Raw genomic sequence first — 137,082 nt, forward strand, 5'->3', positions numbered from 1 at the left:
TCCATGGGTGGAGTGTGAGGCAATCTCCTGTCAATCTTTTTTTTTTTTTTTTTTTTGCGGGGGTGGTTTCTTTTCTCCTGCCTAAGAACAGGGCAATCATTTGGTTTACATGGACAAACCTTCTGGTCAGAATAGATCCTAAGGCAGATCATCGAACAAGTACACAAAGATGTTGGTCATACTGTTATTTAAAATAGTTTTTTTTAAAAAGGAAACCTAGGGACTTCCCTGGTGGTCCAGGGCGTAAGACTCCATGCTCCCAATGCAGGGGGCCTGGGTTCGATCCCTCGTTGGGGTATTAGATCCTGCACGCATGCCGCAACTAGGAGTTCGGAGGCCTCAGCTAAGAAGTCTGCATGCCAAAACTAAGACCAGGTGCAGCCTAAATAGATAAATAAATAAATAAATATTTTTAGCAATAAATAAATAAAACAAAAAAGAAGCCTAATCTAACCAATCTATTTGGGGGCTAGTTATATAAAACATGGCACACCCATACAATAGAATTTATGCACCTATTTAAATTATTACGTGGGGAATTCCCTGGCAGTTCAGTGGTTAGGACCCTGAGCGTCCAGTACCGAGGGCCCAGGTTCAATCCCTGGTTGGGGAACTAAGATCCCGCAAGCCGCGCGGCATGGCCAAAAAAAAAAAAAATTATGTGGACTTATGGTTATGGACATAGAAAGATATTACATGAAAAAAACAGGCTATAAATAGCATCTGGAGTATAATTTCATTCTATGAAAGAACAAATATTCACGCGTGGAGATGCATCCAGAGAAACAATTGCATTCGAATACAACTGTGTTCCTGTGTAAGTCATATAACATGCTACTATAACTTGAAATCTGAAAAGACATACAAATCACTAAGCATGCCTCATCTCTGTTTAGGAGGGAGCTGGAATCGGCAGTGGGAAGGGATGGTCTAGTCTATGGTCTGGAGGGGGGCGATGGGGCCCGGGCTCCCCCCCCACCCTCCCCTCCTCCCTCTCCCTCCTCTTCTGCCCCCACCGGGTGCTCCCTACCCTGTTCAGCTGACCAGGCCAGCTGGTTGCTCACTGTCTCCACAATCATGTTGGCAGCGCCTTCATCTTGGAACAGGGCTTGGATCTGCTGCAGGTCACCGGAGAACAGGGCATTGTGCACAGCTGGGTCCCGGCAGGAGCGGCGCGGCCTAGTGAGTTGGGCCCGGGAACTCGGGGGGCACCTTTGGCTCTGGTACTGCTGGGCTGCAGCCCGCCGCCGGTCCTCCCATGCCAGCCACTCCCGCTTCAGGCGGAGAGAGCGCAGGGTGGAGGAGGTGAAGGGGAAGGTCTCCCCTGCCATGGGGAGGGATCCAGGGGTCTGGGCAGCAGCAGCTGGGCAGAGCAGGTTCCCTCGGCCCGACTGCCACCCTTGCTCTGAGGAGCCACCCTGCCCCCAACCTGTGACCCAGAGAAAGGAGCAGCTGAGGCTATAAATAGGCCCTTTGCTGTTCTGGTAAACACAGTTTGCCCAGAGTCATGATCTTGGTGCAGAGAAAGTGTTGGGCCAACCCCCAGCCCACGGCTAGGGACAGCCCCTGCCCCTGCAGATACCCTCCAGCTGGGGAGCCGGCCCTCAGCTGAGCTCCAGTTCCACACCTCCCACTTCTCTGGAGTGAACATCTTGGGTTGGCAGGGTCCGAGGTGAGTGAGACAGTCAATCAGGGAAATGGACGGGACAGGGTCTCTCTGATGCTGTCTGGAGGGCAGACCCCTGCCCAGGAAATAAGGGCAGGTGAAGTCAGAGTTTGAACCCCTCTTCTTGGCATCTGCACATACACACACAGGGCTTAACAGTACTTAAATCCCTTTTATATCCATCTTCACTCAGGTGACCATACGTATTTTCTGGCTTGCCCGGGTAAACAGCAAGCTTGATTTTGACAATAAATTATATGATCAGGCTGATGATCACAGTCTGACCGCCTCTGAGATGGGTGGCCTTATTTCTGTTTTACTGATGAGGAACTTAAGGCTTAGCGAGGTGAAACCACTTGCTCAAGGTCACAGCTCGTGACGGGGGAGCCAGACTAGGACCACAGTGGGTCTGACTCTGTAGATGGTGCACTTTGGTGAGAGAGCCTCTCTCCACCTTCCAAGCAGGACAGCATGGTCCCTAACACTGCCTTTAATGCGTCTTGGTTAGGGTTCCCCCCCCCGCCCCCGCAGCTCCTAAAAGGGCTTACATGCCTGCCTGAGGAGGACCAAGGGCTTGACCTCCCAACTCTGGGGACCAAGGAGACCTTCAAGCCACAAACCCACTCACTCAAAGTGGCTGTGCTTCCACGAGCCTCTAGGGGGAAGAATGAGGCCGTGAAACAGCACTAGGTGCTGGCCGCGGAGCAGTGAAGGGGAGGGCAGGAGGGAGGTCAGCCCTGGCCCCAGAAGCTCTTCTCAGCCAGTGGGTGGTGGGGCAGCCCCTTGGCCCCTCAGGGTCTGCCTGTCCCCATCCCACCCTGGCTGCAGGCCATGGCTGCCCCGGTACACACACACACACACACACACACACACACACACACACACACACACACACACACACACACACACACACACACACACACACACACACACACACACACACACACACACACACACACACACACACACACACACACACACACACACACTCTCCCTCTCTCTCTCTCTCTCTCTCTCTCTCTCTCTCTCTCTCTCTCTCTCTCTCTCTCTTACTTTCCAGCTCCCATTCTCCCATCTTCAGTTACCATCTCAAGGCCTTTAACCGGGACCAGCCCTGCCTCCTACCTGGTGTTCCCTCCTCTGGCCACAACCCCTCTGCTCCACTGCCCAAAGGGAAGGATCTATCTAAACAGTTCATTTCCTAGCTTGAAAACGTCTGCTGACTTCCAAGCCCTGCCCTTTCCCACTAAGCCCCATGCCCTGGTTTGGCCTCACATCAGGCAGCTGTCCCCTCACGGATCCTCGCCTTTCCCTGCCGTTCCCTCTGCTTGGAATTCCCTCCTGACTCATCCCTCAAAGTCCACCTCAAAGGTCACCTGCGGTGGGAGACACCTGCTCAGGTCGCCCACCCCTGCGGTTCCAGCCACCCCCCAATCCGTGCTCCTGGAGGACCTTCCGTGTGCGTTGTCAAGCCCCTGTCCCCAGGTGCTGTGGACCACAGCCTGCCGCGCTGGATGCGGGCTCCAGAGCAGGACCTGAACGGATTCAGCTGGGGCTCTGGTGCCCAGCAGGGCCTGGCGCACAGTAGATCTTGTCGCGCTGCTGAGGAGCCCTTGGCTTGTCGTGGGCCGGCCTCTCACGTGTAGCACGTTGACTGAGGGCCCCTGTTCTCCGCCGGGGCAGACACTCATCTGCCTGCCCAAGTGGGTGGCAGCAGCCTAGGCTGTTTCCAGCTCTGCCCTTACCCTGCTGTTCACCCACTCTGGCCCCAGCCTCTTCGTGGTATTCCAGGGTGGGGGATCCCAGAGGAGGAATGAGATCATGCCCAGCGAGGGCTTGGAGATCCTCAGAGAAAGGCGCCCGTTCGATGTTTTAATTGCCCAGCCAACAGCCCAGCTGAGCACCCGGAGCTGGGCTCCCAGGGCTGGGAGCTGGAAAAACGCGACGGGGCCGAGAGGGGCCAAGAGGGGCCTTCTCCTGAGGCGCACGGTAGTCATGGTCGGTGGGGCCTCTCCCGAGGCGCACGGTAGTCATGGTCGGTGGGGCTTCTCCCGAGGCTCACAGTAGTCATGGTTGGTGGGGCCTCTCCCGAGGCGCACGGTAGTCATGGTCAGGGGCCTGAGGCTGTTCTGACCTCCCCAGCCTCTCGGCAGCCTCTTGTCACAGGCCTGAAGGCGCTCTGACTACAGATCAGTCCTCAGAGGTACCATATGTTCAGTCCCCTATCCTTAGCCTTAACTTCCTGAGGGCAGAAAAACTATCCTCAGCATTAACTTCCTGAGGCCTTTACTTCAACCCACACGTGAAGCCACAGGGAGCCCGGTTTTACTGGCAGGAACAGTGCCAGGCAACTGGATACCCAGCCTGCCTTCTGGGAGCTCAGAGCCTGTGGGGGGCAACGCAGCACACAAGAAACCAGGGCATCTGTCAGGATCGTGAGCAGCAGAGACCAGAGCTCAAGGGGGCTGAGTGCGGGGGGGCACCGCAGGCCAGGGGCATGGCTGGTTTAGGTGCAGGAAGACCACCCGGCATAGATGGGCGGCTCCGGCCCAGATCTAAGCTACAGAGGCGGAGCTGGGGAGTTAGCAGCACGGGGAAGAGAAAGAAGTGCGTGGTGTGCTCAGGTAGGAAGACCCGGTGAGAGTGTGAAAGGGGTGCTGGTGAATTAGCCCCTTCTTGTTCCTGGGCTTGGGCCACAAAAGCCTTCTAGAACAGAGCCCCACTGCCACCAGCAGCCAGCTGAACAGGGAGTTCTTGAAGCACCTGTTCTCTTCAGCTTTGAGACTGGGATCCGTGGGATCAGCTTTTCTTTGGAAAAAGGGAGCCTAACCCCTTCTCCCAGAGCCGCACCAAGCCCATTGGAGGTCCTGACTCACAGCTGCCTGGCGAAGGCTGAACAGAGGCAGATGAGGCTGGCTGCCAAACTGGGGTCTCTAACCCACACCCCCTCCACCATGTGCTGAGAGAATCTTCCTTTCCTCCCTTCATTCCAGAAAGGAAAACAAGGTTGGTTGGCAACTTGGTATAATTAGACCTTTTACACCCCACCCATGACCCTCGTCCAATTCTTGCCTGAAAAGCGGTACAGAGAAGCTACAGTGGTGAAGAGTTGCTTGGCAACAAAATAAATAAAGTAGTAGTGGACTCTAACCCAAAGTATAAAATAAATATCCATGAGTCCATACTGATATAAATGGGTGGTTGAACAAAAGATAAGGGAAAACAGACCAATCTCCCATGCAGAAGAATCCCAAATAATCCATGTAGATATTCTGCCCTTAAGAAGGTAGAACATAACTCCTCATTCCTTAAGTGTGGGCAGCAGAGTGAATTCCTTCCAAAGGGTATCGTGCGTAAAGGGAGAAAAAGAGTAACTTGACAGTGGAGAAATCTGGCCAATCTGACAAACCCTACTTCAGCCAGGTGATCAAGGTCAACACCAACCCTTGATATGATGTGATGAGAAAAGCACCTTACCTCTGAGGTCTTCCTCCCCCAAACACATAACCCCAGTCTAATCATGAAGGCACACCAGACAAATTCCCATAGAGGGACATCTGACAACATGGCGGACCTGCGCTCCTCGAAGCTGTCAAGGTCATTAAGAAACAAGGAGAGTTGGAGAAACTACCACAGCCAAGGGACACGATGGCTAAATGTAACGTGAGATCCTGGAAGAGAAAAAGGACATCAGGGGAAAACTGAGTAATGTGAATAAAGTATGGAATTCAGTTAATAATAATGTATCAATACTGGTTCTTTAGTTGCAACAAATCTACCATACTAATGTAAGATGGCAGCAATAGGGGAGACTGGGTGTGGGGTATATGAGAACTCCCTGTAACATCTTTGCAATAATTCTATAAATCTAAAACTGTCTACAAGAAAAAGTTTATGGTTAAAAAAAAAAGGAGAGAGACAGAGAGAGAGAAAACGAGTGGCTTGGCTCTGCTCTGGCCAAGGTACCACCAGCAGGGCAGACAGAACAAGAAGCAGCGAGGCTGGAAACGAGAGGGAGGTGGGTGAAGCAGGCGGCTGCTTTATTTCAGAATAAGGCACCTCAGCCGTCCTCCTGCCCCCGCTCCTGGGAGCCCTGGGCACAGGTGAGCTGGCCAGCTACAGGCCTCAAGAGACGACGCACAGGGAAGTCTGAGCGTTCCTTCCTTGTCCAGAGGGACAGGTCGCCACTGCTGTGGTGCGGCTCCTCTTAGCTCCTCAGCTGCCCGCGGACTAGGGAGTAAAGGGACCAGGCCCAGCATCCTCTAAGTTCAAGCTGAGGTGGGAGAACGGCACACCTTCCCTGTTGGAGGAGGAGACGGAATGTGCACCCGAGGGCCTGGAGGACAGTAGAGCTGGGGTTGATCCTGGGCAGAGTTCCGGTTGCCAAAGGAAGACCCAGAGTGACGGCACTGCAGAACCCGAGGGACGAGGGTGTTCTCAGGGTAAGTGTCCAGGGTGGGAGCAGCCAGAGAAGTCCCGGAACTTTGTTTTCCAATTGTGTTGGTCTTCTCTCTCCTGGGTGCTGAGAGGCTGCCGGCTCATGGGGGGTGCCCTGCCTTGGGGGAGTCCCAACTGCTGGTGCCACAGAAGAAGTCCTCAGGGAGCTCGCTCAGGAGTCCATCTAGGTCATCTGCGGGGTGGGGGGGGGAGAGAGGGCGGGGAGACTTAGTGATAATATTAGGGCTCCACGTGACTCAGAGCCAAGGCTCCCGCCCCTCGGGAGGGCTGTCAGGAAGGTGGCTCGCCCAGCCGCCAGCACCCACACTGACGGGCCTGAGGCCGGCCCGCCTTCCACCTCCCCTCTGCCCCCCACATACCCACACACAACAAAGGCAGAGGCAAAACGCCCGGGCCACTTTGCTAAGAAAGAGGCTCCCCTCGGGCCTTCATGGCTCCTCTTTCCATCCAGAGGCACAGTGCCTGAGCAGAGGTCCCCTAGTGCAACCTCTGCGTTGGACAGAGGGAGAAAGAAGGCCAGGAAGAGTCACTAGATGTGTTCAGAATCACACAGTTCATTAACCTGGTTTCTCATCTGCAGAGTGGGAGACATCATCGTCCCCTCCCCCAAAGTGCCTCGTAGGCAGAGGGGACAAAAGTAACTGTCCCCGACTACAGTTCTTGGATGGGGTGCTTCTGTCTGAGAACTTGGAAACAGAGCTGACCTCAGTAAGCCCTACTGCTACTCTGACTGTTAACAAGGGCAGCTAACACGTACCGGGGGCATGCTGGGTGCCCGCACAGGGCTGTCCACGTTATACTCATCACTTCATTTCGGTCTCACGGGGCCCCTTTAAAGGGCATCTCGTGGTAGTTCATGTTAGAATCCCCACTTTACCTGAGAGAACAGGGTTTACAGAGGTCAACAACTTCCCCAAGTAGCATCCGTTTGACACCAGAGCCCTAGCTTCCAACTAGAAAACTCCCGCTGAATGGACGGGATCAGGCAGCCCTAGAGTCAGTCCGGCTGGAAACTATACCTGCAGAGGCCAGCTCCCACTCGATAAACACTGCTGCTGGAAGGACAGAAGTCAGTTTTGGGGCATTCAAATTTAATTAGGGTGACCAGCACTGTACTCAGGGAAGCAGGACTGCAATTTGATTATAACAAAAAAAGTTGCCCCTCACTAGCTACACTGTGACCGTCTGAAGAAACACTAGGTTAAATGAAGGGGAGTGAGCCAGCCAGTGTGAGCCTAGGAAAATGGGAATCATAGCAGGAATCCGCATTTGTGTCTCCTAGTGCTGCCCGGCCACCACCAGCAGCTGCCTGCCCGGCAGGTCTGTCCCTACAGTGGAGATATGACACCAACCACACATTCTACAGGCAACTCGCCTCACGCTTATACTGTGACCACCAGCAACCTTCTGATGATGGTTCGGCTTGTCATCAAGCTGACTTCCAAGGAGACAGTGCAAGATTCTAGAGAAGATTCCAGCATACAGGGTAGATACTTTTTCATACAATATAAAGAAATGGGCTTTGTGGTTTATCCATTGGTCTACTGTGAAATTTGGTTAACGTCGAGACACCTATCCATAATCCCATGAACTTTGGGGCCAAACAGGGTTGAATCAAAGAGCTAAGGACCAGACCTGGACTGTGTTAGCTTCACCCGGGTAAGGCTCCCTCCTGAGGAACAAGTTGGCCCTCCCCTCAAAGGTCTGTATTTGGGCCTCTCAGGTCTGTATCCTGGTCCCACCCTAACCTCATGGATGTTTGACCCCTCAGCACCGCCTGGAGGGCCTTGGAGCTTAGTCACTATGGGGAAATCTGCCTCTGAGGTCTGGCCATCAGGCCACAGAAGACTCAAGGATGGTGCCAGTCTATCTCCCCCTGTGGCTAACAGCACATGGCCTGGAAACTGGGGCGCTTTGGTTCACATTCTTTGTGTTAATTAGTTTGTGGCCTGCAGCCTCGCCAGAGAACACACCACATCGGATTTCTGTTAAGATTCTGTAAGATCCAAAGACTCACAGGAGGAGGAACAATCTGGCTGAGCTATTCAAGAGGAAATAGAAGGAGAACCTCTTTTGCTCCTGGGTGGGCTGACGGCCTTACCTGCTTCTGGGAGTAGTTCTTTCTCAGGTGATGCCCCTGCCTCTGGGTTCTGTGCTATTCTGAGGCCTTTCCCAGGCTTCTCGGTCTCATGCTGGAGGCGTCCATGGAAGCTTCCTGGATCCTGGGGACAGAGGATCTGGTTACCAATACCTGTGCCCCTGAAATCCTCTGGACAGTTCTGCCCAAACAACCTCAAAGGAATAGGTGGGGGCTCAGGAAAGACAGGAGAGAGGAACGTGGCAGCGGCCAGTCACCCAGGCCCATGCTGTGGGGAGGGGGCTGAAACGCCAAACACCCCAAACAGCAGACAGTTAAAAAAATAAAAGAAAAACAGAAAACTTTTGGCCGACTTTCTTTTCTAATTCTGCTGGTATCTGATGTTTTAGGGAATCTCTATAACTGGAGCAGAGAGTGAAGACGCCATTCAGAATTATGCTGAGGAGTTAGCCTGGAATTAAAAATGAGCTGTTAACAATCCCCAAACTAACTAATATATGAACAGGTAATTAAAATTAGTAATTAAACCTGTTAACCATGGTTAGCCCTAGGGAATGGAAGTGGAGAAGGGTCAGTTTCACATTGCTTTATTCTGTACAATTTTTTTCAACAAGTACGGATGACTTGAAATTTTTTTTTTTTTTTTTTTTTTGGCCACACCTTGCAGCGAGGGGCATCTTAGTTCCCTGGCCAGGGATCGAACCCGTGCCCCCTGCAGTGGAAGCACACAGTCCTAACCACTGGACCACCAGGGAATTCCTGGGGTGACTTGAAATTTAAAAGGAAATCAAGATGGGGCTTCCCTGGTGGCACAGTGGTTAAGAATTCACCTGCCAATGCAGGGGACACAGGTTCGAGCCCCGGTCCGGGAAGATCCCACATGTCGTGGAGCAACTAAACCCGTGAGCCACAACTACTGAGCCTGCGAGCCACAACTACTGAGCCCATGCGCTGCAACTACTGAAGCCCGTGCGCCCTAGAGCCTGCGCTCCGCAACTAGAAGCCACTGCAATGAGAAGCCTGCGCACTGCAGTGAAGAGTAGCCCCCGCTCGCCACAACTAGAGAAAGCCACGCGCAGCAACAAAGATGCAACGCAGCCAAAAAAATAATTAAAAAAAAAAAAATGGAAATCAAGATGCTTTTTTTAGAAGTGGGGTGATATTGAGAGAATGAAGAAGGTTAGGGAAAAAGATGAGAAGCAGCAAGTTAGAACTAAACACGTAACTTGACTAGATGTCATCTAGTCTAACCCACTCATTTTATAGACAAAGCAACAGCAGGGGAGGGGACAGGACTTGCCCAAGGTCATGTTACAAATTCCCAGCAGAGCAGGGCCATGACCTAGGTCTCCTGACCCCCAGGCCAGGTCATGACGACAACCCAGGATCCCAGGAAGGTGGGGGTGGCCACAGACGGGACACTGTGTGTCAAGTCAAGGCCGGGCCCTGCACCCTCACCCTGGAGTGGAACTGCCTGGAACCCAGCCTCCCTTGGCTCCCAAAGGAGTTCTGGGCCGGCGCCCCCTCACCTAGCAGAGGTGGAAACCAGGAGGGAAGATACAGAGCAAGTGCTGGCTCACCTGACAGACCATCTGTAGCTGTCTGTTCTCTGCACTGCCACCTGCAGCAAATCCAACCCTCAGTCACTCACTGAGGGCCCCACCCCATCGTGGACCCTCAACTCGGTTAGTTCTCAGGTGACTCCCATGCTCTCCAATGTTCAGGTCTGCCATCAGACACTCAGGGATCCACCCAGAAGCCAGCTGCTCCTCTAGGTCCTGTTACTGTGCCATCTGGCAGGTGGCTGGACCAGGGACAGGAGGAGATGGCCCTGTCCCCAAAGGGCATCTTTTCACCTCAGGGCAACTGTCCACTTCACATCCCTGCTCCCCAGGATAGAGGAGGGGAAGAAATCAGAAGACCCAGGCGGAAAGCGGCCCTACCCATGCCCACTCCATCTTGCTCCTCTTACCTTGGGGAAGGGCTGAGATGGCTTGAGGAAGTTCCCATCCCCAGAATCTGGGCTATAAACGTGGACCAGGTTGTTGGGCGTCACGTTGAGGTAGTGATTTCGGAGTGAAGGAGAGAACACTCCGATCTGGAGTAGAGAAAGGGGGGAAGGTGTCCAATGTCCTGACAGAGCGCTAGGTGCTGCTGGACGGCCACCCAGTCCCGCCTGCCTCACCCTTGCTAGCCTCTGCACCAGGGTCACAGAAATCACTCCTGCCGCAGCCCTGCTGCCAGAGTAGAACTGCGTACCCCATCCTCGGCCCCTCACAGCACGACCTCCAGCCCCATCCGCCCCCTGAAGGATGGCAGCCAGGCCTTTACTCGGCTCCAGTGAGCCAAGGGCTTGCACTAGGGCAGCCACTCTCTGCCTGGGCCCTGGGAGGGCAGGGAGCCAGAGAGACAACCCGGGGCTTTCTCCAGGGCGGGAGGCGGGAGAGCAGGTCCCCACCTGGAGCTCCCGTACCTGCTTTAGCAGCAGCACTGAGCCAGGCTTCAGCTCATTCTGGCGTGTCTCCAGCAGCAACCTGTGCACCGTGCCCTGCATCTCTCCTGCAAACACCACACCGCCCATCAGTATCAGGGCCAAGGGCAGCACAGTGACTGGCCTGGGCCCCGGCTGGGAAGGGGGCTGGACACTGCGTCAATTTTCCTAACTGCAAATGGAGAGGGCGGCTCCTCCTCACCTCCTGACCTCAATGCGGCCACTCGTCAGACACTCCCAGGACTTAACTCCTCACCCGTGGGGTCCTTGAAAACCGCACTGGCGTCCACTGTGCTCCGGGTCAGGGACTTGATCATCACTGCCATGTTGGGGACTTTGTTCCTGGGCAGCTGCTTCAGGGCTGCCTGGTTACAAGGAGAGGCATTTGCTGAGCCAGCCGCGTCCCACCTGTAAGGTTCCCAAGTGTGCCAGGGCAACCCAGGGAGGGGGACAGAGCACTGGTGTGGTGATGGTCTTCCTTTTCAGAGGGCCAAGGGGCAGTCTAGAGGGCTCATCCCATCTCCCTCTGGCAGACCTGAAGCTGCGGGCCTTTCATTTGTCTGCCCTGCCCCCTTTCTTTTGTGTGTTTATGTGTATGTATTCATATAGAGCTGCATCTCACAGGCCACAGGCAGGAGTACGTCAGCACATGTACTAACGTGCGTCTGCACGTGACCTTTGACCTCTGGGGAGCTCTAGGGGTAGCAGTGTGTTTACCCTACCCCATTCAGGGCCCAGATGTGCAGAGACATGCCCATAACCCACCTCCACCTATGCCAGATACTGTGAAAAGGCAGGTGAGTGGAAGATACAACCAAAGGGGCTTCACGTTGCCACTCAGAGACAGGCCTGGGGTAGCAGGGAGCAAACAGAGAGCCCCTTTCCTAAGGTGGAGCAGGGCAGGAGGTTGGTGAAAGGGATAAAAATGGTCTTCCCTTTGGGTCTCAGCACCCAGGACCCTTACCTTCCGCAGCACCATGATGATGCTGTAGGTACAGAGGAAACAGGTAGGGTCTCTCTCATCCAGGCCCAGAGCAGATTTCATGGTCAGCCAGGGCCCTCGCCCAAAGTCCTCCTCCACTGATGCCTGGGAACTAGTAACAATCTGGCACAACAGAGCAGAAGGGGAGCCTGCATTAACAGGTCCGCTTTGCTAGAGGCCTTGCCTGAGCTGGGATAGAGGGGTGGGAGAGCAAGGGTGAATTCCCTGCAGCACGGTGGCCACATTCTCTCCCTTCGTGTATCTCCAAGTTCAGAAAATGGTGTGTGAAACCTTGTGGCATATCACATCTTTCACTGAGAAGCAATAGCAAAGGTACACTAGCAAAAGTACTTTCACTGAGGCATTTGTTTACTTTAAATCAGGCCCTGACTTTAATTACATTAATGCAAAAGGCTATCTATGCTTGTCTCTTACAATGGACTTGCAAAGTCTTAGGGCTAGGGAGCTCCCACATATATTTATAGGCTTCCAGGCAATTTTGAAACCAATTATATTTTATCTGGGATGCCTCTGGCTTTAACTATTCACCTTATTATATTAAAAAATGCTTTGGGACCTGTGAGCCATGGCCGCTGGGCCTGTGCGTCCGGAGCCTGTGCTCCGCAACAGGAGAGGCCACAATGGTGAGAGGCCCGCGTACCGCAAAAAAAAAAAAAAAAAAAAAAAGCTTTGAATCCAGGTGAGTATTTATTGCTTTGGAGCTGAAATGGACTGGTGGATCTGCAGAGCTACAGCAAAGAGAAAAACTTCTAGAGAGAATTAAAAGCAAAAGTGGGTCTGGGAGCAGAGCAGGTCAACCAGAATCCCAGGGAGGAGGGAGGCTGGGTCTCACCCACCAAGAGGGAACCCACCAGAGGCAAGATGAAGCCAGATCCTTCCCAGCTTGATTCCCAGAAACCTGAAAGGCAGCGTTCCTGAGATACAATTTCAACAACTGTTACACTCTCCTCCTCTGAGGGAAGATGGAGTTAGCTGGGCCTTTCTTTCTTAGCTGGGAAAGAAGGCTGGACTCAAGGTATCGGTTCACACCCCTCTGGCATCAGGATAGGCTTCACTTTATGCCAGGAAAATTGCCACCTCCCCAAATGCCCTGTGGCGTATGACCCCAGGGAACGGGCCGAGCAGCACAGACGCTGATCCTCAGCTACTGAGACATGTAGGGATGTCCCTCACTCTTGAACGATCCCCAGGAAGTTAACATTTGCATGGAATTAGTTACCTCTGTCCGGAATTTAGCCAGAGCACCATGAGTCGGAGTCTGGGGCGTGGAAACCATGATGTCGTCCAGATTTTTCCCACTGTGCTACAAGGGGACAGAGGAGAAGGCGAGAGCAAGCTCAGCAGCTGTTATTTACAAGTACGGCTTCTTGTCTGGGTTACATAATGAGTTCAGGAAACTACCAGGGACAATTAACACGTAGTACATCTCTCCTAAGGAAGTCTCAGGAGCCTCGCTGGCAGCTCAAAAAAGATGCTTTGGGGATCATTTTGGGAGTGTGAGGAAGCTAGAGCTGGCCCAGGAACAAACCCCAGGGCTTCCTGACGGGGGCGATGACTTGAATAGAGAGGCCCGAGATGAGTAAAAGGGCAGCTTTCCCCACACCCCTTCTCAGGGACCTCATCCTTCCCTACAGAGGTCCATCCCAGGTCTCCTTGGATTTCTCTTAAAAGTGCCAGGGAAGAGCAAGTTAACAGGCAGGAATCTTTTCAAACACGCTTCAAATGTGAGGAAAGGGGGTAACCTATTACAACCAGACCGGATCCTCGGAGTCCAATTATCTGGGATCTGACCCAAGAGTAGTTTGATGGACCCTGTCTCTCCACTGCTGCCGAAATCTACACACGCAGCTCAGCCCCAACTCCCCCACACTGACCCCACACCAGCTACGAGCGATTCTGTGGCTCTCCCAGAGCATCTGTGCCTTTGCACACGCTCTCCCGTCTTTCCACTGCTGAAATGTCCTCCAAGACACAGCCTCCTGACACACACCTCCGTAAACCTCCTACTCATCCCTCCAGAGCCCACGCAGCAAGCCCAAGGAGCCCAGTGTCTCCCCAGCACCCAGGGAATGACCTCTACTCTCCCTGTGCCTTTTATGTGTAATTGTTTGTGTCTGCTTCTTCCACTCTCCTGGAAGCTCCTTAGGACGGGAACTATTTCTATGTTAATCTCTGTATTCTCAGGTCCAAGCAAAGTGCCCAACACATACCAGTCTTTAGCAAATATAAGTGAATGAATCTTTCTGCCCTGGTGCTAGGAAACAGTAGATGTTCAACAAACGTATGGAAATTGTGACATTCTCAAGCCTTAAGCATCTCGCATGTGGGTTTTCAAGCACTCAATTCTTCCCACTTCTTCTGAATTCCTCCACAGCTTTGGAAGCGCTCCCTCTCTGCACTTCCTTCCTCCCCTTCCTGGGGGGGCGTGAAGATCCTCTGGGACTCTGCTGCTCTCCTGGGCCCCCAGCAGCCTGGGGAGCTCAGGCTCTGGCCAGAGAGAAGCCGTCACTCACCTGGTGAGGCAGGAGCCCTGCTGGGCCGGGGAAGCGGCGTGTTTTGGCGCGGGTGGAAGTGCAAGCGGGCTGCTGGGGTGTCCGGTTGGCAGCAGTGACCAGCCGCACCAGGTGGTTCGTGACGATGGGCGTCTGCAGAGCAGCTTGAGGGACTGGGGAAGGACGGGGGCCCTTCAGGGTGCTGACAGGAGACTTGACAGAAGATGCTGGAGCTCGGGGCTGGAAGGGCCCCCGAGGAAATAATCCAGAGATAGTCCTTGAGGGAGTAGCACAGCTTGAGTTGGGAGTTTGTGGTGTAAGAAAATGAGGTTTGCCAGTTAAGCAGGCATTTGGAGACGGGAATGGCTGGCCAGGGAAATGATTTTGAGGGCTGCTCTGAACGAGCCTGCCAGCAGCTTGGAGAGGCTGGGGCGCTTGAGGAGGGGGACCACCGGGAGAGACCTCCCAATGGGGCTGCTGACCGCGAACCACCGAGGCAGTTGGGACAGGAAGGCTACCCGTGGCACCAGGCCTCAAGTGGGACTGTGGAGTCCCACAGCGGACAACAGGATCCGGGGGCACATCCCGAGCTGACGGGATACCAGCTATGTGGGTTGCAGGCATGGGCCCCTTTTGGCAAGGTCTGCTCAGATCAGCTGCCCGGGCCTTTTTAGCCAATGTTGAGTCCTCCCGCCACCAGGTGGGCAGGATTCCTGTGGCCTCACCGCTAACTCCAAGTTCCAGCTCCATGACGGGGCCCTCCAGCTCCATGCTTGCCAGGACCTTATCAAATTCATCTTGTTCAGGCCCCTCAAAGCCACCAATCACCTGCTGTTTGCTCTTGAAGGTGAGCTGGGGGTGGGAGACTGAGGACTGGGGTCTTACTGGGGTCTCACTGAGCACTTCTGTCAGTGTCACTCTTCCCTGATTGCCAGTCCAGCTGCTGGACATTGAGACAGGCCTTAGGGGAGCTGTTCCTGTGGAAGGTGGACCTTCAACGGCCCTGGGCATGCCGGAGGTAGAAAGGCAGAGTCCCAGGGCTGGCAGGCCCGCAGCCTCTGAAGGAGCAGTGGGGCATGGCAGTAGCTGGGCCTCCTGTGGCCGGGAAGAGACAGGTCGCAGGCACCCAGCATTCACAGGCCGTGAGCCAACGAACTGGTTCTCTGCATCCTCCACAGCTGACAAGAAATCCTACAAAGAAGCAGAGACAGCAGGCCTTGGCATCTGGAAATCAAGAAACACTCTGCTTTCACTGTTTCGGGTATGTGGGGTGTCTGTGTGTGCAAATACTCGCAAACAAGAAACCAAGGTGTGAAAGGCAGTGGTGGACTCTCTCACCACCTTTGACCTTGCCCAGAAGCCCACAACGAGGCTTCTACTAGACGCATTCTAAGGCTAAGTCTTCAGGTAGCTTCTCTCTTTCTTCAGTCTCAGGCGAGGGGTGGCGAGGGGTGGTGGCGGCAGTTGGGGGAACAGTAGGAGAAGCAAAGGAACCAGGTCACCCAGGAGTCAAACAAATCATCCAAGGTCACACACCCATCTCAAGGAAACTAGCTTCGTGGTGTCAAACCTGTGCACTAGGCATCTATCCATCTGGTCCTGCTGCCTGTCCTCCACCCACTCCTCACCCCCACCACACACACACACACACACGCACACGCACACGCACACGCGCACGCACACGCTTAGTCTTCAGTAAGCCAGAGAGTCCTTGGAGCCTGCAAAATAGATAGAAGTTAAATATAGCTTTTCAGGCAGGTAAATGAGGTATGGATTCCGGTTGGGAAGCAAGGGGAGATTGACACCTTCAAGAGCAACAGACCTGTTCTGAAGGTGTCAGAACTGCTGATTTAACTGACAGGAAGGTCCCCTCCACCCCCACCCCCCGCTGCTGCACTGGACTGTCCAGGCTAGAGAAAGGATCTTTCTTGCTTCGTGTACTATCAGGAGAGTAGCATACTCTAACAGGACTACCTTAGGACTTAGTAATAATGATATTATAATTACAACAGCAAGAAAATCCTGATGACCCTGGGAGGTGATGCAGCCCTTTTCTGCTGAAGAGCTCACTCTCAGACATGATGTCATCTGTCTTGGGAAGGGGGAAAGGGACTGGTCATGGAACAGAAACTTGAGCTGTCAGAGTCCTTCACTCTTAATTCCATTACTAGCCTAGCAGTCCTACCATGACCTGGTAAGACCCAGGAGGGTCATTTTTTTCAGCCCGTAATTACACATCTCCAAAGCTGAAAGACAAAGACAAGGACACATATCTCCTTGACAAACCTGGCAGTTTTGAATTATTTGTAAAAACAAAAATCAAGTCCCCAAGTGATAACAAAATCTAACATTTGAAAAACCTCACTGGGTGCCAGGTACCATGTAAACATTTTACCAGAATTCTCTCCATGAGTTCTCATGATGACCCTATGAATAGGTACTATTATTGTCCCTGTTTTATGGATACAGAAACGGAGACTCAGAGAGGTTAAGTAACTTCACAGAACTAGGACTGGGACCCATAAGTGCCTTTGTCACTATGTCTTGGGGCCTCAATGAATGCGACAAGCCAGAGATGGAATTTTAAGAGATCTGAGGAAGGTCTGTTTTTCCCTTCAAACCTCGGGTTCCAAAAGCCTCAGAGGAAGGGAAGCATGGGACTGTGGCTGCCAGAAGGGCCCCTGGTGCAGCATTCACCATCTCACTAGGCACCAATTAGGCATCCGGACAAATTCTAAACGTGATTTTTAAAGCAAATCACTGGGAGACAAAAAAGTAGGTTTGAATGGCTTGTCATTGATAAACTAGAGCAACTCTAGTCTATAAATGTAGTTTAATAGTTTCCATGTACATTAGACTGGAGTCAGGAGGCCATCCTGGCTGCTGGTGTCGTAGTCTTTCTTTTTCATCTATTTATTTTTTTATTTATTTGGCTGCGTTCAGTCTTTGTTGCCGCACACGGGCTTTCTCTGGTTGCATCGAGCAGGGGCTACTCTTCGTTGCAGTGTGCGGGCTTCTCATTGCAGTGGTCTCTCTTGTTGCGGAGCTCGGGCTTTAGGCACGTGGGCTTCAATATTTGTGGCACGCGGGCTCAGTAGTTGTGGCTCGTGGGCTCCGGAGAGCAGGCTCAGTAGTTGTGGCACACGGGCTTAGTTGCTCTGCGGCATGTGGGATCTTCCTGGACCAGGGATGGAACTGGTGTCCCCTGCACTGGCAGGCGGGTTCTTAGCCACTGCGCCACCAGGCAAGCCCCTGGTGCTGTATTCTTAAGCAATTTAATTTACCTTTTGGAGATTTACTCACTTAAATCCTGTTTCTTTCTGAAAAGGATTTGAGATAGCAATTTTGGGCCTCCTAGATGAAACTATATCTGTTCGATCTGAGTGGGAAGACAGCTGTGCAGATCACTAGTTCAGCGGTCTCTGGCTGCACCCAGAGATTAGAAATACCCCTGCCTGCGCCCATTCCCAGAAATTCTGATGTAACTGGTATGTGGTAGGGCCTCGGCAGAGGTGATTCTAACATGCCAGCTTCAGATCTAGTCTAACGTGTCATCTTCTGAGGAGAGAGGGGGAAGGGAAGCATGTTTATGGCAGAAGAACGGCCATCATGTGTGATAGGAGAGAAAATGGAAGGCCACAGAATGCAGTACTTTGCCCTGGCTCAGGTAGCCAGTTGGTGACCCCAGGCCTCCTGCTGTCCAGTAACTGTGCTGTCTCTGACTCTCCCTAAATTTTCTTCCCACATCAAGTACATCATCGTGGGGCTTCCCTGGTGGCTCAGTGGTTAAGAATCCGCCTGCCAATGCAGGGGACACGGGTTCGAGCCCTGGTCCAGGAAGATCCCACATGCAGCGGAGCAACTAAGCCCATGTGCCACAACTACTGAGCCTGCGTTCTAGAGCCCGTGAGCCACCACTACTGAGCCCACATGCCTAGAGCCTGGGCTCCACAACAAAGAGAAGCCACCGCAATGAGAAGCCCACACACCCCAACAAAGAGCAGCCCCCGCTCGCTGCAACTAGAGAAAGCCCGCCTACAGCAACGAAGACCCAACGCAGCCAAAAAATAAATGAATAAATAAATAAATTTATATTAAAAAAAAGTATGTCATCGTGAAGGTGGATCCAATCATCTACGTGACACAGCTTCCGGGCAAGGGCCCTTATAATCTAAAGGTATGACAGTTAAGCAGCTCATCCTTCTGGTTTTTCATTTGTTTCTAAGACAGTTAAGTGGGTTGTTTACAATTCTCATCATTTCTCAGCCTCTCACAGACAAAAAAAGATACACATGTCAAGTAAAAGGAAACTTGGGTTCTGGGCCTGGGTGTTTACATCTTAAGACCTTCTCTGCCATCTCTGTTCACCAACACTTTTTTACCTCATCTTCAAACTCCTCTTCCACAGCAAACAGCTTCTGCAGACTGCATGCCTGAAAGGAAAACAAAGCAATTGAGGTTGGAGGAGAAATACCGTTTGCAAGTACATTCTGTCCTCACTCTGCTTTTTCCCAATTCTAACAAGACCATCACGTTTACTGTTTTCTGTTTGTTTGTTTTTCTGCTAGTGTTGGGGGGAGGAATAAGCGATGAGGAGAGAAGAGATGGGATTTACTTAAAGACTTAGATGACTTTGAATCCTTTCTTGTAAAATAATTCACTCAGGTCCATTTGCATTAATCTTTTTTTTTAAGATTTATTTATTTGGTTTTTTTTTTTTTTTTTTTTTTGGCTGTGTTGGGTCTTCGTTGCTGCCCGTGGGCTTTCTCTAGTTGCGGCGAGCAGGGGCTACTCTTCGTTGCAGTGCGCAGGCTTCTCATTGTGGTGGCTTCTCTTGTTGCAGAGCATGGGCTCTAGGCACGCGGGCTTCAGTAGTTGTGGCACGTGGGCTCAGCAGTTGTGGCGCACGGGCTTAGTTGCTCCGCGGCATGTGGGATCTTACCAGACCAGGGCTCGAACCCGTGTCCCCTGCATTGGCAGGCGGATTCCTAACCACTGCGCCATCAGGGAAGCCCTGCATTAATCTTGTAATAAGAGGGAGGAAGCAAAGAGAAGACTGCCCACGGGAGCCTGCGTCATTCTTTAGACCCAGCACTGTGCAGTGGGCCTAAGGATTTTGCAACATCCCAAAGGTTTGGTGTTTGGAACCTTTGTCAAACATAAGGGACACTCCCATTAATCCAAGCATGCCCAGCCTAGTGGCCTTGATTCTGAGAGTCAAGCCAGTAGTTTTTATCTAATCCAACACCCAAAAGCTAGGGTCCCAGGAGGGTGGGATGCCTCCCAGTCCACTGTTCAGGTCCTTCTTTCTGGGCAGCAGAGCTGCTGTGGCCAACATTAAAAGTGTGTCACTCCTAGAGTCAAGGGCTGTGCCTAACCTCAGACGCCAGAGCAGCAAGAGCTATAGTTAGGGACACCTATCCCGGCATGTCAAGGATCAGACTGCAAGGGTTAGGGGGAGAAGGAGGGCCCAAGAGGCGTGACGTTTGAGCACACCGGGAAGGATGAACAGGAGTTCTCCAAGATGAAATGGAAGGCAAGAGGCAGGAAACTGAGGCCCAGAGGGAGGTGAGTGGAGAGGCCTTCCCTGAGGGTCCGGGCGTGTCCATGTCGAGCCCTGACTAGGGCCCAGGCCTCCCGACCCCACCGAGCTCTCCCCTAAACCCTAACCCGGCCCTGCAGCTCGCACGGGGGAGGGGCTGGAACCCGGAAGGCAGGTCCTTGCGGCCAGGAGACCGGGCGGCCGGGTGGTCCCAGGCAGGGCATTACCATGGCGACGGCCGGTGGTCTGCGGCCGCGGCTTGGCCGGGTAGATCCCGACTCTAGGGGTCACCGGGGCCTCGGCCTTGGTCCAGGTGGCAGGGTCAGAGTCCGGGCGACAGAGTCTCTGGGGCGAGCTCGGAGAGAGGCGTCTTTGCAGCCCAGGTGGCGGCCGAAGGTGGGTGGTCGGGAAGCTGCGGCTGGCGTCCTAGGCCGCTTTCGAAGCCGCCGCCACTCAGCGTCTCCGCCCTCTTAAAGGGGCAGGTCTATTTCTATCCCGCCGACACAAAGGCCCTTCACCGCAGTCTTCCGCCCCGGCCTTAAAGGGAAACGAATGAGCTCTCGGTCGCCCCCCAGCGGCCCCTAGGGCCCAATCCGCTTGTTCAATGCGCGCTCAGGTGAGAGCAAGGTTGGGAATTTGGGGCCCATTGCATCCCATCCTGCCCACCCTCCTCTCTTGTGTTAAGCATACTAGGGACTGAGTACTACAGCGTGACTCTGATTCACACCAGAATCTACCCTGTTGGTTTGTCTGTCTGTTCATCTCTCCATCCATCCATCCATCTATTCTTGCCACGCGTATATTAAGCAAGGTATTCTCCGTCAGGCTCTTTTCATCCTTCATGTTTCAGCTTAGATCTCAGATCTTCCCTGTCACCTTATCTCTCAAGTAACATCCCTCCCCCCATCACAGCGCTTAATTTCCTTCACAGCATTTTTCATTATTTATAATTGTCATGGTTTACATCTTTTAAAAAATATTTATTTATTTATTTATTTATTTATTTGTGTGTGTGTGGTACGTGGGCCTCTCACTGCTGTGGCCTCTCCCATTGCAGAGCACAGGCTCCGGACGCGCAGGCTCAGCGGCCATGGCTCACGGGCCCAGCCGCTCCGCGGCATGTGCGATCTTCCCAGACCGGGGCACGAACCCGTGTCCCCTGCATCGGCAGGCGGATTCTCAACCACTGCGCCACCAGGGAAGCCCAAAAATATTTATTTATTCATTTTTGGCTGCATTGAGTCTTAGTTGCGGCACCCGGGATCTTCCGTTGTGGCGCAATGGGCTCTTCATTGCGTCGCACGGGCTTCTCTCTCTAGTTGTGGCGCAGGCTCAGTAGTTGCCGCGCACAAGCTTAGTTGCCCCGCGGCATGTGGAATCTTAGTTCCCCAACCAGGGATAGAAGCGGCGTCCCTGCATTGCAGGGCAGATTCTTAACCCCTGGACCACCAGGGAAGTCCCATGATTTACATCTTTACTGTCTGTCTTCCTCACTAGAATATGAGCCCCATGAGTGTAGGGACCTTGTCTGGCTTGTTCAACTTTGTATCCCAGCACTTAGAACAATGACCCATAGAGTTATTGAATGAATGACACAGCGACTACTATTTAACGGGCACAGTGCTTGACACTGGAGATGAAGAAATGAATGACTCCTTGTGCTCTCAAGTTCATGAACAAGTCAGGGAGGGAATTCCCTGGTGGTCCAGTGGTTAGGACTATGTGCTTTCACTGCCATGGACATGGGTTCAGTCCCTGGTTCGGGAGCTAAGATCCCACAAGCCGCACGGTGACCAAAAAATATATAAAATATGAAAAAGTCAGGGAGATACAGATCAAAAGATAGAGTCCAGGAGAGCTGTACAGACAGATGGGCAGGGGCCCAGAGATCTGGGAAGTCCAGCTCTTATCACTAAAGCCTACTGTGGTTACTGATTCAGCCCAACCTCAGTTTCCCTTTTTGCTTGTCACAAGAGAGATAGTCAGAGAGACAAGAGTTGCATGGTTTTGAGGACTCAAAAGGCAGGAGGAAGGTAGCTGACTCGAGTTCTTAACAATCTGATCTGAACCAGCCACGGATCTTCCCTAGGGTAGCCTGCTTGGTCTGGCCTGACCACTGGGCAGCCTATGGCTTCCATCATTACTCCATGTGGACCAGCTAACCTGTCATATGTCAGAATAGAGGCCAGAATGGTGATGAGAGAGGAAACCTGGACTTCTAATTCTCATTCAAGTTAGGAATTCCTTCAAGGTCTCTGTGCTTCTGAGATAGAGGACAAAACCCCAACCCTCCCATTTACAGCCCCCCTCTCCTCCCAGGAATCCCAGGCACAGCTCACCCTGGATCTGGGCTCTGTCAGCTCCAGTTGAAGGGACACCACAGAGCCCAAAAAGCCAAAAGGAATAATATCAACTCCTACTCACACCGTAATTTCCATCTTCCACTTTTATTTTATTTATTTATTTATTTTAATTAATTTATTTTTGGCTGCGTTGGGTCTCCGTTGCTGCGCGGGCTTTCTCTAGTTGTGGCAAGCGGGGGCTACTCTTCGTTGCGGTGTGCGGGCTTCTCATTGCAGTGGCTTCTCTTGTTGCGGGGCATGGGCTCTAGGCACGCAGGCTTCAGTAGTCATGGCATGTGGTCTCAGTAGTTGTGGCTCGTGGGCTCTAGAGTGCAGCCTCAGTAGTTGTGGCGCATGAACTTTGTTGCTCTGCAGCATGTAGGATCTTCCTGGACCAGGGCTGGAACCCGTGTCCCCTGCATTGGCAGGTGGATTCTTAACCACTGCTCCACCAGGGAAGCCCCTGATTTTATTTTTATTTATTTGTTTGGCTGCACTGGATCTTAGTTGCAGCACGCGGGATCTTTGCTGCGACATGTGCAATGTTTTGTTGCCGCGCAGGGGCTTCTCTCTAGTTGTGGCCCACAGGCTCTAGAGCACACGGGCTCAGTAGTTGCAGTGCGTGGGCTAAGTTGCCCTGAGGCATGTGGGATCTTATTTCCCCCACCAGAGATGAACCCGCATCCCCTGCACTGGAAGGCGGATTCTTTACCACTGGGCCACCAGGGAAGTCCCCATTATGTTGTTTTGCCTTAGAATTCCAACGAACTAGGTTCTTAACCTGGGGATTTAGGGAATATGAATCCCTTATAATTGCCCAAAACATCATGCGCCTATGCACATATGCCTTATTCTGAAAGAAAATCATGGCTTTTATTACATTTTCATGGGTCAGAAGGCTTTGCCTTGCACTGTCTCAGGACCAGGATACACCTTAACCCCTCATCCCCCTCCATCCCTTATCTTGTCTGGATGCCTTACATTCTACATCAGGCCTTACCTTCTCCTGCCTGGGCTATCGCCATCCATAGCCTCCTGCATGGTCTCCCTAGTCCAAACTCTCCTCCTTTCTGTCCACTCTTTGAACATGCAAATGGCATACTATTTTTCCACTGTAAAAATTCTTCAATCCCTCCCAGTCACCTGAGGATGACATATAAAATCCCCAAGGACTACAATGCCCTGACATCTGATCCCCTGCCCTATCTCATCTCTCAACCAATATCCCAGTCAATACCAATCCCTTTCCACCCCACTCATTCTTCATGCCTCATGTCACATGCTGCCTCCTCCAAGAAGCCTTCCTTGACTGCCCCAGGCAGACCCAGGTTTCCTTCTTGGTTCCTTGCACTTGGGGGCTACCTCCATGATAGCTTAGGTCCCTTGTATGCCCTGTATTGCCTTCAAATTTCCCTGACACCTCCCTGCTGGCCTTTGAACTCTTTCAGGGCAATTGACCGTAGGGTTTCACTTTTGTGAGCCAGCACTTGGCATGGGACCTGGCACACAGAAGACACTCAGTAAGCGTTTGTTGAATGACCTAATGCCCTTTGTCAGAAGGGAGTGCAAAGGAGTCTAGGTAAATCCATGCTGACTTCCCTGTACAGTACCTGTACTTATTGGAAGCGGAGCCTCACCTTCTTAGACACAAGAGAAAGAACACCTGTATTTGTGTGTGTGTGGTGTGTGTGTGTGTATGTGTGTGTGTGTGTGTGTGTGTGTGTGTGTGTGTGTTTGGAGACAGCATGCTGCACTGCCTATGGAGTTAGGCAAATGTTGGTTCGTATTTGACCCTGCTGCTAACTGGCTGTGTGACCTTGACTAAGTTGCTTTCCCTCTCTGAACCTTAGTTGTCCCCTCTATGAAAATGGAATAATGCATCTTCCTCAAAGGGTTGCTGTGAGATTAAAGGAATTAATGCATTGAAATGGCTAACTCCATGCCTGGCACATTGGCAGCGGCTAAACAATGTGGGTTCCCTTCCCCCTCTACTTGAGTTTGCAAACCTGTGCTGAGATTTGTTATGGGAACCACAAGGCTTGAGTTTGTATCTATTTCAGCATATTTGCAAATGCATTTCTTCCTAATTTGTATTTTGACCGTATGAACAGTTGTATGCAATTCAGGGTGATGATGCGTGTTTATGTGTTTACGATTGTCTTGGTATGGACAGTGGCATACACTGGAAGTGTGTACACACACTGAGAGTTTTGTGTGGCTGTGTTGGTGGGTGGGTGTTGCATGTTGAATGAGCGTGTGGAATGTGTGTGGAATTAAGCGTGTGTTGTGTGCTACCTACGAGGGTGGGGGTCTGAGTGTATGGGAGTGGGGGAAGGGCTGGTCTGTTTGTGTGGCATTATGTGTGTGAAGGCTGTGTAGACCAGCACCGTCGCATAGAACTTTCTGCCTTGTCCAATAGAGTAGCTATTAATAAGAGCACATGTGGCTATTGAACACTTGAAGTGTGGCTGGTGAGATCGAGGAACTGAAGCTTTAATTGGATTTAATTTTAATTAATTTAAATGTAAATAGTCACAGGTAGACTATTGACAGAAACCTCAAACTTGTTCTCCACAGACCAAGTGATGTGCTTCTCCCTCCCTCTTATCATGGAAACCCATCCATCGCGTCCCGACCCCTGCAGGGAAATAGACCCGCTGGAGCCCCGCCCGCGCGTGTATGCGCGTGTGCGCGCGTGTGAGACGTACAGAGGGGGCTGCTACTGCCTCCCCCCAACCAGCTCCCCCCTCCACCCCCCGCAAGTCCCCAGGCGAGCAGTGAATCAGCCTGACAATGAGGTGAGTCATTCATGAACTGCTCTGGCCGACCCAGCAGGCGGGAAGCTAACGTCAGCCAGCCTCCCAGTCCTACCCCTCAACCCCCCAGTGGGATCGCTCAACCCCACGCACTGCAGATGTTGAAGAAACTGACGCGGGCGGATCAAGGCACTAAAGCTCATCTCCTTGGCCCCTCCCTTTGGTTTGCAATCCATTCATCCTCCAGCCCCTTTCTCCCCTCCGGTGGCATGTGAATCATCACAAGATCTACGCCTCCAGTCCAACACCCACCTCCCCCAAGCCTCTCGCGGATAGTCTTCTTCCAAGGTTGGGAGGTGGGGGCAAGGAGGCTGGACACCTGGTGGGGCGCCAAGGTCTGGCTTTGGACGGGAGGCTGACTCTCTCCGAACCGTGGGGGTGGGCGGGGCTCAGGGCAGGCTGCAGCCGGCTGGGTCTCTGCGAGCCGACCTCCAGCTTGCCTGGAGCACCAAGACCAACGGGGGTCAGCAGGGAAGGAGCTGGTGAAGCTTGCTGTTTGGAGCACCTGTGGCTGGTGGTGACGAGGGGATGGGGCAGGGCAGCAGCATTCCTCTGGTTTCCAGGGAGGTCCCACATAGTGTCTCCCCAGTACCTGACAATCTTCGGAACCTGGTAGATGCTCTCATCTGACCTCCTCTACCTGTTCCCCCAACCCCCAGCCTGAAACCCACCACCCAGCATCAATCAGCCTTCTTCTCTTGGGCTGAATGTCACCTGGGCTTGGACAACTTGGTCCCACAGTGGTGTCCCTTACAGGGTCGGAAATAAATCATCAAACACCTTAAAAATGTGTAGACCCTTTGACAAAACAGCTCTACCTCTAAGAATTTATCCTAAGAAAATAAAAACTGATGTGTGCAAGGATTTAGCTACAAGAGGGTGCATCACATCATTATTTAAAATGGTGAAAAATTTGAAACAACCCAAATTTCCGTCAAAAAGGGATTGAATAAAGAAACTGGTAAAACAACACAATGGAATGCTGTGCAACCTTTAAAAATGATGTTGTGGAAGAAGATTTGATGCCATGGGAATATTTTCATGATGTATTACATTAAAAAATTAGTAAGATATTGTATACTGTGTGATATAATTTTTCTTTTTTTTAAATTTATTTATTTATTTTTGGCTGTGTTGGCTCTTCGTTGCTGCGTGCGGGCTTTCTGTAGTTGCAGCGAATGGGGGCTACTCTTCGTTGTGGTGCGCAGGCTTCTTATTGTGGTGGCTTCTCTTGTTGCAGAGCACGGGCTCTAGGCACGCGGGCTTCACTAGTTGTGGCTCGCAGGCTCTAGAGGGCAGGCTCAGTAGTTGTGGTGCACGGGCTTAGTTGCTTGGCGGCATGTGGGATCTTCTTGAACTCATGTCCCCTGCATTGGCAGGTGGATTCTTAACCACTGCGCCACCAGGGAAGCCCATTTCTTGGAAAAATATGAACATAGGAAAAAGATTAGAAAAGCATTTACCCAATTACTAATAATTGTTCTCATTGAATTATGCACTTAGGAGTGATTTTATTTTCTTCTTTGTACTTCTCTAATCTCCCTCTACATTAAGAGTTTGTGATTTTTGGGACCTCCCTGGCGGTCCCGTGGTTAAGACTCTGCGCTTCCACTGCAAGGGGACATGGGTTCGATCCCTGGTGGGGGAACTAAGATCCTGCATGCTGCTCCATGCGGCCAAAAAAAAAAAAAAAAAAAAAAAATTAAATAAGAAAAAAAGAGTTTGTGACATTTTACAACAGAAAAAAATAATTATTAAATATTTTAAAAAGCCATTTGTGAGGGTGGTAATGGGAATTAACTGTAAATGGGCATTTTATTGGGTGATGAAAATGTTTTAAAATTGGATTATGTGATGGTTGTAGAAATTGGTAAATTTACTAAAAAAATGTTGAATTGTATCCTTAAAATGGGTAACTTTTTGTTTAAAAACTCTTAACTCTTAACAAAAGCCATTTGCTGGGCTGTCTTCCAACCTGAACTTGAGGTCTAGGAGTAGGGATGCCAGATAAAATATAAGACACCCACTTAAATTTGAGTTTCAGATAAGGAATAATTTTAAAATATAAGTATAAAAATAAATAAGTTTAAAAAAGTCAGGAGCTCTTTATGTAAGTATACAAAATTATTCCTTGTTCATCTGAAATGTAAATTTAACTGGGAATCCTCCCCCCACTCCCATCCCGCCCCCCAATTCTGGCAACCTTAATCTGGAATCCTTGTTCCTACAGCATCCCTGGGGCAGAGAAACAGACCTGGGGGTGGACATCTGGGCTTGCACCTCCACCCACCCCTAGGGCAATTCTATAGATACTAAGTCTGGGAGAGTGGGATGGGGATCTCAGGAGTTGGAAACGGCAAGGTGAGAGAGGGTGGGGCAGAGATCATTTCCAGTGTAGAAGGTGAGTTCCTTGCTCAGGGAATGGGAGTGGCCGGAGCATTACAGCTGGCCCTGAACCAAGGGGTGGTAACACCAAGGCTGGAGGTGAGGGTCGGGCTTACCCTTTGCCATGCCCTGTGCTAGCTCTTCACACAGGTACCCCACATCCTGCTCTAGCAACCCAGGGAGGAGGAGGTCATTGTCCTTTCTTATGAGTGAGGAAATTCTAAGAGATAAAGTAAATTTCCAAGTTCACATAGCTGGTAAGTGGCAGAGCATCAGTTCAGGTCTAGGTCTTTACCCTTTCATTGGGGCTGGGTCTGGGCTCTGATAACCTGGGGTCAGATCCTTGTATCCTTACTTACTGAGTCTGCCGCTTTCAGCAAGTTCCTTAAGTCTCCTGAGCCTCAGATCCTTCATCTTTAAAGTGGGGGCAATAATAATAACAACAACAATAATAATAATAGCAACAGGACACTCATCTTGTGGAGTTGGGAGGATGAAGTGAAATGGTGCAGGTAAAGTCTGTTGCCTGCTGCTCCGTCTGTCTGCTGGGCAGGACGAGTCCTCAGTGGGTGTGCTAGAGAGGCCCTACTGCTTGAGGATGATGGAATGTCCTTTCCAGACATGTAAATCAAGGCCTCCTCACTGGGGGGTCCTGGCTCCGCAAGGAGTTCCCAGGAGAAAGATGACACCGCGATGTCTCTGCATATTCGGGGGAGACCCTTCAAACCTGGGGAGACCTCATCTGGCACTGTACCCACAGAGCCTGGGTTCTGCCTTGGTCCTGACACTTACTGATTGCTTAACCTCACTGGGCCTCTGTCTCCTTATCTATAAGATGGAATAGCATCTACCTTGTAGAATTGTGAGAATGGTAATACACGTGACAGGGCCTTTCAAAAGGAAGTTGCTCAATAAATGTTTAGCAGAAAGGGGGCAAAATGTATGTCAGGACTTCCCTGGTGGCTCAGTGGTTAAGAATCTGCCTGCCAATGCAGGGGACACAGGTTCGATCCCTGGTCCGGGAAGATCCCACGTGCCGCGGAGCAATTTAGCCTGCGTGCCCCAACTCCTGAGCCTGCGCTGTAGAGCCCACGTGCCACAACTACTGAAGCCCGCGTACCTAGAGCCCATGATCCGCAACAAGAGAAGCCATCTCAATGAGAAGCCCGTGCACCACAACGAAGAGTAGCCCCTGTTCACCGCAACTAGAGAAGGCCCGTGTGCAGCACAAAGACCCAGTGCAGCCAACAAAACAAAACAAAACAAAACAAAATTTTGTCAACCAAAGACGACTTGCTGGAGGGACACAAATTGGGCCAGTTTGGTGTGGCTGTGGCCCATGCCCCTCCGTGTAGCATCAGTCCATTGTGTCTTGTTCTCTATGGTTTCATGACCTCAGGGCCAAGAGGGCCTTCCAGAATCACAGTGTCCAAACCTCCGATCACAGAGGGGAAACTGAGGCTCAGAGGGGGCAAATGATTTGCCTGAGCCTCTATAGGCAGAGCTGGCCTGTGTCTCCCAGGTTCCCTCCTTCACCACTGCTTCACTCTGCTTCTTGGGGCTCTGTTGTTTCCACAGGATCATAAGGTCCCAGAGGGCAGGCACATTTGCACCCTCTGTCCGCTCCCCGACGTGCACACCCCACCCAGAGAAGATGCCCTGGAGGGACCTGCAGACATTTGGAATGTGACTGGCCATAACTGCCCTTGCACTGTTGTGCTCATGTGGCCTTGACTCCTCAGCGGGCAGGCAGGAACCCCGTATAGTCCAGGAAATCCTGGGCCTCACTTCCAGGTCCCAGCAGGGCGGTGGGGGAGACCGTAGGTTTCCTTTTCAGCTACAGTCCCCTGGGCCTCCTGCTCTTCTTGCTGCTAGAGGGGTAAGAAGCCTCCGTGTGGGTCACTCTGGGTCCTGGCGGGTAGCGGGGGTGGAGTTAGGCTGAGAAGCTTTTTCCCACCTCTGTCCCAGGCCTCCTGGTCACCTGCTGTCCTTTAGCAGGTAGCTCGCTGCTATGCGAGGCTCTTGGTCGATATACTGGCAGCTTTTTTCTGCTTTCTCTCTCTACATAACATATATATTAAAGGTACCATGACAAATGGTGGTAGCTGCACCCAGAATTGTCTTTATTTTTATTATTATTTTTTTTTATTTTTATTTTTTTGCAGTACGCGGGCCTCTCACTGCTGTGGCCTCTCCCGTTGCGGAGCACAGGCTCCGGACGCGCAGGCTCAGCGGCCATGGCTCACGGGCCCAGCCGCTCCGCGGCATGTGGGATCTTCCCGGACCGGGGCACGAACCCGCGTCCCCTGCATCGGCAGGCGGACTCCCAACCACTGCGCCACCAGGGAAGCCCTGTCTTTATTTTTAAACAAATTCACAGCTTGTTCCAGGAGCCACAGCGCTGGCTTTCTCAAGGCTCGGCCATTGCCGAGTGAAGAGACGGTGACCGGCTTCCAATCTCTGGCCCAGGAAGGTAGGAGGTAGGAGGCCTGGGAAAGGACAGAAAGTGTCGAGGGCTAGGTAAGGCTTTCAGGTGAGGAATGACTGAGGCCCTCTCCTCTAGCCACTTGTTTTGTTTTTGGTTTTTTAGAGCTACAGCTGTAGAATCGTTAGCTCACAGAGCTGGAAAAATCCTCAGAAGTCATCCGTTCAATTATACCATTTTACAGATGAGCAAAGTGAGGTCCAGGGGGTAGCAGCCTTCCCAGGCACCTGTATGTTGCTCTTCTTCCAAACATCTCAAATAGTCAAGCGTGACTATATCCTGGATGCTGGCCTGAAACAGGTTTCCTTCTGCCCCAAGCCTGGAGGAGGGGGTCCTGGGAGGAAGGCAGGAGAGGGAGGGGAGGAGGAAACTGTTTTTCCATCTTTCCTTTTCAACTTCACCTGTTGGACCCTCCAGAAATGTCTCCAGCTGGAAGGAAGAAAATCCAGTCCAACCCTCTCATCCTACAGGTAAAGAAACAGAGGCCCACGGAGAGGAAGGGACTTGTCCAGGGTCACGCTCAGGCATCCTGGGGGCAGTTTTCATTACACTCTGCATAGCTCAGTCCTCAGTGACACTCCTTTGCTTTGTGCCTTGGGGCACATGAATGGTTTGCCCTGAAATAAACTCTCTTGACTCTTGAATGTATTGTAAACCGCCCACGGGCAGGACTGAACCTTAAAGCAAGCTGAAGGAATGAAGGTCCGGCCTAAACTTCGAAGCCTAGCACTACGTTGGATGTTGTCATCACATCTAATTTGGGATTCTCAGAGGGTCGGGACTGAAAGGAACCTTGGAGAACAGAAGTCCAGTCCTGTTCCCCAGATAAGGACACCAAGGCCCAGATGGACTCATCCAATAGCACACCCGGATGGAGCTGGTCCTAGGACCTAGGTTTTCTCATCTCCTGTCCTGTTTTCTTATTTATTTATTTATTTTTGCAGTCCCCAAAGTACCTAGTATTGTGCTAGCCTGATAATTTTTCAATGAGCTCCATGAATTCTTGCTGAATGGACTAGAAACAACATGCCTCTATGTACAAGTTGCCCTTGGTAATTGATAAAAGCTTTAAAGAATGCGTATTTCCTTTGATAAATATCCAGTAAATCCGTGTTGCATGAGTTTATCAGCTCAGTTCCTCCTTGTTCTATATTAAATATTTTCCACCCGAGGCTGTATTTAGGCACAGCTGGACTATTTCCACACCAGGCACCCTTTGGAGACCGGCAGGGCCACCTAAAAAGTGTTGCTCCACCGGGGACCAGAGCTGTGGGCTGGACCACTCTGACAAGGGCCACCCCAGAGCCTCTGGAATTCTATCCATGGATCTGAGGCTTTCTATCCCAGGAGAGATTCTGGGTGAGAGTTTGCAGGTAAGAGCACATTGGCACTGGGTGCCCTGTCTGTTCCCCAGGTAATGCTAACTTTATTATTATTTATTTTTATTCATGTATTTATTTATCTATTTTTGGCTTCATTGGGTCTTCATTGCTGCACACAGGCTCTCTCTAGTTGCGGCGAGCAGGGGCCACAGTGCGTGGGCTTCTCAATGCGGTGGCTTCTCCTGCTGTGGAGCACGGGCTCCAGGCGCGTGGGCTCAGTAGTTGTGGCACACGGGCTTAGTTGCTCCGCGGCATGCGGGATCCTCCCGGTCCAGGGATTGAACCCGTGTACCCTGCACTGGCAGGTGGACTCCCAACCACTGCACCACCAGGGAAGTCCTTAGTGCTAACTTTAGACGCTGTGTGAGCGAGAGGGATGTGGAGGGACATGGGTGTAGCTGTTAGTTCCGCAGCATTCACCGAGCAGGGAGGAAGAGCAGGGAGGAAGGTTGCTCTCTGTCCTGCTCCAAGAACTGGCCAGGACATCGCTCATGATTTTAGACAGGAGTAGCCGCTCCCAGAGCCCCTGGCACTGCTGCTCACCACTCCTCGTTTTTCTCCCCAGCCCTGATGCCTCCTTCTCAAAGTCCAATGGTGCTGCCAACCTGTCAGGCTATAGGTTAAACACCTGGCTCTCCTCCGAGATTGATTTCCTTCTACCAAGAGGCCAAATTCACCACTGGGTCCCAGGGTCAGAAGTTTTCCCATCAGCTACTAGATCCCATCTGCCCGATCATTCTAAATTGGGAAACTGAGGCACTGGTTAAGGAGACAACTCCGTGACTCCTGTTTCCATGGTGAATGGTCCTGGCAATGGCCCACCCGAGGGACTCATAACAAAAGATAGTTTTATTCTCTGTGAGAGACCCTAAGATCCTTAAAGGCAGTTTCATCTCTATATCTCCAGCACCTACCGTTTGTGCTCAAGAAACGTAAGAAGAATTCGTGTGGAATTATTTAACCCCACTTACCAGAGAAGGAAAAATCTGAAGGCTCATCAGGGCCCCATATGGTGAATTCTCCTAACTTCTGGGGCATTTGGCCATGGCGGGGACAAGGTGTTGATCTCAGAAACCTACAGAGAACAGGGCTGGAGAGCCGGGCTTGGGAGCCCAGCTGCCCCAGGCCCTTTTCCTAGTATTTGGTGGGACAGCCAGAGAGACGTGGGTTTCAATCCTAGTTCTTGCTTGCATGAACTCTGTGACTGGGCAAGTTATTTAGCTTCTCTGAGCCTCAGTCCCTTCCTCTGCGGAATGGAAAGGGCCTGGCCATAAGACAGTTACTGACATCTATCATACCACATGGGGAGATTCTTCCCCATGTCCTGAGATCTTGAGAGAAGAAATTCCAGAGTCTTCAGTGTCCCTGAAACTTTATCTGCTACATGTCAGGTGATGTGCTAGGTGCTGGAAAGGCAACAAAATATATATGATCTTACGGCTTTTCTCAAGTGGCTCGTACTCTGCTCGGGGAGGTAAAATACATGCACTGAAAAAGCAAAATCCCAACCCAACCTAACCACCCAAGAGACATCATAAGATTGCACAAGAATAACGGGAAATGGGTGACGCCATCATTACAGGATAGAGGCAAGAAGACCCCTGTCTTGGAGTGACACAGGATGACTTTGTTGGGGTGGCCTTTCTGCTCAGAGTCCACAGTCAAAAAGTGCTTATCAAAAAAAAAAAGTGCTTATCCTGGCTAAGTCACTTAACACTCATTAGGGGAAGAGATGCCATATGCCATAAATAGATGTATAGTTACAAATTGTTATCAGCATCAGTGAAAGCATATGTGGGCTTCCCTGGTGGCGCAGTGGATAAGAATCCGCCTGCCAATGCAGGGGGCACGGGTTTGATCCCTGGTCTGGGAAGATCCCACATGCCGCGGAGCAACTAAGTCTGTGAGCCACAACTACTGAGCCCGCGTGCCACAACTACTGAAGCCCGTGTGCCTACAGCCCGTGCTCCACAACAAGAGAAGCCACCTCAATGAGAAGCACGCGCACCACGACAAAGAATAGCCCCCACCCTCCACAGCTAGAGAAAGCCCACGCAGCAATGAAGACCCAACGCAGCCAAAAATAAATAGATAAATATTTTTTTAAAAAGGAAAGCACATGTAACAAGAGGATCTTATTTAATCAAAGGACCAAGGAAGACCTCTTATAGAAAGTGATTTTTTTTGGATCACGCCCTTGCAGCTTGTGGGATCTTGGTTCCCTGACCAGGGATTGAACCCAGGCCCTTGGTAGTGAAAGTGCAGAGTCCTAAGAAGTGATATTTAGTTGAGCTCTATGGATGAGTAAGAGTTAGCTCGGCAAAGAGAAGAGGGGAAGGGAGCATTCCAGAAAGAAAAAACAGCCTGTGCAAAGGTCCTGGGGAGCAAGGGACACACTATTCACGGACATGAGAGAAAGCCACGATGGCTGGAGTATAGAGAGCTAAGGGAAGTGAGGTGAGGTGGGACCAGATCATGTAGAAGCTTCTAGGCTGTTTTTTATCCAAGTATGAGGAGAAGTATGACCAGCTGCAGCAAAATTCCCTGTGGTACTTACTAAAAATGAAGATTCTAGGCCCATCCCCATCCCCGTCAGTGGGGTTCCGGAATCAGCATTTTGAACATGTTCCTTAGGTAATTTGTGAGTACCCTAAAGTTTGAAAACCACTCTTCTGGGACAGATACAGATTTCGGTGACAAAATTGGAAAAGTTTTAAGCCCTCCCTTGATTAGATTTGTGTTCTAAAAAGGTCATTCTGACTTTGGGAGAAGGCTGGGATGGATGTGGGGAGTGGACTGGTTGGGGAGGCAGCTATAATATCTCAGGTGAGGCATGATTTGGCTTCAGAAAAGGGGTGGGGATGAAGACAGGTGGGACCTACTCATGAGATACTTTGTAGCAAGAACCTTTATCATTTATTACAGAACATTGGGCTTCCCTGATGGCGCAGTGGTTAAGAATCCGCCTGCCAGTGCAGGGGACACAGATTCAAGTCCTGGTCTGGGAGGATCCCACATGCTGCGGAACAACTGAGCCCGTGCACCACAACTACTGAGCCTGCACTCTAGAGCCTGCAAGCCACAACTACTGAGCCTATGTGCTGCAGCTACTGAGGTCCGCAAGCCTAGAGCCCGTGCTCCGCAACAAGAGAAGCCACCGCAGTGAGAAGCCCGCAGTGAGAAGCCCGCGCACCGCAATGAAGAGTAGCCCCTACTCACCGCAACCAGAGAAAGCCCGCACACAGCACCGAAGACCCAGTGCAGCCAAAAATAAATAAATAAATTTATTACAGAAACATTTATATATTCACTTTTTCCGATCAGATAAGTAACACATGATAGTTGCAAAATTTCAGCTATACAGAAACAGATAAAGAGGAAAGCAAAGGTAAATATTTTGCATATATTCTTATAGGCTTTTTGATATACAAACATATTCAGACATATGGATCTAGTTTTTTGTTGTTTATAATAATGGAACAATTCTGTAGTACTTGTTTGAGTTCTGATTTTCAAGAGAACCATATACCTTGAGCACCTTTTCAGGTCACTATGGACGTATCATCTTAAATGTCTGGATCTGGATGGTATTCCTCTGAATGGATGTGCCTTGGTTTACTGCCAATCCCCTACCGATGGATAGTTAGGTTGCTTCCAACTTTTCACATCATTAGAAGCGATCTCTTTCCTTCTATACTCAGTTTTGAACACAACAATATTTATTTCCTTAGAATACATTTTCGTTAGTGGAATTACCGGGTCACGACAAACCACCTAGGTTCTATCACACGTACTCGTATTGTGTTCTAAGGGGAGCTGTAGAAGAGGATAGCGCCGAAGCCAGGGACCGGAAGTCTTCCCTTTGAAGGCCTTGGACTGTTACTACATTACAGCTCTACCCTGGCCTTTCCCATTCTTTTTTTTTTTTTTTTTTCTTTTTTTTTGCTTGGCATACATTTAGCGTGTGCGGTCGGAACTGGCGGGTTCGAGACTTGTCCCAGACATCCACCCCCAGCCTGGACCCCTAGCTGGGGCCTCCACGGCCCTCTCAGCCCCTAGGAATCCATCCCCAGTTCCCCTCCCCCACCGCGGGAGGGCGTGTTAGGGAGCCGCTTAGGCAGGCAACGATTGCACCATCCACGGTTTGAAAAGGAAGTGGAGGAAGCTCAGGCAGGAAAATCGTGCATCCCAAACGCCAAGCCCCCAGCAGCCAGGCCCGTAAGCCTGCAGCGCTCCTTCAACCGCTACTCCCAGGGCTCCTTCAACCACTACTCCCAGGGCTCCGATCCCTTGCCTTCCTTCCCCTCCCCAGCCCAACTCTTTGCTGGGTACTGGCCCTTTTAGAAGCTGTCACGGTGGCGCTGTTGGCCCCGCCCGGCGGGGAGGGCCAAGAAGGAGGGGAGGGGTTGCTGGTGGCTGAAGCTGGGGGTGGGGGTGTGTGTGGGGGGGTGGTCTGGGTCTATTTTTAGCTCCGGGTCGAGTCACGTGACGGCAGTGACGTCTCGAATGTTGTTGTTGGTGGCGGCGGCGAGCGGAGCCGGAGGAGCCGCCGCAAAGATGGAGGAGCCGTCGAGGAGGTGCTGCCGCTGCTGCCGCCGCCGCTGCTGCCGCCGCCGCCCGCGAAGCCGGAGCTCGAGCCGCAGGGGGTGAGCGCGCCCCACCAGCCCCGATCCCATCTCCCCCAGGCTCCCCGGACTCGACGCGGCGCCCCCTCCTCCCGCCGTCGCTGCCCGCGGGCTCCCCGAGCGCGCGTCGCGCTCCGCGCCCCCCTTCCTCCCTCCCGGCGCCCGGGTGCCAGTAGGCGCCCCCCGGGAGCATCGCCAGCCGGTAGCCGGGCCTCTGGGTTACTGCGCGCGCCCCTCCCCGCCCCTCCCAGGCAGGGGCGCCTTCCCTGCAGGTAAGGGAGGGGCCCGTCTTCCCGCTACCTACACCCCCAGATGGCCGGGAGACCGGCCGGGGATGTCTGATTTGCCCTCTCCCGGGAGGCGCGTGGTGCGTTGCAGGGCGTTTTGAGCCCTGCACCCGGATTCTGTGCAAAGCCCTCTTCGCTGGACACCCTTTCTTGGTACTCTGAGATGAGGGGCGCTGCCCACCCCACAGCGCTTCTAGCCATACCTCAGAACGCATCCTTGATTTTGTGTCCTTGACATCCGTGCTTGAGGAGGGGGCCTGCGGGCCCACCTCACTTCTCTCTCCCATTATTCTCACCCCCTCCCCCGTGAGGCGTTACTGCGTTTGTTCCCACCCTCTTCTCCCGTCTGACACCCTGGAGCCAGAGAGAGAGAGCTAGGAGATGAAAGCTGCCCCCCTTCTTGTCTGGGGTGGAGGCCCCCCATTTTTCATCCTGGGTCTGTATCTCACAGAGAGAGGGACACTGCCTGTGCCTTTTAACTTGGGTAGGCTGCTTCCCCACCCCACCCTTCCCTGGGCCCCTGGGGAAGATGAGAATTGGCTGGGTGATAAGTAATTAATCTGGGAGTCTGGTTGTGGGGAGAGAAGAGGGGAAGGTGGGAGCACTCCGTTTGGGGGAGGAGGTGACCACCTGATATCCCCCGTTGGCCTTCTGAGATGAGGTGTGTCCCTAAAGAGGAAGGGTAGCAGCTGCAGTTGCTCTTGGGGGTGCTGAAGAGACCCACCGTTCTGACAGTGACCACTGTGCTTCTGGGGCCTGGAATGAGCTTTGGCGACTGGGGGTGATGATGGTGGTGACTGGGTTCAGGGTCCAACTGGGAGGGAAGGAAGGAGCAGACCATAGGAACAAAAGGAGGCAGGGGGTGGGAGATCAGGAGTCTTAGCCAGAAGGACCCATGACCAGACTGCTTTGCAGGACTGGAGCCTGGAGCTGGGTCCTGCCCTGGGCCTCCTCAGGTTCAGAGGATGTAGGCAGGGAGGGTCCCCAGTTCGAGTTCCAGGCAACAGGGGCCCTGAGCCTATGCTGGCTGTTTAGGCGCTGGGCTGGGCTGGGCTGGGCTGGGGATGGTGGGTGAGCCATGTTGGGGGCTGCCTGCTTCTTCATTTCAGTCTTCCTTCCTTCCTCTTCCTCTTAAACACAAAGCTTGGGGAGCCCTTAGTTTGCCTCCTGCCCCTTCTCTTGAATCTTCTCTTTGCTCTATCTCCCCTTGGACTTGGATCTGGGCTATGTCCAGACAAGGCAGGGTGGGCGTCTCTGAGTTAGAGGGGTGGGCCCCTAGCGTCTCCACTGTATGCCGGGAATGTATGCCTGCCAGGGGCCAGAGAGACATACCAGGTGCAGTTTACTTGGGGGCAAGGATGGAGGACATGTTAGCTCCGTGCCAGCCTCCCCTTCCCAATATATCCTCCTCTGTGGCTGGATGGAGTAATCTGGGGGGGGGGGGAGGGCAGCACTATCACATGCCCCACCCACTCTAAGTAGCTGCAGAGACAAAGGTTTGCATTCCCTTCCCTAGGGGTGGCATCTTAGCTGTGTGTTTAGAAATGGGGGCTGGGGCTGGGGGGTGGTGGTGTGGGGCGGGGAGTTTGTGTTTCTGCAGGGGGGAGGGGGCATCAGCTATAGGAGCTGGGGGGAGTGCAGTTGGTGCCGAAGTACCAGCTGCTCTTTAATAATTAATTCTTCCTACTCACATCCCTTTGAGGAGGGATGTCTGGAACACGGCATCAGGCTCAGCCAGCCTGCTGGAGGACGCACTCCTGTTGGTGGGGGGTGGGGGAGAGACGGCAAGGGGGTGCGGTTCTTGGCATTTTTGGAGCACTGTTGCTTGCTCATGAATGAAAACCTGATGCAGCCCGTGAGGGGGCCTATTGTAGCCGACTTTGGCTAATTAAACTTTCTCTGCCTTTCTTCTCCCCCACCCCACCTCACCCCAGCCTCGGCCCCAGCCGTTTCTTGGATGGGGACTCTGTCTGGTAGTGCTGGTGAGGGGGTACCGTTCTGCGTGAGGTTTTAGGGCAAACAGACCCGGTCTTCTGCCCTTTGCCTCCGTCTTGCTCCTCCCTCCCCTCTCACCCCCCCCCCACCCTTTTTCTTTTTCTAGAAATAGCAGCCTCGTCCATCTGGCTTGTGCAGATGCCTGGAGCTGCGTCTGAGCAGACAAACAGAGATGGGCCGATTGCAAAAATGAATTTGTCAGCCTGGTGCCTTTTTTCCTCCCCTGTTGCCCTCCCCCCTCCGTTAGTTTGGGCCCTGGACATCCAAGTCAGCCATCCCTCCTGGCTCTGATGTCTGCAGGCTTCTGGTGGGCCAGCTTGGGGGAAGGCACACGGCGATGGAAGCTTTTGGAGGCTGGGGAAAGCGATCAGCCGTGGCCACGGTCAGGAGGGGTCAAGATGAGAGTTCCTTTGTGCCTTGGGATGGGATGTCTGGGCTCGTAGCTTTCTGATGACGTCTTTGGGGCACATCTCATATCGTGAGCAGTCTCAGGCTCACAGGGTTTGGTTCAGACAGCTCACCTGGCTGCCTTGACCTGGGGACAGGTCCCCAGCCTCAGTGCTCAGGACTTGGGCCTGCCTCTAGCAGGGCTGGAGCTGGTGTGTTGGCAGAGCGGTTACCTGGTGGTGCTGGAGTTCAGCTTCCTTGAGGGACAAGATACCTGCAGGGCAGCACTGTGAACTTCTGGCCTTTGAGGCATTGCATCCTCCTCATGTCCCTCACTTGTCTGCCCTTCTGCCACCCTCTGCCAGAGTTTTTATTGCTTGCGAATGGAGCGCGGGATATTCCCCTAGGGTTTTTGCCTTTCCTCCCCCGGCTTAGCCATGAGCTTGTAGGGTGAGATGCAGCAGGTTACCTGCCGTCCTGGCTGGAGGTGGGAAGTGGGTTTGGATCCTGGAGTGGGCCAGAGGTCTGACTGGAAGAGAGAGTTCTCAGGGGATGGGGCCAGGGCCCTGGGGTCTGCCTACTTGGGATGTCACGGAAGCCAGGCTGCTCACTGGTTTGGCAGCAAAGTGCCAGGAGCCACACAGCCCTTGGTCCCTGACTGCCCACCAAGACCTTCCTACAACAAATGGTCAGCAGTGAGTTTCTCTGGCCGAGGAGGCACCCAACAGCTCAGGTTTTAACCGTAAAGCTGCCCTTTCCCCTTGCATGGCCCTTCTTAGTCCAAAATCTCCACCTGTCCTGTCTGTCCTGATTAGACCGTGAATGCTGCTTTGTTTCCCAGGGAGGCTTGATGGGGGTGTTGGCACTCTCCACAGGTGGATGGGGGTCCGGGGTCCTGCTGCATCCTGCAGGGTGGGCAGGAGTGCAGCCTAACAGAGTCCTGAGCCCCTCGGGAGTTCTAGGAGCCCCTCCCTTCCTCTTCTCCCCAGGGGGTGAGGAAGATGGGGGCTCAGGGCAGATCTTAACGCAGGTTGTGTACCATGGAGGCTCTGCCCCTCCTGAGTGCCCTGTTGTGGAGGTTCCTTTCACTAAGGAGATGGGCTGGGGCACTCGGGCTGCTGGGAATCGTGGGAATTTCTGAACCTGTGTTCCCCAGCCCATGGGAAAGGGTGTGAGCAGGGCTGGACGCCAGCCCCGGGGTGGGCATGGGCTGAGCTGTTTGCCCACGCGGGCCCTGCCAGGGCACCAACAAGCCCACCTGCCGCCTTCCTGAGCTTGGCCCCGGTCCTGCGCAGCCTCTTTTGTCCTTGCCCTACACCTGTACCTGCTGGGAGCAATTCAGCCCCTTCTCTCTGCCTCCTCCCACCTCCCCATCGGAGTGCACCTTTCTCCAGCTACAGAGTCCAAACCCAGGGGGCAGCAGGCCTAGGAGGACTTGAGGTCTTCCTACTCTGTGCATGGCATACGTGTGTGCATGTCTGTGTGTATGTTCCTGTGTCCCTACCGTGGCTGACTCCTGCGCTCCTCGGCTCCAAATGGACCCCACGCCTGGCGATCCTTGAAAATGCAGAGCTTACCGAGAATTTATCCTGCCAGGAGGTGGGCTGTCCTGGGCTGGAGCTGAGTGTCTCTTCCTAGTTTGGGGAGCAGAGTTAGGGTTTAAATCTCAGCCTCATCGATCGCTTCCAGCTACCTCGATTTCACTGGGTGTTGGAGGGCCTGCCTTCATCTGGAAGAAAACGAATGAGATCGTGTCTAGGGTGGATCGTGGACTGTTTAGGGATGGGCCCAGGTGGGTGCGTGTATAGTGTCTGAGGCTTGAGGACTAGCTGTGGGGCTGGAGCGAGGTGGGGAGCTGGAGAGGTGGGGACAGGTTGGCAAACTCATGGTCCTGCAATACGGGGACATCCTCTCTTACTGTATTGGCCTCAGCAGATGTACTGCTGGGCCTTTTGGTGCCTTTGTACAAACTGGAAAACGGTGTCCCTTATTCTGGGTGGATTTAGCCTGTGTAGCTTGGCAGGCAGAGCAAAGGCTGGATTTCAGACCTCGTTGCACAGGGCACAACCTATACAACACACACAAGGCCCTGGGCTTGGGCCTTGGACCCCCAGTCCAGAGGGCACCGGATGTGGGATGAATGTCTCTGTCTTTCGAAATTCTTGGAAACAGCATGGTTAATGGGTAGAGGAAAAGCAATTGTTGCCCTCTTTTTTCTGACCTGTTGTTGAATGGGGGAGACAAGACAGAAGCACATCACGTTTCCAGAGTTGGGTGGCACAAGGATCAGGGAGTAGGGAGAAGATGAGAGTCCCACTTCAGGCTGCTGGGGCTGGGATACCAGTCTCTCCCTTAAGTTCTGCGAGGGGCTCCAGGTCAGCCCTGCGTCTCCCCGCTGCCCTGGACAGAGTTCAGAAGCACTTTCCCTGCACTTTCTCCTTTGGTGAGCACCATCTCCCATGTCAGGCACCCTTGGGAGTCTGTGAGGTCTCCCCACCTGGCAGTGGACATTGTCACCTAAAAAAAGACTTTTGTTGTGGCTACTGTAGCCATTTCCCTTCCCTTGAGGGCTGACGTCCTCACCAATTAGAAAGAGAAGAAACCAGGGTCTGGTCCAGTTCTGTGCCCCTAGGCCCGTGGCCCTCCCTCTCTTCCCTAGGTGTAACTGACAAGCTCCAAGGTCTCCTTCGACTCTCAGATTCCAGAGTTGGGGACCTCTAACCCTGCTCCATCTCTCCCCAGGGATGCCGTTCTGAGTGCCTGACTGCCTCGCCCCGAAGGATGGCCTCGGATGGGCGTTAGAGGCACAGCGGCCCCGGGCTCCTGTCCCGTCCGTCTGTCTGTTATCGTCTGTCTCTCTTGACATCACCGCAGCTCCACCCCCTCCCGTCCCAGCCCCCAACGCCAGCTTCCTGCGGGCCCAGAGCCGGCATGAACTCTCCCACCGAGTCGGGTAAGAGCTGGGAGGCTGGAGAAGGCACCTGGGGTGGCTTTGGATGTAATGGGCTGTATGGGTATCCAGCCCAGGCCAGCTGCCCTTCAGGGTCTGAGCCGTAAGGGAACAAGGGGTGAGGAGTGGAGAAGCATCGTGAGAAAAGGACAGAGGCAAACCCAAAGTGATTGACCATGGGGTAGACCTGAGACTGATGGGTTGACGGTCCAGCCTGGCCCTGGGAGGGCATGGGTTCAACTCTGTCCCCAGGCCTGCCCTCTCAACTCGGGGGCCTTCAATTCCGTGCCACCCTGCCCTGTTCACCAAGACAGGCAGGGCTGAGGGGAATGTGTGCCCCTGAACCTCTGCAGGCGGTGCGGGGATGATGTTGGAAGAAGGTCCCTATGATAGCTGAACGTCCAGCTTCCTTTTCTGTGGTGGTGTCCTCTTCCTGGTGGAGTGTTTCTCTGTGTTCCATACTTTATTCTTACTGGAGCTTTGCAGGGCCTTCAGCCTTAGCCTATGTTGGGATATGTGGTATTGGGGTGGGCGTGCAGTGACATGTTGGCGGAGGAGACTCGGCTCTCTCCTTTGAGTCCAGGTAGACATGTCCTGGACATGGGAGAGTCCTAATTCGGGGTCTCTGAGGTTTCTTATTCCCCTCTGCTCGTGGGAGCCTGCCTGGTGCTTCCAGAAATAGTCTAGGGGTGGGACTCCAGGCAGCTTTGTGAACGGGTGGGTCTGGGTTCGTGCCCGTGAGGATGTGTCCAAATGGCCTGAGCTGGACCCTCAGGAGTGTCACAGGGGGGTCTTGGGTCAGCGTGGTCAGAGTAATAACTGCCTTCCCTCCTTGGCTGTCTCCTTCTGCATAGACTTAAAGGATCAGAGTCCATCTTGCTCAACTTTAACCCCCCCACACACAGGCCATCCGGTCACTTAACATCTTTTTCTGTAAGGGTGGGAGCTATTTCTCCTTCTTTAGAGATAGGGAAACTAGGGCCTAGAGACCAGAACCCACTTGCAGGATGGTACTGAAGCAGCAGCAGGGAGGCATGAAGGCCCCTTCGCCTCTTGTTCCCTGTCCTTGTCACTGTGCTGAATCTCATGCTTCCTGTTGTGAGGATCCCCTGCTGGCGACCTGTGGCCCTGACCACGGCCCCAGGGCTTCCAGCAGATTCGATTCAGGGAAGCCGAAGCTGGCGGGATTGCTTGGCTTTGGTCAAGGCTGTGCCCCCTCCCCTTTCCCTTTCCAGCATGACATACCCCGGGCACAGAGAGAGTAGAGAGCCAGCTGGAGGAGGCTGGGCTCCTGCGACTTACCAGGTCAGCTTTGCCGATGGGCCCCCTCCTGCAGGGTCTGTGGCTCCCCCTCAGGTCCTCCCGCCTCTGCCTGCCTCCATTCTCCCTGCAGGGGCTGTGCCAGGTGTTAGACGTGGAGAGGTCTGTGTGACTCTGGTGCTGGAGGGGGGCTGCCCTGACTTCCTGCTTCCTCCTCTGAGGTGGGGCTGGCGAAGGGAAGGAGAGGCCTGGTGGGTTCTCATCAACCCCTCGGCCATCTCAGCTGGACACTGCCCCTTGCAGGGTCAGTTGTGCCCGGCAGGGGTGCCAACCGCTCCCTTCCTCTGAGCTACTATGCTGACCTGTCCAGGAGCCACTTCCAGTCACACCGGGCCTGGGGTCTAACCCTTGGCCAAGGGAACAGGAGCCTCCCAGAGGCATCCGTTGGTGGCGTGGGGAGGACGTCTTCCAGCTTTGGGATTTTCTTCCCTTACAGTGAAAGGCTGAGGTAATCAGCCTCAGATAGATCAGGTCAGTGGGTTGCCTTTCCACATGCAGGTGGTCCGAGTCCCCCCTTGTAGCCACTGGTGCCAGGGCTGGCAGGGGCTGGAGGTATCCATCTGCGCTGAGCTGGGCCAGGAGGGGCCTCCAGAGTGGGGCCTATGGAATTGGCCGTGCCTCCTGGCTGGCTTTCCCGCTCCCCCCAGCAGGGGGAGATGCCGTCTTCTCGTGTTCAGGAAGGAGGGAGAAAGAGAGGGGGCCAGAGATTGGGAAGCTGGTTTTAGGACTGTGGCCAGACCTCAGAGCTGGGATCGTCGTCATTGTTCAGGGCAGCGCCCTGAAGTCTTTCCCACCGAGTTTTCCCGGGGCTCCGGGCCTGGCTCTCCCGCTTGTGGAGTTCCAGCTGCTCTGGCCCAGGGAGAGGGCCAGCCTCCACACAGCCTCCCCCTTCGAGGGGCCCAGCATCTGCCATTCCCAGAGCTCAGGGTGGCATCTGGGCTGGGGCTGCGGGTGTCCGGCGCCTGGCAGAAGCCTGGAAACCACATGCTTGGACTCCACGGAAGTCAAATGAAACCACGAATTGTAGCTGGATGTCCACATCCCGGGTAGACACCTCACAGGGCGCCCCAGGAAGAGCATGAGGCTGTGGGGCTGGGGATAGAGGTGGGGATGAGAACGGTTAGTACCCGGGGCCTGGGTGCCCCGGCCCCTGAGCACCTCCCACCCCGTCCCGAGACTCACTTCTCTCTCCTTAGGGCGCAGAATGGCAGGCCTGGGTGAGGGGCAGTTTCCCTCCATTTCTCTCAGTGCAGGAACTTCCCTGTTTGGAAAAGAAAAATAGAAGATGGTCCATCCCGGCCTTCATAGCAAACAAGTTAGTAAGAGAGCACATTCCGGGTGAGGGGTGGCAGGTAGAGATTTGGAGAGGTTTACTTCTGGGGCTCGCCCGTCCTCCCCAGGGAGTGGGAGCTGATCCAGTTACCTCTGGGCCGGGCTGAGGGCCAGCGTTTGACCTGATTTGCCTCTCCTGCAGTCTCGGGAGTACAGGCAGAGCCGCTGATGGGCTGCCCGCTTCCCTGAGGAGGCCACTGCCCGGGGGCTGGCTTCTCTTCAGGCAACGGGGGACTTGAGGAGCGAGGCTTTATTTTCATTTCTGCTCCCCTTAGTGGGACTGAAGGACTGACAGACTGTGCCCCTGGCCAGCCTGGGCCCACTCTGGTGCCCGCCCTGTCCTCCATGCTGTTGCTCAGAGGAGAGGGCAAGGGTGAGGCTCGAGCCAGTCTGTGGGGCGACAGGGCCCCAGGAGAGAAGGTGGCCAGGTTCCTTAGCCCCAGCTTGGGAGGGAGAGAAGCTTCATGACAACACCTGCTGGCCCAGCACCTCCCAGCTCGCTGCACACTTTCTCTCCTTCCCTTTCCTGGCTGCCCCCTCCTTTCTGGGTGACCAGAGAAACTGGGGCATAGGCGTGGGGTGGAGCCAGGAACCTCGGCGTCCCGCCTCCCAGCCTTGGGCTCTGCCTCTGAGCCCCCAGGGAAGGCGGAGAAAGTGGGTCAGAGTCGGCGTGGGGCGGGGGGTCTGGGAAGTGGACTCTGGTGTCCCTTCTCCACTTAGATGCCCCCCTGGCACACCTCTGTGCTCACTGTAGATCAGGATCTGCCCCACTCTCCCCTCCCCTGTCCCATCATTCCAGAGGGATTGAAGGCTTAGCACGGGACGTCCGGAGGAGGCAGGGTCAACCCTGAGGGAATGTGCAAGATGCCAAAGTAGGTGTTCACATTTTTCCCAGACTTGGTCTCAAATGAGAGGGTTCAGCCAGCACCTAGCATGGGACCTGGCGCATGGCAGCTCCTGGGCGATGCTGACGGGCTTCAGCATGACTGGGCTGCAAGGGCAGGAGAGAACCGGAGGGCAGGCAGGCCCTGTATCTCCAGGACCCCAGGGCAGCTGGCACCCCACACTCCATCTGGGGTGCTCCCCGGCCAGCCCTTGGCTTTTTTACTGTGCACAGAGCAGACTTTGCTTTTTTCTTTTCGGTCAGGCCCCCACTCCAGCCTCTTGAGCCCAGGAAGTGGGCGCCTTCGAGAGCTCAAGGAGCCACATTAGGTTCTCCTCCTCCAGGTTTAGAGGGTTAGGAGGCCTGAGCCCAGCCTTCAGGGGAGGGAGCAGAGTGAGCAAGGTCATTGCGGCACCAGGGAGGGGTCGGTGCCTGTTCCTAACGAGGCTCCTGTAACCCACGCTTTGTGGGTGCTCTGTAAGGTTTGTGGGATGACACACGGGAGAGCTAGATGCGTGGGGATGGAGAAGAGACGTGAACCACAAGGAGAGGGGCTATAAAGCGAGAAGGATTGCGGTTAGACGTTAGGAAGACTTTGTTGCATGACTTGAATCTCCGAAGAAAAAAAAAGACACTTGTCCCCATCCCAGGCCTCCTGTCTTCTTCCCCTGGAGGATTCTGGGAACTACACTGAGGATTGTCTGGCTGTGTCTGACACTTCACTTCCCACTTCAAGCTGTTACTGGAAGTCATAGTAGTGCTGGGAACTGCCCTGAGTCCCCAGCTCTGGCCACCTCTGGGTGCCCAGTCTCCTGGGTGCTCCCAGCTTTCCTAAACAGGGAGTTGTGTTTGCTTAGGTTTCTGACTGCTCCACGTTCTGGCGCCCCTGCTTTTGAGTCACTGTAACTGATGATTTCCTCTCTTCCAGAACAGGGCTGCCCTACCATACTCTTCTGTGCCTGGGGCAGGCAGAGAGAGTCAGGACAGGGCTAGCCAGCCCTTCTGGTTGCTTTCAGCGTGGGTGGGTGGAGTCCTGGCTGGGAGGGGCTGCTGCCCCCAGCTTTCTGGGTTCCCTTGAGTCTGCTGCCTGTCACCTGTTAAGGAGACCTTGACCTTCCCTTCCCTTGCTCTTGAGAGAGCCTGGTTGGCTAGGATGAGATTGGGGCAAGGGGTGCTGAGCAAAGTCCCCAGACCTACCCTGAAATGTCCACCGACTCCAGAGCCCTGTGGGGAGCATTGCTCCATCACCAGTTTTCTGGAGTCTGCCCTGGCTGAGAAGCTGAGGCTCCAGAGCTTTGTTTCGTTCCTGTTGACCTCCAACTCCCTCAATATACATCTTGCCAGCCAGTCTAGGGCCTGGGAAAGCCCACCTCTGCCCCTTACCCATCCACGTGATCCCCCCACCTGAGGGCAGGAGGCCCCTTTGCCATCCCCAGCTGGCGGGAGCCACAGCTACTGTGACCTTGGTTGGCCAGCTCCTCCTGGGCTCCCGACAGGAGGGTGAGGTCATCCAGTCCAGGGAGAGGACAGGTGTCCCTGGCTCCATGCCTAGAGTTGGGGGCAAAGGGGGCCAGGAGGGGGCTCCAAAATAGCCACTGTGACGTCAGGAAGGGGGAGGGGGACACAGACCCAGGAATAACCAGGCTATTAAAAGGCTCCAGTGAGGTCAGGGGGCCAAGTGGGAGGCACAACCTCAGGAGGAGGGATGGGCCAGCAGTGGGCTGGGTAGGCGGGTGTCACCAGTCCTCATGGCGCTCTAGCCTTAGGTGCCAGCAGGGCCCCAGAAGCCGGGGCTGCTCTGCCAGGCCTGGGGCTGCTGGCTGGTGGGGAAGGGCTGGATGCTGGCAGCCCCTTGACTCTTCCTGAAGGGGCTCCAACCTCAAGTCTCTTCCTGCCTGGGAACAGGGGGTCATTATACCTGTTAATGGAAACCCTGGGGCAGCTTCGTGTGCTCCCTGTGCAGGAGGCAGTGGGCTGTGGTGGTTAGAGCTCAGACTTGAACTTCAGACATCCCAGACCTACCACTGAAACAGCTGTATGACCTAGGGTGAGCGACTTCATCTCTCTGTGCCTCGGTTTCCCCGTCTGCACCTCTCTTCTGAGGTCATCGTGCAGAATAAACGAGGTGATGTATGTGCTGCTCTTAGCATTACACCTGCCACACTGCCACAGGAAGAGCTACATGTGCTCTGAGAACGGGCAGGTGCTCCCAGGTGCCCTTCCCTGGGTGGGGTGAGGCCCGTCCAGGAAGAGTCTCCCTGCCCCCTGGAAGGAAGCCGAGCAGCCTCTGGAGGTGACACCCCTAATGGGTAGGAGGGAGCTGCCCTTTAGCTGCTGCTCCGGGGTCTCCCTGCCGGTTGAGGGGGTGGGGGAGCCACCCCCCAGCTCGGAAAGAGGGCAGAAATTAAATCAACTCCCATCCGTCGGCTGTTAGAGGGACTCCAGGGAAGATGCAAGTTTAGGCCAGGTGGCCCTGTCTGCCACCCTCTCCCAGACCCTTCCAGCTCCTTTACTTGCTCTGGATGGCAAGAGGGCAGATAGAGGAGGAAATCTGGCATTTTGGTCTCTAGCCCCTCGCCTGCCAAGAGCAGCGCCAGAGCTGCTCCCAGATGCGTGGGTATTCCAGCGTGTGCCCTTCCCCAGCGCAGGCTCTGGCCACCCGGCTCTGTGGCGTTGGCCCTGAATGCAGGCCCTCCCCTGTCCCCATCCCCCTGCCTGGCGCTTCCTCCTGGGGTGGAACGCGCCTTCCCCTCCCCCACTCGGGGCCTCCGCCAGGCCCGGGCTCCTGGCAGCCGGCCGGCGGCTCCCTGAGCATGCTCCACCTATTTATAGACAGGGCCCTCCCCCAACTGCTATTTCAGTCTCCTGCCAGCTGCCGGCGGCTCATTCGGGAAGGAGGAGCAGGGAGCCGGGCCCAGAGCTGTCACCCAGGGCTGGGAGGGAACGCAGAGAGCCCGCCTGCCTGCTCAGCTCCCCTTCCTGTCCCCTGAGTGCTCAGCCATACCCGCTTCTGGGAGCTCTGGAAGGGCCAGTGGTTGGATGCCCCTCTAGCAGGGAGCTGGGCCTGTGGCTCCGGGGCTCCTGGCTCCTCCTGCCGCCTGCAGTGCCCAGGCCGGATGAGGCACCTCCCCGCAGCGCGGGTCCCAGCAGCAGTGGCCTGAGGGAGCCCCTGAGCAGCGAGGGCCCCGCCCAGCCACCTTCCCTTTGGCCGACTCCCGCCTCAGGCGGCCCCCTGCCGGGCATGCTGCTGGTGCCCAAGGCTCAGGGGCTTGTGGAGATGCTGCAGACCATCTATGAGACGGAATCCTGTTTCTCAGCAGATGGGATGCCAGGCCGGGAACCATCCTTGGAAATCCTGCCTCGGACCCCTCTACATGGCCTCCCTGTGGCAGGTAAGTGCCTCGGTGTCCCCGCCTGCCCTCTGCCATTGGGCATCCTTGCCTCTGGGGCTGAGCGTCTGGCTCCAAGTCTCACCCAGATGGGGTCCTGCTTGGATCTTCCTGGAGGTCTTTGTTGAGGATATGTGCAGTCAGGGGAGGTGTGCTTACCGGGATGGGCTTCCCTGCTCTCCCTGGGCCAAAACCTGCCCTCCCACCATGCCCTCCAGCTGCACTCTGCTGCATCTCTTCGAGTCCCTTTGGCCTCAGGCAGGGTCGACATCAGCTGCTGGGGGCTGTGGATTACTAGAGGATCCTGGCCTAGTTGGCACCATGGTCAGAGGGGAGGAAGTGGGTCAGTGACCTGCCTCCAGGCTGTCTGCTCCCCGGGTCTGGACAAGGGAGGAACCCACGGCCCGAGTGTCCATAAGAATAAAGGCTACCCCCACTCCTCTGGCTGGGTTCTTAGGGTCAGAGGGTCCAGTGCAGTGATTTCTGCCGGTGCCCGGTCAGGAGTGCCCTGGGAATCACACACCTGGGGAGGAGGCTTGATGCAGTTGTGGTGGAGGTAGGCAGAGGCCGGCAGCTGGGATGTTGGGGGCCTTGGCTGCCTTGGCTTCTGGCTCCCCCGTACCTCTCCTCCCCCCAAGCTTTGGTTTATCCTCAGCCCATGAGGATGAAGGAATGTTACTCAGGCTCACAGGGCTTGAGGACTCCCTAGCCCTCCCACCTTCTCAGCGGGGACCTTTTTGGCTCTCGGCTGGGGGTGGCGTCCCCCAGAGCCGGGCCACTCCTTCCCTCCCTCCCAGGAACCTGTTGGCAGCATCAGGCCTTCCTGGCACAGCCTCCCCACCAGGCCGGCACCACAAGATGCTTCCTCTAGGGAGGGGCCTGCTGGACCCATGCCCGCTTGGCCCCTCCTGGCAGTGGCTTGGCACTTGGGTGTGGGCGTCTGTGTGTGTATGTGTGAGGAGTCTTTGCCTCTGGATATGTGGGTGTGGGTCCCAGGCTTTGAACTGGAAGGTGGGAGCCGTGTGCCTGTGTAAGTGCCAGTGATTTGACTCTAAGCTGTCCAGGGATAAGGTTGCAGCTGGACTGGGATGTGTGAGAGGATGGAGGTTTGGGGAACATTTGGAAAAGCCTTCAAACCAAGCCTACCGTCTGCCTGAGCAGGGATGCCCATGTAGTCTCCTAAGGTCGCGGCATAACCCTGGGGACCAGCCCTGAGAGTGCCCGTGCAGGCCCCTGGGATGGGGGGGGGTGGAACCTTGGGGCCAGCCGTGCAGAGTCTCTGCACAGTCCCCTGGGAGGGGTGTAAACGCAGAGGGCCGTTCTAGCCCTGGTCTAGTGGAGCTCACAGCTCTAGCTAAAGACCCGCCTGCTCGCTCCTATCCTGAAACCTCTGGGAGTCAAGGTGGTCCCTTGCCAAGCAAAGGGCTGACTGTGCAGAGCATCTGCCTGGGGGGTGCTTCTGCCCCATTCGGCAGATGCCATAGCAGCCCACCCCTCCTGTCCCCACTGCCCCTTGCCTCCCAGAAGCAGTTGGCGCTTGGCCTGAAGTTTCCTCCTCAGCACGTTCTCTCATCCTCTTTCTAGTTGGGCCCCAGAGTCCTTGCAGGCTGGAACCCTGCTGATCCCATCACTTCCCTAAGGCTCCCTGTCCCTGCATAGACCACCCCCCAGCCAGTCCCTCCCCCCACCCCCCACCCCGACACATGCACGCTGCCTAGCCTTCTGAGCGGTGGCGTGGTCCATGCTGGCAGGAGGGAGGCGTGAGTCACCTCAGCGGCTCGGGGAGAGGGCTAAGAATGTTCCCCCTGCGCAGCTCTGATGCTGTGTCTGTGACGCGGCTGGGGACAGATATAGGCCTGGAGCTCGGCTGCCTTGTTTTTTTTTTTTGGACTCTGGAATGTAAATAGATGTTTCAAATAGAAACGCTATAACCTTTGGGTTAAAAAAAAATCCACCCCGGATAAACACGGCCATGAGGGCCAGGCAGCCTGGTGTTCCCCCCCCAACCCTCCCCCGCCACCTCCTCTCTCCATCTCTTGATCAGTCTCCAGACAGGATGCAAAAGCCTGTGGCTAAAAAAGCAGGTGTCCAGGGACGCTTCTTGGGCCGTGTGTGTTGCCAGGCCTCCCCAGCCGGAGGGTTTGTGGAAAAGGGGCTTTCCACGGTGGGTGTCTGCCCCGAACTCTCCGCCCGCTCCAGCAGTAAGTCTTTGGAGCCCTATTTTAGGGGCATCCTTGGCTCTCTGGGCTGTCTTGTGCGCACTTAGCACAGTGCCTGGCACATGGATGAATGAATGTTGCTTGAGGGGACTGGCATCCAGGGTTCACAGCAGGATTCCTGGGCTCTATTCTGGGGCTTGGCCCTCTAGATGAATAGACAGATATGGTAAGTTGCCCTGGTGGGTGAGCCAGAGTCTTGGCAGGCGAGCCCACGAAGGATGTGGGGTGCTCGCCTCTGTTCCTGCTTGAGGACGGGGACAAAACACAGCTTCTGCTAGTGCCGTCAGGTCTTCCTTGATAGATGGGGTCTCTGCCTGGCTCCTCCCGCAACAGCCCAGCGCACAGTGGACACCCCTCTCGTACAGGCTCGGTCCCGGCTCGGGGAGCCCAGGAGCTTGAACTCTGGTGAGGGTTTCCCAGGGATGCGGTGCTGGGGGATCCCCTGCCTCCCTTCTGTTGGGCCTTGGATTTCCTTCTGGCCTGGACTGGGCAGCGCGCTGCTGCTTGGGCAACGTGTAGGATGTTAAAAGCAGGCGTGGAGGAAGAGTCTTCTTTCCCCAGTGAGGGAGGGTGTGAATCCCGCTTATGCCAGGAAGGGATGCTATGGAAGTGCCTTGGGGTTTGGTTTTGGTATTGAGGTTTCCCCCTGGATATTCTTATTCACGTTCTTCATACCATTCCAAGCTTGGCTAGGTAGGTGGGTGTGTAGGCATAGGGGTGTGGGTAGGTCGGAAGTGCGAGACTGGGGTGGGAGGGGAATTAATATTATAATCTACTAAATGATGGGTATTAGGGTGCTTTCCTTACCTTATCTCCCTCGGAAAGGTATTAATAGCTATGTTTTACAATTGAGGAGGATCTGAGAAGTTAAGGAACTTGCGCGAGGTCCCAGAGTAAATGATGGCTGGGCTTCCGACTCAGGGCTTTGTGTAGGGCGACGTCTAACCCATACAAGAGCTTCCCTGTACAAATGTCTTAAAGGCGGCCCTTCTTCCAGGTGGCTGTATCCTCAAGCCAGAGTGCATGGCTTAGCACTGGGAGCATGGGCTAGACTTCAGCCCCCAACTTGCCCCTTCAGTTGGGTGCCCTTGTGCAGTACACAGCCTGCACAACCTTACGTGGTGGGTCTGCCTTTGTTGCTTCCAAAGTTTGTGCTCCTCGACAAGAGAGACCATTCTGGTCTTGGGGGGGGCTCCTGAGGTTTCTGGGAGGAGACTGTTTTCTACCAATACTGGGGGCCGCTGGATCTGCTGTTTCCCTCCCTGTAGGGATTTCGGCCCAAGGCGGGAGAAGCGGGCTCAGGAACAAAGTTGAACACCCTGTCCCATTCAGACAGCCTCCCCTGCCCCCATCCCCCCCACCCCATCCCCTCTTCTTGTTTTTGAGACCCTCAGCTGTCCCTTCCCTGCTGCACAGCTGCCAGACAGGAAATCAGATTAACCGTGTCCACGCACACAGCTGTAACAGCTGTCAGGCTGGCAGCAGAAATGCCGCCAGCGGGGGACACTGTGAGAAAGTAGTTCTCAAACTTTCCGTTGCCACAGAGTTACCGGGGGGAGCGATTAAAATTAGGGTTCCCAAGCCCTACCCCCCACCCCAAGGTTCGGATTCCGTAGGGCAGCCCAGGAACCAGCATTTTTAACACATCTCAGATGATTTTGATGTGAGTAGGCTCAGACCATGCTTGGAGTATGGGCAGGGGTCCTATGGACAGGGGTCATGGGGCCTAGCAGCCTGCCCGTGGATGTCACCCGTCTCCCTAGAAGGCCTCGATGGGCTTTGGGACTCTTGGGAGAAGGCCAGCTGCAGAGGGAGGGAGGCTGTTGCCTCAGTCAGATTCAAATCCAGCTCCCAGCAGCCTGGCAGTCTGGAGACGGAGGATGTCTTAAGACACTGGGGAGCAGGTGTCTAAATCCCAGCGGGGCAGGGGATTATGACAAGTGGCCAGGGGGACAGGGCGCTCTGCTGGACGCTCTGGGCTGGGCTGTGTTCGGGGAGTAGTGCAGGCAGAGCTCCTGCCCTGGAGCCCCTGCTGTCCACCCCAGGTGTGGAGCGAGCAGTCCCAGCGACATCTGCAGACTTTGAATGGTTAGTGTGTCTTTTAATTGCCTCTAGCTCAGTGCCCAAGTGTTTCCTGGAAATGGCTGGGCTGGGAGAAGTGAGTCTGCTTCTCCTCCAGAGAGCTGCTCAAGACCAGTGACTAACTCTGTTTTTGCCGGTGAGAGATGCTTTGTGCCTTCCGCCAGGGCTCTGCATCCCTTAAGCTTAAGGTCCTTGAGAGGCACAGTCTACCTCAAGGTTTCTGGGGGTTCCGTTCACTTGGCCCCCTTTTCCCCTGCACTCCTGGCTCTGGGGTTCTGGGGCCAACCAGGTCTCCCATCTAGATCCCTGGATCCTTCATACGGAGTTTGTCTCCCTGCTGTCATTAAGTTCAGGAATAGCCTTCAAGATTTCTCCTGGGTTTTGGTGGGAGGCAAGAGAGAACCAGAAGACCCAGGGTTAAGCCCCGGCTCCTCTGCCTCCTTTCCAGGTGACTTTGGATGAATTGCTTCCATCTCTGGCTTTGCTTTCCTCCTCTGTCAGCTGGGGGAGTTGAGTGGCTGATCTGGCTGGCACTCCCTTCAGTGACATTCTAAGTCTTTGACATCAGTTTCATGTTGCTTCCGCCTAAGAGGGGCTTCGGGTCACCCGAGTCCTGGCCCCAGGTGGATGTAGAATGGTCCTGGGGAGAGGGGTGTTGCCTGCAGCAGGCACAGCGAAGTTAGATACCTGGAAAGGCTTTCTGACTGCCGGGAGCTGGGGCCCCAGAGCAGGGACCAAAGCTTGTGTTCACCTGTGTTAAGTAATGCTTTTAAGGGACTGAGGGATCCCACCGCTGTGGGCTGAGCCTCAGAGGACAGGGTGGCCCTTCTTGGAGCTAACAAGGCAGGGGAGGCCGGAGAGACAGGCTAGGAAGAGCTGCCATCGGGAGGAGGCTCTCCCCAGGGATGCCTCCTCCTGCGCTGGGATCCAGCTGCCGGCTGCTCCAGCTTGTGTGGGGCCCACTGGAAGGGCTTTGATTGGGACAGGACCACAGAGTGACCTTGGGACGGTCTGAAATGAGAGCGCTAAGAGGGCTTAGGCTTCACTAGACCGCCAGAGGGGTCCAGGACACACACAAATGTCAGCCATTAATAGCCTCTACTAGTGCCTCCTGAGATTTTCCCAGGCTCTGCGCCAAGCCCCACTGCACGTGTTATCTCTCCGGAGCCCTAGCAGCTCTGGGAGGTGGGTGCTGTTCTTCCTCCCATTTCACAGATGCCCGCACGCAGCACAAGGAGGGGCTTGGTGTCTTGCCCTGGGAAGTGGCAGAGGCCGACTTGAACCCTGGTGTTCTCTTATTCCAGAGCCCTCGCTCTTAACCAATTACGTGATGTGTGTTGGCTTGCGCTGCATGGGGAGTTGGGAAAATTGCTAGGTGAGCGTCATCCCCAGCTCGCACATGTGGAAATACTGTCTGCATTGTGGTAGAACCTGTCGAGCCTAAATTGGCCTCCCTAGTCACGTAAGAGCCCAGAAATAGATCATGGGAAACCGTCCTTGGTGGGGAGGGGTCATCGGCGTCATGGGGAGGAGTGTGAAATGCTGTTCCCTGCCTCCTTCCAAAATCCCTCAAGGCCAGCAAGGGGACAAGAGCCTTTTCCCATTCTCCAGAGGAACAGAACGAGGTCATTTGACATTTAAGGAAGCTGCTGACACCCCAGACTGCTGAGGGAGCTCCGGAGGGCCTGGGTGCTGGTGGAAGGCACTGCCCTCTAGGGTGGGCTGCCAGCCTGCTGCCTCTCCAGAGGGGCCAGGCTGGCTCTTGCTGAGCACCCAGGATGCCCCGCACTGGAGTTAGCACTGCATAGGTTAGTGTTCAGACGGAGCCCGCCTGAGCTGGGAGCCAGGACACCTGGGTTTGAGTCCCTGAGAGGCTTGGTTTCCTTGTCTGTGACACGAGGCAGCTGAAGCAGATGGTCCCTCCCCTTTCTCCCTCTTCGCTCTTGTTGTTGGGGGTAGCTCTTCGGATCCAGGGCTTATCTGCAGAGGCCTCGTTTTCATCCTGTGTAGACATTCCAAACCGCTTAATACACCCCTCCCTCAAACTCTGTGTACCCTCGCTCCCCTCCTCCCCCCAGCCTTCTGTGGCTGGTGGCTTCTGGGAGCAGGGTCTTTTTAGAGCCAATTGTTAAGCTGCTTAGGTCAGCCAGGTCAGTCTACCCACTCTGGTGCTTCTCCAGGGGGAACTCAAGGTACCATTTCCTTGCTGCTAGGGTTTGGGTCACAGGGATACTGGAGTTGGTGACTTCTCCAAGAGAAGGCTGGGAGCTGGGGCATGGCTTGTGCTGTGTTCAGAGCAAGGAGGAAGGCTTGACCTTGGTTTTTATTTTGAACCCTTTTCCCAAAGGTGCTGCTAAAAACCTGCTCTTGGTGTCCTAGAATCCCTTGTCTGCTCGGGGGGCAGTGTCCCTTTGCCTGGACACTCTCTTTTTAGTCTAAGTCTGTGCTGGCAGTCATCCCAGAGGTTACCCTGTCAGCACCTGCATCATCCTTCCCCCCCCCGGCCCCGCCCCCGCCCCGAGGAGTCAGGATATCCCTGGCTGTACTGCCCAGAGAATCTGCTGTGGGAGCCCCCGCTGGGCTGATGGGGCAGTGGGGCTCATGGAGAGATCGGAGGCCCAGCTAGATGGGAAGGAAGTGTCACTGAAGTATCGCTGGCGCTGCTCAGTTGTACCCATGAGCTGGGCAGAGTGGTCTGCTCTAAGCCAGAGCCTGGCGTGTGCGGGGCCCTTCTGATGGCTGCCCACCCAGCTGCCTGGGCCGGGGCTTCTCCGGGGAGGCAGTGTTGGTTAGTCCTTCCGAAGGCTGGAGGACAGGATGCTCTTGCTGCCAGTTCCTAAGGCCACAGCTCCCAGGAGGCAGGGGCAGAGTCCCCGGAAGGGGAGGAGTATGGAGCGGGCAGACCTGAACCCTTCTGTCTGCCTCTGCAGGAGGTCCCTGGGTCAGTTACCGGCTTCCTCTCCACTTCTGCAGCTCTCTGTCAGGAGGAGCCCTGGGGTAGGATGCCGTGCCCTCCCATGTGACCCCTTCCCAGGCCTTTGCTGGCCAGAGTCCCCAGCCTGTCCTCCATCTACTTTCTTCCCTTTCCAGAGGTCCTGCCACCTTTTTCAGTCCACCAGGAGGCGGTCGAGAGCCTCCTCCTATCATGACACTCCCATTTCCCCTTCCAGGTGCTTGGTTCTCAAGGCAGCCACTACCACCTGCTCTGCTCATGCTAAGCTTGCAGAGGGCACAGATCCTCGAGGGGAGCAAGGCCAGCCACACTCTAGGTGTCATGCCCAGAAAACTGCATTTGGGGGGCTCTGTGCCTCCCCCCACCCTTTCCCTGACTCCAGCTGTCCAGCCGCAGCCCCTTCCATCTTGGATGGAGCTGGGCTACTACCTGCAGACCCACGGGCTGCTGCATCCTGTCCAGGCCCCACAGGGCCTGCAGATTAATATTCCCAGTCGCTCGTGCTTCCTGCTTGTGTGGGAACAAGGCTGTGTGGCAGAGCCCGCCGGCCGCCCCGCCACCTGCATACCAATGGGACTGAGGCTGCGACTGCAGCACAGGACCTAGCATCTCTGCCGCGGTGGCAGCGGTGGCAGCGGCTGTGCAGGAGCCCTGGTGGGAGAGTCCCCTCGCCTGAGCCCGTGCCCTCTCTGCAGGGCTCCTGCAAGGGAAGCCAGCACTGCTGGCGGCAGTTCCAGCCCAAGCAGGGTTATCTGCTGGGAGCCAGGAGCACTTGGACCCCTGCCCTTCCCTGGGCGGGCAGGCGGGCTGGCATCCGGCTCCCACAGCCCCGGCACTGCCGGGAGCAGCAGGTTGAAGCCTGTCCACCTTGGCTGAGTGATCAGAGTGCCGTGGGCCAAGCCAGCCTCGCCTAGGAACAGATAACACTGCGGCCAGCCCGGGACCTTGCTGAGTGTTTCCAGGGCTGGGGACACCTGAGGCTGGCTGCTGGGTCCTTGCTGCCACCCTACTTTTGCACCCTGGACAGGGCCGGCCACCTCCAGAAAGGGCCTCTGTAGTTTCCCAGGGCCTTTCCTCCTGGTGCTGGGGCAGGACATGGACCCCACCCTCCTGGTCACATCTGGCCACTCCTGCAGATGTGGCTCTGGCCTTGTGGCCGCAGAGTCGTCAGTGTGGCTGGCGGGCAAACCACAGAGGAATGTGCCCGGCAGTGCTGGGGGAAGAAGGGCTAATAGGGAGCATGAAAGATAACTCTGCTCAGGCCACCTTCCCTCTCCCATCTCCAGTGGGTCCCAGGAGCCATGTTCAGCCATGAGGGTAGCATGGCCTTGGCCTTCAGCAGGCCTTGTCCCTGCCTTGGGGGGACACTTGTTCAGTGCAGGCTCCCTGGAGAGATCCAGGCTCACAGACTGCAGTGGGTGTGGGAGCCTTTCTTAGCTCAGCCCTTAGCCCCCCTCCCGGCTCCCTCTCCACTCCTGATAAGAGATGGCAGTGGGGGCCTGGGCAGAGGCCTGCTCGCGAGGGCAGGGGACACTGGCAGCCATCAGGATGGTGGGGTCTTTCCTTCTGCAGGCCTGGGCTGGAGTGGGCCTCCTTGCCACCGGAAAGTCTGCCCAGCTCCCTGTGGCCTCCCTGGGCTGGAGTGGGGAAAGTGAGGGCTGTCTTTGGAGAAAGAAGTGGAAAAGAAACAAGACGGTCTGGCCCTGCCTCTCTCACTTCCTCCTTTCCAGGCAGTGGGTAGCTTGCCTTCCCTTTCCTGCAGGCGTCAGGAGGCTTTGTGGGGTGTGGGCTGGGCTTGGGGCTCCCTGCTGGCGTGGTGTTTGCCCAGTTGCCCTGGCAACCATAGGGCAGTGGTGGAGAGTGACATTCAGTGACCAGAGGACAGTATACAGGGATCAAGAGGTCGAGACCCATCTTTCCCATAAACCCATTGGAATCTTCTGCCACTTCCTGGGGCCCTTTGGTCCATGGTCCACATGGGGGCCTGGACGCAAGGTCTTGGGACCCAGCAGGTCCCTCCACCCCTTTCCCCTTTCCCCGCGGGTTCTCCCTGGGACTGGAGTTCTGAGATCTCTGCCTTGGCTCCAGCCAGCCCCCCCTGCCATTACCCTTCTTCCTGTCTGATTCCCTTTCCTTTCCTGTCTCCTCCTCCCACCTCCTCCCTGCGCCTGCCCGCCCATTCTCTCTCTCTTTCCCCCCTCCCCCCAGGCACAGCTGCTGTTTGGCTCACTCTATATATAGCGGCATTTTCAGGGTAATTACAATAAAACTGTTGAAAGGAGATAATCCAGCAAAGGAAGCGAGTCTGACTCCCAGCCCCCTCCTGTCCCTGGTTTGGTGCAGCCCTGCACCCCCCCTTTTCCTGCGGTCTCCTGCTCCCACCCCACCCCGTATTCCCATAGCCTCTCTTGCCTGCCCCATCTGCCCTAGCTGAGTGTGGGGCAGAGAAAAGGGGAACAGATAGGGATGCCCAGAGGCTCTCCACAGGCCTCTCCTGGGCTTAGTGAGATCCCTGGCTGCTAGCCACGTTAGTTCTAGAACTAACGTCTGTGCCTCGGTTTCTCCTGTAGTATATAGGCCTCTTGGCGGGGATTGTGTGGTGTTGAGAGGTGGGGGAGGAGGCACAGGAAGGACGGTGGTTAAAAGTATAGGATTTGGGGCTTCCCTGGTGGCGCATTGGTTGAGAGTCCGCCTGCCGATGCAGGGGACACAGGTTCGTGCCCCGGTCTGGGAAGATCCCACATGCCGCGGAGCAGCTGGGCCCGTGAGCCATGGCCGCTGAGCCTGCGCGTCCGGAGCCTGTGCTCCGCGACGGGAGAGGCCACAACAGTGAGATGCCCGCGTACCACAAAAAAACAAACAAAAAAAGTATAGGGTTTGGAATCACATCTTGGTTCATTGATCACCTGGCTGTATGTCTTTGGTCACGTTACTTACACCTCTCTAAACCTCAATTTCCTTATCACTAAAGTAACTCACATAAAATGCTCAGTGGCCTTAACTATCAATGACGATGTTCTTCGTTGAACACTCGTGATCTTCCAGGTACCCTGCTTTGCTTATGCATGTTTTCTCTCTTTTTTCCTTTTTTAATAAATTTATTTATTTAATTTTGGCTGCGTTGGGTCTTCGTTGCTGCATGCGAGCTTTCTCTAGTTGCGGTGAGCAGGGGCTACTCTTCATTGCAGTGCGTGGGCTTCTCATTGCGGTGGCTTCTCTTGTTGCGGAGCACAGGCTCTAGGCACGCGGGCTTCAGTAGCTGTGGCGCACGGGCTTAGTTGCTCTGCGGCATGTGGGATTTTCCCGGACCAGGGCTCGAACCTGTGTGCCCTGCATCGGCAGGTGGATTCTTAACCACTGCGCCACCAGGGAAGCCCTGCACGTTTTCTTAGTGAAGTTCATGGCTTCGATCTCATCTATTTAAGGCAGAAGGTTGTATCCACAGAGCAGAGGGATTTGACTCCCCCCTCCCCCATTCTCTTTGGGTCTAGTAGTCCTGCCTGGTAGCTTTCTGGGCCCCAGGCATAGCGGCCAGGGCCCGGTGGGGTCTGGGATGGCTCACCGACCCCTTCCTGTCTCTTCTCCCCGCAGTGGAGGTGAAGCCGGTGCTGCCAGGAGCCATGCCCAGCTCCATGGGGGGCGGGGGAGGAGGCAGCCCCAGCCCCGTGGAGCTGCGGGGTGCGCTGGCAGGCCCCGTGGACCCCGCGCTGCGGGAGCAGCAGCTACAACAGGAGCTCCTGGCGCTCAAGCAGCAGCAGCAGCTGCAGAAGCAGCTCCTGTTCGCTGAGTTCCAGAAACAGCACGACCACCTGACCCGGCAGCATGAGGTCCAGCTGCAGAAGCACCTCAAGGTGAGCGAGGGAGGGCGCGGGGGTGGGGGGCCACCCAGACCTCTGACCCCCGCCCGGACCCGGCTCACCCAGCCTCGCTCCCCCTGCGCCCCTGCAGCAGCAGCAGGAGATGCTGGCAGCCAAGAGGCAGCAGGAGCTGGAGCAGCAGCGGCAGCGGGAGCAGCAACGGCAGGAGGAGCTGGAGAAGCAGCGGCTGGAGCAGCAGCTGCTCATCCTGCGAAACAAGGAGAAGAGCAAAGAGAGTAAGGCCTGGGGCCGCCCGGGGCCAGCTGGGACTCCTGCCCTGCCCCACGCCTCCCAGCTGTGGGGACCTGGCCCCAAGCTCCCTGGTCAGCTGTGCCCTGTCCCGCAGGTGCCATCGCCAGCACCGAGGTGAAGCTGAGGCTCCAGGAATTCCTCCTGTCGAAGTCAAAGGAGCCCACACCAGGCGGCCTCAACCATTCCCTCCCACAGCATCCCAAATGCTGGTAATGGCCCTCGGCAGGCACGGGTTGCACAGGTGTCCTGCTCAGGGGCTGCTTGGCTGCAGGATGGCAAGGGGCTCCTGGCCTGAAGCCATATAGGGGCCCTGTAACCTCTCCTAGGAGACGAGACTCCCACCCCTGTTTGTCTCCTCGCTGCCCTCCCCAGGATCCATTTCCTATCCCCATATGCAGCGGATGTTTCATAAATGTAGATTGCTGGGTGGCCGGTCCAGCTGCCTGGGTGATAACCTACATCTGTTTCCATTCCCCTCCCTCCACCCTGCAGGGGAGCCCACCATGCTTCTTTGGACCAGAGTTCCCCTCCCCAGAGCGGCCCCCCTGGGACGCCTCCCTCCTACAAACTGCCTTTGCTTGGGCCCTACGACAGCCGTGATGACTTCCCCCTCCGCAAAACAGGTGAGTGAGTACAACCTGGCCTCCCAGGGTATGGGTGGGGGGGGTGGGCAGAGGTGGGAATGTGGAGGGGCCAGGCTAGGCCGCAGGTGTGTCCGTTTGTGTGCGTGTGTCTGAGCCCCGGCTGCCTTCTCCTCAGCCTCCGAACCCAACTTAAAAGTACGTTCGAGGCTAAAGCAGAAGGTGGCCGAGCGGAGAAGCAGTCCCCTCCTGCGTCGCAAGGACGGGACTGTCATTAGCACCTTTAAGAAGAGAGCTGTTGAGATCACAGGTGCCGGGCCTGGAGGTGAGGGCTCCTCTCCTGTCCCTGTTCTGAGGGCCGGGGAGTGGGGGGTGGCTCCGAGCAGGCCCAGGTGACAGCCACTTCTCCCGTAGTGGCAGCCGTGTGCAACAGCGCGCCAGGCTCCGGCCCCAGCTCTCCTAACAGCTCCCACAGCACCATCGCCGAGAATGGCTTTACTGGCTCAGTCCCCAACATCCCCACCGAGGTACAGGCCTGCCAAGGGCTGGGCGGGTGGGCCAGCGCTGCTTTCTGTCCCGTCCGGTCTGTCTGGCTGAGCGTGCCCAGCAGGGACCCTCTGCCTGCGTGGACAGGCTAGAGGGACCTATTGCCCTGAAGTGGGATCTGTCCCACGGGCCTCTGAAGGGCTCTTATCTCTCAGTCCCCCCCAAGGTGGGGCTTGGTGCAGGAAGCGGGGCGCCATTCAGAGCCCTCAGCCTTGGCCCCAGGTGGCCCCCCTTTGCCTGCTCTCATGCTTGTCTCTCCCAACTGCTCCCCAGATGCTCCCCCAGCACCGGGCCCTCCCTCTGGACAGCTCCCCCAACCAGTTCAGCCTCTACACGTCTCCCTCTCTGCCCAACATCTCCCTAGGGCTGCAGGCCACGGTCACTGTCACCAACTCGCACCTCACCGTAAGTACGGGGCACATACCGTGTCCTCCCTCTGGTGTTGAGGTCTTCGGTCCTGGATGTCCCCGGCTGGGGCTGTTGTCCTCCCAGGGTCCTGATGGAGATCAGATGGCCCTCCCCCAGAGCTGGGGGTGGGCAGAGGGTAGGTGAGGGATGCTGGTCCAAAGTCGGCAGGACTGGGGGCAGTATAAACCCCTCCCTCATCTCCATCTCCTCTCCCCAGGCCTCCCCAAAGCTTTCGACGCAGCAGGAGGCCGAGAGGCAGGCCCTCCAGTCCCTGCGGCAGGGTGGTGCGCTGACGGGCAAGTTCATGAGCACATCCTCTATCCCCGGCTGCCTGCTGGGCGTGGCACTGGAGGGCGACACCAGCCCCCACGGGCATGCTTCCCTGCTGCAGCATGTGCTGCTGCTGGAGCAGGCCCGGCAGCAGAGCACCCTCATTGCTGGTGAGTGGGCGGGCAGCTGTCCAAGGAGGGGGTGTCAGCCCCCCCCCCCCATTCTGAGGGCTCAAGGAAGGACCAACTGCCAGGGAGAAGTAGCCAGGGATACTCACCAGCCCTGTCACAGCTCCCCTCCATGGCATCATTGATTTCTTCCATATTCTACAGACGTTATTGAGTACCTACAGCCGGCCAGGCACTGTTCCCGAACTCTGCCGTCGTAATGGAGCTCACGTTCCAGAGCAGTGCTGTCCAGTAGAAATATGATACAAGCCATATGTGTACTTTAAAGTGTTCTAGTGGCCACGTTAAAAAATGTAAAAAGGAACAGGTGAAATTAGTTTTAATAACATATACTTAACTCAGTATATCTAGGATACTATCATGTGAGCATGAAATGAATATGAAGAGTTAGCAATGAAACATTTTACTCTGTTTCATACCGCTTTTGAAATCTGGTGCGTATTTCACACTGAGAGCACATCTCAGTTGAGACAGGCCATGCTTCAAGTGCTCAGTGGTCACGTGTGGCTGGCAGCTATGGGATTGGACAGCGCGGCTTTGGACAGTCAGCCCATAAGTAGCTGGTGGCATCAGAAGAGGTTCTGCTTAAAAGACACGTGATCCTGGCCTCCAGGCTTCCCAGCTGGGTGGGATCCACGTCCATGATCAGGGAGGTCTTGCAGTTGGGGAGAACTAGTCATTGTTCATGCACACGGAGGGCCCGAGACTATACGTGCTCGTAAGTGAATCCAGGACGTCTTGCCGGAGGTGGTGGCTCTGAGCTGCGAGACTGTTCAGTTGTGGGGAGGAGGAAGAATGGGGTTCAGGTTTGGGGACAGGGTGCTCCAGGCCCCTCGCGGGTTTCTCCTGAGTATGGAGGCGGCGCTGTTCCAGAAGGGGGAGAGTCTCGGGGTGGGAGTGGGAGCCTGGTGCCCTGACAGTGATGGTTACTCCCCTCCCCGCACCACCTCCACAGTGCCGCTCCACGGGCAGTCCCCGCTGGTGACGGGTGAGCGCGTGGCCACCAGCATGCGGACGGTGGGCAAGCTCCCTCGGCACCGGCCCCTGAGCCGCACTCAGTCCTCGCCGCTGCCCCAGAGCCCCCAGGCCCTGCAGCAGCTGGTCATGCAGCAGCAGCACCAGCAGTTCCTAGAGAAGCAGAAGCAGCAGCAGCTGCAGCTGGGCAAGGTGAGCCGGGAGAAGCAAACATCCGGGGCCGTGCTGGGGTCAGGACAGAGAGGGTGCCGGGCTGGCAGGGGGCTGGCAGGGGGCTGACACCCAGGCCACTCCCCAGGCTGCATCAGAGGAGCCACCTTGCCTTTTTCTGATTCACATCAAAGGTCTGTATGGGCTGGGCGGCTGTCTGCCGGGGAGAGAGGAGGGAAGGATAGAACCTCCTGGGCCGCAGGCTGCACAGCTGCGCCCCCTCCCAGCTGACGTGCCTCCTTGCTCTGCTCCTAGATCCTCACCAAGACTGGGGAGCTGCCACGGCAGCCCACCACCCACCCCGAGGAGACAGAGGAGGAGCTGACAGAGCAGCAGGAGGCCTTCCTGGGGGAGGGGGCCCTGGCCATACCCCGAGAAGGCTCCACGGAGAGTGAGAGCACACAGGAAGACCTGGAGGAGGAGGAAGAGGAGGAGGAGGAGGAGGAGGGAGAGGAGGAGGAGGAGGAGGAGGAGGAGGAGGAGGAGGAGGAGGAGGACTGCATCCAGGTCAAGGATGAGGAGGGCGAGAGTGGTGCTGAGGAGGGGCCCGACTTGGAGGAGTCCAGTGCTGGTTACAAAAAGGTGCCCCGTCCGCCCCAGCCCTTGATCACCACCCCTGCATCCTCCCCGCTATCTTTCCACCTTTACCCTTCCCTCTCCCCAGTCTGCAGTTTCCAGGCTGTGCAGGAACAACTTTTTAAGAGTGAAAGGGGAGCAGGAAAGAGACAAGGGGCTGTGGAAGGGAGGGAGCTGCTTGTGTCAGTCTCACAGCTGTCTGTGCCCCGTCTGCCAGCCCCTCCCTGCGTCTGTGACTGCCCCCGCCTGTCTGCTTCAGTGTGTGGTGTGTGTGCGTGTGTGCGCGCGCGCGGACACGCGCGCACATGTGCACGTGCACGTGGTCCGTGTATATCTGCGTTTCTGCCTGCGTAGGGCCGGTTGTGCGTCGGTCTCTGCGTGCGTGTGTACACACACGCCCCCGCTGTTACTACAGTCTGCCCTGGTGCCTAGCACGCACTCCATTCATTGCGGACACAGCTGAGCCCTCCGGGCCTGACTCATCCCACCCCCTCTCACACCCCCGTCCCTCCCAGCCTCTTACCTCAATGCTACTCCGGTAGCATGACTCATCACGTCCCCCCCCCCCCCATCTCTCCCCATCTCCTCGGAGATGGAGATGAGGATGGCTAAGGCTGGAGTGTCTCCTGTCCCTGGAGGGAGGAGGGTGGGGGGAGGAGGCGATACAGAAGAGAAGGGCTGGATTCAGGCCCCCCACCCCCTGGGAGGCCACCTGTCCTCACTTCCATTTCAGACTAAGCCTCACCCAGGCTCCCTCCCACTCTCCTCCTTCCCAGGTGTTTGCAGATGCCCAGCAGCTGCAGCCTCTGCAGGTGTACCAGGCGCCCCTCAGCCTGGCCACTGTGCCTCATCAGGCCCTGGGCCGCACCCAGTCCTCACCTGCTGCCCCTGGGGGCATGAAGAGCCCCCCGGACCAGCCCACCAAGCACCTCTTCACCACAGGTGAGCCCCGCGCCCGCTGTCCTCACATCGTCTGCCAGGGGGCCTGTGCATGGCATCCAGCCTTGGGCATCGCTGTCCTCACATCGTCTGCCAGGGGGCCTGTGCATGGCATCCAGCCTTGGGCATCGTGAAGAGATAAGATACAGCCCTTGCCCTGGAGAGAGGGCCAGGGCCCCTCAGAGCATCCCGAAGGGAGAGAAAACAGGCCTTGGCCCCCTCCCTCTGCACCACAGCCACCTGTGGTAGTGGTGGCAGCCTCTGCGTCAGTGGGAGGGCAGTGAGTGTCCCTGCCCACTGGGGCAGCGTCGTCTTTCAGGGGCCCATCCCACCACTGCTGAGGGACCACCAGTTTTGCGCCCTCGCCACACAAGCCCTGGAGGCCTAGGTGGAGGGAGCCCACTGTCTCAGCTTGGTCCTGCTGTTCTAGCTCCCTCTCTGCCCTGTGAGGCCTCAGTCCATTCCAGAAGCTCTTCCATGTGAAACTGCTCTGTGCTGGGCTCTGAGGGGCACAGATGCTTGAGGACGGTCCCCACTCACCAGTGGGGTGCATCGGGGGGTAGAGGGGCAGCACACAGGGGCTGTGACAGGAGGGGAAAGGAGGATGCGCCATGAGGTCAAAACCGACGGGGGTGTCAAGGGCGGCCTGCTGGAGCCTTGAGGAGCAGGGAGGCTTTTGACAGGCGGCGATGGGGGAAAGGAATTTCATGAAAAGAAGAGGGGCAGGTGTGTGGGAGGGCAGCTGGGGTGCCTGTGAGGAGGTGCTGGGACCAGGGTGGGCTGGGGAAAAGCTCAGTGAGCTCTGCTGAGGATGGCGGGGGCCAGGCTGTCACACGGCCCAGAGCAGTGCTGGCTGACAGGTGTGTCTCTGGCCCAGGTGTGGTCTATGACACGTTCATGCTGAAGCACCAGTGCATGTGCGGCAACACACACGTGCACCCTGAGCACGCTGGCCGGATCCAGAGCATCTGGTCTCGGCTGCAGGAGACAGGCCTGCTCAGCAAGTGTGAGGTAAGGGAGCTCGTCCTTCCAGCTTCCACCTCAAACCCAGCGAAAGCCTTTGTGTTTCCCCTGTCGGGGAAGCCTCTGTCTGGGTCTCTTCCACCCCTGACTTCAGGACCAGGCCCCCCAGGCACCTGCCAGTTCCTTCCCTTGTAGCCTGGTTCCCCCATGATCCCCAGCTGAATGGGGGAGGGTCCTGGACTGGGGTCCCTGGGGGACCGGGGCATACTTTCTCAACAACCTTTGATCTCCCGAGGCTAGAAAGTGGCCCCATGTGCCCCAGGCTGTGGGGCAGAGAGAGGGGCTGGGCCTAGGGGGAGCTGAGCCTGTGGTACCATCCCTCTCACCGGCCTCTCTTCCTGGCAGCGGATCCGGGGTCGCAAAGCCACGCTGGACGAGATCCAGACGGTGCACTCCGAATACCACACCCTGCTCTATGGGACCAGCCCCCTCAACCGACAGAAGCTGGACAGCAAGAAGCTGCTCGGTGAGCTGGCCGGCCGATGGCGGGGCGTGGGCCAGGCCAGGTCTTCTGCCCCGGTGGGACTGGGGTAGGCGGGTGGGTTCCCGTGGGCGCAGTTGCTACATTGCACGCCTCCAGAGGGCGCCACTCACACAGACTACGGCATGCTGGTGGGATGTGTGCAGGAGAATGGGAGGTGACAGGTCAGGCCTGGTGATGGGCTTTGCCCTTCTCCCTAACCTGTCAGGCCCCTTTTTCTCCCTGCCATTTGCCCCAGAGGTAGGATGCCCCCCCCAGCACGGGGGACAGACATCTCCCAGCTGGCATGGGCTGCAGAGGCCTGTCGTGTGCTGGGGCCTGGCCTTCTTTTTCTGTGATTGAGTTTACTGCCCTCTGCACACCCCAACCTGCGGCTTTGGCAGTTGAGGCAACTTCCAGAGTAGCTCTGTTCCTCTTCCCTGCAGGCCCCATCAGCCAGAAGATGTACGCCATGCTGCCTTGTGGGGGCATCGGGGTGAGTAGGGCACCTGCCAGTGGGGATGGGTGGGTGGTGCTCCCAGCTCCAGCCCCTCCCTTCCTGCCCACCACAGCTGCACCCCCATTCTCGCCCTCCCCCTGCAGGGGGCACGCTGAAGCCTGCTCTCCTGCCCCCGCAGGTAGACAGTGACACCGTGTGGAATGAGATGCACTCCTCCAGTGCCGTGCGCATGGCGGTGGGCTGCCTGGTGGAGCTGGCTTTCAAGGTGGCGACGGGGGAGCTCAAGGTGAGTGTGTGGGGCCTTGGTCCTGTTGCCTCAGGAGCGGGTGATGGGGGCAGCTGTGGCTTTCCTGTCAGTAAGGCACCATCCTCTGTAATCTCAACTCTCAGGTGCAGATGTGGGGAGGAGGTGCTAGCTCCAGGCCAGCTGGGGGGTGAGGGGTAAAGCGGGAACGACCAAGAGGCACTAAGGTCTGTGCTGTCATGGGTCTCACGTGGCCCTCGGCTGGCGTTCCTAAAGGTCGTGGGATTGATGCTTATGACGTATGTTCTCGTCCTGACTTATGCTTCTTTCCTTCTGTGTCCACCCACTTCGTGGCCACCTTGCCCGCCTGTCTGCCTCTTGTTTGTCCCTCCGTCTGTACCTCTCCAGAATGGTTTTGCCATCATCCGGCCCCCAGGACACCACGCGGAGGAGTCCACAGCCATGTGAGTGCCACTGCAGCCCTGCCCCAGACCCACTGCCCTCACACCATCTCCCTCTCAGCAGAGCTGATGCGCGTGTATCTGTGAGCAAACATCCACTAAGGCTGACGACCTGCCGTCTTCTCCGCTCACCCCCGCAGGGGATTCTGCTTTTTCAACTCTGTAGCCATCACAACCAAACTCCTGCAGCAGAAGCTGAATGTGGGCAAGGTTCTCATCGTGGACTGGGTAGGCAGTGGGCTGGTGGGACCAGGGTCAGCCTTCAGGAAGCCTCCACCCCAGCCCCACGCCCTCGTCCTCAGGTGCCCGTGCTGGGGCTGTTAGCCCAGCCTTCACAGTCCCATGGGGCCCCCCTCCTCACTAGTGGAGACTCGAAATGCTTTTAGCCCCTGGTCCACCTTGGCCCCCAGCCCGCAGCCTTGAGCGGCCGAGGAGATTTTCTGCCTTGAGTGGTAGAGACAGCTCCTGCCGTTGCTGGAGTCCCTGTTGACTGGGGGCTGACCGTGTGCCAGACACGCGGTGCTGCTTCGTGGCCGCCTTGCTTCCTAAGTAGTAGGATGTCCATTTCGATAAACAGAGACACTGGGCTGTTGGGGGACTTACCCAACCAAGGTTACTTAGCTTGGGATGTTGGGTACTGGGTTTCAGATCAGGCCTGTGGGCCCCGGCATTTCTGCTCCTGCTGCCACGCTGTACTTCTCCGCCTCTGCCTCTCACAGCAGAAGGAAAGGCCCCTACCGCTCCCTGTGAGGAGCAGGCCTCAGCAAGGAGGGATCTAATCTGTTCGAAGCCCAGCTTGGGCTTCAAAGTTCATGACGTTGGGTTCTCCTTCAGAATGCATCTGTTTGCTTTCAATTCCTGACTAGCCGTACTGTTTCCCTCCACACTGCTGAGCAGAGTGGGCTCGCAGGGAGATCCACCACATTCGTCCCCTGGCTTTGTGTCTCCTCTGTGCAGTGCCATGTCCCAGCCCGCAGACCCTGGTTAGAAAAGCGTGGGGTGATTCCGTGGCGGACAGAACACAGATGCCCCGTAGCTAGTGGTGGGCTGCACCCCCAGAGTCCACCACAGGGTTGGGGTGGGCCAAGCAGAATTTTGACCTTTGGGTCAGACCCTGGGCCTCTTCCCTGATGCTCCCACCCCTTCCCACTAGGACATTCACCACGGCAACGGCACCCAGCAAGCATTCTACAACGACCCCTCCGTGCTCTACATCTCCCTGCATCGCTATGACAATGGGAACTTCTTTCCGGGCTCTGGGGCTCCTGAAGAGGTACAGCTCCTGGGCTCAAACGTGGGGCCCTCGGGGAGATAGCAGAATGGGACCTGGCAGGGAGCCATGGAGGCCCGTGGTGGTGCTGGTACCTGGGGAGTCTGGGCTCCTAGTGGGAGGACCACGCCAGCCAACTGCCCCTCCATGCAGAACAGAGGTCAGTGGAGTGAGGGCTGGAGGCAGGGCTGAGGGCGGGGCAACGTCTGGGATCCCCAGGCAGTGAGAGTAACCCCTCCCCCACCATGCTGCCAGGTTGGCGGAGGGCCGGGCGTGGGGTACAATGTGAACGTGGCATGGACGGGAGGTGTGGATCCCCCCATCGGAGACGTGGAGTACCTAACGGCCTTCAGGTGGGGACTGAGAAGAGCCGAGGGAGGGGTGGGAACCCCCGGGCCCTGCCTCGGGAGGGGCAGAAGGCACTCAGTTCCGCATGGGTGGAGGGGGTCGGCTCTGTGGGGGGCAGAGCCTGGGGAGGCCTGGCCGAGCCACCTGCCAGGGTCAGCTTGGGCCCTCCCTTTGCAGGACAGTGGTGATGCCCATTGCCCACGAGTTCTCACCTGACGTGGTCCTGGTCTCCGCCGGGTTTGATGCTGTCGAGGGACACCTGTCTCCGCTGGGTGGCTACTCGGTCACCGCCAGATGTGAGCCTGTGGGGGGATCGAGGGAGGCTATGGAGCAGTGAAGGTGGGGTCGAGTGGGAGGTTGGGAGGAGGGTTGAAGGCAGGTCTAAGATTTGGAATCGTCCTGGCAGCATCCTGCCACTCTCCCTCTGCCAATCCTGGCCTTGAGGGGCAAGCAGGTGGCGGGGGAGCATCTCCTCCAGGAGTTGTAGGGATGGAGCTCGCTGATCCCTCATGTTTCAGTGGTGGTTTTTCATGGTGCTCCTTGGGAGATGTGTAATTGGATCTTTTTAGCCTCTTACGTTTTGTCTTTTATGGAGCATTTAGTCCATTGACACTGAATTTTATTATGGATATCTATTTGGGTTTAAATCCACCATCTTCTTTTGTGCTGTTTGTCCCATCTCTTGTTTCTTTTTCTCTCCTTTCTGACTTTTTCTTGAGTTGAGTTTTTTCTTTAACCGTTTCCTCTTCCTCCCTTCACCCGTCCCTAAAGGTTTTGGCCACTTGACCAGGCAGCTGATGACGCTGGCAGGGGGCCGGGTGGTGCTGGCCCTCGAGGGAGGCCACGACTTGACCGCCATCTGTGATGCCTCTGAGGCCTGTGTCTCCGCTCTGCTCAGCGTGGAGGTGAGGGGTGCACAGCGGGACTGGGGGAGGTGGGCCAGTAGGCCAGGGGGAAGGGGCCAGCGAGGGAGGGTCCCTTTCCTGGGTCAGGCAGCACCGAGGGCCCTTGGGGAGGTTTTCCTGATTCCTGAGGACAGGTGGTGGCCAGGGAAGGCTTTCTAAATAGAGGTTTCCCCAGAAAGGCTATGCTTGCCCCTGTCATGGGGCTGAACGGCAGGATGGTTAGAGGGGCAGCCACTCTAAGCCTTCTCTTCTTTCCCCTGCCAGCTGCAGCCCTTGGACGAGGCAGTCTTGCAACAAAAGCCCAACGTCAACGCAGTGGCCACGCTAGAGAAAGTCATCGAGATCCAGAGTGCGTGGGCACAGGCAGAGGGACTCAGGGCCCAGCTTGCCAAGGGGGCGGAGCTTGCGTGACGCCAGGGCTAGGGCTGGGGGTGTCCGTACGTTTGGGGGTTTCTGGCTCTCCCTGACCCCCGGCCCATCCCTCATCCACAGGCAAACACTGGAGCTGTGTGCAGAGGTTCGCTGCTGGTCTAGGCCGTTCCCTGCGGGAGGCCCAGGCCGGTGAGACAGAGGAGGCTGAGACTGTGAGCGCCATGGCCTTGCTGTCGGTGGGGGCCGAGCAGGCCCAGGCTGCTGCAGGCCGAGAGCACAGCCCCAGGTGAGGTGCCCCCCACCTCCCTGCCCTCGCCCAGACTGCTGCCCCCCATCCCACAGTGCTTCAGTGCCCTTCCCTGTGCTTGTGCCCACAGGCCGGCAGAGGAGCCCATGGAGCAGGAGCCTGCCCTGTGACGCCCTGGCCCCCACCCCTCTGGGCTTCATCATTGTGATTTTGTTTATTTTTTCTATTAAAAAACAAAAAGTCACACATTCAACAACGTCTGCCGTGTGGGTCTCTCAGCCTCGCCCCTCCTGCTCCTCTAAGCTGCCTCAGGCCCCCCCTTCCCCCCACCCCCCGTGGCCCATGTCTCAGCTCTAGAAGTTTGCGCCCTCTTTAGGGCCAGGGGTACCCTTTCCAGCCCTTCCCTCACGTTGTATCCCACACCCACTTCCTGCATTCTGTCTTTGTCCCCCTTGGAGCTTGGGCCAGCTCAAGGTGGGCCTGGGGCCCAGATAGCACCTTCCGGTCCTGGGGTCCCCCTGAGTGAGGAGGGAACAGTAAGTTTGGTGCCTTGGCTTCAGCTGACTTAGGGGGAAATGCCTTAATTTCACCCTCCTCCCCTCTCCAGCCCCAGGGGAGGGTCCGGAGGGTCCCTCTACAGTCTTAAGGTGTAGAGTGGAGGGGAGGTGGGCTCCCGCCCTGCGATTCTCACTCTTTTCCCCCAGTGTCCTCACCATCTCCACACAGACCCCTCTCTCCTCCTCCTTTCTCCTGGCCTCAGCAGCGAAGGGAAGCTTGTGCCGTCGGATGCGGGCCTGAGGTCTGTGCGCAGGGCTGTCTTGCCTTACCCTCCTCAGGGCCTCTTTCCCCTTCTCAGGGGCTGGAGAGGGTGAAAGCGTGGGGGGAGGTTTGGAGCTGCACTCCTGGGTTCTGAGGGGCCAAGGGGAGGCGCAGAACCGGGCCTGCTCTCCATCTTATTCTGTCGGCCTCCCTGCCCCTCTGCTGGCACAGTCTGGGGAGCGGGGAGAAGGTGGTCCCTGCAGGGGGGCTCCAGGCTGGTGAGAGCCCCCCTGCTGTTCAGGACCAGATTTCCCCAGCCGTCCAGCACGCTGCAAGCAGAAGGGTCAGTGGCCCACCTCTCTCCCGGGGCCTTTGGCTTTGAAGCCTGGGGATGGTGAGTGGGAGTTCTAGAAGGGGCAGGGCCAGAACCCAGGAGTCTGCCCTCAGCTGTAGCTTGCCTTCCTCCTGGGCTTCCTTTGTGGGCCACCAGCCCAAGGGAACTAAGACCAGGATGGGGCTGGGCACTGCCCTTTCTCTTTCCCAGAAGCCCTGCTAGCCTTCTTGTTTCCAGGGCTAGGAGCCCACAAGGCTTCTAGCAAATGCTCTCCAGCCTGTGGGAAACCAAAGATGGGAAGCAGCTCCTAGGGGGCTGAGTCTTCCTCCCTCCTTCTCCCCAACACCGCATATACTTTCTTTCCTCCCGTCCCCAGGGCTCCACCAATCTGTTTACATATTTATTATCCTAATGGGGGCCTGAGCAGGGTTGAGGGAGCCAGGGGAGGGCCAGGAGTCCCACCACCATTGGTTCATTGTGCGCTTGTGTCTTGTGTGTTGTTAGTGTGTTCTAGATCCTCCTGGGGGATGGGGATGGGGCTGGGCCCAGGGTACCAGGCCTCCCCATGCCGAGCCCCAGCTCCGGGCCGCTTACCCTCCCTCTCCCCACGGCTGGTCTGGTTCTCATGTAAACCCACTCCTTGCTTTGTCTCCTTGGACATGGATTTCAGTTAAGTATTGTGTAACCTGTTACACTGTGTGTCCTTGTGTAAATAAACTTGTTTCTGGCAGTGCCTTCTGGGGCCAATGTCTCTGTTCTCTGGGCTCTCAAATGGAGTTGAGGGTCTCATTCCCCCTCCTGGCCAAAAAAAAAACTACTTTTCTCCAGCCCCTAGACTAGCCAATTTAGGAAACAAGAGGCTGGGGTGGGAGGGAGTGGGATCTCTGTCCTGTGTGTTAAGAACAAGGTTTCACTGAACGTAGCCACAGCATCTCCTGGAACCTCTGTGTGGCCTACGTGGTGATGGTGGGGAGAGGGTCCGGGCTGAAGGTCTCCCTGTTCCTTTTGACTCTCAGTCTCTGGGGGCACAGGGTTGAAGCGGGTGCAGAACAGGTGGCCTGGCAAGGGTTCCACCTGCAGCCACACGGGCAAGTCCAGTGGAGATGTGCACAGAGTCAAGAGAGGAGTCCAGAGGTGTGGAAGGGCTTTATTGGGGCTGCTCTGAGCCCCTCACAGTGTTACAGGAACCCACTGGTCTCGCTGTTGCCTTTGCCCTTTGGGGACATGGGAGGGAAGGCAGGAGGAGGACCAGCCTTCCTGGGAGAGAGAAGGCCCTTCTTTGGGGCTGAGACCAGGTGGTGGGAGAAGTAGAAAATTCACCATGAGCAGGGCCTGTTGGGGGCTGGAAGGGGACGGGGCTGCCTCCCCGGAGTGTGGAGGTCACGGAGTGTGTGGGCTTTGGGAGAGGGAAAGTGGCAGTAGGAGGCACCTAGAGTCAGGAAGAGCGGATGGGTGGTGCTTCCTGGGCACTGAACGTGTGCACCAGCCAGGGCACGAGGGCCAGGACCAGGCATGGCCAGAGGGTGTGCTTGAGGAAATTGAAGATGTAGAAAAGGCTGATCTGAGGCGGGTAGCCCAGCCAGTCCAGGGGGCCCAGCAGCCCCATGGCCAACACAAGGCAGGCTAGCTTCTGGCCATGTCCCAGGTGTGCCCGCCGCACCTGGGCATAGCAGGGGGAGTGAAGGGCGATGCCCAGACCCAGGGCGGCCCCTGAGTCACGGCTCAGAGAGGCAAAGGGCCGGCTGTCCAAGTGCACCCACTCAGGCCGTTCACACCACTTAGAGGCTAGGTTGATGGACCTGTGGGGAGCGAGAGTCTTTGCCAGGAGAGAGATTCCCCTGGGTCCTAGAGGGCTGATGGCTCTCCACCCCTTTGGGGCCTACCGCCATGTTCTGCCGTGACCCCAGGAGACTCAATGTTTGTGAACAGCTAATGTGTCCCGTTTTAGCTACAACCAACCAGAGACCCACCGGGCCAGGTATAGGTGAGACCCCAACTTGCCCAAGCTTCAAAGCAGGACTTACCAAGAAAGATCCAGGCCCAGTGTAAAGAGGGTCCAATAGATGAGGCTGGCACCCAGCAAGAGGGCCAGTGAGGTCAACCCGTAGAAGCTTAGCTCCCGCTCCGTGGGCACCCGGGGGGTCATCAGCCAGCCCAGGACAGCACCTAGGGAAGTGGGGTGACAGCAGCTTCAAGGAGTTTGGGGATATGACCCCCACCCCGAGCCGCAGGGTAGTTTGGCAGGAGAAGGGGGCCCTTGGGGTTGGCTGTACAATGGGAAGATCATACGCTGGTCCTCCCACTGCCAACGGCACCCTCTGGGTCCACCCTGTTGCCCCAGTTGCTCACCAGTTATTAGGCCAGCCAACACCTGGTGAGGGAAATGTGCTAAGAGGAAGACCCGGGACAAGCCGACCGCCAGCAGGAAGGTGCAGTAAGCCAAGCTAGGTATCACCCTCACCCAGCGGCTAAAAACAAGAGAGGCAAATGGTTCAGGAGGCGTCCACGCACAGCTGGGCTTCCCTCAGCACCCAGGCACCTCACAGTTTGACCAGATGCCCTGGCGTCTGCAGAACTCCAGCTCCCAGGCTGCCCTGCTGCTGGGTCTTTTGGGTCCAGGGTACCATCACCTCTGCCCCCGTTGGTGGGCAATGCCAAGGTGTACCTGTGGGTCCGAGTGGCCACTTGGGAAGAGATGGCCGTCATTATGGGCCAAAGGGCTGCTCCTGTGATCATACAGTGTCCGGAAGGGCTGCCTGCCAGGGGATTCAGAAGCTTGTGGTGAGAGGATGCTGGTGGAACCCAGGTGCCCCTGGTGATCGCTCAACACTGCTGCCTCCCCGTGGCCGAGGGGGGAGCCTTCCTCCAGCACTGACCCTTAGCTCCCTCTGCCCTGAAGCGGCATGGGTGCTCTCCTCCTATAATTCAACATGGTCTTCCCTGGGTTTCTTTGTTCTCTGGCCCAGTAACTGAGAGGCTGGGCCTCTGATTAGGTTGCCCTAGCTGAAAAGTACGACCAAACACTCACTGAACCCTAACCACATTGGGAGAGGGAAGTTTGAGGCTTCTCACCTGGACCAGTTTCACAAGAAGGGGGGAACTGGTGAACCTGGGCTGGAGCCTGGCTGTAGTACCCAGACTCATGGACCCACCAAAAGGGCCTGTCTCCAAACAGAAACCTAGAAGAGAACAGATGCGAGATGCCATGACACGCACACACAGCCAGGGGAACGGGGGCTGAGGCAGAAGGACACCTGGAGTACTCTGGAGGGCTTACAGGCTGGAGTCAGAAAGGGTGTCCAATTCTGTGCCATTGCCTTGCCAGGGTTTTTTACCTTGGAACAGGAGAAAGCATGCTATTTTTTTTTTAAAGTGATAAGGAGGCAAGAGATTGTGGTGTGTGCGTGTGTGTGCTCTGAGATGCTCAGAAGTCCCATCCTTAGCCCTCCCGCTACAGGGCCAGCTCTGCTCTTGCCATCTATAGAGAGCCCAGGACCTGCCCCTCGCCCTCCCTCCCCAGACCCTCACTGACCCTCCTGCTTCTCCTCTCTCCATTTCCCAAATTCCAGCCTGAGTTACTTAGGTAAGCCTCTGGTCTTTGAAAATGGGAGTGGGGAATGGACAAGGAGGCTGAGAGAGAATAAGGAAGACAAAAAAATTCAAAATCCACTGGCTTAGCCAGGTGCTTCACTGGACCCTGGGAAACACACTGCAGAGGCTGCTGTGGCCAGAAAGAGAAAAGGTGGGAGAGCAGAAGAGATGCTGGCAGGAAGCCAAGTGCTGGGGAGGGAGGTGCGGAAGGGACTTGCCTCTCCCTGCCAAAAAGTGAGCCTGGATCATGCACCAGATGCTCAACACATACTTAGGAAATGAACAGGGGCTCTGCCATGTGGGGGGCATTAAGGGTGTCTACCCAAGGGGGCGGTCTTAGGGGAACAGGACTAGAGAGGAAGGCTTATACAGACTCTGAGGAAGAAGAGCACAAAGCAAAGAGCAATTCAGTAGGAAGGAAATGATCAGACAATTGCTTTCCGTTTACAGCAGGGATGAAGCCCTGGCTGAGAAGAGTGGAAGGGAAGGTATTTTGTTTTTCAGCAAGTCATTCCAGCCCATCCATTCAAGTGTCTCCTATGAACCTCCCTTCCCTCCCCCAGGCTGGCAATCTGGCAACAGAGACAGTGGTGAGGGGTGAGGGGAGGTGCAGCTGCATGCCCAGCGGGAAGTATAGCTCCCTTCTGCACCCAAGAGAGAACAGGTGACACAAAGAGATACACCCCAAGGGCCCCACCCACTTGCCTGGGGTTCCTGGCTTCTAAGTCTGTGTGCAGAGCCTACTAGTGAATGAAGGGGAAAAGGGAGAAGAGAAAGTGTTCCCTGGAAGGCAATGCTTTAGCCCAGTGCTTTTTGAAATTTACTGTGCACACAAATCGCCTGGGGTCCTTGCTAAAATGCAGATTCTGATTCAGTAGCTCTGGCGTGGGGCCTGAGATTCTGCATTTCTAGCAAGTTTTCAAATGCTCCTTATGCTGCTGGCCACGGTCTGGGGGACCACACCTTAATCTGCAAGCCTTTTCTGTCCTTAGCCACTAGTGTGAAGCCTGGCACAAAGCATGCTTCTTAAAAACTATGTCAAATAAACGAATGAATAAATGAATCAAAGAGTGAGCTGAGAAGCAGGACTTTCTGCTACTTAAGTCACCACAGATGCCTGTTAAAATACAGATTCCCAGCCCCTCCCCTGGAGTTTCAAAATCTGTCTGTCTGAGGTGGAATGGGGTATTTGCATTTTAAATACGCCCCCTTAGGTGATTTCTCTGATCAGGCCCGTTAAACACTAGTTTAGTGATTAGGATGGGGACTCTGAGGTCCAAGATGCACAAAGATGCTCATAGGGGAAAAGTCAGTGGCCACGGGGTAGGGGTGGGACGTCTTAAGGCCATGGGTTCACTGTCGGGGTGGGGTGGGGGGGAAGCCAGGCCTTTGAGGCAGCTGACGAGAGAGATCAAGGACTGCACAGGGCTCAGGGCCTTTGGGGGTGGGGGACCAGGACGCGGGAGGGCTTCGCTGTCTCACCACTTGAAGACGAGGTTGAGCCACTCGGTGATGAGGCTGATCCAGAGCACCGCGATGCCCACCCGGCGAGAGGCGTAGTAGGCCACGGGGAAGTAGAACAGAAAGAGGCTCTTGGGGTCGCCCAGAAAGGTGACCCAGAGCCACACGTTCTCCAACCAGGGCAGCTGGTTCTGCAGCGCCTCGGCTATCGCTATGCCGGCGCCCAGCGTGGACTCCATGGCGACCACGGGGCCGGCCCGGCCAGGGTTTGAGCTAAGGCGGAAGCCGAGGAGTCCAGGCGACCAGGAAGCAGCTCCTCACGGCCCTCCAAAGCCCACCCTTCGGATCCGAGGCCCGCCCCCTGGCGTTGGCCGGGAAAGCCCCGCCTCCTGCCCCGCCCCCTGCAGCCTCAGGCTCGCGCGAGCCAGGCCTCCTGCCGGTACCGTTTCCTCCTCCTGCGCTCTTCCCGGGCCTCCCTCTCTACTGGGCAGCGCAGGGGACAAATCTTTTCGAAGGCGTTTCCGCAGAGCCCCACGTGGCTGCTATTGCCGGCACGTGGGCAGAGGGCGTAGAGGCGGCTCCAGCTGCTGTTCCGGGTCATGGGACAGACTAACCTGAGGGTCGGCGGTGCGTCCAGGGTCCCTCCTTTACTTCTGTGAAGATGGATATGTAATATCCCGGGCCAGGATTCCTTCCAGACCAGACCTTTCTCCTCCAGTACAGCTACCCTCCAAAAATATTTCGAGATCTCTTGGAGAGAAGGCTAGGGACAACCCCTGCTCCGGGGAGCCGGGCATCCCTGGTTGGTGCTGAAGCGGGCCCCTACGTTTGCACACACAGCTGGCTAATCGGTACACGCCTTCCTCCCCCAGCCCAAGACTCTCCTGCTTGAATTCCTCTGCTGTTGATTTGGAGGCTGACAGATCAGCCTCTTGATTTTGAGGGGTCATGCCTAACGGCTTGAGAGTTGTTACGCATAGCACAGTCTAAATCACCCTTCCTCCCAGTTCTGTGCTCGCCTTGCTCCTCTCCTTTCGTCATCTTGTCATCTTGCCTTCCAGAACCCCGCTGGGCAGATAAACCATGAGATAGTAGCTGGGTTGGTAAAGGAAGAGGAAAGGCACACACTCACGACAAAAATTGGAATAATCCCTTGGAGGAACACACAGAAAATAGAAATCTCAGCAATTCTAGGTGAGGTCTTGCCTAGAGGCAGAGGTGAGGTGGGAGGAGACTGGTGAAGTGGTTCCTTCCTACCTCAAGCAACTTTGTTCTTGGAGAGTTTTTGAGGGGTAAAAATGAGAATGTAAATTTGGGTTCTTCTTGGAAAGAGATTAATTTCACTAATTAAAAGGGTGTGGGGAAAGGAAGCTGGATACAAATCTCATTTTGCTCCCTTGCTAAATGTTTTTCAATTGCCCCAAGGAAAAAGCCTAAATTTTCTGTCTTTGAAAGTTTGCTTGGCCTCTAGCCACAACAACCTTTACCAGCCCAGTCCCACATTCTGTTTCATGATATTTCTGAGCTACTCTATGCTCCCTGAAATCACCAAGCTCTCTCCTTTTAGGGGTCCTGACGTCTGCAGTTACCTCTGCTTAGAACGTGGCCACTCTCCCTGCTTGTCTTTCAGATCTCAGATTTTTCCACTTCTTCCAGGAAGCTTTTCCTTACAGTGCCTGGCAGTCATTTATGAGAACCTATAATCACAATGTTATATAAAAGGTGGAGTGGCAGTTATGTATGACTTGTTATGGGGTAGATGTGAAAGTTCTCTGGAAAAACCCAAGTATGAGGGAGCAGTATGTTTATTGCTATTACAATGATTGTACTAATACGGGCCCAACTTTAGGAAGTTGATGTCTCTTGCAAGGCAAGGAAACACTTTTGAAACTTGTTCAGGTTAAGTAGTGCCAGGACTGGCCCTTTGCCTCCCTCTCTTTGCCTGTTGTTACTCATACATGAGGCTCTAGAATTTCTTTAGTGGAAGGGTAGGTGGGTTAGGGATGGCAACTGGTGATGGTAGGGCTTGAAAATGCATCTGCATCGTACTTACATGTTAAGAAAACTGTTTCGTATATTACACAGTCATTAATGGGGGGCCCAAAACTCCTGCCCCAAGGCTCCCTTTGTCAATACCATTGCTCCTCATTCTGGCTCTTTGCCTGGTTTTCTAGAGGAGAGGGCAAGATGGGAGATGGGGAAGCATCTTGAGTTCCAACAGTGATGGGTGATCACGGAGGAACTACCATTTATTGAGGATCTACTACGTGCCATGCATTTGTACACATTATCTCATTATCTCCCGCTCCTCCTAACTACTCTGTGAGGTATTATCTAATTAGCATAGCAGTAAATAGCACCGCCTTTGGAAACAGGTAGAACGGATCCTTGCTAGTTGTGCGACCCCCCTGGACAAAGTTTAGTCTAAGACTTAGTTACTTCCTCTGTAAAATGAGGATATTGATTCCTACATCGAAGGGTTGCTGGATGCTCAACAGTGGTAATACAGAAGGAATAAAGAAAAGAATCAGGCTTAGTAATTTGCTTAAGGTCACATAACTCAGTGGAATTCCGATTCCGTTTTAGCTAACTCTACAGCCAATGTTCTTTCCACTACCACTTTGTAGTTAGGTGTAACCGTTTTGAGCAAGTTTAGTTAAGTCTTCTGGGCCTCGGATTCCTCATTTGTAAAATATAGAGTTCATTCATCAAACTCTTGTGTCAAGGTGTGCACATAAGGGAGACTGCAGTTCCCTCCTCCCTCCCCTTTTCATTCCACGTAGGTCATTTATCTTTAACTTCTAAAACGGACCTTGCAAGCCTGTTACAAACCGGGCGCAGCCGCACAAACGTAATTATTCACATTCCTCTTTATTTCCTCTTTTCTCCTCATCCACCTAGGCTCCCGCCCCACCCAGTCCAGGCCACGCCCTAGCGTGTGACGTCAGCACGCCCCGTGCGTCGCGGCGCGGCGCTCACTGGGGGCCCGGCTTTCGCCCGCTGCTGCCGCCGCCGCCGCCGGCCGCGGCTGCTCTCCCAAGATGGCGGCTCCTCCGGGCGAGTACTTCAGCGTTGGGAGCCAGGTGTCGTGCCGGACGTGCCAGGAGCAGCGGTTGCAGGGCGAGGTGGTAGCCTTCGACTACCAGTCCAAGATGCTGGCTTTAAGTATCCTTCCCTGCGCGGAGCCCGAGGCCGGGCCGGCGTGTATGTGCGGCGGTGGGGGGGCGGGGGACGACGGCGGTGGCTGGGGCCCTCTCCGGGCCTAGGGGCGACCGGCTACCGCGGCGCCCGGAGCGCATGCGCACGGCCCTGAGCTCCCCTCCCCCTCTCGTGGGTCCCTCGGTCCGCCTTGGGGACCCTTGTCTCCCACCCCTTGTGGGAGCTGGGCCCCGATCGAGGGTGGGTGGGTGGAGGGGGGCTTGACACGCTGATTGCTTTTCGGGGGGAACGCTAGGAGAGGGGACACAGTAATCCGGAGAGGGGTGGTCTTGGGAGGGGGCTGGTGATTGGAGCCTGGATGGGAGGGGGACGGGTAAAATCATGTGGGGAAGGGGTGTGTAGAGTAAGGAACTGCTAGTGAGTGGTACAAGGGTATGGAGTTCAGGAGGGGTTGTCCACTGATGGGATTTGGTCCAAGAAAGGGCGGTGGGGTGGTGACCAAATGGGCCTCGCCTGTTTGGGGGGAGAGTAACTGCAGGACAGAGTTTGTAGCAGAACTGGGGATAGGGGCTTGTTTTGCTGGTGCTTGTGTATGCGTGGTGCCGCTGGGGGCAGGGAGTGCTGAATTTTCGGCTTCTCAGTGATTTGGAAGTTGCTGTTTTGGGGATGTTTGTATTGGAAACCTGGTCTAGAGAGAGGACCACGTTTTTCAGGGGCTTATGTATGGACGTGTGGGTTACAGGTGAAAGAGTAAACTGTCTTCTCTTGTCAGCTCAGCACATGGAGTCCTGACTTCTCCATAGCAGTAGCCTTCCCTTTTGAATGTGTCAGTGTTTAACAGAATGGAAAAGGTGGTCTCTTTCTTTGGGGTGGAAGTGATTTCTGAATTACTCCAGGAAACTCAGTCGTGGAAATGGAATACTACCTGGTTGTAATAAATATGCCACCCCTTCCCCTTTTATTTGAGCCACAGGTGGGTTTATTTGGATTTTTTTTTTTTAAGTAATCTCTTATGGCACCTTTCAAAAGGAAGTTTCTTACTGAGTCTGCTGCTGCCTTTGACTGGCAAGTATTTTAATTCATTTAACTACTGGTTGTGGATTTGTAGCTTAGGAAGATGTCCTTTGAAACTAATTACAGCAAGAAGAGTTGCAGGTTTTTTTTAATTTTTGTTTTTGTTTTTTGAACACAAGACTTCATACCTGGACCAAGTAAGACCTTTTACATTAGTGGTTTAGTTGGAAGGGTTTCGGAATGAAGAATTACTCTACCTTTATTTGACATACAGTATGCTTTTGAGAAATGGTTGGAGAATGAGTGAATGAGTGAGTGAGTGAATGAATGAATTAATGAATGAATGGGTTAGCTAGCTGGGTCACCTTGAGTGAGCTTCCTTTCCAGTGTTGTAGTTTTCCTGTGCAAAATGGGAAATCTCAAATCTGAAAAAGAGAAAAGAGCACTGTTTAGATATAGGGAGTATTATACCAAGAACAGAAAGTACTTGCTCTTCAGTGTGGTTCATTAGGTTCAAGACAAACAGTATACATAACGGCATTAAAACTGTATTAAGCCTCTTCATAAAACCGGTAAAGAGAAGGTGACAGAAACACTGTTGAGGCTTCCAATTTTGGATCGTGTTTGGCTTTGAAAAGCTTGAGATCTTTTGGTTATGGGGTTGTGCGGCAGGAAAGTGACAGGCAGAGATTTCCTGAGGAGAGGTGTGATTCTTGTGAGGCTCCCTCTCTTGCTTGTGGCACACCTTTTACACAAGCCTTGGGTGAATTGTGTTTTCCATGCCCCTTTGGGATGTGTCAGTTCTCTGCTTGCCCCTATTTTCCTTAACTTTATTTTTTCACCAGAATGTCCCTCTTCCAGTGGAAAGCCCAACCACGCAGACATCTTGCTCATAAACTTACAGTATGTTTCAGAAGTGGAAATAATTAATGACCGAACAGAAACCCCTCCTCCCCTAGCTTCACTCAATGTTAGTAAGGTAAGGACTTGAGGGCAGTTCTGGTTCTCCAAAATGATGGGAAATTTGAGTCTCATTGACTCTTGGTGGTACATACATTGTCCGTTGTTTGTTTTTCATTTTTTCCAGTGATTTACAATTGCTTGTTTTGATATATTTTTTAAAAAAATATATCAGTTTAACTTTTCTCTTTATTCCTGGGTATCTTCAGAAGATTTTAAGAAATGTCTTAATGCCCAAATAGAGAAATAGAGTTGAGAGCTGGCTTTTGTCCTTTGTGAAAGAGGGCTTCCCCGCCCCCCGCCCCCACAACCTGCAGTCCATGTGTGAACTTCCAGTGTTGGGAGGGTTGGGTAGGGGCGTTGCTTCTGAACCTCCTGAAATTGTGTATGTGTGCACATGAGAATATATGTTTCCTGGGTGAAGATTTGGAATATGTTTTTAGATTCTCAGAGGGATTAATGACCTACAAAAATTTGAAAACCACTGCCTTAGAGCTTTGTTTTTGTCTTTATGTTTGAATTTCGAGGTCTAACAAAATTAGAGTTTTAGGATATTTTAATCTTGGATGTACAAATTGGTCTCTGGGAACCCTCAAATAACTTTCCTGATTCTTTTGTTCTGTTAGCCAGAGTTCATGTTGATCAATAATAGTAATACCCCAAGCCCTGTTGTAGCCTTTGCTGTCCCCTGCACTGGGAACACCCTTTCAGAATGACTGGAGTCGTATCCATCAGGACTCAGTTTAATGGCACCTCTTTCAAGAAGTCTCCTCTGATCATTCGGGCTAAAGTCATTTGCCCCCATTCTCGCTTACAGTACCTTAGCCTTCAGAGATAAGGTGACATATCATTTACAGTCCAACCTGGGACATTTTCGAGAGTAAAGGGGTGGGTGGTGCTTTTGTTTTACACCAAGTATAGATTGGTGTGTCCTGGGCAAATTGCGACTTAAGGTTACCCTCTTCATAGCTTTTTTGTAATTATAATTGTATATCATTTGTTTACTTTTCTATCTAACCAAAATTTGTTTTGTGGGGATCGGAGCTATACCTGTTTTGTTCATCACTAAATATACAGAGCCTTGCACAGAGTAGGTGCTTTGTAAGTACTTGTTGAATGAGTAAGTTAGGCCTTCAATTTTCATAACTGTTGCCTTAAGTCTCTTGAGTTAGTGTGGTGGAAGTTTTTTTCCCTGTATATGAGTATTGTAATAATGTATATTCTCTTGCCTCTCTTGGGAATGTAGTGTGTTTGCTACAATTCAGCAAAGCAGGGAGACACTCAGGCAGCTGAAACAAAGGAGAGTGACTGAGGCCGGCAGAATGCAGTTACCTCAGATCTGGAGCTCCCTTCTTACTAGGTCCCAGGGAAGTGCCACACTTTTCTGTTTTACTGATGTCTGAGGACAGATTCAGAAGGGTCTTGGGTTTCATATTAAAGGCTGTTGCGCACAGAATGTCCCATTCTTAGACTTATAGACTTTTGGAACACTGGCTCAGTCCTCCTATTAAAGTATAGGTCGTCTTTGGATGATCTTCTGTTAGCAGAAGAGATTATTTATTTTATTTTTGGCTGCGTTGGGTCTTTGTTGCTGCGTGCGGGCTTTCTCTAGTTGTGGTGAACGGGGGCTACTCTTCATTGCGGTGCGCAGGCTTCTTGTTGCGGTGGCTTCTCTTGTTGCGGAATACGGGCTCTAGGTGCACGGCTTCAGTAGTTGTGGCTCGCGGGCTCTAGAGCGCAGGCGCTAGAGCACAGGCTCAGTAGTTGTGGCTCGTGGGCTCTAGAGCGCAGGCTCAGTAGTGGCACGCGGGCTGTAGAGTGCAGGCTCAGTAGTTATGGTGCTACGGCTTAGTGGCTCTGTGGCATGTGGGATCTTCCCGGACCAGGGCTCGAACCCGTGTCCCCTGCACTGGCAGGCGGATTCTTAACCACTGTGCCATCAGGGAAGTCCCCAGAAGAGATTTAAAAAGTTTCAAATAAAATAGTTTATGCCTGGTATGTTGAGGGTGAAAGGGGCTCTAAGTTATCCTTTAGTGTTTGTAGGGTATGAGAAGTTTGTCAACAACCTTTAGTGAGTAGTTGAGGAAAGGTTATCTGAAAGAGGGATGATTTTCTCAAATTTAAAAGATACAAGATTCTGCCCTTATGACCACCAAGTGCCACCATCTATCTGAGAGGGGCTGGAGTGGTGTGGGTGGGACTGTTAAGTGGGAGCTGTTGAGAAGCAATTCTTTTCTTACATTTGACTTCAAGTATAAATGGTTCTTGGTTATTAGTTTGCGGATTATCTTTGCCTTTAGGGTTTTGCTTTCTGCTGGTCAGTTGTCTACTGGCATTATTGTAAACTAGTTGTTTACCCACTCTTTCAAGAAAGCAGCCAGAAGTAATAGATTGTGGAATACCAGAAATCTTTACTTTTCTTACTTTGTGGCCTGCTAGCCAAGTCTTGAAAAAGGAGTCAGAAACTGAAGACTAAAATTAGGTTGGAGGGCTATCTTTGGGTTTCATTTATTCATTCTTCATTCGTAGAGTTGTTTATGAATAAGCTATATTGGTTTTCCCTTGAAACCAACCTTTGAGGATGCTTTGTGATTCTTCCTGAGGGCTCTTACTGTTACTGAAAACAGCTAATCTGGTGCTTGAATGACATGAAAAGTTCATCTCATTTAAGAGCATGAGCTTGAGGTTTTTTTTTTTAGGATGGAGGATTGTTTAAGCATTTTAGAAGGGAACTAAAGTGCCTTGAAATCCCTGGAAGAAAACTGTTGATACTTGCAGTCTAGGGAGCACTACCTGTGTACTCCACTTGCAGTGGAAGATAACATCACATGATGGCTCATCTTGCTGACATAGTAAGTGCTGTGTTTAATTAAACGTGTTGATATAAACCGGATATTTACTCCGACCCAGCAGGAAATGGAATAGAAGGCCTTTTAAAGGAAATATTTAATTCCAGCCCAACTAGAGATGGTATGAACTAGCAATTCTTGGAGATGAGCTTGCTTAGTTTTTGGTTGGCACTTTCACTGCAGGCTAAGATGTCCTATGTCTGTCCACAGCAGTGAGATGTAGGAGGAAGCTTGGAAGACGACAGTGGGGTCGCAGAAGGTGGAAGTTTTGAATGTCATTTTATCTTCTCCACAGTAACATTGTACCCTGTAAAATTGTTTAGAATTTCCTGACTGTAAAAGTACAAAAGCACACCAAAGCCAATCATAAGTGAGGTTCAGGTTATTCACCATGTGGCTTATTAGTTTTCTGTCACAAGGAAGGTTTAAATCTTGCATGAGGATGAGAGCCCAGGGTCTGCATGGTAGGGTGAAGTAAAGTGTTTCTTAACAAGTTCCTTTGAGTTGACTCCACATTTTGTTCTCTGGGGATAGAGATTGCCCATGAGTTAGCAGTGCTCTCAGATGATTTGGGACATGTCAGTATTAACAGAGTTCTCTTCTATGTAGCATTTATCAAACATTTACTGAAAATTATTTTGTGCAAGGCATTGTGGTAAGCTCTGTTGGGGACCACACCTTACATTTTTCTAGGGCTTTACAGTTTACAAAGAGCTTTGACACATCTAGGTTCATTCTCAAAACCATGCTTTGTGATCTTTAGAGTGTATTCTTTTCCTTTTAGTTTAACGGATGGGAAGATAGGCTTATCAGTTTAAGTGACTTGTTCTAGGTTATATGGCAAGTAGTGTGGGAACTAGTATTTTTACATGCCACGCTCTGAACTAGTAATCGGTAGACATCTCGTTTAATCCTAACAATAGTTCTTACGGTGTGCGTACCATCACCATCTTACAGAAGAGTAAACTGAGTCTCAGAGAGGCTGAGTCACTAGCTTAAGGTCATTCAACTAGTAAGTGATCGAGCTGGGATTTGAACTCAGGTCTAATGTTTTGATGGCAAAGTCCCATGTTTTTTCTGCTTCTGTGTGCATACCCAAGGAACTTATAGAGTAGGTTGATGACATGAAATGAGTATGCAGATATCTATAATCCTAAGTAATCTTTCTGAGTAAAGAGAAACATCTGTGTTGTGTGGTCAGGAGCAGAATGGTCTAGTAGAAAGAACATTGGAACCAAGTGGATAAGTCGTTAAAGTCACTTCTCTGCCTCTTAACCTTGCTAAGCATCAGCTTTCTCACTATGGAGATGGGATCGTGTTAGTGCCTATCTCATAGAGTTGTTTGGAGGATTAGGTCAAGTTGACCAGAGTTGGCAGATGTTAGTCCTATTCTCCCGCATTAGCTATGTGCAGCCAGTTGATGTTCCTTGAATTATGGTGTAGGAGCAGGATGGGGCGAGAGGGACAGTATGACAAAGGGAAGCAGCCAAGAACATTGGCACTGTTCCTATGTCAGTCTTTCCTGATACTGGATCTGACATTCACTCAGATATCAGAACTTGCCAACCCAAGACTGGGGAAAATCAAAATTATATTGGATACCTCTTGTTGTGACCAGAATTAACGTGAGTTTCCAGGGCAGTGTTATCAAGGGGCATAATTAAGTGAACTCTTGCCTGAGTACTGGAGGTTAGTGTGAGCAGTCACAGAACCTAAGAGGTTGTGCTTTCAACTCCTGAGACTCTTAGGAAAAAACTCACTGAGACAGCCAAGGCAAGTGTTAGGTATTCATTTGTTTGGATAAATGCCTCCAGTGCATCGAATGATATGTAAGTCTTCTTTTCACTTTGCTGATTTGGAGAAGACTTTCTGGAGGAGATGCTCGTATATTGTGCAGGAGGCAGGAAAAGGGACAAAGCATGGAAAAGTGAACTCCACAGATAAGGCATCTACCTCCCTTACCAAACCACTGACTGATTGATCAGCCTGTTTTGAGTATTTATTACCCATTTGTACCTTACTAACCAGCAGTGAGTGATTAAATGGAAGAAGAACCAGGAAGAAGAGATTCAAAGAGCTTTTCATCAGCACCTGGTAGTGAAGAATGAGTTTGCTGCCTTTGGATAAAAATGATACTTGGGAGATTGGTCTGGGAGTGGAAGGGCCTGGGAAGGCTGAGAAAATGGAAGAGTCACAAAGTTCACTTTTGAAAGGAACTGACGTCATTGCTTACCTTTAGGTATGATGTCACACAGGGAAGAACTGACTTGGTTTTTGTTTTGATTTCTAACCAGCTTGAAAGCTAAGATTTAGCATAACCGTACGGCTTTTTGTTGATGTGAGGGATAATCCTCAAGTGTGAGAAAATTCCTGGGGTCGTTGGTAGCTACTGCATTGTGGCCTGTGTTCATGGACGTATCCTGTTAGCTGAGACCTTGACCATATCTTGACCCTAATGTGTTGAGGTATGGAGTTATCACCAAGTAGAATCAGACGACTTGACCACCCTATGTTTAGCTATGTATATATTAGTAAAAGGTAGAATGTGTTCATATTGTGAAAGTGGAAGGAAAATAACTTGTCTAGGGAAGGCAAGACTTTTTTGTCAGATAAAATTTTTCTGGCTTCTAGAAGCTACGTGTAACCTACTGGCTCACTTGATTAAAATATGTTGTCAAGGCCACAGTCCCAGGTTAGAGTCCACCAGTAAGTTTTGCACCTGACTCTGAGCAGACAGCTGCTTCCTCACAGAAGTGTCATGAAGATGCAAGCAAGTGTGGGGTGAAGAGGAAGAACCCATCATTGCTGAGTAACAGGGACACAGTAAGTAGTGAGTGGTGTGAGCTGAAGTCAGAGAGGTAGGTGATTGACTGCCATTTTAAAAATCACTAACCTTTGAAAGAGGTCACATTTGGTGGCATTAAAACATTGGGGTCAACCTGATAACTATAATAGGGGGTGCGGTGTTCCAGGCTACAGCTCATGACTCACTTCAGGCTGTAGTGCATGGCAGCCAGCCGACTTGGTGGAGCCGTCCTCAGGTCAAGAGTTTGGTTCTGAAGGGGGCTTTCCTGACATCACAGGGGTGTGGGGAGAATCGTCTACGTGAAAAGACAGATTGCTCGGCCCAGGTGACTGGCAGAGACGTGCCATAGGTGTGTTGTTGCAGCCACCCCTGCATTCTATCTCTTTGACACAGAGACGATTCAAAATAAGCACTTTACTGATAGCTCAGTGGTAGTATCTCTTACAGTGTTAAGAAAGGGGCATTCTAACTGGTTTAATTTTCCTGGCAGAGACCAGGCTTGGGGGGAAGAAAAAAACAAGTGGTGCAGTCAAGTTCTAGCATTGGAATTTAAGGCTAGCTTAGATAAATACCAGAAACTACCCTGGAGAGTGAAGCAAATTGTACATGAACTAGAAAGTTAAAGGATCTATATACCATGCCAAAAGCTAACAGTATAGTGTGGTAGAATGTGGGGAGTTTGAAGAACTGGGTTCTTTTCACAGCTGGGCTGCTAGTGAATTGTTGTATGACTGTGTGTTAGCCACTTAACCATTGGGAACTGTTCTGTGAATCTCTAATAGTCAAGGTTTCTTTTCCTTTGATCTGACTTCCCTCTCTCTCCCCCTCCCTTCCTGGTGCTGGGAATGTCAGGATGATTAAGATACTGCTTTTGCCCTCAAAAATCTCATGTTTGGGAGTGGTGAGAGACAGCAGCATTTAACTTTTTGCAGGGGGGCAGCAAACCTTTTCTGTAAAGGGCCCAATAGTAAATATTTTAGGCTTTGTGGGCTATACATTCTCTGTCACAACTATCAACTTTGCCTTTGCCGCAAAAGCAGCCGTGGGTGATATGTAAACAAATGGTCATGGTCGTTCCAATAAAACTTAACTAAAACAGGTGGTTGTCTGAATTTGGCCCACAGGCTGTAGTTTGCCAATCCTTGGCTTAGAGTAGTGAACATTTTAGGAAAGCCTTCTCAGATGTAACAGTGGAGTAGGGTCTTGAAGAATAAATCACAATTCATTAGGTAAAGGGAGGGAAGTTAAATGGAATCAAGCTGACTTGGATTGACTTCAGTTTGTCCATCTTTGCAATTTTAAAAACTTTTGCTGTTCTGTCAGTGAGCTAAACTGGTGGCAGTTCTTAGAAATGAAGGAAGGGACTAGTTAAGTGCCAGTATTGGTGTTAGATGTGTATCTTACTGAACTCCAATAACAACCCTTTAGGACGGGCCCCCATGAATGGACTAAGGCTCAAGAGAGGTTATGCATCTTGCTCAGATTCATGTAGCTAGGGAGTGGTAGGTAGGGGTTTGATCTGGAATCTCTTTTGTTTGGGGTGGGGTGGCAAGGGGGTGGCTTTTCATTTTTACTTTTCTTTTTCTGCCCTCTTCAGAGCCCAGGAAACGACAGCACTTGGTTCTTTCACTATCTCTGAATAAAATCAACTCTTTATTCTATAAGCAAAGCCCCCATTTTGGCACATAAAGTGCATTTTCCAACTTACTATTCCAGTTATATTTTGGAATTTATTCTGTTAAGGATTTATAGCCTCTCTAGCAGCTCTTACAGAAAGCAGAAGAGAGAGAGCCCTGAGCTCATTGGCTAAAGGAAGGTTGGATTATATGAATTTTTTTGAAATAACCCACAAGCCACCTTCTCTGTGCTAATAATAATGATGTTATTATAATAATAATGTTAACAGCTAATATTTGTACAGTGCTTTACAACTCACCTAGTGCTTTCACCCATGTTATCTCCCTTAATCCTCACGGCCATGTGTGAGATGGCTAATTTGAGCGTGTACTCTCACAGATAGGTTGCTGAGGTCAAATTTCAGTTTATATCTGCGCCAGTTTTTTTTCCTGGCAGAGTCCTGTGGAGGTTCCACAGCAGTGCTGGTGTCAGGGTCTTGGGACTAGGAAGTTACTCTGTTGGTGTCCAGGAGGTTTAGCTGTCTTTTGTAGCTATGAATAGTGTTTGTTGACATAATTACAAATAACTAAGAAAAACTATTGACTTTGCTGGCAACTAGTTTTTATTCTAAGCCAGGTGAAGTATAAAACTTTGCTTATAGCGTGTACTGACTGTCTTGAGGCTGGCCTGTATTGTACGACAGCAATATGGTGGTCAGAGCCTGGAGACTGAGGTGGCACTGTGGCCCCTGGATTTGCAAGGGTGTTTTTCCTTTTTTTTTTTTTTAAAACATCTTTATTGGAGTTTAATTGCTGCACGGTGTTTTTCATCAGAGCTCAACACTCTCAATGTACCTTAACTTTCTAGTGCAGAAGACTTGCTTGACTTACCTTCTCTAGTCTTGGCACATCAGAAAATGATGGGTTCAGGGAATGCCCATTATTATCGGCCTGAAATGCTTTCTCACATAGGATCTGTTTTCTTAAATGCATTCCTATGAATTACCTTCAACCAAAGAAATAAAGGATGTCCTTGAGGTTTAGGGTGAGACTGGGACCCTTTTCAGAAAACAGAGGCCCTTCATTAAAAGGCAGACAATTGTGTTCTGTACAGAGGACATTGATGGAAATGTCAGAATTCACTGATAAAAAGAAGATGGCAGCTGAGGCTTAAAATGTTTTCTCTTTTATAAAACATTTTCTTTTACATTCAAATTTATAAGTGTATTTTCAACATTTCTCTTAGGTGGAACTATTTGAGTATAGTGCAGAGTTCAGAATGCAAGCTCTGGAGTCAGACTGTCTGGGTTCAAATCCAGACTCTCCCACTTGTGACTTGGTAAACTTGGGCAAGTCCATCTGTTAAGTTGGAGTAATTTTAGTCCCTATTTCACCGAATTGTTGGGAAGATTAAACATTTAATACATGTAAAGCGTGTTGTTCCGTGCATTGCGTGGAGTAATTTCTCACTCAACAAATTAGCTCTTAGGATTTTAGTGTTCACTGCCAGGCCTCTTGGACTCTACTGTTCCCCTGTTTGATTCAGTGTTTTGGTTCATTGTTATGTATTCTGGGACATGACTTCAAGCAGGGTTCTCTATTTGAGTTCCCAGCTATCTGAGGTTGTAAAGAACAGTATTTTTTTAGAAACTTTCAGACAGGAGCTTTCAGCCAGGGAGCAGGAAGACTTGGGGATATTGATAGTTGGAAGAAATATATATATATATTTTTTAAAATAACTTTATTTAATGAATCTCATATTGATGAATATTTGGGTTATTTTGGGGTTTTCATATTATCTATCTCAGGTTACTTTTTAAAAAATTTATTTATATTATGTATTTATTTTTGGTTGCGTTGGGTGTTCGCTGCTGTGCGCGGGCTTTCTCTAGTTGCAGGGAGTGGGGGCCGCTCCTCGTTGCTGTGCCTGGGCTTCTCAGTGCAGTGGCTTCTCTTGCTGCGGAGCACGGGCTCTAGGCATGCGGGTTCAGTAGTTGTGGCTCACGGGCTCTAGAGCACAGGCTCAGTAGTTGTGATGCACGGGCTTAGTGGCTCCGCGGCATGTGGGATCTTCCCGGACCAGGGCTCGAACCCGTGTCCCCTGCATTGGCAGGCGAATTCTTAACCACTGCGCCACCAGGGAAGCCCCAGAAGAAATATTTTTGAGCCTTCTTGTTGCTAGCCAAGAATGAGGGCTTTCCAGGAGTGCACCCCAGAATTGAAACAGCAGGAGCAAGCGTGGGCCCTTAAGATGACAGTGGTTCTTGGCTGCTCTGGTCTGCCGTCCCTCAGCCTCCATTAGGCCTTGCAGGCAGCACTGCCAGTTCTGGGCAGCAGCTGCAGTGCTTCCTAACCCCTCAGTGAGGGCAGCTGGTTGGAAGGCCCGAATACAGAGGGAAGACAAACCAAGAGTGGCTCAGTGGAGTCAGTAGGTCACATCCAGCAGGTTCCTCTCTGGACTTTGCTTCCCTTGTTGGATCAGCTGTCACAGCCTGTTAAATACTTGCAGTAGGAATCCCTCTGGATTCCTCACAGCACCTGTGCTTTCCTGGTCTGGGTATGTGGAAATAAGATGGCCCAGCTGGTTACCAAGTAACAAGATGAGGTTATAACAAGATGCTTGGATTATGTTGTTGTGGCTGCTTCCTCTTCTCCATGTCACTGAGTGCAGGAGGAGAGATGTGTTGCCGCTGTTCACTGATTCACTCACTTGAGGGTTACCCAGCAGCGGGCATGACTAGAAGCCTTTTAATATTGATGTGCTTTGGAGTCACGTTCATGCACTTTTCTTTGTTTTGCCCACATCAAGATGCTATATATAAAATGGCCAAGAGAGGAAGAACTGGTTAGTAGACAAGGAATGAATGTTTTCACTGGGAATTGTGCAAAATAAAAGGAGGGGTAGATAAATGCAGGTTGTCTTGTGCAGTTATTTCAATTAGGTCACATGTACATTAGTAACATGTATTTGTAGGTTTGTGCTTCTCAGTTTGCCTGAACCCAGTGTATTCTTAAAGTTGGTGCCTTTAACATTCTTTATGATTCTAACCGGTTAGTGCTTCAGTTTTGATTGGAAGAGAGGCCAGCAGTTAGCATGCTTGCATTGAAAATGAATGTAGTATGGTGATAGTTACTGAATTTAAAAACTGCAGTCCTGAAGACCCTCCGAAGCCTAAAAGGCACACCCTACGCCTTCTCTATTGGGGACAGCTTTTATTGGTTCTGTCTGGCGATTTGACAGTAACCATAAACTTACGAACTTGGAGTAACTGGACCGTTTATAGATATGCATTAGTTTACAAAAATATGATGTGGGGAAATGTAGAGCTACAGCTAACTTGAGGGTAGAGTGATAGTCACTTGCTTTACAAAAGGAGGCTTATCCACGTTTGTTATGGGTTTTCAGGAACATGTGTGAAAAGAGCAGGGTAATCTCCCTTCCCTTCTCACCCCAGTTTTGAGAAGAAACATTTCTAGATTCTTTTTGTGAAGGTAATCTTCCTCCTGCCTAATTGATGCAGTTCTCTGTGGCAGAAATTTACCCCATTTATACAGCTTCTTAGTGAAAGCAGATCTGTGTAGCTGAATATTAGGTTTAAGCATTTTCAGATAGCCATGAAAATAGTCCATAAACTGGCAGCTGGAGGCTTCAGGGTTTGCTGTGAATCCAAATCCCCAAAGCACAATTGCAGGTACAGGTAGAGTAGTTGAGGATATTGGGGCAAATTGAAATAGTCAGCTTACACTGACTTCTGCTGACTTTTCCAAGGCTCTCCCTTGTATCATTTAGCATTTGGGATCAGTCTGCACTATGGGTTGAGATGGAGAGTCATCTAGTCCATTCTCCTTTGCTTTCAGACCCTTTAGAAGAGATTGTACAACAGGTATTTGGCGGAGGTCGGGGGTGGGAGTGGCTAGGGCGTATTTTGAAATCATTGTTCTATAACCATTGTGTTGATTTGACTCAGGCTGTCTAAACAAGTCACTTGTGGCTGAGATTTATATCCATTTTACTCTGCCTCTGGCAGAAATTCAAAACTGGTTCTTCTTCCAGCCTTCCTGCCCCTCCCCAACCCCAGCTTAATTTGTCAGTTCCATTCTTAAATATTCTGCATGGATGCCTGCTTTTCCTGAGCCAACTCTTGTCTTCCTGAATGGGTGCTGTTACTATCTAGGCAACACAAGCTTTATAGAAGCAGCTTTGTCTGACCCAACATTGGGAGATGTTTTTGGTCTTCAGGGATAAATATTTTTTAAAAGACCTCAAAGTGAGACCCTTCTGCCTGCTCATGGGGTAGACATCTGCCTGACCACTAGCCACTTCTCAGGAGCTCTGCAGGAGCTTGGTTAATCCAAGGGAGCTCTGCTTCCCTCCAGTTTTCCTTTCTTTCCTTGGAGACTTCAGATTTTCTTCAGGATTGTTTGGAAAGTGAGACTCAAGGAAACTCCTTGTTACTAGGGTTTTCTTGGTGACCAAGTAAGCTTTGCTTGTTGCTGCTTAAAACACACCCCTAGCAGTTCTCGTTCCATAGAAACTGAGTGCTTTCAAGCCACGAGGCTTCCTTGCTGCAGCTGGGATTGCCAGTGCTCAGGGGAGTCAGCCCTGTGCATTTCCTTCTCTGTAAAGTTGGAGCCTGGTGGGACCACAATGGCAGAACCTGGCTTGAAAGATCATTTATTTACTGCTGCTGTATTTGTCTCTTTCCATGTCCTGGGGACCAAGTGAAAAGGGAGCTCTGGCTTTAAATCACTGCAGAGTTTTGGCCTTTCTTCCCGCTTTTACCTAGGGAGTCCGAAGTGACAGCATGTATGAGCTGTGCTCATACCCCCTCCTCCCTCAGACAGTCCTTGAAACTCAGGGGCAGTTGAGACTCCTCAGTTACCCTAACCTGATTGAAGGCCTCCTTTTCTCTTCTTCATAGTCAAACCCACACTTAAGAAAGTGCTTCATTTTACCAACAATTAGACACTTTGCTTATTTTTCCCGCTGTAGAACTATGTTTGGCTTATGGTTTGAAAGGTCACTGTTAAAGCAGAATATGAATGTTTAAGAATTCCAAGCATCTAGGTACTTTGGGAATGTGCTGGAGGTATGATCTCTCTTTGCATTTAAAGAGCTGGTATTTGGGGACAGGTTGGGTGTTCTCATGTGTATGTTGTGCATATCTCTTTAGTATGCTGCAGCATCAGTATACTAAGTATATGTTCTTGTTCATGGATCTGAAAATCTCCAAGTCATTTGTTTGACTTTCAGATGCATTATCTGCCTCTCGTGTAAACCATCAGTGTATTTGTTTTGGCTTCCACTCGAATTTGTACTTCTGTAGTCTAGCAACCAATAGTGTGGGTTGGGGACCAGAAATGTATTAGAGGGGCAGTAGGGATAGACAGGATACCCACCCCTGCTGGGAGCGATTTACTAGATTTGAGTAGACCTACTAGATTTTACTACAATTCTTGATCAGTTTATGGTTGTTCCACTAGAGGGCAGTTAAGGAACAGACACGCGGTAGAATGCAGACCATTCCTTTTTTTTAAAGAGCATGGTATCTACAGCCCAAGTCGGTGGACGGTATCCACGGTTAGGTTTCCCGGAGTCCTGGCTCCCTATGTGAGTACAGATAATGGTACTAGAATGCTTGAGTCTTTAGAACTTCAAATCCTGGTCTTTGAAGGTGTGGTAGACATTTATTTCTAAACCTGAGGCTCTAGCGCAGTAGCTGATAAAAATTCTTAATTCTTTCCTTTCGTAGAAATGTATGCATTACCTTTTATGTCTGACCATCACTTTCCATCAGGTAGGGTCCCCCCCGCCCCCCAGTCATACTCTATAACCTTGTCCTGCTCTGTTTTCTTCCTAGCACTTAGCCCTGTCTGAAGTTATCTTGTTTGTTTTTGTTTATAGTCGGTCTCCCCTGCCCCCTTCTGTGCTGTATCTCTAGCTTAGTGCAGTGAATGTCTGGCACATGGTAGGCATTCAGTAAGTACTGGAAGGAACGCATGTTTGCCAGGAATAGCAGAAACTGTTGAGGTATATTGTGTGTGTTTTTGTTTGTTTCACTTTTGATCTCTGAGAAAACTGAATCTACCCAAATCAGTCTTTTCCAGCACCTTTTCCTCAACTTAGGTCCTGAAGGAAGGATGAAGGTGAACGCTTTTCTGAGTCTCTTTCCTTTCCCCCACCCTAGCTTGCCAGCAAAGCACGGACAGAGAAGGAGGAGAAGCTGAGCCAGGCCTATGCAATCAGCGCTGGTGTCTCCCTAGAGGGCCAGCAGCTCTTCCAGACCATACACAAGACGTGAGTTGGGGGGAGCATAGGGGTGCCTTGCCCCGGGGGTGATGCTGCCTGGCTGTGCTGTCTGGTGGATGATTTTGGGGTAGTTGTGTTTATGAATGTCACAAGGGAAGCTGGGTAGTGTGTTAGCAGTACCTCGGCTTCCAGGGGTGCGGCGCTTGTTGCCTTTCTATATGGCAGAATGGTGTAATCTCCAACAAGTTGTCTGCTCTGGGCTTCAGTTTCTTCATCTGTAGAACTTAGTTTTGGATTAGAGTATCCCTAAGGGTCCCTTCCAGACCTAGTATTCCATAATTTAGAACTAGTGATTTCTTTCTCTTTTATTATTTTGATCTTGTACCTTTCTCTAAAAGCTGATGCAGTTTTATTAAGGGAAAGTTATATCTGTCTCCCTCTTCCCAATTATATATTGGGGTGAACATAGGGAGTTAGGGAGAGCAGAAGGCCACCTTATTACCACCTCATAAAAGACATTTTGTCACAGCAGAAGTCATTTGACTCTCCACTAGCTTCCCTAGCTGCTGAAAAACGGAAACATTTGACACTCCCCCTTCCTCCTGCTGCCTTCTGTTACCCTATTTAACCACCTGAGTCTGGTGCACAGATGGTAGCTGGCATCAGAGCTGTTTGAGGCCATGGTGTGAGTATCTAAGCATTTACAGGTATGTGAAGGAACTCTCTTAGCAGTGGCAGCTGCCCTAGGTTCCCCCAAGTGTGAACTGGGATGGATTTTCCCAGTCTGGCAAGTTACCCAGCTGTCTGATAATTGAGAAGGGCCAGTTTGAGGAGCAGCTATCATTTCGGGTGGTGGGGAGCAGAGTACAGATTGCAATAAGATGGGGAGTTTGTTCTGTCTTTTTAAAGGTACCATTTCCCCCTAGGCCAAAGGTTGGCAAACTGCAGCCAGTGGGCCAGATCTACTCATTTGTTTATGTATCATCTGTGACTGCTTTTGAGGTACAGCAGCAGAGTAGTTGTGACAGAGATTGTATGGCCTGCAAAGCCAGAAATACTTGCTGTCCGACCCTTTACAGAAAAAATTTGCCAACCCCTGCCCTAGGCTGCTATTTAAATTGAATCTAGTGGCCTGAGCCTAGCTATTTATTTGTAAGTCAAATTAGTGTGGACTTCTGAGGCTGCCACCAAGTTTTCTGCGGTTTTTCAGGTCCCTAATGCTTCTTAACTCTTCTGGACCATCCTTGGAATAAGTGTGCATTGGTTTCATTGCTTTTCCTAGCCAGTGGTGCCCAGGAAATGTTTCTTGGCTACTTCTCCCTGTGGGCTGATGGCAACCAGTTGTTGGCTGAGTGGTGAGCTAGGAACTTGGGGTTAGCTTTCTGGAGTTATTTATTCATCAGGCAGGAGGTGTGGGATGCCCCGCAAGAGGTAACTTTCACCTGCTCTCTTCTCCTTCCAGCATTAAAGACTGTAAATGGCAAGAAAAAAACATCGTAGTCATGGAAGAAGTTGTTATTACACCCCCATATCAAGTGGAAAACTGTAAAGGCAAAGAGGGGAGTGCACTGAGCCATGTACGCAAAATAGTAAGTAAAGAAGCCGTGAAACCTTAGGGAGAGGGTGATTCCTCAGCCTTCTCCCCCCGCCAGCCTCAGGGCAAGACATTACGCCACAGTCCCTGCCCCTTTCGACACAGCCAGCCTGCGAGCAGCCCTGCCTGATCACCCTGCCTCCCGGCACCATGGTGCTCTGCAGCCATGGCTTGGACACTTGGGGGGTGTGGAACCACTGGGCGGTGCAGAATAAAGCGAGTGGTCAACCCTGTGTCCTCTGCAGTGTGGCTTTTTGGAATTATCCAGACCATCCCATGATATTGCGTCTGAACCCAGGCAGGGTTCTTCTCGAGAAGGGCTGGTTGGTGTACATCAGTGGCTGTTGGAGTCTGTGACCCTTCACGTGTCATCTGACTTTCTAGATTGAGTTGCAGCGTTTGTAAAAACAAACTGAGCATTGAGAGACCAACATTGTGGATGTAAAAAGTTTTAAGACTGTAATTCCCCACCAGCTTTTCATTCTGCACTTGTGTAAGGAGGGGAGAGGGAGTTTGGGTCATAATAATCTCCCTTCATACTCTACTTTATAGATTCCCCTTCTTTTAGACAGTCTTAGCTGAAGCCGCAAAAAAATGTGGCTGAAACAAGAGGATCCCCCCAGCTATCTTGTCGGGAAGGCCAACAGACAGCAAGGGCAAAGGTGCTGAATAACCCACGAGCTAGACAGCCAGGACGGGCTGTTGACGTCTAGAGTGAACTGTTTGGGAGGCCTTGTGTGCCCATCTCTTTTTCTGATCTAGGCTGACTGGTCTCTTTCAGGTTGAAAAACATTTTAGAGACGTGGAAAGCCAAAAGATACTGCAGCGTTCACAAGCCCAGCAACCACAGAAGGAGGCTGCCCTGTCATCCTGAGTCCACACATACAGAGGACTCTTCCAGCATCCAGCCAAGGAGGCGATGGTGGTGGCTTCAGCGGAGGCAGGCCGGGGGAGGGAAGGGATTCCATATTTCCTGTTGGCTCTTGTCAACAAAGGGTCAGCATTTCCAAATCTTAGACTTGAACAAACAAAACACCCAACAGAAAAGAACAAGAGAATAATTTAAAAGTTGAATCATTACTTGACTAACAGACTTCGGTCCACCATGTCCTTTTCACAGCCCCCTTCTGGAACAGTCACCTTGTTAATTTTATTTTTGAAAATTCCTTTCCTGCTCTGCCCTTTCACCTCTGACTTTCCTTTCCCAGTCTGTCTCTGCCATTCTGTTTTTATAAGTGGCTACACTTGCCTTCTGAGTGATTGAAAGAAACTTTTACATCTTCTCTTCCAAAATAAAAGTAACAAGCTGACTGTGATACTTAAGTTGAGACTAGAGCAGCAGACAGAGGTCTCACTTTAAATTTTTTTTTTTGTTTTGTTTTGTTTTGTTTTTCTTTTTTTGCACAGGGCATGGCTTGAATTAGTTTTATTTTTCTTAACTTTAAATATATATATGAAAATATATATTAAAATGTTCTCTAAATATTTTCTGCTTCTTGCAGGTCTCTTTTTACTAGATCATGGCCACTCTTCCCACCTCATCCCTCTGAAAATAAAAGTGTATTGTCCTCCCCACCACCCATAGCCAGGCAACTAACTTGACTTAGTTCACAGCAAGAATCTCCTGCAGCACTTTGTAGAGCCAGTGTATGCAGATGGGATCTGGCTTTGAGGGTTCCTGGTAGCTTTTTAGTCTTTAACTGTATGTGTACCAGTCTCCCATTTGGCAAAAACCTCAGGATTCTCCCTCTGCCTTTGTCTTACTTCACGGTACTAGAAGAACTTCCTCACCACTCTCCTGTCTCCTAGATGGGAGCGTCCACTGCCCTTTCTCCTGTGCCCTCTGCAGGAAGAACTGTTTTGCACGGCACATCTCAGCTCCTTCTCGAAGGATGGTTTTATTTCATGAGAAACCTGGAGTCTGCCTGTTCCGACCTCTCTTTAAGTCTGTATCCAGAGCCACTAGCCCAGGAGAAAGCTTGGGTGACCTATCATTTCTCTTCTGCCAACCTCCTGCTCTTATGCCCTTCCCTACCCCCCCTTAAGTTTTATAAGCTTATGACAGTTTGTATGTGCTCAGCCGATGGGCAGAAAACCTGGGAAGAATTTCTGGACTTCAGCCCACCGGTTTGTCTGGTTTGACTAACCTGCTGAGAGTTAGACTGGCACCCGTTGCCCCTGCACTTGCAAGGCGGTCCAGTGGGTAGAGTGTACCACCATCTGAATATCAGGCACCGTGGCGTGGGAGGTGGGTGATGCTCATGTGACTGGCTAGAGCTTTGGGGGTGGGGTGGGGGTTAACTACTATTGCTTTGGCCATGATCTCTTTCCCCTTCCTTTTTTTTTTAATTAAATAAATGGATCAAAATTAAATAATTCAAGCCCTGCCTTCAAAATGAAATTTTTTTTTTTTAGTATTGTTTAGCAAAAACAATAAAACCCAAATTTTTTTAACCATCACTCATGTCTCGGGTTTGTGCGTGCTCTAGAGGCCCCAGAGGGAGGGGTCTGAGGATGTGTGTGTTTGGTTTAAGCTTTCCCTTTAAACTCTCTGGCTTCCTACTCTTTACCCTCTCTCCTTCTACCACTGAGAACTCATCTAGAAAACAGTGCCAGGTATATAAGTTAAGAAGGGGATCCGGGGTTGGGAGCTGCATGTAAGTGGAGTAGAGGAAATAAAGGGGGTGGGTACATACATGAGACCATTTGTTATAGGACTGGTTGGAGGAAAAATGAGAGAAGACTAAGAAGTATACTTTCATATCACCTGCCGTTGGCCAAAACTTGATTTAAAGTACCAAGCCTTTGATTTAGTCCGCATGGAAATGTAGACTTCTGGAGAAGATAAAAGAGGGAGAAGAGAGGCGCCCTTGCGAGGTCTAGAAAACCTGAGAGATGTGATTAAAGAAGTGAACGTGGTTAATGGGAAATGGCAATCCTGGAAGGAAGCTCTGTGTCACGTGTCCCACATCATCACTTTCTCCCCATTGGTCTCTAGGTCTGTGAATGGGAGACAGTGGGTACCAACTGTTTCTGGTAGGAAGCACTTTTGACTCTTTGGTTTTATTTCATGAAATGATGTGGGGGAACTTTGAGCAATTCAAGAGGTGGAGTTAGTGTGGTGGGAAAGACATGCAGTGTGGAAGGAAGAACAAAGGCTTTGGAGACATAAATAGTTAGCTTCAAATTCTCACACTTCCATTTCCTCCCTTTGTGACTGTGGATAAGTCATTTTATTTGTCCAAGCTTTAGTTTCCTCACCTGTAAACATGAAACTAATGCTCGTCTCCTAGAACTGATGTGAAGGGTTAAATAAGATATTTAAAATGCTTAATACTTAGAAGGTACTCTGTAAATGTTAGTATACATGTTAGCTTGGTCCTGGGGTTGTTAAATCTGGAGATGAGATTGAATTACCTGGTTTTCAGAAGCTCCAGCTTTGTTTTAGAAGTCTTTGTTTAGATGCCATTTTAAGTGAGGCTAATATGTAAAACATTTGGGCAGAGATAGGGGGCCTCGGAGCCCTGCCCTCTCAGTCTCTTACAGATTTCATCCCTACCTCTTCCCTGAAGTCTCTGAGAAGTTTCTTTGATTATAATTTGAAAACCACTCATTTTACAGAAGGTGAGTGGGTTCCACCAGGGCTAAGTGACTTGTTTAGAAACTGCCGCTGCCCACAGTGGCAGCGCTGGGACAAACCCCAGGCTTTATGCACTTGTGGGCTCCTAGTGCTTCCCTGTGACTTTACGAACTGATGGTATGTGTATTGTTCACTTTGTTAGCCAGGTTTGGGGTGGAACACAGAGGAGCTTGGTGAGAGGGGCAGGAGTTGTGCCCTGGATGGAAAGAACATTGAACTATTGAATGTGGTGCAGAGGGCTTGCATCTATGGTGGAACACGTACAGGGGGTTTTGCAGTGTTTCCTTAGTTTTGAGGCATTCTCCTTTCTCCTGAAACACACATACCTTTACACCCCAGCACCCGGTCACCACCGCACTACCACATGCATGCCTTTGGGTTTACTGCTGATTAGAGCGTCTGGTCAGTATGGTAAAACAGCCTTACCACGGTGAGTTGATGCTGAATCTGTGCTGTTGTGAGTCTGAACAGCTCGTTGCTGATTTATGTTTCGTGTATTGAATATTGCTCAAGCACTTCAATATTAGTTAAGGGGCTGCAGCCTGGGAACCACTGATTCATGGTAAAGGCTCCTTGACATTTTTTAAAAAATAATTTTATTTATTTTTGGCTGAATTGGGTCCTTGTTGCTGGGCGTGGGCCCTCTCCAGCTGCGGCGAGCGGGGGCCACTCCTCATTGCGGCGTACGGGCTTCTCATTGCGGTGGCCTCCCGTTGCAGAGCACGGGCTCTAGGCGTGCGGGCTTCAGTAGTTGTGGCTCGCGGGCTCCAGAGCGCAGGTTCAGCAGCTGTGGTGCATGGGCTTAGTTGCTCCGCGGCATGTGGGATCCTCCTCGACCAGGGCTCGAACCCGCGTCCCCTGCATTGGCAGGCAGATTCCCAACCACTGTGCCACCAGGGAAGCCCTCCTTGACATTTTTGAAGGTAAGAGTGTGTGTGTCAAAAATCTGTTTTCCCATAAGACATACTGGTAAAGGAAGATGTAGAGGGCTTTCAGTCATGCACAGAAATAGAATCTACTGTCCTGCTGATGTGGAGGATACTGAGAATGTGTAATACTAGAAGCTTAGAAGCTGCATTGTACGGGATGTGTTGTGGGGACAGGCTGGGGACAAGAGTTTGGGAACTGGGATTGGTCATCTGGGTTGGAGGATAGTCATTGTTTACGTGGCAGATTTGCTTTCCCATCCCTGCTGGAGGCCGCCGGTGCCAGAACGTTCCCCTTTAAGAAACGTGAAATCGTCATGTACTGCCTAGACTTCAGGGGTTTAACATAATGGCGTGAAGTACTTTACAGGTGAAAAAGGGGTGCTGTTGGGCTGCCATCCACTGGAGATAGACTGCTGCTGGGCAATGAAGTTTCACAATGGGTTTGTTCTTCTTTATTATAAAAACCTTACATGGCTTGTTACGGGAAAATGAGAAAGCAAGGCAAATATGTTCCATCTACCACCCCCCAAAACATTATTGACATCTTTCATATCCTCTAGATGTTAACACCCTTCTCCCTGACCCTTGCATTTCTGAAAATGCAGCGTGCTTCACCATGTCAAAAGAAACTTGCCCACCAGTTCCCTCATCCCCAGCCCACAGAGTGCACTCTTTAATCAGTTGGCACCTTAGAACTGATACATGTAAAAGGTATGGGGGCTAGGTGATCTCTAAGATTACTTCCAAGCTCAATAATCTGTTCTATTTTATTTTATCTTCTCTGTCTTTTCCTGCAATATCTTGCTTCAGTGCCACCTGTGAAGCCATCTTTGACAGTGAAAATGGAAAGGGGTTCCTACAATTTGTTTATATCACTCATACCGTGTGGCATGTATAACCTGCATTATAGTTATTTGGGTTTATCTTAAATGGTCTGATGAGGAATTTTGAGGCCCTAAGGCGAGGATAATGTATTATTCCCTAGCATCCAGCCATCAAGGTAAGACTGAAGGTAGAGTTTTGAAAGTCATCAGTTTAATAACCGGATGAGTTGCCTGAGCCAAGATGAAAAGTGGTCCAGGCTGACTGAGTTTTGAGGAAAGCTTGAAGTCAAATTTGGAAAAAGGATGAGGGACCAGTAAAGAACATGGGAGGAGCTGGGGAGGAGGGTTTACCGGGTTCCAGCTTGAACAGCACCGGGGCCCTCCCCCGGGTTTCTCCAGAGCAGACTTTGGCAGCTAGGACCAAGGTAGGTCAGATTGTGGCCTCCCAAATTTCCAGTTTTGTTGAAAAGACTAAAAAACTAAGTTCCTGAACTGGCAAGGTAAGGCAGTTCTCTAGTGACTTCTCAACCAACCTCTCCTCCCTTTCCCCCAGCTAATCCTGAGGCTGACTGCAGCAGTTAGTCTTAAAGTAGTCGCTTATGCTTACTGTAGGGAGGTGCGTGTACTGCTCTAAAGAGAGTATTCTGGGATGGCTCCTGAGATGTAATTGAAGCTGAAATCTGAAGAACAAGGCGCCAGCAAAGGGTGCTTGGTTAGAGGGACCAGCAGGAGGTAAAGTTGAGGTTGACAGGAGCTTAGGGATGTTTAGGAACTGCTAGAATGTAGGAGGCTGAAGCCTGGTGAGCAAGATGGAGAACTTGGCAGCAGCCAGATCACGCAGGGCCTTGTAGCCATTGTAGCAGGGACTGGAATCTCTGCTCTCAGACACAGTGGGAAGGTGTTAGAGGGTTTTAAGCTGTCAGGGGATGTAGGCTGATGTTAGATGGCAGCAGTGGAAGCAGAAAGACTGTTGGCATTAAGAGCCTGTTGCAGTGGTTCAGAGAAGAGATGGTGGTGGCAGAAACATTGCAGGACTGATTGACTGGCTAATAGATTGGATGTGAGGGCAAGGTGGTCAGAGAAAGAGGAACTAAGAATGACATCTGAGTGGATGGCCAACAGTGGGAGGGGAAGAGGTTTGTGGGAAAGTGGAGTTCTGTTATTTTGTCTCACCCATGAAAAGCTGGAGAGCAGATGGCAAATGGGCAGCTGGATAACGAGCTTGGAGTTCAGAGGAGAGGAGTGGGCTGGAGCTAGACTTTTAGGAGTTGTGACCTCGTCCTGAATGCCGAGAAGCGGATGAGGATCCATGGCCACAGTAGGGGTTTTGGCCTCTGATTGAAGGGGGCTCTTCCTCCATAATACAGAGGAAGGAAGGAGAAGATAGTACCGTTGAAGGTGAGTTTGTAGATTTGGCAGGGAGCTGGGGGTGAAGGAGTATGTGGCCAGTGGTTCAGTAAACACGTGAGGGAACTACCTTAAGATTGCTGAGTGCTCTTCAGAGGTGCTTGCTCAAGCATTAGGGTGTAACCGCGTGGCCACTGTGTGAGTCATATTGAGTGACTTGGTGTAGACACAGAGAGTGGATGGTTAGGTATAAGCAGGATGGGAGGTTTATCAGGTCTGTACTGTGGTGGGAGAAGGGAATTCAGCTGAGGATGTTTGCAAGGGGGAGTGATTATAGCCGTGGTCCCTTGACCCCTACAATGCATGCTCCTGTCAAATACAGTTCAGTTCTTGCTCAGATTAACCTTTATGAAAGTGTCGTGCCGTCATTCACGTGCACTGGCTAATGGAAGGATATGCAGCCATGTAACTCCAGAAGGCAGTGTGTGAACAGTGTGCTTCTAGACAGGATGCTTCTAGTTCCAGGGGTGGCCCAGGTGTGGTGTCCGAAGCTCAGCACAGGTATCCTAGCACTGAGAAATGCCAACGATTTTGGAGCTTGTATGGATATTTAAACTGCCTCCCAGTTTAAATATCCACTCTTATAGCATCCTTGACAGGCTGCCCCTACTCGAACACTTCCATTGATGGGGAGCTCATTACTTTGAAAAGCAACGTGTGATAGCTGTACCTCGCTGTTTGGTCCTCCACGCAGCAGCTCTAGAACTGAGGCTAGAGCTCCGGTCTCCTGCACTCTAGTCCTTGCTCTTTATGTCCTTGAGTGAGGGTCACTGAAGTAGCTAAACAGGCAGATATGACTGGGAGCTGTCTTGTCTTCTCCAGTGAAATGGCTTATTTTTAGCCAACTATTCCAGCCTCTTAAGAGCTTTTAAAAAATTTTGGTGCTATAATCTAATATACTAGTTATCCATCCCAATGTTGTGTTCCAGTTTTTATAAACTCTCTTTTCATATTATCTAAAGGGATATCATGAGAGACTTTAATAAGATCCAGATGTTTGTCTGTGATAGCCACATGACAACTCTTACCAAAAAGGGAAATAAACTTGTTTGGGTAGACTCACATGGGCACCTAGTGGCCATCATGCTTTCGGTAACTGATGAGACTACCTGTTTCATGAGCTCTTTTTAAATTTTGTTAACTGTTGTTACATTTATCGACTTTTGAAAACTGGAACTTGTGCTGAGTTCTAGTCTCTGGCAACCCTCTGTGTGTAATGTTTTCTCAAAGATTATTGACTGATTCCTCAAGTTTTTCCGGTATAATTTGCTTGAACGAGATCACACTTGAATTAATTCAAAGGGGCTCAAGTCTGATCAACCACAGCCGAGACTAATTTCCCACGTTGGTGGTGGCTCAGCTGCTCTTACCATTCTGGGCATCATCTGTATTATTCACCTGGGACCTTGACTTCTTAGGGGGATGTTTGGCTGGCATGGGAAACAGTGGCCCACTCTTTGGGGCCTTGTAGCTTAGTGGTTAGGCGCTTGCCTGGATTCAAAGAAGCCTGAGTCATGTCAGATTTCACCTCTGCCACTAGTTAGCAGTATGACTTGGCAACTTACCTTGCCCTGCCAAGCATCAGTTCCCGCATCTGTGAAATGAGTGTCTTAGTTGAGAATTAAATGAAGCCTTTAATGAGATGCCTGGCCCTTGGTAACCATCTCTTCCATACGGCCATTATTATTATTCTCTTTAAGAGTTTGCTGGGTGGGGCTCGTGAGCACACTCAGGAACCTAGAGAGAAAGTAACTTGTTTAGCCTCCCAGGGCAAGGCAGAAGCACGGGGTACCCTGGCCCCAGACCCCTCTGTTTCAGAAGGAGATGCTGGGTACTCCTGGAAGGCCAGAGTGGAGCACTTTGACCTTTAGCCTAGTGAGAACAAGAGCGAGCATTCCCTTCCTTTGCGTCCAGATGTCTTAGGCAGGAAGTAAGAATGAAAGAAGAGACACCTGGCTGCTTCCTCACTTGAGGGAGGGCTCCAAGGGGCCTCCAGCTGTCATCCTGACAAGAAGTAGAGGAGGGCCTGGGTCTCCAGAAGGGAGAAAGAGGTGGAGGGGGGAACACCTGCTCTTAGAAAAGCAGGGCAGGGTCCTGCTCCCCTGGATATAAGGCCAAAAGGCCTTGGAGATTTCCTCAACCTGTCCTCCATCCCCACCCTCAGGATTATGGCTTCCTGAGAGCTGATCGCTCCTGCTTTGGGGGGTGGGGCTCTGGCAGGAGGCCAGCAAGGCAGGTAACTAGAGCTGAGCTTCCTCTGCCATTCCTGGGCTGGGATTGCACTCAGCAAGTAGTGCCAGGAATATACGTGAGTGCCCAGGGCTTCCGCCTGAGTCCCTGACCTCAGTGGCCAAATTAGGCCAGGATCTAGCTGAAGCTCTTCTTGTAGGAGAAGGCAGCGTTTCTCCTGCGATCGTGTGGGAAATAAGTGAGGTGGGGTGTGGAGTGTGAGTAAAAGAGGTCGAGAGGATTAAGAAGGCCGCCTTCCTCGATTGTCTGGCATCCTAGTAGGAACAATGGAATGGGGGGCGGGTGTCTGGGGCTGGGGGATCTGGTTGCTGGGGTCTCAGGCTGAAATTTTGGCTTTTGCCAGAAGCCTAGGTAGCAGGTAAAATCTTGGGAGATGGAGGGAAGGTGACCTTGAGACCATGTTGGGGGACCTGGCAACATGGCGCGACCTCTGAATGGTGTTTGCGTGTATTTTTCTTTCCTGGCATCACCGTGCTTCCCCGGGCTCCTGGGTGGAGGAGGGTGGCGTGGGCTCTCAGCATCCATGACGGCCCGGTGCCACCCTCACTCCAGCCCCTCACGGGGCAAGGATGGGGCAGGTGTGGCCACTCCTTCCTTACGGTGACCGTGGCCACAATGGTGGCATTGGCCTTGCTGGGAGTCTGGCGGCAGCGTGGCCAGCACCATGTACCTGCCCAGCCTTGGGCACTGTGTGGACTGTGGGGGCCTCCACTTGCTCAGCCCCCTCCCAGGCTCCCTGACCGTTTAGCTCCTGGAGCTGAGCCACAGTAGTCTCAGCCACCTGGCAGGTGGCTCCTTCCAGGGCCTGTGGGGACTGTGGTGCCGCTGCTTTCCCACAGTGTCCCGTGGGATCTGGCTGGTGGAGCCCTGGCTGAGGGGCCTGGGTTTCCTGGAGCATCTGGCCCTCAGCCATACCAGCTGGCTCACCTGTGCCCAGACTTTTCCATCACCCTGTGCTCTCTGCTCTGTCTAGACCTATCACAACCTGCTTGCCACCCTGGAGCCCTGCAGCCTGTGGGGCCTGGGAAACTTGGGGCAGCTGGACCTGAGCCACACAGCCGGGCTGAGCTGGGCACTGCTGGAGCCAGGGGCCTCTTCCACCTGTGCGGGCAGGGCTGGCTGGGAACCGGCACAGCGAGTCAGGGGCGCCAGCCTGGAGGTGCTCTCTGGCTGGGACCGACGTCAGCAAGCAGGAGGCTGAGGCCTTTGCAGCCCTGCAGGCGCTGGGCCAGCTCTCTATTGTAGGCAGCCTGCTGCAGCATGTCAAGTTAAAGATGTGGCGGGCATCCGGACAGCAGGCATGCTGCTGCTGCTGACCAGCAACCCCTGGGTCTGCGACTGACCTGCGGTGGGCCTTTGGGAAGCTGGACCACCTGTGGCGCTTGTGTGTGGCTGACCTGGGTAGCATGACTTGTGGTGGCCCTGGGCGGCTGGCGGGGCGGTGCTAAGCAGTGCGGAGCCCCCGCTCTGCCTTGGCTAGGTATCGGGCACCATTCTAGTCAATGTGGCTGTGGTCATGGTTGAGTGCAAGTGCAGGTGGGGCCCCAGGAGAACTGGAGAGCAGGGGAGCCCTCTAGAGAGGCAGCTGGAGGAGGGGGAGAAGATGAAGCTGTGAGAGAGGAAAAGGGATGGTCCTTAGAAGTCTTCGGGGCTCAGTTGTCTGCCCAGGCAGGGTGGGAGGAATGGTGGGAGGGGAGAGAAATGGCTGTGTTCATCTCTCAGGGCCGAGGGCCAACCACCCTCCTCACATTTCCCCCGATCTAGCACAATGCCATCTTTTCCAGCCCTAGAAAAAGAGGGATCTGGCCCCTAGTCCTCAACACTTCTTTGGGGAAGAGGACACTAAAAGGTAGAAACTGAAGACCAGAGGGAACTGGGGTGGGATGGGTACAAGGAAAGCATTAATCCTCATCTCCTTCCCCTTCCTCACACATGTCCCTGGCCTCTGCTGTTGGGGACTTGATCAGAAACTGGTTGCTAAAGTTATGATGGAGGTGGGGTAAGGGTACTGTTCCCGTGGGCACAACCCAGGCAGGCTCCTAGAACTATCTTGTGGATGTACACTATCCCAGTTCTCAACACCTTAGCTCCTTCCCGATGGCTGTGCGTCTTGTCCCGTTTGAATCGGGGTTGGGTGAGGAGATTGGAAAAAGAAAATCAGTTGGAAAGTTGATTCTGTAGTATGTGCCTGCATTTTGGTGAAGAAAACTTGCCTCATGTGGTAGGGGGTGGGAGGGGTGGGAGGGGAAGGCAAAATGACCTTTAACCCAGTCTTTTTTCTCATTCCCCTTGACTGGCGTCTTCCCACCCCGCAATCACACAATCTCATTCCCTAGTTTTCTGCCTGGATACATCCCTTCTCACATACCCAGGCTTTATCCTAGTGACTTTGTAAGAAATTAGATGTGAAAAGGTGTTTTGTTGTCCCAAGCTTTCACTGGCTGATTGGGAATTTTAAATTCATATTGTCAGAAATGTTTCTTGGGCAGGAGGCCCCTTTCCCAGGGAATGAAAACTGAATTAAATGGCCTTGTGGAAGTGCTTGTAGAGTCTTAACTTGAATATCAGAAGATGAATTTGTATGTTGCAGGGTGGTGGTGGGGTGTGCAGGAAGATAGGTGGGGGTGGCTTTGTGGTGGCAATCCCAGAGTGTCCAGAACTTTTGCTCATTTACTTATTCAGCAAATGATTCCTCAGGCAAGAAATAGCAGTAACACCTTTTCATTTATTTATCTGTTCGGCACACATTTCCTGAATGCATCCTGTATCTACTAGGCCCGGAGGATATAATTGTAAACAGAAACCAGACACTGTCCTTGCCCTCATGGAGCTCACAGTCTAGTGTTAATCTTGTCATCAATGACAACAAAAAAATCACAAATATATAATTGCCACTGTGCTGATTCAAAGGAAGGGTGCCTTTTGGTTATGAGAACATAAAATAGAGGAACTAAGAACAGACAGCACCAAAGGAGAAGTGGGGAAGACCAGTTGGAAACCTGGTGCAGCTAAACTGACAAAAGGTGGTAGTTTGGGCTAGAGTGGGAGCGTCGGAGCTGGAGAAATGGACTGCCTGAGTTGTCCCATATGTCCACATCAGATCTCTCTTCTCTCAGGGGACAGAAGGGAGCCAGACCAAGATCACACTTCTCTACAAGTGGCTCTTAGGAAAACCTCTTTTTTTTTTTTTTTAACTTTTATTGGAGTATAGTTGCTTTACAATATTGTGTTAGTTTCTACTGTACAGCAAAGTGAATCAGCTATATGTATACATATATCCCCCTTTTTTGGTTTTCCTTCTCATTTAGGTCACCACAGAGCATTGAGTAGAGTTCCCTGTGCTATACAGTAGGTTCTCATTAGTTATCTGTTTTATACGTAGTATCAATAGTGTATATATGTCAATCTCAGTCTTCCAATTCATCATACCCCCTCCTTTCCCCCTTGGTATCCATATGTTTGTTCTGTACATCTGTGTCTCTATTTCTGCTTTGTAAATAAGTTCATCTATACCAATTTTTTCAGATTCCACATATATGCGTTAATATATGATATTTGTTTTTCTGACTTACTTCATTCTGTAAAGACTCTTAACAGTTTCTCGGTCCATCCATGTCTCTACAAATGACCCAATTTTGTTCCTTTTTATGGCTGAGTAATATTCCATTGTATATATGTACCGCATCTTCTTTATCCATTCCTCTGTTGATGGACATGTCCTGGCTAGGTTGCTTCCATGTCCTGGCTACTGTAAGTAGTGCTGCAATGAACATTGGGGTGCATGTGTCTTTCTGAATTATGGGGGAAAACTTCTACTTTCAGCTTTAACAGAAGCAGAGGGATTTCCTCTGGGGTGTGTGTTGTGTACCATTTATTGAACCCCTACTATGTGCTCGAACCAACACTGTCACATTTAAACCTCACAACAACCCTGTGAGATAGGCGTCATCTCCGTTTCCCAGATGAATCTTGGAAAGTGTAGCGATATGCCCAAAGTCACAGGGTTGCATTAGGGGTTGGAGCCTAAGTTTAGCTGCATTCAAAGGCTAGTTCGCTTACTGTTCCTTCCTCTACTCTAGTTTTCAACTTTGCAGCTACAAGAAGGGACCCTTGAGCCTCCATGGGCAGAAGGAAAGACAACCCTGCAGCTAGAACACTTCCTTCGGTCCAGAACTAGAGAGCGAGAGCTTTGTTTCCTGACGGAAGTGGGGGAAAAAAAACCCCGCGAGAGCCGGAAGTTGTGCGTCGCGTCCTCGCGCCGGCCTCCTGGGCCGCGGGGTGAGGCCGCGGCGGACTGCCCTTCCTCAAGATGGCGTCGAAGATAGGTTCGCGACGGTGGATGCTGCAGCTGATCATGCAGTTGGGTTCGGTGTTGCTCACACGCTGCCCGTTCTGGGGCTGCTTCAGCCAGCTCATGCTGTACGCTGAGAGGGCCGAGGCGCGCCGGTGAGCAGGCCCGCGCGGCCGCCGAACGCGGTGGGGGCGGTCCGGCCTGTCCCAGCAACGAGGGTGCGGTGAGGTGGGGAAGAAGTTGCGGCCCAGAAGTTGGGACCCTTGGACTGGGAGGAATTGGGACCTTGGACTTGTTGGGGACTCTGGTCCGGAGCAAGGTGGGCGTGGAGCGGAGTGTGGGGGGGTCCTAGCTATGAGAGGGGCCGCCGGTTTGGGGAAGCAGTGGAGCTTGCGGGAACCTAAGGGGTCTCAAGGCTCTTTTCCCCGCTTCCTTCTGTGCTTCATGCTGTCCTCGTTCCTTCCCCCCTCCCGGCTCGCAGGAAGCCCGACATCCCAGTGCCCTACCTGTACTTCGACATGGGGGCGGCCGTGCTGTGCGCTAGCTTCATGTCCTTTGGAGTGAAGCGGCGCTGGTTCGCTCTGGGGGCCGCACTCCAGCTGGCCATTAGTACCTACGCCGCCTACATCGGGGGCTACGTCCACTACGGGGACTGGCTGAAGGTGAGCGCCTCGGCCCTAAGTGGGACTTCGCTGGGGTGTTGGGGAGCCAATGCCCGGGACAGTTGGGCGATGCCTGGTGCTATCCAGGAGCACAGTGCGAAGCCTGGAAAGGCTGAACCCCCAGGCGCGTAGAGGTTATTACAGACCTTAGACACCACGCAAACCTCCCCTTCAGAGTGTGGAAACTGAGGTCCAGAGATGCAAAACAGACTTTCCCAAAGTTACACCACAGTTAGCATTACAGGTGTGACCAGAACCCAGGTCACCTGGTTCCCAGAACCCTTTAAACCATTAGTTATCTCAGACTCTTAGGGCAAAAGGGACCTTAGAGAGTACCTGGTCCACCCAACCGATTTTATGAAATTTATCTAATCCTAGGGCAGCATTTAAGCCTGTAGATGCCAGGACCTGTGCCAGGCACTACAGGCCTGGAGATAAGCCTGGACCAAGGCATTACCCGCAAGGAGTGGACTGTCAGTCCAACAGGGGAGGCAGATGTGTGAATAGCTATAGGACAGTGAGATCAATGGTTAGTTATGGAGCAGCCTATACTATATAGCAAAAAGAACATTGGGCTTCGAGTGTGCAGACCTGGGGGTGGGGAGGGGGGGAACGCTTGGTATCTGGGTTCTGCCACTTACTTTCTGTAGGACCTTGGACAATTTTATTAACCCCTCTGGGCCTCCGTTTCTACTTCTGGTAAAAAAAAATTACCTATCTCTGCTCTACCTGCCCACCACACTTGGAAATGGTAAGAGGGTGCATCAGGTGGAATGGGATGTATAGAGATGGGCAGTTCTGCGCTCCGGGAAGCCAGGAGAAGTGTGGTGGCTTCAGGTCCTGACTGGGGTCCCCTCACCTCGGCCTAGGTCCGTATGTACTCTCGCACAGTTGCCATCATCGGTGGCTTTCTTGTGCTGGCCAGCGGTGCTGGGGAGCTGTACCGTCGGAAACCCCGCAGCCGTTCCCTCCAGTCCACCGGCCAGGTCTTCCTGGGCATCTACCTCATCTGCGTGGTAGGTTGGGGGACTGTGGGCTGGAGGTGCCTGACTGGGAGTGAGAAGTGAGCCCGTGCCTGGCTCCCGGCAGTGGCCCCTGCCAAATTCTGGGCCTCGGGGGCCCTTCAAGTGCCTGAGACCTGGCCGAGAGGCCCTTCTTCCGGCATTATTGCCACTGGGGAGAGAAGAGGATGGGTTGACCCTTCAGTCCCAAGCCTGAGAGCCAGAAGAGCAAGCGGGACGGGTCCTCTCATGGCTTCAGCCCCCAGAGGACTGGGAGAGGGGACAAAGGAGAGGTTGGGTAGAGTTCAGGTCCCAGATGGGACTCTGCCACTTAGAGCTGATGGGGCTGCCTAGTGTAGCCAGTTATGTCCTCCCTGGTGCTCGGGGAGGCCAGTGTGGATGGGGACGTGAACAGGCCCCAAGTCACTTGGCTTCATCTTAGTTGCTGGGCACCATCTCCCATGTGCAGAGCTCTGTATTCAGAGGTGAGAGCCCCGGTCTGACCGTGGAACCTCCTCCCTTCTGAGACCCCAGAGTGAGGAGAGACAGAGGTCCTAACCCCATGGAGCTCCCTAGTCAGATGGGGAGACACAGGCTTTACTTTCCGAAAGCCCCAAGTCTGAGAGGGGAGTCAGAAGCCCACCTTGTAGGGGCTGCTTGCATGCCAGGGGTGGCCTTACCCAGACAGGCTCCTCAGCCTGTTGGAGAGCCTTAGAGGATGGTGTGTCTCTAGGCCTACTCGCTGCAGCACAGCAAGGAGGACCGGCTGGCGTACCTGAACCATCTCCCGGGCGGGGAGCTGATGATCCAGCTCTTCTTCGTGCTGTATGGCGTCCTGGCCCTGGCTTTCCTGTCAGGCTACTACGTGACCCTGGCTGCCCAGATCTTGGCTGTTCTGCTGCCCCCGGTTATGCTGCTCATTGATGGCAACGTTGCCTACTGGCATAACACGCGGCGTGTTGAGTTCTGGAACCAGATGAAGCTCCTTGGAGAGAGCGTGGGCATCTTTGGGGCCGCTGTCATCCTGGCCACCGACGGCTGAGTTGCACAGCGGGAGTCTGAGATGGGTGCAGGGAGCCAGTGAGGGCTACCCTACCTTCCTCCTTGCTGGCCCAGTTATGTTTACTTATGCTTTTTGGTCTGTTTGTTTGATCACTTGCGTTGTGTGCATGTGTGTGCGTACGCATGTGTGTGCGTGTGTTGGTAAGAGGCAGGTCTCTTCCCCAGTTCCTGGGCTTGGGCCTTGGTGAGGTGGGAGCCCTGATGACTCTGCCTTACAGGTTTCTTTTTCCTGTTTGTTATGAGGAGAGCTGAGGCCAGCTGCTCCCTTGGGTCTCCTGTCCCAGGGAAGGGAGTAAGGCAGGGCTAGGGTGGGGTACTGAGAGTGGGAGACAGAGGAGAACCGGAAGAGAGCCAATGTGAAACAGCCCTTTTTGAACCTGGCAGATGTAGCTAGGCTCCGCAGTGCTTTTCTGAGACTGAGAGCGAGTGAGTGTGCACGTTGACACGTGGCTCAGGCCCAGGAGGAGCAGAGGGGCCGGGCACCACGGAAGTCATGTGGGCTCTCAGGGTGTGCTGGGGCAGAAACAGCACTAGCTGTCACCCACCTTGAGGGTAGAGCAGGCCCCAGTTTACTCTGGGGTTTGCAGGGGTGGGACAGGCAGCAGCCAGCTTCCTGCCTCTGGCCTTCTGTTTCCAGCTCCGTGGTTGGCCTGGTGGGGGTGAGTGCCCGCCCAAACACCAGACCACACAGTCCTCCGAAAATAAACATTTTATATAGACATTTGGCTTTGCTTCTCTGTTCTCCCCACGGGGCACTTAGCCATTGGCTGGGATTGATCTCGGGTTTCTTGAAATACCATATCTGGTTAAGCCCCACCTTGATCCGCCCATGATCTTCCCCTTGTTCTGAGAGTTCCCACAGTCCTTTGGCTCTCTTTTCAAGTCTCCGAATGCTCCCTGTGGTATATGCTTTGACCTTTCACTTCAGTCCCTCTCGTGGCTTAGCTTTTCCTCCCCATTTGGTGCCAGGTCTTTTCGAAGAAACCTTTGGTGAGGGCAGCTGGAGGGAGAGAACTGATAAGTGTCACTATGAGGCTGAGGAGTTTTCATTTCACAGGTGAGGAAATGGAGGCTCAGAGAAGGTGAGCAGCTTGCCTCAGGCCACAGAGCTGGGTTCCAGGTCAGGTCTGTCTGATGCCCACGCCCAGATATGTACCGGACACCAGCCCTCTCTTGGGGGTGGGTTGTGTCACAGCAGCCCCGTGTGTGCGCCATGGTGACCCTCTCCCTACTCGTCCGCACACCTCCTGACAGAAAGTAGCCCCAGCAGCCAGTATGGTTCCTGGCACACGGTGGGGGACAGAAATGTGAAATGAAACCTCAGGCTTTGGACTCCTACCCGTCTGAGATGTTCTCTTCCTGCAAAGATGGAGACACAACCTCCAGGGGGGCCCAGGGGAAAACATCCAAGTCTGGGCTTGGCCCTGAGCCCTGCCTGGAAAGGGAGCTGGGGCTGCTGTCAGTCTGGTCTGTGGCATGGAAGATGTTTCCTAACTAAGGGGTAGGGGAGTCTCGGGACTGCTGACAGCTGGGGGAGGGAGGTGGTGGCAGCATTCATCTGGGGGCCTCGGCCTCATTTAGCTCCTCTCTTCCCTCTAGGAAGAGGTTCCCCAGCCCTCAACATCTTGTTTCCAGAGGGTCACTGCTAATTTCCTTTCAAGTGTGAGCTGACTTTCAGACAAGTATTTGCATTTTAATCAAGGTCTCCTGAAAAGTTGCAAGACCCGAAGGAACTAAAACGAATGGTAGAATATCAGGCAGATGTGGGTGATATTTTGGGCAAGGGAGCCTCAAAACAGCACAGAGACCACAGACACTGGCCCACCCTCAAGCCTTGAGTAGAGCCCTCAAAGGCAAGCCCTCCTCCCCCCAAATCCCTACACTGAAAATTCAAGGCCATCTGGTTGTGGCTTTGGAGCAAGGAGGGGGTCTTGGGCAGGCCCTTCTCCTTCCTGCACTTGTCCTCACTTGGGTGCCCCCCTCTGGGCAGGGTAGAGTAGGGGCTGCTGCCTTCTCTGCAGCTCACTCAGCCAACAAGCCTGGTCCGGCCTGTGGCTGCCTCGGGTCACCTTCAGCAGGCATGGCTTTTGGTCCACCCTGGCTGTCCCAGGGCCTGCAGGGCTGGTAGAGAGGGTCAGCTGCCTGGGTCAGAAGCTGGCTTGCAGAAGGAGTCTGGCAGCCCCTTGGCGTGGTTGACCAGCTCGTAAGAGTCCCGGATGTCGGCTAGGCCAAACCAGAAGAAGATCCACTGCTTGTTGGAGAAGCTGCCATCGCTGTGCTTGAAGTACCTGGTGGAGGTGGGAGACAGGTTTTAGGCAAGGCCAGCGCTCACTGCTCACTGGTTCATTTTCTGAGGACCTACTACAGGCATACCTCGTTTTATTGCGCTTCACTTTATTGTGCTTTGCAGGTACTACGTTTTTTACAAATTAAAGGTTTGTGGAAACCCTGTGTGGAGCAAGTCTATCAGGGTAATTTTTCCAACAGCACTTGCTCACTTCGTATCTCTGTGTTGCATTTTGGTAATTCTTGCAATATTTCAAACCCTTCACCAGCAAATAGGTGATTATTCACTGAAGGCTCAAGTGATGGTTAGCAGTTTTTAGCAATAAAAGTATTTTAAAATTAAGGTATATACACTTTTTTTTAAGACATAATGCTATTGCACACTTAATAGACTACAGTATAGTGTAAACATAACTTTTATATATATTCGGAAACCAAAAAATTCATGTGATTGACTTTATTGCAATATTCACTTTATTGTGGAGGTCTGGAACCAAATTGGCAATATCTCTGGGGTATGCCTGTACATGCTGGACACTCTGCTAGGACCTGTGGTGTGTAATCTGATTTTATCCTTATAGCATTAGCCAATAGCCTGGTGGTGGTATGCTTTTTTCACAGAGAAGCAGCTAAGGCTCAGAGAAGTTAGCTAACTAGCCAGAGTCACACAGCTAGGAGGGTTAGAGTGAGGCCCTCTTTTGCTCTCTGCACACTGCCTTGGCTGTGCAGCCCGGGGAGGGGTTCCTGTTCACTTCTTGGTGCCCACAGAGCAGAGTAGTGGGGGATGAGGTGATAACTGCAGAAGGAAAGAGAGGAGGGAGTGTTCCACTGGAGATGCAGTGGGCCTGGGGTCGGAGCTTGGCAACTCGGCCTGGAATAGAGCCCTGAGGTGCTGGATTTCTGCAGACCCTGGGAGAGGCAGGCTGCTTCCCGGGTGGAGACTGTCTTCAAGGAATCTACCCTAGCCGGGCAGAGCCGGGTTAAGTGTGCTCTGCCTCTAGGGAAATCTCAGGCTCCGTGTGTGGTCCACTCCCTGGGGAATGTGGGGCCACACTGAGCGGGCCATTTCCCTTGGGGAAGAATGGCTAATGAAAGAAGGGGAGGCCCAGCCTTCCTGGCTGGTGGTCCCCGGGGCGTAGCTGGCCAGAGCTGGAGAGGAGAGTGGGGGCGGGGCCCAGCCCAGAGCCGGGAGGGGCGGGACCTACCAGGGATTGATGGGGTTGGTGACCCGGGAGCGCCAGAAAAGCGTCTGCAGGTCCCGCCGCAGGCGCTCCCACAGCATCTGGCCGGAGCCTTGGCCCTGGCGGCTGGAGCTCACCACAAACTTGTCTAGATACGGGGTGCCCCCAAGTACAGGCTCCGTGGTCAGAATGGCAGCCGCGTTGTACCTGGCGCAGCGGGGGAGAGGCAGGCTGGGACCTCTCCTTGGTCCAAAGCTCCCCGGCTCTGTCCCTTCGTCCCTGCCCTCTGGGGCCCGCAGGCTCACCCCTCAGAGACGTAGACAGAGTGCAACCTCGGGCGCAGCGAGGCCAAGTAGTCGTCCCGGAGCTTTTTGCCGAAGCTGACGTTGACCAGGTTCACTAGGAGGCCCTGGTCCAGGTTGTCCAGGCTGCGCACTCGCAGCATCCGCTCGGCGTTCTTGAACAGCGTCCCGGACCCTGGGGGTGGGATGGAGGAGGAGGGGTGAGTTCGGCCCGAGATCCAGGTCCCCTCCGCTCCTCCGTTTGCGCAGCCTGATGGGGATTCCAGATAGGACAGGGGCTAGTGGGGCAATTACTCTCTTTGGGAGCTCTCCATAGTGAGACGCTTCCTAAGATCTGCATAGATTTATGCGCGATTTTCATTCAGGGATTTGCTTTTTCCCCAGGCAGTTTGTCCCTCAAGTTCCGCCTATCGCCTGTAGTCCCACCTACCTCTCCTAGTCCCGCCTACCCGTGCCCTCCCCCGCCCCTGGTCCCGCCCACCCGTCCAAACCCCGCCCACGTTTCCTAGCTCTGTCCATTCCACTTGGTTCCGCTGGGTCTGTGGTTCCTCCCACCCACCCAAGTCCCTCCCATCTGTCTAGTTCCACCCAAGTTCTAGCCCAGGGCCGTCCACCTCCTTGCTCACCTCCCCTAGGTTTGGCAAGAGCAGGAAGCCTTTACTGTCTGGAGAGGAAGCCGCTTCTCCTGGCTCCCCAAACCCCGGCGCACCCCCCGCCCCGGCCCTCACCCTTGTTGCTGAAGAGCTCGGTGAGCAGCGTGCTGGCGTCGGTGATGACGGCCGAGGAGTGGTGAGGCAGGCGGCTGAGCACGTCTACGATGAGCCGAATCTGCTGCCGTTCTTTGGTGCTCACCCACTCGGCGTTGTTCACTAGGTCCAGGTCGGCGGGCAAGTTCACGTTACTCAGGACCTGTGTCCAGGACGAGGGGGTGAGCCTCCGACCTGCAGCCGGACAAGGACTGTGCCCCCGCCCCACGGACCTCTCCTCACTGACCCCTTTTCCCTTACTTCCTCCCGAAGTCCTTGGCCAGTAAGGGACTCAGATCTGAGCACCATAGGCTGAGTCCTTCCCTGACACTCCATTTCCGACTCATGCGGCTGGAGAGAGAGTGACTCTGGGGCCCGTCTGGGAGGCGTGCAGGGGACCTAAGAGAGGGGCTCAGCCTGGCGCAGAGTCGCGGGGAGTGGGGTCCAAAAGGAGGAGACACACCTTGTTACTGCTGTCGTGCAGACCGCCCGTGGTATTGAGGAAGATGATTTTGGTGGGCCGCAGCGCCTTGGCCAGGGACGCGGTCACCTCCAGTGAGTCCAGGAGCACGGAGCGGCGGGCGGCCGTCTCCCCGATGGGGCACAGGATGGGGATGCTGCTCGACTCCAGGCACCACTGTAGTAGGTCGGTCTCCACCGAGACGATGCCGCCATAGCTGGGGGCCAGACGTGGTGCTCAAGGAGGTTGCCTCCAGGACCCGCGGGTCTGGGGCTGGGCGGGTGGAGTAGCGTGATCTGAGGACGCAGGGGCACGCAGGGTCAGCACTAACCTGGCATGAGGGGCTGGCTCAGCAGCGCCCAGCACCGACCCGCCGCCAAAAAAAGGCACGGCAGTGGCGGCATTATGCCGCAGGGCGTCCACCAGCACCTTGCATCTCTGGGCAAGCTGTGCCTTGGCCTCCCAGAAGGAAAGACAGCCCGAGGGTGCCGTGGGAGCGGGCAGCCCCAGGACCACCAGGGGCTTCATGTCCATGCGCTGCAGGAAGGCCAGGGCGAAGGCCAGGCTGGATACGGCCTTAGGGCACTTGAGCACCTCCTCGTCCACCTGCGGAGGAGTGGGCGTTCAACGGGCACGACACCGGCCCTGACTCCTGCTGCACCCGCTTGCTCCTACAGCCGGGTCCTCAGGGCCCTCTCGGGGCCCCCACCCTGCCCAGGAGCTGTCAGGCTCCATTTCTGGCCACCTGCGCCCACCTGCTTCGCCCTTTGCCCCGTTGGGTCTTGCCATCCTCTTATCTCACACTAGTGTTCCTCCCTCCGCTCCTCCCTGCGACCTTGGACTGTAGGACACCATAGGGGGAGGGGTGACGCAGGCGGCTTCTATCCAGGTTCCCTAACTGCCAACTGAACCCCTAACTGCTCCCAGGTTGGGAGGACTTCTCTGGTGCATCACGTTTGACGGGCTGGGGACCCGAGGCTCCTCACCCGGGCTGGGCGCGAGACTTTTCGAGGAGCGCACAGCCTCGCGCAGTCCCAGGCGCTCGTCTGGGCTCCGTCGAGCCCCTTCCTGGCTCCGCTGCCCAGAGTCCGTATTCCTGCCATGCCTGGCAAAACGTCGCTACACAACCCCCGTCCCCTGTCTGTGACCCGGCCGACGCCGGGCTCTCTCACCTCGATGACGGCAAAGGGCCTGTCCGCGGAGTGGTGGCAGGTCTGGAACTGCGTGAGCCAGTGGCGCGCCTCCCCGGGGCTGGCCCCACACTGGTTCAGGAAGGTCTGGATGTCCCGCTGCACCAGCGAGCGGCCGGCCGGGGGCCCGGGGGAGTCGGGGGACACCGGGGGCGCGGGGGGCAGTGTCCACGACGGCTCCTCCGCTGCAGGCGAGTGGATGTCGTACACGGCGCCCTCGGCCTCCTCTTGGGCGGGCTGGGCCGGCGCCCAGGCGGTGCTGAGCCGGCGTCCCGGGCTGGTGCCCCTGGCCGCCCGCCGCCACGTGCTGCCGCTGAGCCTCCGGGCGCCCCCAGTGCCTTGGGGGCCGCGCAGCCTCCCGCCCGCAGGGGCGGCCCGCAGGGCCCAGGCCAACCGCGCCGTCGCCATGACAACCAAACCAGCTCGCCCCCCCAAAAGTGACCGTCTGTCCAGAGCTCCTGGCTCTGGGGGCCTCTTAACCTACGGCGGGGCGGGGCTGGGACTGCCGGGGCGGGGCGCCGACGGGGGCCGCGGAGTCGCCTCCGGGTGCGTTTGAGGAGGGTCAGGCCATGGGTCAGAAGGCGGCGCCGACAGGATCCCCGCCCCTGGGGTGGGGGGATGGAACCCACTAGGGAGAGTCACGAGGCAGAGATAAACGGTGGCTGGGTGTCTTTAATTTGCTGCCAAGGCCGGTTCCAGGAAGGGCTCAGGGGACCCACAGGTGGATTTGGCGCTCTGCGGGGTCTTGAATGATTAAGGGGGAGTCTGATTAGGGCAAGAGGGGAGAGCAGGTTGCAGTTGACGCCTGGCTGAGGGAGGAGACTGGGGGATGAGGTGGGGGAAGAGTGAAAGCGTGGAGGGCGGGGATGCCTCTGTCCTGTTAAAAATGAACTTCTTAATTTTAAAATTTATCCACATCAGGATTGTAACTAGAAGGCCATTATCACTCGAAAGAAAGTCTTACAAATAAAGAGAGAACAAAATGTTATAAATTCCAGCTGGTTAGTGTCGTTTGCTTCTCTTGGGAACAAAGAATGTTAGCAGGCACCAGGTGGTAGAGGTCCCCTAGCACACTGTGAGGCTTTCTCCAAGATAGAATAATAGCTGCTGACACATGCAGAACGCCAGGCACTGTGCAAAGCACTTCACACATAGTAACTCATTTAATCCTTACAGCGACTCCAGAATCGGTATTATTATTACATCCATTTTATAGACGAGGAAGTTGAGGCACAAAAATATGTGAGGGACAAGGTCATTGAGTTCGTAAGCAGTGGAGCTGGTCTTTGAAGCAAAGCAGTTTTGCTCCCGATCCATGCTCTTAAGCAAGATTTGAAAAGGACTTGAAAACTTTCACAGGATGTGATTCATTGTTGCTTAATACTGTATCCCCTGTGCTGCCTAAAAACACCTGGTGTGCTAACAGTTGTACATATCCTGCCCTCGGGTACACTCTATCCCGGTGGGGTCCCACCCTCTGTCTTTACAGAGGGCGGTGAAATCAACTGTAGAGGGGAGGTGACTTGGCCGAGGTCACACAGCTTGTGAGTGTCATGGCTGGACCCTTGACATCCTGAGTTCCTACCCCCTGCTCTTTCCTTCCTTTTGTACAGCTCTGTGTTCCCTGTGCTGGGTGTCAGGCTCTGCCTGAATGGGGAGCAGCGGTCTGGGCTCTTCTCTCCTGGGTGTCCCAGAGGATGCTGCGTGAGTGCACTGACCCTGCCAAGGATCCCCCACCAAAACACACGTTCGCGTGAACACGTGCACACGTACACGAGCAGGCACATACACACACACAGCACAGCACATGCATGCACCGTCCTGGGCAGGAGACTCCTGGCAGGGGGAGACGGGAGCTGACCTCTGTGATCTCCTCCATTGACTTTTCCGTTTTCCTACTTAGAAATCCTGAGTTCCAACAGAGTGAAGCAATGGCAGGGAGGGTGTGTACCCCTTGCCCTGAGGGGCCACCTCCAGGGCCTTCGTTCTCTTCTCTCTTTACTGCTGCCCCTCCGATCCCCACACTTCCCAGAATCCACTAGAGGAGGTGGTCTTAACCCTTGGAGCCCAAATCATTTTCCTTCTTTCTGCTCTCAGAGACCCTCAACCTCAAATGTGCTTCCCCTTCCTGGTCTCTCCATCCAAACCCGTCGTCAGAGCGCCCACCCTCCGGGCCACGCTTTATTCAGACTTCCTCTTTCTGGGTCTCTCCCGCTTTTGCTGCTCTGGGTCTCTGCCCCTACCCTGGCCCCTCTTCGCTTCTTCCAACTAAAGCGTACACCCCTTTTAGGTCCTTTCTCCCCAGCTGCGGCTGAGTCCTGCTTCTTGCCAGGTTGGGGCCCCCGTGAGGGCAAGGATGGCCTCTCCCTTCAGACTGGGGCTTCCTGAGTGGGGGGCTGCTGTCTCCTTCCCAGACTGTGGGCTTCCTGAGGGCCCACCAGGTCCAGTAGCCAACAGCATCCTCCCCATCTCCCCTGGGCCGGTGGGGCAGATATTGGCTGGGGAACTCCTCTCCTCTCCTTTGGGTTTCAGCCCAGAGGGCCGTGTCCCCAGGCAGCCAATGGGGCCCAGGGATACCCCGAGTAGATGATTAACTCCAGGCCGGGTGACCCTGGGGTCACTCTCCCTGGAGAAGGCCAGCCCGTGGTTGGGGAATTGGCCCTGCTTTCTGGAGGAGATGGCTGTGAGTATGGGGTCCACATCCCTACCTGACCCACCCGTCTGAACTGAAGGCCTACAGGATCATTGCGGGCCTACGGTTCCCGCTTGAATTTTATGTTTTCCCCTCTGAAGCTGGCTGATGTTTCGTCTTTCAGAGCAAAGCCTATTGTCAATGGGCCCAGAGTCAGGCTCCTATCTTCTAATCAGGCCTCGGGTCCTCGAGATGCTGGGAGCAGACACAACCTTCCAACCCCTCTACACGCTCCCCTCAGCAGGGGCCTCAGCCCTGGGCACAGGGGCTGGTTTGAAGGGCCAAGGTTTTCCCTCCCATGGGAGTCCTCCTTGACCGCCACTTAGTATAGGTGGGCATGGAGGTGACAGGAATCTGGGCAGGTGAGGGTTGATAGGTGACCATCCCCACCACAGCACCAGAGGGGACATACACACAGATACACAGAGTACACAAAAGTAGAGACCCACGCCACCCTTTGAGATGCACACGGATACACAGGTGTGTAGACACACAAGCGTACAGAGATACACAGAGTGTATATATATAACATGGAGAGCTCCAGCATCCGTAGTCACACAGATACATATGTGCACATAGAGAGATACACGTGTGTAGACACACAGCCATACAGAGAGACACAGGTCCACTCAGACACACATATGCATACAGAATTGTGTACATTTGTGGAGGTTTTCTCAGTGACCGTGTCACACATAGAAACACACGCACGTTTACATGGAAGGATACTGAGAACACACAACTATATAGCCAATTGTAGTCATTGACCACCACAGGGATATTTAGATCTGGAGATACAAATGTACACAGACTTGTGTACACACACACACTACATGCAGAGTTAGAAGTAGAACCCACTTCTCCCTGAGACCATACCCATCTACCCATGTACAGAGGCACACAGCCATACTCATTCATATGCCCGGATGGCATCTGGCATGTGAGAGGTGCCCAGTAGTTATTTATTGGATAAATTAATGAAGAGAGGACAGAGAGAAAGAAGCAGAGCCTGTGGAAAGAAAAGTCTGGCTTCATGGTTTGTGGGGTCTGTGGAATCTGTGTTCGTGGACTTGGCCCTAGGATTGCCCAGGCAGCCCCAAGGTGGCCCTCTCCACCAGTGAGGAGCACACAGTATGTGCCATGTACTGAACTAGGTGCTCTGAGGAAGCTGTCCCTTTTTTTTTTTTTTTTGGCTGGAAGTCAGGAGGCCTGGGCTCTGCCACTTACTAGGATGCAAAGGTTTGGGCAAGGCTTTTAACTTCTATGAGCCTCAGTTTTCTCACCTGTAAAATGGGGGAAGAAAACTTACTCTCATTGAATCGTGGTGAGGATGTAAAGTTCTCTGTGGGCATGCAGTCAGCCAAATCCTCGCAAACATTATAGGACAAACAACCTGGTTTCTTCAACAAATAAGTTGCAAGGAAAGAGTAGGAGGGGAAGGATGAACCTATAGATCAAAAGAAGCATTTTAAAAGCCTCTTTTCATCCTTATTTGGATTCTGATAAAAACAAACCATAAAATATTAGACGATCAGGAACATTTGAGCACAAAAATACTTGACATATTAATTTTTTAGTTGTGATATGATTGTTAATGTTTTAAAAATGATTCCATATCTTTTAGTATACATACTGAATATTTATACATGAAAAGATAAGATGCCTCGAATTTTCTTCAAAATAACCCAGGAGAAGGGAAAGCGGGGTGGGGGAACAGAGCCACAATGAATTAGGAGTTGCTACTTGTTGAAGCTGGATGATGGATACAGGGGATTCACTATACAATCTCCCAACTTTTATGAATGCTTGGACATTTGCAAAATTAAAGATTCAGTGAATTCCCATACGTGCATGTTCCCAGTCTGACATAATGTAAACACTTAGTAAAAGCTAGTTTTCTCCTTCCAGGCATAGTTTCCCTCCAAGGCATAAACATGTGAAATACTAAATACTCCACAAATACATAGTACAACGTGGAGGAGGAAACCCACAGATTTATGGCTATAAGATTTTCAGTTCCAAATGTGCCATGAACCTCTTGTCCAGCAGGGGGCTCCCTACTCTCTGCCTCTCTCGCTGCTGCCCCGGGGGTTTGTTAAAAGGAATAGACAACCGGACTTCAGGGAGGTAATCTGAGACTTGTTCTCCCATCTCTTTACTTGGCTGCCTTGTGAGTAAACTCTTTCTCGGCTGCGAACCATGGCATCTCAGCGTTTGGTTTGCTGTGCGTTGGCCAACGGACCTGCTTTGCTTGGGCACACTCTCCTTATCAGGAATCACCATTCATCAAGTTACGTTGATGTTACCGGAAACAAATATGAGAACTCAGAGGTGGTATCCGACCCATTCTCCGGTCTTTAGTCTGATCTGCTTGGAAGATAGCGCCAAGCCTCCCTTTTACATTCATCTTCATCTCTCCTGCCCACCGTGCTGTCCTGGGTCTCCGTTCCTTCTTCCTTTGTTATGTAAGGTCTAGGTGTCCCTCCCGGAGGCCCCTGTCGTGCCCTCAGTGGTGTCCCCGAGTCCAGCACGTTAGCACACCCCATCATTTAAGCGGAGAGCAGTGCTCGCAGTGTACTACGGAGCTGAGAGAGGTCTGGGGACAGAACGAAGCCACGAGAGTCCCTTGGAGTTTCAGGAATCGTTCCGCGTTCTTCCAGAGCACGGTATGGCCAACACGAGGAGTCACGAGCCCTGGGCTTGAATCCCACACCCAATTCTCCTTCACGGTGTGACCTTGGACCAGCCCTTAGACTACTGAACCTGTTTCCTTATTGTTAATCAGGAGAGAGTAATCCTTAGTTCACAAGGTCAGGGTGAAGATGGAACAAGCTCTGTGGAGACCATGAAGATGATGACAATGTTTCCATCAATACTTGTGGTGGCTTCTTCCCAGAGAACCACCGCCCCTCTTCCCCTATTGCAACAGGCAGGCAGCCTCTTTTCTGAACACTGCTGTCCTTCGATTATTGTTCCCCTTTATTTTTAATTCTCTGACTCTGAGGGGTTCGGTACAACAGCCATTAACCACATGTATCTGTTCATTACTTGAAATGTGGCTGGTTTGAATTGAAATGTGCTTTTTAAAAAAAAATTTTAATTTTTATTTTGTTATTGAAGTATAGTTGATTTACAATGTTGTGTTGGTTTCAGGTGTACAACAGAGTGATTCAGTTGTATATATTACATATTCTTATATCATTCAGTTTTATGTACATATTCTTTTTCAGATTCTCTTCCATTATAGGTTATTACACGATATTGAGTATGGTTCCCTGTGCTATACAGGGATCTGTAACCGACAACGGGGTCTGGCTGCTTGCCGCTCAAAAGCCAATAAAGAGAGACTTCCCTGCTGGCACAGTGGTTAAGAATCCGCCTACCAATGCAGAGGACACGGGTTCGAGCCCTGGTCCGGGAAGATCCCACATGCCACGGAGCAACTAAGCTGGGGCGCCACAACTACTGAGCCTGCGCTCTAGAGCCCGCGAGTCACAACTACTGAGCCCACGTGCTGCAACTACTGAAACCCGCGTGCCTAGAGCCCGTGCTCTGCAACAAGAGAAACCACTGCAATGAGAAGCCTGCGCACAGCAATGAAGAGTAGTCCCTGCTCGCCACAAACAGAGAAAGCCCCCGTACAGCAATGAAGACCCAACACAGCCAAAATAAATTTAAAAAAAAAAGGAATAGATTATCAGCAGTGTAAGAAAGATGATGCCCTGATGCACACAGGCAGGCGTGTTAGCATCTGATGGGGACGTTTTCTCTGAGATGATAGAAGGAAACAGAGGGAGAGAAAAAGCAGGATTTTGTCCATAACTCTATGATAGGAAGGGTCTTCCTTCAGTTTATAATCTCTAGGTATTGGGTGTATTTAGGAAGGGCTACTATAACAATAGCAAATTCTGGGAATTCCCTGGTGGTGCAGTGGTTAGGACTCAGTGCTTTCATTGCCATAAGCACATGATATATATTAACTTACTTAATTCTCACATAATGCCATGAAGTTAGGCTTTACCTTTTTTTGTTTTTGGCTGCCCCACGCAGCTTACAGATCTTATTTCCCCAACCAGGGATCGAACCTGCGCCCTCGGGAGTAAAAGTGGAGTCCTAACCACTAGGCCACCACAGAATTCCCACCATTATTACAGAGATCCTAGGAGGCTGGTTTCAGACAAGTGGAGGTAAGGTGCTTTCAGGGTATAGGCAGGGCTTCCTAGCAGACAACTGGAAAAGGGGCCTGGAGCTCAGGAGAGGGGTCTGGGCGGGAGAGGTGTGGAGAGGGTAGTGGACGAGACCCCTGATCCTGGGCATGAGCTGCCAGGGAGGGCTGTAGAAAGGGGAGAGGTTGGAGGGGGTCCAGAGTAGGAGGCCAGTCAGGAGTCACCAAGAATCCACAGGTGGTGATGTTTGAAGAAGGAAAGGGCAGCTCACACTGTAGATGCCCCAAAGCCTGAGAAAAGGCCATTGGCTTTGGGCTTCCCTGGTGGCGCAGTGGTTGAGAGTCCGCCTGCCAATGCAGGGGACACGGGTTCGTGCCCCGGTCCGGGAAGATCCCACATGCCGCGGAGCGGCTGGGCCCGTGAGCCATGGCCGCTGAGCCTGCGCGTCCGGAGCCTGTGCTCCGCGACGGGAGAGGCCACAACAGTGAGAGGCCTGCGTACTGCAAAAAAAAAAAAAAAAAAAAAGGCCATTGGCTTCACTCATTAGTGAGTTTTCTGTTTCAGTGGGGTGGTGGGGAGGCAGGGTGGGGGAACCAGGTGGCAGAGGGTTGGGGAGAGGCGTGGGATGAGACCATAGCGTGGAACTCCTGGGGAAATTGAGGCTGGAGAAAGAAGCAGGGCTACAGTACTCAAAGCATGGTCTGTGGCGTCACCTGGGAGATGGTTAGAGATGCCCTATCTGGGGCCCACTCTAGGCCTACTGAGTGAGAATCTGCATTTTAATGAGATCCCCAGGGGATATTATGGGCATTCAAGTCTGAAAAGTAGTGGAGCAGAGATGTGGGCTGGTCCCTAGAGGTCAGGAAAGGTGGCTTTCTATATGGGGATGTCCCTAGTGAGTTTGAGGAGGTGAAGAGGGAGAGGTGAAGACACTGGGGTGAGGATTGAGGGTGGTTGTGGGTGCGTTTATGGCTGGGCAGGGGTTAGGTGTTGTGTGGGACTCATGGCTAAGGTAGTGTGGGGCTAAGTGGAACAGTATTTCCATGTCGCGCGGCTGAAAGCTCTGTGTGTTCTCCAGAGGAGAGAGGAGTGTGTGTGTGTGTGTGTGTGTATGTGTATGGTGGCATGTGTGAAGGTGAGATGTGGGACAGTATGTGTGTTTTTTATACATCAGAAAGGTCAACTAATGGAAATTTCATACAGTTCATCCTAAGATGTGCATGTCCAGAGGTGAGGTTAATGTGTAGGTAGGGGATTGTGGGGCCTCAGGGCTCAGGAAACTGTCCTAAGGTTGAATAGTCAGCCTCCGGGGCTCAGGGAACTCAGGGCGTAGGTCCACACCCCAAAATACTTTTCTGGTCGTCAGTGGCTGGCGGAGACGGATTCCGCTGTGTGCCCGCAGGCTGTAATTACACACTAGTGCCACGAGAGGGCAACGCCGGCCCGGCCACGCGGTACGAGATCCTGGTGAGTCCCGGACTGGCCGCGTCCAGTCCGCCCGCAGTGCCCACATCCTCGAAGTAAAGAGATCCGCGCGAGGGGCCGGTGGGAACGCACCCTGGGCGGTGGGTCTGGGGGCGGGGTACTCCCGGCTCTCTCGTGCCAAGACTTACGCCCCTCACCCCGAGCTCTGGCCACCCCCACCCCCAGCCAGCACCCTCCCAGAGCCACCCCATCTTCGCGTGCCTCTCTCGGATCCCTTACTCCAACCCTCTTCCCTGAAAACCCAGCCCGCAGGTCAGGGAGTGAGGGTACAGTCAAAGAGGGGAGGCAGGGGCCAAGGCATTGAAAGGAGTGGGGGTATTATTTGGGGCAAAGATGGGAGGAGGGGTCTCAGGCATCCTCAGTCGGGACGGGACGCATTAATGGAGCTCCCACTGGGTACCCGGTAGGGCGCTGGGCGAGTAGAGACGGGGATCGGGCACGGTCCTTGCCTTGATCTGGCCTCAGACGCGCGGGTTCGGGTCCCAGCCTCAGAGACTGGCCTCGGGCTGGCTTTGAATAGGATTTTCGCTCCCTCCCACGCAGGGATGGATCCTCTGTTTCCGTCTTCCCAGCAGGGAGAAAACTCGCTTCCCTCACTACCTTACCGGTTGTTTTACCTCCGACTGAGAAACCTCAGGGAAAGTACAAATGTTCCTCGACTGGACTGTTAGTGTGGTGGGCAGGCGAAGGGGAGGGAAGGGCACAGCCCAGGGTGGGTTGAGGCCAGTGCTGTGGGTGAGGATTAAACAGACCTGGGGAGCCACTGAGGGATATTGAGGAGGAGAGTGGCCAGATCCCAGCCGGGTTCTTGGAAGAAGGAAGGGATGTGGGATGGGGTGGGAGGAGTGGAAGTGGTGGATCCCAGGCAGAGAGGCCAGGGTCCTGACAGTGGGAATGGAAAGAGGAGCTGGTGGTTATAATTAGGATATACTTTTTTAAAAAAATAAAACTTTTTTTCATTATAAAAGTAATTTAGGGAAACAACTGAAAAACTGGATAAACAAAACCCACCTAGTCTAGTAATACAGCTGCTGTTTGCATTTGATCTGTCTCCTTCCAGGCTTTTTTTATATATTTCTAAAACATGGCTGTGTTATTGTGTACATATTAATTTTCCTGAGTTTTCATTTATCAGGATGTCACGAACATTTTTCATATTACTTCCTGCATTCATTTCCTAGGGTTGCCTTAACAAAGGACACAAACTGGGTGGCTTAAAACTGCAAAAACTTATTTTCTCACAGTTCTGAAGGCTAGAAATCGATCAAGGTGTCAGCAGGCCATGCTCTCTCTGAAATTGGTAGGGAAGAAGCCTTCCTTGCCTCTTCTGACTTTTGGTGTTTGCTGGCAATCCTTGGCATTCTTTGCCTTGTATCAATAGATGCATCCCTCCAATCTCTGCTTCCACCGTCACCTGACAATCTTCTCCCTGAGTGTCTCCTCTTCTTATAAGGACACCAGTCCTACTGGATTTTTTTAAAATTGTTTATTTATTTAAGCTGCACTGGGTCTTAGTTGTGGCACACGGGATCTTCCTTGCAGCATGCTGGATCTTTAGTTGTAGCATGTGGGCTCTTAGTTGAGGCATGCATGCGGGATCTAGTTCCCCAACCAGGGATTGAACCCAGGCCCCCTGCATTGAGAGCGTGGAGTCTTACCCACTGGACCACTGGGGAAGTCCCAGTCATACTGGATTAAGTGCCACCCTACTCCAGTATGACCTCATCTTAACTAATTACATCTACAACGATCCTATTTCCCAATAAGGTCACATTCTGGGGTACAGGGGTTAGAATTTCAACGTATCTTTTTGGGGACACAATTCAACCGATAGCACTTCCTAACTCGGCCTTGTAGTGACTGCCTAAGATTTCAACAAGGGTAAAATTCCCTCACTTACTTAATTAATTTTCTATTATTAAAACTTGATTTGCGTCCAGTTTCTGTATGATTATAAACAACGTCCTAATTAGCACTTTATGCATTAAAATTCCCTCATATTGTTGAATGACGTTTTTTAAGGATCAATATTCAGAAAAGTTTAGGAAATGTTTTAATTATGTTATCGGTTTGGGGAGAGGTCTGGTGTGGAGAGAGGAAGCACAGAGAAGCAAAATGAAGAAAAGAAGAATTACGCATAGGTCCATCAGCCAGAGATAGTTTCCACCAGCCTGCCGTATATTTTCATATACACTTACTACCCTTAATTTTTTCCCTAGTTTAGACGTTATTGCAGGTAACATTTTGGATTCTGCTTTTCCCGCATAACATTAGATCCTAGACAGCTTCTCATCCCATAGACTTCATAACCATGTTTTGGGTGACTGCATGATGTTATGCGATAGGAATATTTTAAAATTTAATATTGAATATGCTATTATTAGATATTTATAATGCTTCCAAGCTTTTGTTATTATAAATAAACTGTGGTGCACATTTTTTGTGCTTAGATTTCTTTTATTTATTTCTGTATTTATTTTGGCTGCGTTGCGTCTTCGTTGGTGCACGTGGGCTTTCTCTAGTTGCCACGAGCGGGGGCTACTCTTCGTTGTGGTGCGCCGGCTTCTCATTGCGGTGGCTTCCCTTGTTGCAGAGCACGGGCTCTAGGTGCGCGAGCATCAGTAGTTGCAGCACGTGGCCTCAGTAGCTGTGGTGCACGGGCTCCGAGGCATGTGGGGTCTTCCCGGACCAGTGATTGAACCCGTGTCCCCTGCACTGGCAGGCGGATTCTTAACCACTGGACCACCAGGGAAGTCCCTGTGCTTAGATTTCTAAATTGAGTTTATTTCAGTAAGTGCCCAGAAACGGAATTTCTGGGTTCAAGTAACATGAATAATTTTAATGCTCTTGAGTCTTTGGAAGTTGCTTTTCTTTTTATTTCCAATGAAAATATAATTGATGTACAATATCATATAAGTTACAGTTGTACAATACAGTGATTAACATTTTAAAAATATATTTATTTATTTATTTTTGGCTGAGTCGGGTCTTAGTTGCCGCATGCGGGATCTCTCCTCGCAGCGTGCAGGCTCCTCTCTAGTTGTGGCATTCCGGTTTCCTCTCTCTAGTTGTGAGGTGTGGGGCAGGGGCTCTAGGAGGCGCGGGCTCCGTAGTTGGACTTAGTTGCCCGACTAGGGATCGAACCGGCATCCCCTGCATTGCAAGGCGGATTCTTTACAACTGGACCACCAGGGAAGTCCCTGGAATTTGCTTTTCGAAAGGGTTGTACCAATATACACTCTCATCAGCCATGAAGGAGTGTCTCTTTGTCAGCACTCTTGTCAGCAGTGAGTTTTATCTTTTTTTTTAAGTTTTGAAATCGTATAAAAAATTTTGTCCCAAAATATTGTCCCATTTTGTCTTTTTTGTAACCGATGATGCTAAACTATTTGTTCTAATGTTGCTTTTCCTCTTTTGGAGTTGTCTGTTCACGGCCATTTATCTTTTGGGCACTCTACTGTTTTACTTAGAGATTTGTACATTCATTTTACACATAAAATATACTAACCTTTTGTCATAACGACCATAAGGATGATTTCTTTTTTAGTCTGTTGACTTTCATTTGAAAAAAAAATAGTTACCGAGAAATGCAAATCAAAACAAGAGTGAGATGCCACCTTACACCCATCAGGATGGCTACTATCAAAACCCCAAGAAAATAGCAGGTGTTGGTGAGGGTGTGGAGAAATTGGAATCTTTGTGCCCTGTTGGTGGGAATGCAAAATGGTGTAGCCACTATGGAAACAATATGGCAGTTCCTCAAAAAAATTAAGACGGGAAATTTTATGTTATGTGTATATTACTATAATTATAAAAAACACAAAACCTAGGGAAGCAGAAAATATAACACTAAAAAGGTTATTGAGTTCTGTGTGAAGTATTTTTGTATGCTGGGCACGGAGATTATAAAAACAGGAAGACATCAAGGTACCCAAGCACCATGAGGATCGAAGTAGAAAGCACCGTCCCAATGCAGTTTCATGTCTGCTTTGATAGAGGGTCGAGCAGCCGGGGTTCAGGGAGCAGTCAGGGGTGACAGCTGACCCAGAGTGGGTGAGCGGTGGGGTGGGAGTCAAGTTCCTTGTGTAAGTAAAGCTGGAAGAGCTTAGGCGTTAGTCTGGCAGAGGGAGGAGGTCTGAGTCGTAATTTCGGCTATGCTTTTATGACACGCACACACGCTTAACGCTTCCGTGGGCAAGGCTGTTGTTGACCTTTCTCTCTGTGATTTCTTCCAGTGGTTTTATGCTCATAAAGAGCTTTTCCCTCAAGAGGTCTGATCGTTCTGTTTCTTCCTGGTTTCCAGTGGTTCAGTCTATTTTTACATTTAACTCTTTGATCTACCTGGAAATTATTTTGGTGATTGATGGGGGGATAAAGGACCCCCAATGGAAAGGCAAAGAGGCAGAAGGGGAGGCTGGTGGCTACCAGGAACCCTGTCTTCATTGCTCATCACCCTCTCTCCTCCCTGTGGTTCTTTTAGGTGATGGCTGGTGTGTGTGTGTGTGACCGAAGCCCTGGGTCATGGGAGGTGATGATCCAGTAAGACCACGTTGGCCTTGAAGTATGAGGGATGCAGAGCAGACTGCTGTAAGGACTTCCAGCATAGGGATTAGACAGGATGGGATGGAGGAGTGTGTACCATCTCTCCCTGCCCATCCCCTGCCCCCCAAGCTGTCACTCTCTGCTCCCACTCTCCCCCTCCTTTTTTTTTTTTTTTTTTTTTTTTGCGGTATGCGGGCCTCTCACTGTTGTGGCCTCTCCCGTTGTGGAGCACAGGCTCCGGACGCTCAGGCTCAGCAGTCATGGCTCACGGGCCCAGCCGCTCCGCGGCATGTGGGATCTTCCCGGACCGGGGCACGAACCCGTGTCCCCTGCATCGGCAGGCGGACTCTCAACCACTGCGCCACCAGGGAAGCCCCTCCCCCTCCTTTTAAATAATTGTATGTATCTGTTTGTTTACTTGTTTGGATCTGTGCTCCTGCTAGACCGTAAGCTGCTGGAGGACGCACGCCTTGTCTCTCTTGCTCTCTGTTGTATTCCCAGTGCCGGGAACAGGGACTGGCACAGAGTAGGTACTCAGGGAATATTGGGTGAATGAAGGAAAGGAAAGAATGGCCTCTTTGAGCTGGCCCCGTGGGGCTGTAAGCAGGTAGGGATCCAGGAGGAACTGCCATTCCGAGCATCTGCTCCAAAGCCTGCGGGCAGATTGCTGGGCGAGGGACTGCCCCCAGTCTGGGGCAGACCTGTTGTATCTGGTTTTCTGGTCTGCATCCCATGGGGGGCAGGGAGGCTGAGGGGCTGGGAGTCTCCCTCCCACAGATGTTCTCTGTAGCTGAAGCCGGGGCACAGAGGCAGGGGTAGGAGACAGGGGCAGAGGCTGGGCCTGTGTCTGAGCCCAAAGGGACGGGGCTATGGGAGGCATGGGCTGAGTCATGGAGACCGCAGCTCCTGATGAAGCTTCCTGAGACATTCATTACAGCCAGAGAAGTAATTAAGCCAGAGAACAGCAGGGGTTGGGGGAGAGGGACCTGATTTTCTCAGTAGGCTCCTGGTGTAATTAATCAGGGCAGAGGAAGGCAGAGCTCTGCACAGTCTGGGAATATCGATAATAGAAACGTGGCTTCACAGCCTCAGTCACCCACATCGGTGCTGACCACCAGAACAGCAGGGGCCCAAGGAATGTGATGGCATTTGGTTCCATGAGGCAGCCTGAGACAGAAGAAAGAGCTCAGGCCAGGGCTAGACTGGCCCGACCCACAGCCCTGGTATTGCCATTTACCTGCTGTGGGGCCTGGGGCAAGTTGCTTAACCTCTCTGAGCCTTAGTTTCCTTATCAGTAGAATGGCACTAATAACACGGATCTCACAGGATTGCTCTGGGGATTAAATGTAAAATGCTTAGCAGTGCGTCTAGCGTGCAGCAAACACATGTAGAGTCGGGATTCAAAAAGTAGTTTGTGGCAGCTGGGTGTGAGAATCCACATGGGAGCAGATGACTGGGTGGCCAGTCCAGAACACGCAGGCTTTCCTGACGGGGTCCCGTGGTTCTGAGTCCTGGGGCAGGCAAAACAGCCTCGGGTATCGTTTCACAGACACTCTGTCCATTTTTTCCATTACTTGTGGTCCTTACAATGACCCTTGTAAGGGTGTTCTTATGCCCATTCACAGATGAGGAAACTGAGGCTCAGAGAGGCAAAGTGGCTTGCTGAAAAACAGTGGGTTGTAGAGCTGGGATTCTAGTTTAAGCCTGCCTGGTGCCACAGTCCTCAGATGACCCTTTCCTTTAGGCTGCAAGGCTACAGAAACTTGGGGTACACAAGTCACAGGAAACCAAGTGACCCCATCCTGGGGTGAACCATGGGAGCGATGGGGCACCCAACCTCCTCCTCAGACACCCCACAGGCCGTCCTCCCTGGACATACACTTGGGCATGTGTCTTCAGGGGAGAAATTGCTGGACACTCACCTCTCTCTTTATGGGCCAAGGGGGTGTCTCCACCTCGTTACCTAATCCTGGTGAATCGTGGGTCTCTGCTCCTCTCAGGTCCTGAGTCTGGCCTCTGCTTTTTCCCTGCTGAGACCACAGCCCCACTGGGCTCTGGTCCTAACCTGGGCCCTCACTCGTGGCCAGAGGCTGGAAGGGGTGGGAGAGGCGGGCTGGACTTTGACACTGGGCCAGGGAGGTGGTGATCGATTATACATCTTTTATTCTCATTTCTTTTGTTTGTTCTTGATTTTTTCAATTAGAACTTTTCTGATTATAAATACATATTCATTCTAAACTAGAAAAATTACAGAGAAGCACAAAGAAAAGAACCACCTGTAATCCCATCCCAAGAGATAATGCTCTTAACATTTGTTTTAATTTTAATTAAAAACAATTTTTTTATTGGAGTATAGTTGATTTATGATGCTGTGTTAGTTTCAGGTATAAGCAAAGTGTATCAGTTGACATATATCGACATTTTAATGTATAGAATATCCCTACTGGATTTCTTCCTAGAAATATATAGAGAAATATTTCTTCCTATAAATATATATATATATTTACAGACTCAGAATCATTCTATATGAATTATTTTTGTACTCTGCTTCCCCCCATGTAAGCATATGTCATAAACATTTCCATATCATTTAACATTTTTCTAAAACGTGATTTTAATGGTTCCATTAAAATAGTACATCTTTTCTATATACTATATTTACCATTTGGGGGTTTGGGTTGTTTCCCTTATTGTGTGTGTGCTATTGTTAATTGCAGCTATGATGAATATCCTGGTGCTTATCTCTGGATGTGTCCATTGGTTACATTCATAGAAATGGAAACTCTGGTTGAAAGGTTATACACATTATCAGCCTTCTGAAAGTTCTCTTACAGCCTTTTTTTTTGTGATAAATTTATTTATTTATTTTTGGCTGTGTTGGGTCTTCGTTGCTGTGCACGGGCCCTCTCTAGCTGCAGCGAGTGGGGGCTACTCTCCATTGCGGTGCGTGTGCTTCTCATTGTGGTGGCTTTTGTTGTGGAGCACGGGCTCTAGGCGAGCGGGCTTCAGTAGTTGTGGTGCGTGGGCTCAGTAGTTGTGGCTCACAGGCTTAGTTGCTCCCGTGGCATGTGGGATCTTCCCTGACCAGGGCTCGAACCCACATCCCCTGCATTGGCAGGTGGATTCTTAACCACTGTGCCATCAGGGAAGTCCCTCTTTTATAGTCTTATCTCTGGTGTTTGCAAAGGGGCCTGGGCAGCACTGGGCATTATCATTAAAAACATCTTTGCCAAAAAATTTTTTTTAATTAATTAATTTATTTTATATTTATTTTTGCTGTGTTGGGTCTTCGTTTCTGTGCGAGGGCTTTCTCCAGTTGCGGCGAGCGGGGGCCACTCTTCATCACGGTGCGCGGGCCTCTCACTGTCGTGGCTTCTCTCGTTGCGGAGCAGAGGCTCCAGACGCACAGGCTCAGTAGTTGTGGCGCACGGGCTTAGTTGCTCCGCGGCATGTGGGATCCTCCCAGACCAGGGCTCGAACCCGGGTCCCCTGCATTGGCAGGCGGATTCTCAACCACTGCGCCACCAGGGGAGCCCTGCCAACATTTTTTAATAGAAAAAAAAAGTATCTGTTTTAATTTGCATTTCTTTGATTAATAGTGGAATTGAATCAATTCACGTTTGTGAGTCATTTGTGCATTGCCCTTCCTTACTTTTTAAAATAGGCGTCTCTGTGATTCTCACCGACGTATGTAACCCGACTGGATTTAATTAAGAGCAAAATCGAGATTTAACGACCTCGCCAGTTGAGACTAGACTTAGATAATCAGTATCGGTAACCTCAGAGCCGACTTGGTGCCTGACAGATGTGGCAGTGCCGAGGCCGGTCTGGGAGCTGCCTTCCTGGCTGTGCCTCAGTTTCTCCATCGGTAAACCGAGGAGGCTGGACTAACCAGCTGGTGTCCTCTGAGGAGGCCGGTGCAGGCTCTGGGTTCAGGCAGCACCAGGTTCAAATCCATGTGCTAAGGTTTTCAACTTCTCTAAGTCAGCAGTTTCCACCTCTGTAAACCGGGGCTAATAACACTGCCTCCCTCACTCAGTTGCTGGGAAAATGAAATCAGATGATAAGGATGCTTCTCAGGCAGCCCTGTGCCCCCGCTAAGCCTTGGTCAAGTTGATATTATTTTGATTATTATTATTACTACTAGTAGTAGCCGCAGCAGCAGCGGTAATATTTAGGAATTCCTGTTGAGTCTCTTGCTTACATCCATTGGGAATCCAGGTCAAGACGTGGATCCCACAAGGGGAAGGAGGCCGGGACAGCCAGGTGTTCTTGCGGCAGCCAGGCTGATGGCCACGGTCCGGGCGGTGGGGAGAGGAAGGAAGCAGGGCTGACCGAGCAGCAGTGGGCAGCAACGGGAGAGGCGCTGGAGGGGCTCTGGCCTCGCCTGGGTTGGAGCTCCACTGACAGGGATCCGGTCACTTTTCCTGGCTCCGCGGAGCGATCGGAGGTGGTGGGGTGCCGGGGAGTGGCGGTCCCCTCCGCTCCTTATCAGCGGTGGCCGGATGAGCGCGCAGTGGGGAAGGGTTCCGGGCCGGGGCTAATGCAGGCGGGCGGCGGGCGCCGTGTTTGCTGAGATAAGCGCGCAGCTCTGTACACAGATGCCACTTAGCTGCGCAAACAGGCGCCGCTTGCCTCGGGATGCTCGGGACCCCCGGGCGGGGAGGGTGCGACGGCGACTTCCTGGCCAGAGCTGCGAAGTATGGGGTGACGGGTGGGAGAGCGTGGGGAGTGGGCACGTGGGGGGTGTGGGGTGCTGATGAGCCGCGGGGCATTGTCAGTTTCAGGAGGGTGCGCCCCTGAGCCGGTGGGAGTCCGTGTGGGTCTGAATGGAAGCATGTGTGAAGTGTCTACATCCCTGAAGGTGACAGTTGGGTGCCTGAGCTTGTGGGGTGTTGGCAGTGGGCGCTAGTAGGTATCAGAGGGACTGTGCCATCCTGTGATGTGTGAGTCTCCAGGGCACAGCCCTTACATCCTGCAGCGTCCCCTCCAGCCAGGCCTCAGGGACCTACTCGTCCACAGCTCCCTAACAAGCCTCCCCTTCCTCCCCTTGGGGACAGGCACCCACACCCCTGGGGTCCCAGAAGTGGGAGACTCAGGCTGCCTGTGTCCCAGCAGGGCTGGGACTGTGGGACACTGAGCAAACCCCAGAGCTGGGGACTGCACCAGGCAGGGGTCAGGGCCAGAGAGCCCCTGGAGGGCAACACCCTCCGCCCCACTGCCTGCTCTATCCCAGGGCTGTCAGCTCTGTCCCCACGTCCCTCCTTTGGCCCCCATCTTCCACTCCTAGCGCCTTCAGGACCTCAACATACTGCTGGAGGCTGCAGACTTGGGGCCACCACCCTTCTCCTCCTCCTTAGGATACCCCATGCCCAAGGTAGCCTGAGGGAGAAACTGTC

At 52.9% G+C, this 137,082-nt stretch overlaps 7 protein-coding genes across 9 annotated transcripts in view; 3 read left to right on the forward strand and 4 right to left on the reverse strand.

Annotated features, from left to right (window-relative positions):
* Positions 1-1,387, reverse strand: part of ASB16 (ankyrin repeat and SOCS box containing 16) — a 9,649-nt gene extending 8,262 nt beyond the window's left edge. Inside the window, exon 1 of the mRNA XM_030848977.2 lies at positions 1,031-1,387. Coding sequence (XP_030704837.2) covers positions 1,031-1,331 — 301 coding nt within the window. The 5' untranslated portion in view covers positions 1,332-1,387. The remainder of the gene's footprint in view (positions 1-1,030) is intronic.
* A 4,817-nt stretch (positions 1,388-6,204) lies between these two features.
* Positions 6,205-19,980, reverse strand: HROB (homologous recombination factor with OB-fold). The gene is made up of 10 exons (XM_060291233.1): positions 19,879-19,980; positions 18,591-18,641; positions 14,230-15,399; positions 12,936-13,019; positions 11,678-11,818; positions 10,970-11,078; positions 10,696-10,781; positions 10,195-10,320; positions 8,226-8,346; positions 6,205-6,296 (listed from the first exon to the last, which is right to left on the reverse strand). The coding sequence occupies exons 1-10, from the start codon at positions 19,978-19,980 to the stop codon at positions 6,205-6,207; spliced, it is 2,082 nt and encodes a 693-aa protein (XP_060147216.1).
* A 15,667-nt stretch (positions 19,981-35,647) lies between these two features.
* Positions 35,648-72,001, forward strand: HDAC5 (histone deacetylase 5). Of its 3 annotated transcripts, none has more exons than XM_030848870.2 (27): positions 35,648-35,806; positions 41,197-41,407; positions 48,257-48,331; positions 59,174-59,433; positions 59,531-59,675; positions 59,786-59,900; positions 60,184-60,314; positions 60,451-60,597; positions 60,687-60,799; positions 61,092-61,223; positions 61,444-61,666; positions 62,640-62,851; positions 63,125-63,451; positions 64,222-64,387; positions 65,262-65,395; positions 65,753-65,873; positions 66,314-66,363; positions 66,506-66,613; positions 66,980-67,035; positions 67,173-67,260; positions 68,186-68,305; positions 68,558-68,655; positions 68,828-68,946; positions 69,422-69,555; positions 69,820-69,904; positions 70,048-70,213; positions 70,305-72,001. In XM_030848870.2, exons 2-27 carry the CDS (start codon positions 41,386-41,388, stop codon positions 70,342-70,344), a joined length of 3,387 nt encoding a protein of 1,128 aa, XP_030704730.1. In that variant the 5' UTR covers positions 35,648-35,806; positions 41,197-41,385; the 3' UTR covers positions 70,345-72,001. The 3 variants fall into 3 exon arrangements, with proteins under 3 accessions (XP_030704730.1, XP_030704731.1, XP_030704723.1); XM_030848871.2 differs by having other exon boundaries at positions 48,260-48,331; XM_030848863.3 differs by lacking the exons at positions 35,648-35,806; positions 41,197-41,407 and having other exon boundaries at positions 47,853-48,331.
* Positions 72,002-72,394: 393 nt separating this feature from the next.
* On the reverse strand, positions 72,395-76,695 carry G6PC3 (glucose-6-phosphatase catalytic subunit 3). Its single transcript, XM_030848873.3, has 6 exons — positions 76,341-76,695; positions 74,340-74,446; positions 73,933-74,023; positions 73,617-73,735; positions 73,292-73,433; positions 72,395-73,066 (listed from the first exon to the last, which is right to left on the reverse strand). Exons 1-6 carry the CDS (start codon positions 76,556-76,558, stop codon positions 72,703-72,705), a joined length of 1,041 nt encoding a protein of 346 aa, XP_030704733.1. The 5' UTR covers positions 76,559-76,695; the 3' UTR covers positions 72,395-72,702.
* Positions 76,696-79,296: 2,601 nt separating this feature from the next.
* Positions 79,297-99,027, forward strand: LSM12 (LSM12 homolog). The gene is made up of 5 exons (XM_030848878.2): positions 79,297-79,484; positions 81,338-81,471; positions 94,912-95,021; positions 96,436-96,562; positions 97,349-99,027. Exons 1-5 carry the CDS (start codon positions 79,361-79,363, stop codon positions 97,439-97,441), a joined length of 588 nt encoding a protein of 195 aa, XP_030704738.1. The 5' UTR covers positions 79,297-79,360; the 3' UTR covers positions 97,442-99,027.
* A 10,855-nt stretch (positions 99,028-109,882) lies between these two features.
* TMEM101 (transmembrane protein 101) lies at positions 109,883-113,364 on the forward strand. Its single transcript, XM_030848876.2, has 4 exons — positions 109,883-110,063; positions 110,390-110,570; positions 111,440-111,586; positions 112,305-113,364. Exons 1-4 carry the CDS (start codon positions 109,927-109,929, stop codon positions 112,611-112,613), a joined length of 774 nt encoding a protein of 257 aa, XP_030704736.1. The 5' UTR covers positions 109,883-109,926; the 3' UTR covers positions 112,614-113,364.
* Positions 113,365-114,767: 1,403 nt separating this feature from the next.
* Positions 114,768-119,206, reverse strand: NAGS (N-acetylglutamate synthase). The gene is made up of 7 exons (XM_030848872.2): positions 118,781-119,206; positions 117,940-118,214; positions 117,612-117,825; positions 117,131-117,311; positions 116,406-116,577; positions 116,125-116,307; positions 114,768-114,921 (listed from the first exon to the last, which is right to left on the reverse strand). Exons 1-7 carry the CDS (start codon positions 119,204-119,206, stop codon positions 114,768-114,770), a joined length of 1,605 nt encoding a protein of 534 aa, XP_030704732.1.
* Positions 119,207-137,082: the final 17,876 nt, after the last annotated feature.

The sequence above is a fragment of the Globicephala melas genome, chromosome 20 (assembly GCF_963455315.2).
Source record: "Globicephala melas chromosome 20, mGloMel1.2, whole genome shotgun sequence".
Lineage (NCBI taxonomy): Eukaryota > Metazoa > Chordata > Mammalia > Artiodactyla > Delphinidae > Globicephala > Globicephala melas.

What these genes read in the sequence shown, in the direction of transcription:
- HROB (XM_060291233.1), bottom strand. Translation starts at nt 19,980, where the DNA reads ATGGTAATGCCCTGCCTGGGACCACCCGGCCGCCCGGTCTCCTGGCCG. An exon ending in TGGCTAAATTCCGGACAGAG is followed by an intron (nt 11,819 to 12,935) that starts GTAACTAATTCC and finishes CTGTTGTGCCAG; the next exon opens with ATTGTTACTAGTTCCCAGGC. An exon ending in TCATCATGGTGCTGCGGAAG is followed by an intron (nt 11,079 to 11,677) that starts GTAAGGGTCCTG and finishes CCTTGTAACCAG; the next exon opens with GCAGCCCTGAAGCAGCTGCC.
- HDAC5 (XM_030848863.3), top strand. Translation starts at nt 48,181, where the DNA reads ATGCTGCTGGTGCCCAAGGCTCAGGGGCTTGTGGAGATGCTGCAGACC. An exon ending in CCAGTGCTGGTTACAAAAAG is followed by an intron (nt 63,452 to 64,221) that starts GTGCCCCGTCCG and finishes CCTCCTTCCCAG; the next exon opens with GTGTTTGCAGATGCCCAGCA. An exon ending in TGCCTTGTGGGGGCATCGGG is followed by an intron (nt 66,364 to 66,505) that starts GTGAGTAGGGCA and finishes CTGCCCCCGCAG; the next exon opens with GTAGACAGTGACACCGTGTG.
- G6PC3 (XM_030848873.3), bottom strand. Translation starts at nt 76,558, where the DNA reads ATGGAGTCCACGCTGGGCGCCGGCATAGCGATAGCCGAGGCGCTGCAG. An exon ending in CTCAACCTCGTCTTCAAGTG is followed by an intron (nt 74,447 to 76,340) that starts GTGAGACAGCGA and finishes GTTCTCTTCTAG; the next exon opens with GTTTCTGTTTGGAGACAGGC. An exon ending in CTGGGCCTGGATCTTTCTTG is followed by an intron (nt 73,067 to 73,291) that starts GTAAGTCCTGCT and finishes CGCTCCCCACAG; the next exon opens with GTCCATCAACCTAGCCTCTA.
- LSM12 (XM_030848878.2), top strand. Translation starts at nt 79,361, where the DNA reads ATGGCGGCTCCTCCGGGCGAGTACTTCAGCGTTGGGAGCCAGGTGTCG. An exon ending in TTCCAGACCATACACAAGAC is followed by an intron (nt 95,022 to 96,435) that starts GTGAGTTGGGGG and finishes TTCTCCTTCCAG; the next exon opens with CATTAAAGACTGTAAATGGC. An exon ending in TGAGCCATGTACGCAAAATA is followed by an intron (nt 96,563 to 97,348) that starts GTAAGTAAAGAA and finishes GGTCTCTTTCAG; the next exon opens with GTTGAAAAACATTTTAGAGA.
- TMEM101 (XM_030848876.2), top strand. Translation starts at nt 109,927, where the DNA reads ATGGCGTCGAAGATAGGTTCGCGACGGTGGATGCTGCAGCTGATCATG. An exon ending in GAGAGGGCCGAGGCGCGCCG is followed by an intron (nt 110,064 to 110,389) that starts GTGAGCAGGCCC and finishes CCCGGCTCGCAG; the next exon opens with GAAGCCCGACATCCCAGTGC. An exon ending in ACTACGGGGACTGGCTGAAG is followed by an intron (nt 110,571 to 111,439) that starts GTGAGCGCCTCG and finishes ACCTCGGCCTAG; the next exon opens with GTCCGTATGTACTCTCGCAC.
- NAGS (XM_030848872.2), bottom strand. Translation starts at nt 119,206, where the DNA reads ATGGCGACGGCGCGGTTGGCCTGGGCCCTGCGGGCCGCCCCTGCGGGC. An exon ending in GAGCCAGCCCCTCATGCCAG is followed by an intron (nt 117,826 to 117,939) that starts GTTAGTGCTGAC and finishes TCTGGCCCCCAG; the next exon opens with CTATGGCGGCATCGTCTCGG. An exon ending in ACCAACCCCATCAATCCCTG is followed by an intron (nt 114,922 to 116,124) that starts GTAGGTCCCGCC and finishes CACCTCCACCAG; the next exon opens with GTACTTCAAGCACAGCGATG.